At 46.1% G+C, this 135,637-nt stretch overlaps 2 protein-coding genes, 1 long non-coding RNA gene and 1 other non-coding gene across 13 annotated transcripts; 2 read left to right on the top strand and 2 right to left on the bottom strand.

Moving 5' to 3' along the window:
• Window positions 1–4,700: 4,700 nt before the first annotated feature.
• MTIF3 (mitochondrial translational initiation factor 3) lies at window positions 4,701–39,386 on the top strand. Of its 9 annotated transcripts, none has more exons than XM_017951156.3 (6): window positions 4,701–4,957; window positions 5,423–5,565; window positions 30,187–30,254; window positions 34,592–35,052; window positions 37,763–37,920; window positions 39,136–39,386. In XM_017951156.3, the coding sequence occupies exons 4-6, from the start codon at window positions 34,593–34,595 to the stop codon at window positions 39,352–39,354; spliced, it is 837 nt and encodes a 278-aa protein (XP_017806645.2). In that variant the 5' UTR covers window positions 4,701–4,957; window positions 5,423–5,565; window positions 30,187–30,254; window position 34,592; the 3' UTR covers window positions 39,355–39,386. The 9 variants fall into 9 exon arrangements, with proteins under 9 accessions (XP_017806645.2, XP_017806647.2, XP_021785204.2 ...); XM_021929512.2 differs by lacking the exons at window positions 4,701–4,957; window positions 5,423–5,565 and adding exons at window positions 24,707–24,827; window positions 33,960–34,024; XM_017951158.3 differs by lacking the exons at window positions 4,701–4,957; window positions 5,423–5,565 and adding an exon at window positions 24,591–24,609.
• On the bottom strand, window positions 39,334–49,866 carry GTF3A (general transcription factor IIIA). The gene is given in 11 exon segments (XM_017951153.2): window positions 39,334–39,596; window positions 39,832–39,891; window positions 39,988–40,217; window positions 40,800–40,880; window positions 41,444–41,517; window positions 43,629–43,717; window positions 44,280–44,376; window positions 47,251–47,351; window positions 49,484–49,750; window positions 49,752–49,826; window positions 49,828–49,866. Coding segments are annotated over 11 exon segments (1,278 nt in total). The 3' UTR covers window positions 39,334–39,431.
• A 17,781-nt stretch (window positions 49,867–67,647) lies between these two features.
• LOC103879118 lies at window positions 67,648–107,692 on the bottom strand. 2 transcript variants are annotated; one of them, XR_001896685.3, is made up of 4 exons: window positions 106,797–107,692; window positions 77,928–78,071; window positions 70,205–70,320; window positions 67,648–69,299 (listed from the first exon to the last, which is right to left on the bottom strand). It is a non-coding gene; the product is annotated as an uncharacterized LOC103879118 (long non-coding RNA). The 2 variants fall into 2 exon arrangements; XR_002518254.2 differs by lacking the exon at window positions 106,797–107,692 and having other exon boundaries at window positions 77,928–79,885.
• Window positions 107,693–128,181: 20,489 nt separating this feature from the next.
• Window positions 128,182–128,286, top strand: LOC116270667. Its single transcript, XR_004178813.1, has one exon. It is a non-coding gene; the product is annotated as a U6 spliceosomal RNA (small nuclear RNA).
• The last annotated feature ends 7,351 nt before the right edge of the window (window positions 128,287–135,637 follow it).

The following is a 135,637-nucleotide window of genomic DNA, read 5'->3' as shown; positions in this document are numbered from 1 at the left end:
CAGGAGATCCAGACCATCCTGGCTAACACAATGAAACCGCGTCTCTACTAAAAATACAAAAAATTAGCCGGACGTGGTGGCGGGTGCCTGTAGTCCCAGCTACTCGGGAGGCTGAGGCAGGAGAATGGCATGAACCCAGGAGGTGGAGTTTGCAGTGAGCCAAGATCGAGCCACTGCATTCCAGCCTGGGCAACAGAGCGAGACTCCGTCTCAGAAAACAACAACAACAAATTACCTGGCATGATTCAAGTGCATCGTGCTAACAGGCAAGGGGGTAGGGTGGGAGGGAAAGGGATAAGCTGGCAGCTCACAGGCTCTTTAGCCCAGTGATAGGTGGTGTCCAGTCTGTGGCTTCTCTGCCCTCAGACCTACTACTCCTCCCTCCTCTGCCCTGCTTGGTATCACAGTGGGCTTCAGGGGCAGCTACTGCCAGCCGGGTTTGGTGTAGGAGGTGCTGGTACAAGAGGAAGGAAGGGAGAAGCCAGGACATTCCTCCCCACCCCTGTGGTTTTGTTAGCCTTAGATTCACCAGAAACGCTCAGTCCAAGTGTATGGAGTGGCTTCCTGCTGGTACTAATCTCTCAGTGGCTTCATGGTCCTGGTTGGCCTCTTAGCTCTTCCTTCACTTATGAAGCCAATTCCTAAATTTATTTTCCTCATTTTAAATATTCGGAGATATTTTCATTTTCCTGGTTGGACCTTGACTGCTAATATCTGCTATGAGCTGAATGTGTCCCTCAAAATCCATATGTTGGAAACTTAATCCCTATGCAACAGTGTTGGGAGGTGTTTGGGTCACAAGGGCTCTGCTCTTTCGAATAAATTAATACTGTTTTAAAAGGGCTTGACGGCAGAAGGTGAGTTCTTTTTTGCCCTTCCATCTTCCGCCATGTGAGGACTCAGCAAGAAGGCCCTTGCCAGATGACAGTGCCTTGATCTTGAACTACTCAGCCTCCAGAGCTGTGAGAAACAAGTTTATGTTCTTTATAAATTACCCAGTGTTAGATATTCTGATATAGCAGCACAAAATGGACTAAGACAGTATTAGTTTGATTGTGGCCTTAAAGCCTGGGCATGGAGGTATTCCAACTGCTTGGATTGAGGGCTGCTCAGGGCTGAGTGTCAGACCTAGGAGGTGTTAGAAGAAGAGGCTGTGTGTATGTGTGTGTCCCAGATAAGTATCAGTAAGAAAGCCATGGCACTGGTAAGATTATCCTGCATGACCATGCTCCTCTCCTCTTCCCTGTCACCACTCTATCTTTCCCTCAACCTGGAATATTAATGTCATATTCTATTTCTCCAATGCCTTTCTCTAAGCTAGCTGTTAATTAATTCCTCTGAAAAATTTGTCTGATGACTACTTAAGAATCAGTTTCCAGGGTATTTTTATAGAGGAAAAAAAAAGATTTTATTTTATAGAAGAAACAAAATAAAAGATTACTCTTGTAACCTTTTTTGATTATAAGAGTAATAAAGGCTTCTATAGACATTTTGAAAGAAAAAATAAAAAAGCTAAAAACCAACGTTAATCCCAGCCACTCAGAAGAAGCTCTCCTAACATTATGATGTATCAGTATGAAGTCTTTTCTTATTTTATTTTATTTTATTTTTTGATACGGAGTTTCACGCTGCCACCCAGGCTGGAGTGCAATGGCATGATTTTGGCTCACTGCAACTACCACTTCCTGGGTTCCAGCGATCCTCCTGCCTCAGCCTCCCAAGTAGCTGGGACTACAGGTGCATGCCACTGTGCCCAGCTAATTTTTTGTATTTTTAGTAGAGATGGAGTTTCACCTTGTTGGCCAGGCTGGTCTCAAACTCCTGACCTCATGATCCGCCCTCCTCAGCCTCCCAAAGTGCTAGGATTACAGGCGTGAGCCACCGCGCCCAGTCTGAAGTCTTTTTTTAAATTGCATATATGCACAAGCGTGTGTGTGTGTGTGTGTGTGTCAGGATTGGTTGTATTCGTATCTAAGATTTTGTCTTAATATGGTTCTGAACCCTGTTGTATCACATAAGAATCAAAGGCTCTTTGAAGTCAGAAAGTCCCTACCTCCCACCCCAAAACATGAAATTAATTCAGCTTAACAATATCAAGTGAGTTCTCTCCTATGTTTCCCTACTAAGCACTGGTACAAAGGAAGAATGAGTTGGAAACACGCTGACATCACCATACAGAGACCCCAAAAGAGCGTCCTTGTATGTTTGTGTGCACAAATCAAGTGAGAAACTGTAAAAAGGTGACATTGGGAAGAAGTGGTCAGTAGCAGCATAGGACTGTGGGGGTGCCCACCCCATCCACCTGACCCTACCTGGCAAAGCAATGAAGCATGCTCTCCCAGAAGAGAGCGTGGTGTAGAAACCCCCACTACAGCCCCCTCCTGCGCAGAGTAAATTCTCCATCAAGAGGAGATGTGTCCTCAGTAATAAGTGTCTTTTGCAAAGAGCACATCCCCTGCACAATTTATTCTTAGTTTCTACCGAGTATCTGGCCCGTCTCGTAGATAACAAGCATAGTATCATGTACTATGTGCAGACAGGTAGAATTCACATCTCCCTTGAGATTTGGGAGCTTCTGAATCCAGGAGTAGTTCATCTCAGCTTTATTTTGTTCTTTACTGAAAATATAAAGCATTCTGGATGTGGCTATGGCATACAGTAATATATAGCAGGCAGAGGAGACACAGATAAAGACTACCGCCTTAACAAAGACACTGGTATCACCCCTCTTTCTACTGAGCTCTGTTTGTGAAATGTTTAAAGGAGAGAGGCTAGGGTGATGGCTCAGGAGATATTATGTTAATGAAAAGCAGGATAAATGCGCAAATGATTTGCATAGAAGGAACCTGACCCAGCTGATATTTGAAGAGGAAGTCCTGGGGGAGGTGCCCCACATAATGGGCCTTCCTTTGTCAGCCCTGGATCTGAAAGAAGTGTCTGAGCCTCGACAAACAAGTTCACAGTTTCTCTCTCACCCAGTGAATGCTTGCAAGGCTCCATACCAGTGTTTCCAATCAGAGCAATGATTCTGCAATTGTGTGTGTACTTGTACTAATGTTTGCTGTAGTAATAACTAATAATGGCCAGGGCACTGCCCCTGGATGCCGGTGACGGGGCCAGCCGCCCGTGTGTGCAGATGTTCGTGGTTCTGAGCTCAGCCTGCTCAGGACAGTGTAGGAAAAAAGGGATTCCTGAACCACTGTGATCTTACACAATCATATTGAGGCTTTCTCCTGCTGGGTGTCATTCAAGTTGTCCAGTTCTAGGGAGAATTTCACCTCCGCCCCCAAGTCTGCGCTCCTGCATCCCCAGCTAACACCAGGGCGTAAGGCTCAGGACAAGGTCAGGTGGTGGTAATGCTGACGGAGCTGAGATAGGGCGTTCAGGTCTTGCCAAGAGGGTTTCTGGACCTTATAAGGTACCCAAGGCCCCAGACCCTTTCCACCATTGTTCTCTCCAAGGGAAATGCCACCTTACGTATGAGCCAATACAATTCAGGGTACTTATGGGAGCCAATACAAATCAGGGAGATACGGGTGTTCTCACCTGTATCTCCCTTCAGACTGGATTTAGGGTAACAGAAAAGTAGGGCAGCGATGTTGCTGAGCGTCTACTCTGTGCTGGGTGCTGTGCTAGTGCTTTATTTTCTAAATTCTTCAAGCAATGGCCAGGCGTGGTGACTCACGCTTGTAATCCCAGCACTTCAGGAGGCCAAAGTGGGCAGATCACCTGAGGTCAGAAGTTCGAGACCAGCCTGGCCAGCATGGCAAAACCCCATCTCTACTAAAAATTAAAAAATTAGCCGGGCATGGTGGTGCATGCCTGTAGTCCCAGCTACTTGGGAGGCTGAGGCAGGAGAATTGCTTGAACCCGGGAGTTGGAGGTTGCAATGAGCCAAGATTGCACCACTGCACTCCAGCCTGGGTGAGAGAGCAAGACTCTGTCAATCAATCAATCAATCAGTCAATCAATCAATTTAGCCTGGCTCCAGCTCTGTGCTCCTCCCCACATTTATTCTTTCATCACATCCACGTCTGTGGAGCACCGCCTGTCTGCCAGGCATTCAGGACTGCCAGGGGTGAACTAAACATTGGGTTTGAAGTCCACTGGCAGAACAGGGGTCCCCCATAGAACCAGATGTGTAATGATGGGTCTGAGCTGTGCTGGGAGGAAGCACGAGGGGTCCTGAGAGAGGAGGTTGTGCTCCTGACTTGGATGGGGCCCTGGGTTTGGATTGGACTGGCATGGGGAGTTAACCAGGTGAAGAGCTGTGGGAGCAGATTCCCAGGCCCAGGCCCCAGAGGAATGAGAGAACACTGGGAGCCTGGGACAGAGGGAGGCTGATGATCCTGCAAAGGGGGCACAGCCTGATGGCTTTTTAAAGATTTGGGCCTCATGCTACCTGCAGTCATACAATCAGACAAGGGTTTTTGCAAAGAATATTCTAAAACCAGTGTCCATCAATGGATGAACAGATACGCAAAATGTGGAATATGATTTAGCCTTAAAAACAAAGGAAATCCTGTCACATGCTATGACTGAATGAACTCTGAGAACATCATGCTATGCCAGTCACAAAGGGACAAACACTGCAAGATTCCACTTAATGTGAGGTACCGGAGCAGTCAGGTTCCTAGAGACAGAAAATAGAACGGTGGTTGCCGGGGGCTGGGGAAGGCAGGAATGGGGAGTGGCTGTTTAATGAGCACAGAGTTTCTAGTTGAGAAGATGAAGGGAGTTCTGGAGATGGATCATGGTGCTGGTTGCACAACAATGTGAATGTTCTTAATGCCACTGAACTTCAGCTTAAAAATGGTTAAGTGGTAAATTTTATGTTATGTATATTTTAACCAATTTTAATAAACAAAGAACATCCTAGCTGCCAGGTGGAGAACAGATTAGAAGGAAGGTTAGATCATGAAGAACAGAACCAGATATGATGCTTTCAGGAGTGCAGGTGAGAGACGTACCATATTCATCTCCTTAGGTAGGAATCCCCACCGAAAAATTCCTCAGGGGATGTTCTCTGTTTTCCACAATGTCTGATTGGTGTTTGTTCCAATGGAGGCTGCCTCCTTCAACCATGGGCTCCTGCACAAACCCAGCAGAGGGTTGGAGCTCTGTAAACTAGGGGCATCTGAGCTTCCACGGCATGCTGTTGGCTGTCTTTACCTGTCAGGTGGGCTGGCGCTGAGCCTGGGTATGTTTGTCATCGTAGGCCTTTGAGGATGAAAATAAAAGACTGTGGCTAGGATCCCCAGCGAATCACCTGGGACAAGTCCCTTCCACAGTTTTCAGGCTTCTGGCGATTTAAATATCAAAGTGACTAAGTGATGCCGGTCGTGGGTGGGTACCCAGACGTGGGTGTGTGGGAGATTCGACTTCCAGAGCTACACTAGACCTTCTTGGGTCTATGTTCCAGGAGGAGGAGGCCCTTCCCAGGCAGCACCCCCTTCGTCCTCTGTGTCCCTGACCAAGGCCTGAGGTGTGTCATGGTGGCCACGCTCTCCTGGGATGTTTTCGCTAGGGAGTATCTGAGGCTGGTCCCCGACCGTGAGGCAGTAGGTAAGTGGAAGTAAATACTGTACCAGCTTAAAAATGTATGTATGAGACTTGGTCTCATAGAAGTGTAATGTTCTGATTCATAAGCAAGTGTGTGTCGAGTCTTGGTAATTCCCTTCAGCCCTGCTGCCCTTCCCCATTCTAACGAAACCATAAGGCTATCTCTTTTTTTGAGACAGTCTCACTCTGTTGCCCAGGCGGGAGTGCAGTAGCTGGGATTACAGGCGCACACCACCACACTCAACTGATTTTAGTATTTTTTTTTTTTTTTTAGTAGAGACAGAGTTTTACCGTGTTGGCCAGGCTAGTCCTGAACTCCTGACCTCCCACCTTGGCCTCCCAAAGTGCTGGGATTACAGGTGTGAGACACTGTGCCCATAAGGCTGTCTGTTATCTCAGAAGTAGATGAAGCAGCAGGAAAGCTGAGGCCTCTGTTTCAGAAGCCACACATCTGTGTATCAAATGCCATGATCATGAAAACCTCAGGCCTTAAATCCCAGACTTGGAAGAAAAGTGAGCAGTCACAGCCAGTTGTCCATACTCTGGAAGAGATAATGATGTATTTGGCTCAGGAAAGAAGACAGTCAGAGAGTCTGAGTCCTTCACCAACCGGTTCTGGCCATTGGCAAGCCGTGTCACCTATCTGGGCCTATTTCTTTATCGGTACAAAAATCCAGAAGGTCATGCACTACCCCTAAATCCAGGGGGACACACACTACCCCCCAGATCTAAGGGGTCACAAGACACTCCTAAATCTAGGGGATCATACACTATCCATGCAAGCCAGATGGTTGTCCATGGACCGTGAAGTTGGAAAACCCTCAGTTGAATCGTTCTTTCCAGCTCTGATACCCTGAGTCTGTCCCCGACATATCTGCACTTCCTGCAAATTGCAGCCCAATTCTTGCCTCCATACGGATGCTACCTTTGCTGGAAGGACAGTGTGGGGCAGTGGGAAGGACACAGCATCAGGGGTCAGACAGAGGCAGGTTTAGAAATCTGAGCCAATCGCACCTTAGCTTTGTGACATCAGGCAAGCTATTTAACATCTCTGAGCCCTGATTCCTCATCTGAAAAATCAAGATAAACAATATCTTTCAGGGCTATATTCAGGATGAGAAATAAAACGGAAACCACCCAGCACAGTGCCAGACACACATAAACGGTAGCATTAAGGCATATTGGTTAAATCCACTTCCATCACCCCTAGCTGTGAGATGATTGGCAAGCACTAAATAAAAATTAATATTAGCTGTTATTGGGGCAGGGTTCTAGTTCTGTGCACAGGTTAAGAGGGAGTTCTTATTTTCAAGTGGGTTTTAAGGACAGCAGCCATAAATCAAAGTGCATTATGGTGCTCCAAGTTGACAAACAGAGCACAGGAAACAATCTGAAGAGCAGATGTCACAAGTAGTCGTAATTTTATACGGACAAGACTTCTTCAGTAAGCCCAAAACTTCCTTCCCACCCAATAATCTGTGTCTTCTTTTGGGAAAGAATTGTTTCAGCTCTTGGGTTCTGTGCCCACAAAGTCATTTGAGAAGAAGCATGTCATTTCCAATAAAGAAGCCCAGGTTAAAACCTGGGACTTCCCCATCCATGATGTGGCCATCCACAGGGGCTGGGTTGCTGCCGGGACAGCTGGTGGTTAATGCTATCTCGTCATTGGGGCCTATGTGGATTGGTGCTCCAGGTGCACACCACAGAGGGCTGCTACTCTAGCCAACCCCCAAAGGCCTCTGCTGGTAACCCATCAAACCAATCTGGTTCAACTTTTATTTAACAAACCGGTGAGTTTTTCAGTTGCCACGGGCTCCCAGGTTGAAGATCACATAACCTCAGCATGCTCAGATGAACCAAGCATGCAACCACTCGCGGACCTAAGTGCTTAAGGAGCTGGGATTGAGTTAAGATGCAAACATTCCATGGCAGGATCCAGTCAGATCATGCCTCCTGGCATCACCTCATTGCAAGATCCAATCAGATCACACCTCATTACCTTGTGCTTATAAAAACCCAACCTAGCACCCAGCTCAGGGAGACAGATTTGAGCATAGCCCCCTGTTTCCTTGTCAGTCAACTCACACTAAACCTTTCTCACAGCCAAAACCCAGTGACTCAGTGTTTGGATTTCTGTTGCACACAGGCAAATTGACCCACTTTGGTTTGATGACATGCTTTGCTCCCAACGAGCAGTGCACAGGCCTGGGCCAGCCTTCCAGATGAGTCCTCAGTAGAGCTGCTCACCCTTTAACACAGATTCTGACTTCGTAGTTTGGGGATTGCAGAGCCTGAGAGTCTGCAGTTCTCATGAGCTTGTAGGGGGTGCCCACGGACCCAGAGTCCTTATAGGGGAGATGGCTCTTTCTTGAGACTCTCCTAGATGAGTCCCAGGCAATCCAGGCAGAGGGGAGGCCCTGGAGCTGCCTTGGTCATGCCGCAGAGACCATGGGATCTCCACATTAGTACTAGCATACCGGGTATTCTCAATGAAAAAGAGAAAGGAGGCAATGGCTCACACTTGTAATCCCAGCACTTTGGGAGGCCGAGGTGGGAGGATCACTTGAGACCAACAGTTAGAGACCAGCCTGGACAACACAGGGAGACCCTCATTTCTCCAAAAAGCAAAAAATTAGCCAGTCATGGTGGCACACCCTGTGGTCCCAGCTACTCAGGAGGCTGAGGTGGGAGGATCATTTTGGCCCAGGAGATCAAGGCTGCAGTGAGCCATGACTACACCACTGCACTCCAACCTGGATGACATAGTGAGACCCTGTCTCAAAAAAAAAAGAAAAAAAACCTCAAAGGATTTAAGGAAATGGATGTGTTTTCAAGGCTAAAATAAAGCTATTTTGGAGGAAGTTCTACCTTCTAAGCATCTTTAAAGGTCACCCATTCAACTATTTAAAAAAACCAAAAAACAGAATCCCATCCGTTTCTGGTCTTTTTTTTTGTTACCCCTCCCAGGAGAAGAAACTGGAAGACAAGATTCCTGGCCCCCTTTTCCAGTTCTCCTGCAGTGCTTCCATCACACTGAGGGCGATGAACAATCTGTATCCAGACAGACCCCTCTCAGTCCCTGGTTAGCGGGAGGGGTGGCTACTGGGCTGAATTCAGATCTGTGTGATTCCAGAGTAGGACCGCCTTCCTTCTAAAGCCAACTGTCCTGTCTTCTTTTCTGCAACCTTTGCTCGTTTTATTTTGCTTGTTCGAGACAGGTTTGTTCTGTCACCTAGGCTGAAGGGCAGTGGTGCAATCACAGCTTACACTACAGCCTTGACCTCCTGGACTCAGGTGATCCTCCCATCTCAGTCTTCTAAATATCTGGTCCACAGGCACATACCACTGAGAGGTGACAATGTGCTAGCAGCCCTCACTCTCAGCGCCTCCTCAGCCTCCGGCCTCGGTGTCCACTCTGGCGGTGCTTGAGGAGCCCTTCAGCCCCCCACGGCACCATGGGTTCACTCTTGGTGTTGCACTTTATGGGTTCTGACAAATACATTACATATGTATCTACCATTAGAGTGTCCTACAGAACAGTATTACTGCAGTAAAAATTCCCTGTGCTCTGCCTATTCATCCCTCCCTTCTCCCTAACCCTAGGCAACCACTGATCCTTTTATTGCCTCCATCGGTTTGCCTTTTCCAGAATGTCACATAGTAGGAAATCAACCCCATGCTATTTTGTTAACTAGTTTTCGTTACTGATGTAAGCCAGAAACGAAAATGAAATTGGCAGATCCAAGCTGGCCTGACATTGGGACAGTTGCTCATTCTCTTTACGCTTCAGTTTCCTTATCCATAAAATCAAAGGGGTGGCAAGCTGAATTCAGACGTGCCTCAGCACTCAAGGTTGGTACGAATTAGTTTAACTCTTGAAGGCAGGACCGGTAACATTCTTCTAATCCCAGCTGCCAAAACAGGATTTGAAACGTAGTGGGTGCTCAGTAACTGAATAGTGAATGAATTTTACTTACATTTTTAGTTTAATGGTCATAATTTATCCAAACATTAAAGAAATTGATATTGCAATCTATATGAATTGATATCTCCAGAGAGTTTGACTATAAATTTCAACATGACCCCTTATTCTAATTGTAAATATAAATTAAACTCTACTAAATTTCTCTACCAAAAAGTGCAATTATCAAAGGTACAAATGCATCACAAGAATAATATATGTGATTAATACTTCACGTGATTAAATGCCGGAAAGATGTGGATTTTGTTTAGGGGCTACTAAACCATTACTATTTTACAAAGAAAGAAAATTGGATAAAACTCACTTAGCTCATCCCTGGGATTACAGACATAATTATATAAATAAATCCCACATCACTGATGTTTCACAAAATTAAGATTCACTAACTAAGTACTTCCCACAACCTTTATAAGTTATTTTCATAAGTTTCTAATAGGAGTGGTGGACACAGTTCTTTCTTAGCCCTGCTGTAAACCATATAATAAATCTATCATAGACAACTGGTATACTTGAGGTTTCAGCATGTATTTGCATTGCCATAGGAAACAGCCCTTTCTTGGTCAGTTTTTGGAGCTAGGTTCCTGAGATAAACCATCACGGTCTTTGTCTACATGGTTATGAAACCGACCCAGTCGTCCCAGAGATAGTTCTTTTGGATAAACATAGAAATGGACCTTTCTGGCTGGGTGCAGTGACTCACACGTACAATCCCAGCACTTTGGGAGGCCGAGGTGGGAGAATTTCTTGAGCTCGAGAGTTTGAGACCAGCCTGGGCCACATGGCAAGACCCCATCCCTACTAAAAATACACACACAAAAAATTAGCAGGGTATAGTGATGTGTACCTGTGGTCCCAGCTACTCAGGAGGCTGAGGTGGGAGGATAGCTTGAGCCCAGGGGCCGGAGGTTGCATTGAGCCAAGATCCTGCCACTGCACCCCAGCCTGGGTGACAGGGTGGGTCTTTAAAGCTTGAAATTTACATTTGCTTTATCTTAGTTCCTTCCTCAGGAAAGGACCGCCAGGTTTCTCAAAAACTATCAAAGATCTCAGCCTCAGCAGATCACTGCATCCAGACAATGAGAGCCAGGCCCCTCCTTAGTTCCTATTTTCTAACACATTGTTACATTTCTTCCCTGCTACATAAACTCCTAATTTTAGTAGGTCAGGGAGATGGATTTGAGACTGATCTCCCATCTCCCTCCTGTCTCCTTGCCTACAGCACCCAATTAAAGCCTTCTTTTTTTGGCAGTAATCGTCTCAGTCATTGGCTTTCTGTGCAGCCAGCAGCAGGCCCTAAACAGAACCCCAGACTTTTCAGTAAGTTACTTTTTTTTACTACTTTTTGCCATCACATTCTTGCATTTTGTATTTCTTCACTTAACATTATAACATAACGCTTCTATATTACACAGTGTTCACGTTTAGAGAAGGCGGCCTTTTTACTGCCTTCTACTGAACCAGCCACTCATGGTACTTGCCAATCCCACGGCCTCTACTGAACATTCTCTGATGGCCCCCAGTCAGGGACACTGGAGGACGGGAGGCTGTGCTCTGGTGCACACCCTCACACTTCTGCTTTCACCTGTTGGACTGTCTTCTAACCAAAAGTCTGTTGTGTTTGTCCCCATACCTGTTCTTGCCATCATATTTGACTTTATAATTGCTAAATTTAATTAAATATTACATAAACCATTAAAATGTGAGTGCAAAAAGAACTATAAAAACTAAGTTGCAAATTTCAACAACAATGAGTCACTGAAAATTAAGGCTACTGAAATGGATATAGTGAGATAACTATAAAAGCCTGGGGGGAGGGGAATCTAGGTGATTCTGCATTCATATAGGTCTCCAAATGTCTTTAATTTCTTATACCATGGTAGTGTATAGATGTGATTATGCACAAGATAATGTGGAAGTCCAGGCAGCAGACTTACACTGGAAGAAAAGTTTGATTCTAAACTGAAAGACAGGAAAGTAAATGTAATTGTATTCTTGAAGTAAAAATAAATATTTAAAATATGTTTTTTTAAAAAATCACTGGTTTCAAGTTAGTTGCACAAGAGGGATTTATTTTAAAAAGTACGTTAACATTCCCATGTGTGGATGTATCATAATTTAGTAAACCTGTAATTAATTTTTGCTCCATTACACTATTTGCAAGTTTCTAAAAACGTAGTACTACACCGAATACTTTTCATACATGCGGTTTTTTGCTTGTTGACTTTTAGGATAATATTAGAGTAGGCACGATTTCTGCTTCCAAGGATATAAATACCTTTCTAGATTGTGGTAAGTACTACCTTTTTGCTTTCCAAAAGAGTAATAGTTTCATCTTCTTAACAGTAGTCTAGTGGGTTATGTTTTGGTTATCTATTATTACATAACAATCTAACTTTATAGCTTAAAGCAACCACTGACTGGTCAAGGTGGCTCGCACCTGTCATCCTAGTACTTTGGGAGGCCAAGGCAGGAAGATGGCTTGAGGCTAGCCCTAGTAACATGGTGAGACCTCGTCTCTATTTTTAAAATAATTTTTAAAAAGCGACCACTATTCCACTAATTCTTATGTTTACAAGGATTGATCGGGGCTCAGCTTGGAAGGTTGGTTCTGCTGCTGCTGCTTAGGCTGGGCTCGCTTGGGACTGCTCATTGAAGCTACAGGCTGAAAGCACCTGGGCACATCCTGAGTCTCTGGCATGACATCTCCAGGCTCTGACATGCTTCCAGCCTTCTGGTAAATAAACTGCCAAGGTAAGAATGAGAGGGAGGCAGAGAATTCAGGAGTGTGAGAAGGACAGATTACCTTTAAGATCAAACCTTTCAGTCTACATAGCTCTGCTCCCCTCCCACCTCACCCTCACCCTGGCCTCATTCCACCTGAAGGAGGGGAGATGAAACCATCACAGTGCAAAAGTCAGAAGATGGACCTGAAAACCCAAGATAGACTTACTGGATTTCAGGGGCATGGAAGCCCTTATTTATTTCAAGAACCTTGCTTTAGGAGTCCAGATTACCCTTGAAGCAGTGGGAGTAGAATACTTCTCTGCAAGCCTTTGTCTGCATTCATTCTGATCCCCACATTTGAGTGTGCAATCAATAATTACTACTTTCTTTTTTAAACACGACTTCGGCAAAGCTGGAGTGTCACCAGTATAAGAGGCGACTCGAAACAAAGACCAAAATGTATAAATAGCCCCTCTGAAAGCACAACAAAGGCTGGGCTGTGACCTCCACAGAGGAATCAATATTTCAAATGAGGCTCTGTGCTTCTGGGAGCACAATTTGAATCACCCAGCCCATCTCCACCCTCCTCCTCATCAGCTTCCTCTCCACTTCCCCACTCAACACAAAAGAACAGTGCCAGAAAGCTCAACTATCACCAAATAAGGTCTCTGGCAGCACTGCCACGCTGTGGCTCTCAGCTGAGACCTTCTGGAAGGAACATGACCCTCAGCAGAGGACCATGGCATCAGGCCTACATTTAGGAAGTTGGCAATGTCTTCAGAATGTAATTGGAAGAGTTCCAAATGATTAACCTGTCAAAAACTATCTCCCCAGGTGCTGACCTGAAATTTTTCCTGGGTGTAGAATGCAGACAGAAGAGAAGATAGGGGCGAGTTATGGGTGAGAAGACATTAAACTGTGAGAGAGGAAAGACAGCCCTTTGTAGGGAGGCAATTTCAGGGGCCATCAAACATCAACTTCACCTTCCTCTCTGCCTCGTCCATTCTGGCCTCTGCTGTGGTCCTGCTGAAGGCTTTCTTACAGGTCAGACTCAAGGTTCATGGTTCTTTTGTAGCAGTTCCAACATTACCAGTTTGTAGAAACCCTGAACCTGCCCCCCCCCCCGACAGCACTTCATGTAATATTGTATCATAAAGCAATAATAACAATAATGTGGTATCTAACATTTAGGAGACACCCTAGCTATACGTTAAAATCACTATCTTCATTTTACAGACAAGTGGGAAACACTTGATAACCCGCCCAAGGTAACAGCTAGTGAATGTCCCAAGTCCAGTTTTCCCTGATAGCAAAGCCCAGGCTCTTTCCCGTGTTGTCAGGGAGCTGGTGTTGAGGAAAGGTGCTGACGGGAGGCAGGCCGGGAGGACCCTCAGGCCCGGGAGAGCTGCTCAGTGTCCACCCCTCTAAGAACGCCATATGCACACCCTGTTGTTTGAGTTTGTCTGTTTTCCTAGGGAAGAGCAGCCGAAATGGCAGCCACTGGGCAGTGCAAGTAGGTGCCACCTAGGACATACTGCCAAAACTTGAGCTTTCTTGAAGCAATATTCTAAAAGGAATGTTGTGTACTTCATTTTCCTCCTCATGTGCCTCAGACTCTGGACAGCAGTGATCAGAGCTGGACCATCAGTTTCAGTTGTGGATTACTACTGATAACTCCGCAGACTCCGGACAGCAGTGATCAGAGCTGGACCATCAGTTTCAGTTGTGGATTACTACTGATACTCCGCAGATGATCAGAGCTGGACCATCAGTTTCAGTTGTGGATTACTACTGATAACTCTGCAGACTCCGGACAGCAGTGATCAGAGTTGGACCATCAGTTTCAGTTGTGGATTACTACTGATACTCCGCAGACGATCAGAGCTGGACCATCAGTTTCAGTTGTGGATTACCACTGATACTCCGCAGAGATCTTTAGCCGTCACCCTAAATCAATCATGTTCAACCAAAGCTTTCATTATCCTAATCATAAAAGTCACAGAACCCTTTTTCCCTTTTTATTTTTTTGAGACAGGGTCTTGCTGTCACCCGGGCTGAAGTGCAGTGGCACCATCATAGCTTACTGCAGCCTCCACCTCCTGTGCTCAAACGATCCTCCTATCTCAGCCTCCCAAAGTGCTGTGGGCTGGGCATTATCCTAATAATGAAAGCTTTGGTTGAACATGATTAAATCTGCTTTCTAGATTGAGAATTTTATACCATTTATTACAGAGTCTGCTTAAATATAATTTTATACAACAAACTACAGTGATAGGCGTTGCGAGGTTCATTATTATTTCTCTTTTCAGGAAGGCTGGGTGGAAACTCTTTGCGGCCTGGACTCTTCAGTGTACACATAGAAGTCAAAAACCCTCAGATTAAGTATTTTAGAGAGATCTGGGATCAAGAGATTAATACTCTCTTACATGTGTGTATGCCTTTATAGTTTCCAAAAGAGTTTATCTTTTTGACCGTTGCAATTCCATGACATTATTATCTCATTTTATGGATGAAAAAGCAGGGGACCAGACCATCAAAATTACTTGCTCGAGGACCCGCGGCAGGTGAAATACGGAGTTGGGAAATAAATCCAGGTCCTCTGACTCCCACTGTGAAGTTCTTTCCTGCACACTAGACACAATTTTGAGAATAAAGGAAACACCAGTGTAAATATTCCTTCATAGTAGGTGATTTCCAGGATCACGTTTCTAACAGTATTTTTGAGATGTCAAGGAAGTTCTGGGCTTATACTCACTTTAAGAAATACCTAGGTATATATTCAGTTGAATAAGAATATATTATTATTACTTAGATAACATAGGACACTATTATTTTAGCTACCGTTTATAGAGCAGTAGCTAAGAGCATAGACTCTGGAGACAGATTCCCTAAATCCTGATCCTAGCTCTGCCACCTCTTAGTTGGGTGACCTTGGACAAGTTACTTAATCTTTCTGGCCTCAGTTTCCTTACCAATGAAAGGATACATAACAAGAACAATACTACTAAATTACAGACCTTTTAATGAGAACTAAATGAGTCAGTATATGTAAAGTGCTTGCAAGAGTGACTGGCACAACATGGTACATACTGTATGCATTGCGTGTGCATGGATGTGTAATATTTATTTATTTATTTACTTTTTTGAGACGGAGTCTCGCTCTGTCGCCCACGCTGGAGTGCGGTGGCGCAATCTCGGCTCACTGCAAGCTCCGCCTCCCGGGTTCACGCCATTCTCCTGCCCGCGATTCGACTACAGGCGCCGCCACCGCGCCCGGCTAGTTTTTTGTATTTTGTTTAGTAGAGACGGGGTTTCACCGTGTCAGCCAGGATGGTCTTGATCCTGACGTCGTGATCCGCCCGCCTCGGCGTCCCAAAGTGCTAAGATTACAGGCGTGAGCCACCGCGCCCGGCCCATGCTATTTATTAATATACGCCCTGAAGCCGTTTTGCTTTTAGGCTGAGGCCAAGTGGGATCCGGAGGAGGCCTTAATTTAGAGCGGGACTCCTGGGTGTTGAAGCCCAGTTTTCTGATCCAGAATTCTCTTCCCACAAACAAGGCAGAATTCCTCCATCAGAAAGACCAGAGAGCTAGGGCCCCGAAAAGGAGTGGGCTGACCCAGCCCTTGTCTTAGAGGCAGGACAAGGCCAAAGGCCCCCGGGGGAGCAGACATGGGGGAGCTATGCAGGTGGGGAAGGCCAGGCAGTTCCCGCTAGCTGAGCACCGTAATCTGCTGCCGCTCACTTCCCTCCAATGTGTACACGTTGCTGGGTCACGGGAGGTGTGTGGCTAAGTGACAGTATCACTTCCAAGAAAGCACTGAAGCTGAAAATCAGCCAGCCAGCAAATGTGGCACAGAGTATACAACGCTACCACCCAGAGCACCACGCGGTTCTGGGCGGTGTGTGGCTCCAACCACAGGCTGCTGGGCTCAGACAGCTGCTTCCCCGGGTTGATGGAACCGGGGTGTCCCCTGTTCCAGGGCCTTTTGCTAACTGTTGGTGCCAGCTGACGAGTCCTTTCCGTTGGCAGCTCCTCTCCTGCACAGATTTCTCATCTGTAGCTTTCCTACGGCTGCGTGTGCTGCCCCCTCAGGAAAGCCATGGGTCATTTGTCATGGAATTAGGGACAAAAGTCACCAAATCATTTCGCTTCTTTCCTCAGAAGCCTAATTCCCATTTAGTACAGTATCTTATGGACAAATGAGAATTATTCAGTAGTAGCATGTGCACCCCCACACCCTAAACTAGAGAGACAGGACGTTTACTAAAGAGTTGAATGGAAGAAAAGAAATTCTAGAGGATTCTAGGACAAATTTCCAGACTCAGCTTCTACAGAGCACCTCAGACACTCCAACACTTTGCTTAGGAGTAATTTGTATAGAAAGTGTTAGCGCTAGTCCAGCCCCTCTCATGAGAATATTTTAGACAACTGTCAGTAAAAAACAGAAATCTGTCTTCTTGTGAGATAGTAAGTTGTATTGTGTGTGTTAATGAATAAAACAAATTCCATTTGCACACAGACTGAATTTATAAAATCTCTCTCACCAAAATGGATTGATACACAATCTAATGCAATATTAGCCATGTTTTCATTTTCATTTTCTGTAACATATCAGCAGTAAGCAAAATAAAGTTATGACATCTTTTGAACATAAATGTCGTGAGGATCCTGCTGTAACTGTTTTTCTAATTGCTAAGGCCAAAGTATAAAATCTGAGCACCCTCAATCCCCTGAGATATGGACTCGGTAGGGAAAACACACAGCAGATGAGCCAGCCAAAGCCTGGCTCCAGGTCCAGCAGGCTGCCATGTGGCTCCGCAGACCTCTCCACATGTTCAGAATTCTCCACTGCCCTGTGTTTTGTCTTTGAGTTTGTTACATAACAGTGCTAATGTTTCTCAGCCCCAGTTTTGTTTTTTTGTCCATACTTATTGCCTTTGCCTGTGAAAGCGGTTCTTACCCCGTAGGAGCAGACACACACACACACACACACACGTACACGCACACGCTCACACACATGGCAAAGCTCATGTGTGGGCCCTCCTGCCACGCTCCAGGTGTCCAGGAAGCAATCAAAGGTCTCGCCTAACCAGGTTGGGAGTAAGATACAGCTCCTGTGATGCCAACTGTCACTCAGCAGTTCTCTCACCCATTCAAGAAGCAAGTGGGCCAGGCAAAGTGGCGCACTTCTATAATCCCAGTGCTTTGGGAGGGTGAGGTGGAAGGATGGCTCGAGCCCAGGAGTTTGAGACCAGCCTGGGCAACATAGTGAGATCTCTTCTCTACAAAAAAAAAAATTAAAAATAAAAAATTAGCAGGACGTAGTGGCATGCACCTGTAGTTCCAGCTATTGGGAGGCTGAGGCAGGAAGATTGCTTGAGCCCAGGAAGTCAAAGCTGTAGTGAGCTGTGATTGCGCCACTGCACTCCAGCCTGGGCAACAGAGCAAAGCCCTGTCTCTAAAAAAATAAAAAGGAAAAAAAGAAGTGAACGAGAGGCCCACTATAGACAGAATAACTTCAAATCCATTCTAATTTGCAAAAAACAAAATCAAGTAAAATCAGTGGCAACTTCTATGATGTAAACTATTAACACAAATGACACACACACACCAGTGTATGATGACATGATGGCTGAGTGTGAAAGGAGGCGTGATGAATTGCCAGTGATTATAGATTATAACCTTTAAGTGATGCATCATCATGTGTGGCACACTTTTTTTTCATTAGGCCACATTATTCAGTTACATGCTGTCCTAGTAATAATTTGAAGTTGCAGTTATAATTACTAAAATAAATCCATTTTATGGTATCTGGTTTTGACTGTGAGTGTTAATACCAAAACATTTGTCCAAGTCAGTCATCAAATCTGCCTATTATATACAGAAAATGAAAGATGTGGCTAGACTGGATTTTATTTTTTGAGACAGAGTCAAGGGGAATCTGGTATTTTTAGTAGAGATGGTCAGGCTGGTCTCGAACTTCTGACCTCAAATGATCTGCCTACCTCAGCCTCTCAAAGTGCTAGGATTACAGGCATGAGCCATCATGCCCAGCCTGATACTCCTAGTTCTTAAAAAATATCACACCATACTTCAGAAAGCAAGAATGTCTGTAATACATTATATAAAATACTTTCATTTATAAAGGTGAAAATATAGAAGTTTGTATTCATTGGAGAGGTAAGCTTAGGGTATCTGGAAGATTTCCTTATATAAAACATCTTATTTCCCAAATAATACTTAAATGAGTCCTCACCATACCTGAAACAAACATGTTTTCAAATGTGGATTATAGTTCAGCACTCAGATGTGTAGATTACGTTTTCCTTGCTGACCATCAGGTAGAAACATGGCTCTGAAAACCCAAGTTCAGCATTTGATAATCTCAACTAAATGAATGATTAAACTCATTCAAAAACAAGGCCTCGTATTTATCAGAGAAATGCAGCGGAAAAACACATAAGGCCTTAGTATGATGTCGGACACTGAATATCAGTCCTAGGTAATCATACATTTCCAGTTGAGGAGCTAGAATTTACATGACTCTCTTTTGAAAGCTCAATTTCCCTAACAGTTCAGTTGTTGAACAGAAAATGCAGAGTAACAGAATTTTAAGAGCGAGCATAAAGGACATACACAGAAATCTATGGCCATCTTTCTTTGCTTACATAGAAATGCAATAAACAACTAGTCCTGCCCAGTATTATGTCCTAAATTTGAAGAAATGCACCTTCAGAGAAGGCCGCTTTGATAATTTTGAATAACTGGGAAAAGTCTACTAGGACGGCCGAGAGAAAAATTCACACAAAGAATCTTCTAGAGGTAGGAGCTCTGCATCTGACTACTGGAGTGTTCCTCCATTTCCAATAGGGATTTTTTTTTTTTCACAGATTATTTTTGACTTAGCCAAGCAGGGAGCCTATTTCAAAGCTCCCAATTTGGAAATCATGGAAGCTTTATAAAGTTTTCCACCTGCATCTCTTTTTAGGAACACAGTTCTTTATTCTCTAAGGGATGAAAACCTTTAGTATATAAAAACTTTGTTAAGCTGTCACTATCAATAGTGGGAAAAAAATAACAGTGGACAAAGAAGAAACAAATTGCATTTTCGAATAAGTTTTCTTGTAGCTCTTGTTAAAAGCTATAACCTCTGATGTTAACTAAATTTAACCCATTCTGACCCTCTTGGCGGCCCTTAACCTCTTCTTTCTTCTGTTTCCTGTGGCTGCTGGAGAGAACTAGCCCAGTCATTGGAAAAGCGTTCTCTGTAGCACACAAAGCCCAGCCTTCCTGCTACCCCATCAGGAGGCCCCGAGTCGACCGAGGGGTCAGCACCTGTGCCGAGAAGCAGGTGACAGTGAACTGCCTGTATCCTTCTTGGCAAGTTGTGAGAGTGTCTATCCTTCAAATATCACACTGCAGTTTCAGGCATTCAAGCCACTGAAGTTTAGATTTTCTTTGTGAATGCAGACTTTACACAAATTAATCTATTGCTGTTCAACTGACTGTAAAATTAGTAGATTTACTGTTGCAAAAAAAAAAAAAAAGAAGAAGAAGAAGAAAAAACTAAGAGCTTTCATTTTCACTTTGGTAAGGTCAGGGATGCGTCCTAGGCTGCTAACAAAGCAGGCTTTAAAAATCTTTGCAGCGGAACCCAGCAACTTGCAAGGTGAAAAAGCAGCAAAACAATGACTCCAATGTACAGTGGAAAGTCTACTTCCCTATACAGTAAACATCTGAAACGCCACATTTGAGGAACTTTCCAAAATGGAATAATTTGCCTTTAATTCCATTTGCTTCAAAGATGGGAAACAGAGCACACATTTATTTTATCACAAACATTCTATTTGCTGTCAGTCCTCCCCTCCTTAAATAGCCTTGTAACTACAACGTTTCACGTAAGTGTTTAAAAATAGTATAGGGTTGCATTCTTTTTTTTTTTTTTTTTTTTTTTTTTTTGAGATGGAGTCTCCCTCTATCATCCAGGCTGGAGTGCAATGGTGCGATTTTGGCTCACTGTAACCTCCACCTCCCTGGTTCAAGGGATTCTCCTGCCTCTGCCTCCTGAGTAGCTGGGACTACAGGTGTGCACCACCATGCCCAGCTAAATTTTTTTTTTGTACTTTTAGTAGAGATGGGGTTTCGTCATGTTGGCCACACTGGTCTCGAACTCCTGACCTCATGATCTGCTCGCCTCAGCCTCCCAAAATGCTAGGATTACAAGCATGAGACACTGTGCCCGGCTGGGTTGCATTCTAAATGTAAAATGCTAACTAGTCATTTCGTCGTGTTTTGCTTTCTCTACACAGTAGTCAGCCTGGCACATTTCGCGCTAGCTATCTGTTGTTCTGCATAATGTCCTATGACGGTAACAGAAATGATTTTCATTGTTTCAAAACGATCAAAGTTAACTGAATCACCCCAAAACTCAATACCTCTGACATGGAAAGACATGTCCCTGTTGTGTTCCAAATGAAACTTTTGAACCTATTTTCTGCTTCTGCGGTTGCACAAGAGACTTTTCACAGAAGATAAGTGGATCTTCCATATACAAATATTTTTATTTGGCAAATATGAAAGCTTTTTAAAAATGTATTACAATGTCATTCATTTTAGACAAATTTATTTTGCTGATTCACAACCACCACCTTTTAATGACTGAGGCCATCATATTCTGACAAGAGAAATGATTAATCCAGAGTCTAATGTTATGGGAAATCTCACAGTAAGGAAATTTATTTTGAATCTAGTAGTCTGAGAGCACACAAAGGGTTATAACACAGATGTGGTCACCAGATGTTCTCCAGCTCTACTGCAGAACCAGACTAAGTAGCAACATGATGGATTTAGGTTATGTAAAGGAAAAGACTCTCGTCTTATAAAACAATGAAATGAGAAGCTAAATCTCCTTGCCTCGAGTTTTTTCATTTTGTTTTGTTTTGTCTTATTTTAAATATAGAGATGTTTACATGTTTGGAATGGATTAATTATAGTCCTGCCTGAGGAAAATGGTAGAGATTCTGTAAGAAGGCTTTCGGCTTTAATGGTTTCTAACAGACAATAATAGACACACAATATTGGGCTGAGAGTATCTTCAGGAAGTTTTCAACGAGTTATCTAATACTCAGCCAAAGCCTCTTGCCTGCCTTGTTTCTATCTTTTGACAAGTCTGTAAACATCAGCTAAGGAGAGCATGGGCCCTCTTGGCTATTAAACTGGCCTTGTAATGACAGAGTTGCTGCCGTTTAAGATAACTGCTCTCAGCTACATTTAGTTGGCACTACATAGGATCTCACACATAATAGACTTAAATTCCCCCAGTTTTAGCAAAACTGCCCAGGTGAGAGTTTATAATCTGGGGAGGGAGGAGTATATAATCTATGAACAATTATTTGTTGAAGAATATGCTGAATATCTGAACCCACATGGGCGTTAAAGTTTGAAGATGCTTTGTATCTTCAAAATAAACCCAGAATTTTGGCTGGGCAGGGTGGCTCACACCTGTAATCCCAGCACTTTGGGGGGCCAAGGTGGGTGGATCACCTGAGGTCAGGAGTTTCAGACCAGCCTGGCCAATATGGTGAAACCCCATCTCTACTAAAAATATAAAAACTAGCCAGGCGTGGTGGTGGGTGCCTGTAATCCCAGCTACTTGGGAGGCTGAGGCAGGAGAATTGCTTGAACCCAGGAGATGGAGGTTGCAGTGAGCCAACACGGTGCCACTGCACTCCAGCCTCGGCAGCAGAGTGAGACCTCATCTCAAAAAAAAAAAAAAAAACGGGATTTTTATTAGTATTAGATTTTTAAATGAATTGTTACAGTCATTGTGGCACTATAAAGATGCAGCCCAGTGTTCAAAACTTTTTAAAGAAATCACCCACATACTGATTATTTTGTGGATCAGATATGTTGTACCTCAATGACCTTGGGCTAAGCAAGTAAATCTCACATACAATCCTATTTTGGAAGGTCCCCTCGGCGTTGGGGAAAAGTGGGAGGACTTGGAAAGCTAACAGGCAAAGAGAGGGACAGGATATTTGCATTATTCCTTCATCAGAGCAAATCACCAATATATTCATTGCAAAAGAAAGTTCATGGGCATGCTATGGAAATTAACGTAGAAATTACCATGTGGTAGAAAACATAGGCATTTTTAGAGTCACTGTGATTTGAGTCATTGAGTTTCATTTTTGAGGGGGTTAAATTATGTGTAGAAACGATAACATAATTGGGAAAGCGCTACACATTTCTCAGAGTCCTCTTCTATGTACATAATGGAGTAGTTTACAAAAGATCTGTGGCATATTAATATCACTTCCCCAAACCAAAGTCATCTTTATTCAAGGATCTTCAAAGTCTGCCCCCACCAAGTAGAGTTCAAGGCTCTCAATGACTCCTTAAAAGCTGCCAAGTGGCCTGGCGTGGTGGCTCACACCCGTAATCCTATCACTTTGGGAGGCCGAGTGGGGTGGATCACCTCAGGTCAGGAGTTCGAGATCGGCCTGGCCAACATGGTGAAACCCCGTCTCTACTAAAAAAATACAAAAAACTAGCCGGGCGAGGTGGCGGGCGCCTGTAGTCCCAGCTACTCGGGAGGCTGAGGCAGGAGAATGGCGTGAACCCGGCAGGCGGAGGTTGCAGTGAGCCGAGATCGCGCCACTGCACTCCAGCCTGGGTGACAGAGCGAGACTCCGTCTAAAAAAAAAAAAAAAAAAAAAGCTGCCAGGCTCCATTTCGGCTGGAGGTCAAAGGAGAGTTCACGGGAAAAGACGAAAAAAAAGGCTTCTCTCCCTCTGTGAGCATGTCTGTAATGGTCATCCCATTTCTGCATGTCTCCTCCCAGGAACTAAAGCACATCTTCTAGGTCTGGAGACATCTGACAATGTAAATCTACAAAGCTTCTTAAACCACCTGCTCTGGACACAGCTGCCTTCAAAGAGGGACTGCAAATGGATGCTGGGCGGTAGCTTCAGTTACCAACGATTACATGGTGTCAATCTATCTGTACTATTACCTTAGCAATTTTTAAGTCTTTAGTTTGGGCATTAAATGTTTCAGTTACTTGTACATACTTCACATCCTTTAATGTTTTCATGGACTCGTAACTTTACTGTTTCACTACTTCAGTCTAGCGATGCAAGGAACATTTAAAATGTTTGCCTGGGCTTTGGGTTTTTTCGCTTTTTTTTTTTTTTTTCCTTGATTCTGCTACTAGTTGTGTGACCTTGGGCAAATTTGTCTCAGTTCCCTCATCTGTAAAATGGGTAATAATAGTAATTGGCTCATAAGGCTGTCCTTAAGATTAAATAACTTGAGATATGTTCAGTGCGTAGAACAGTGTCTGGCACATAGGTAAAAGCAATCATAAGTGTGGACAATTATAATTGCTGAGCACCTAACTCTCCCCAGGTATTGTGCTACTCACTCTATCTCCGAATGTACATCACACAAAATATCTTGGCATTGAGAAATAATTTTGATAGAATGAAATGAATCCTTAATTCTTCTTGATTAACTTGGAAACAGCCAAGATAGCACACCTGGACTTTCGGTCTCACACAAGAGTTGTTTCATCACCTCCCTATTTTAACAGTGAGCGTCGAGCTACCAGCAGCTAAGGAGGAAATGGAGATTTCGTCTTTGCTCTCAAAGAACTATTTAAAGCTGAAGTAGTTTTGTCATCTGTAATAAAAGAGGTAATGCTGATTCAAGGAGTTAATGAGAAATAAGACAACGCCTTCCAGTGGACAAGTAGCCAATAAATGTTAGTTTCTCTTCATAGCAGGAATCCAAACATTCCAGGTATGACGCCAGATTAGGCGGCTTCACGACTGTGGATTCGCAGTCAGCCCTTGAGGAATTTCTTATTGAAGGAGGAGGCGGGAAGGGCGGCCCACACCCCCAGCACCCGGCTTTCGAGCGGGCTCCACGGGTCCGGGTCCGGGTCCGGGTCCGTTTTCCCCTTCGCCAGCTGAGGCCCCGTTCGAACCTCTCCCAACTACAACGCGGAGGCTCTGACGCCCCGGCCCCAGCTGGCTTCGTTTTGCCTCCGGGAGCCGCGCTCCACCGGGGACCCAAGGGGAGCCGTTCGCACTCCGAAGCTGTCTGCTCACCTGCAAATCGGAGATAGCGCCCTTTCACTCACGATCCTTATAAAAGAAGCTTATAAAACACTTTATTCAGTGTCACATTAAAAAGACGTTTATAAAAGCTATTTATAAAGCCCTAGTGGGAGACCGAGATTGGTGTGAATGTAATATAACTGGAGGAAGGGCTGCTCCGATTGCTGCAGAAATTTGACATTAGATTCACCACACCTGCGGAGCGGCGGGAGCCAGGTGAGCAGCAATTTCCCCTCAAACACTTCCGCCGCGCCCTCCGCATTTTCTGTCGGCGGAACTGCATCCCAACTGTAGAAAACCGTGGCTCCACCCACCACCTCTCCTTTAAAGGACGCGGGATGAAGCCCCGCCCACTACGGAGAGCGAAGGGGACTCCCCACGGAGCCGCTGTACGTGCGCCCGCCAGAGTGTAACAGTCGCTTGCCCCGGCACAGGTAATGCTAAATATGAGGCGTGCGGAGCGGTGTGCGGACCAGCACCGGGAGGACGTGATCTCAGGGGGCGCCCCTGTAGAGGAGGCACCTGGAAGGTCACGGTCACCCCGTCCTGCCGGTACCGAGGGCGGAGAGGCCCCGCAGGTCCTGCCGCAGAGTCGGGGGGTTTTCTGCCGGGCTGTAATGCCATTTTCAGGGAGGCCGCTGCACGAACTTTCCAAGGATGCTAGACCTAGAGTCGGCGCCGGCCCTGGCCCTACTGAGCTTTCCTAGTTCTGCCCCGCCATGCGCGCGCACGCACGCACGCAGTACGTCCTTACGTCCCGTCTCTAACCCGGACGCGCCGCCGGTGGCCTTCTCCAGGTGGGCGTGGCCGCCGTGTTACCCACGACCAGATCAGGGGCTCCCGGAAGTGCTCGTGCCCCTTACTGCCTGGCACCTCTGGGGCAGAACAAGCCAGGCGAAGGGCGCCTGCGCAGGGAAGCCTGAAGAAATGCATTGTTCTTGCTGCCTGCTGCTGCGGGAGGAGACCTTATGGGGGAAGGTCGCTAAGTGACTGGGATTTATTTTCTCATTTATCATTTAGTAGGCTGCGTGGCTTAAGACTTGAACGAAGTAAACCAAGTTCTCTTACTGAGAAGTCTCAGTTTCAAGTACGTGTTGTGAAAGGCCTAAGTCTAAGAAAAGTAGAGGGAGGAGAGAAAAATCTGGAAAATCGACTATTTATTGTGCCAGGCACAACACAGTAATGAATAAGTCGATTTTGTTCCTTCGTAGAGTTTACGGTCTAGTGATGGAGAGCAGTAGTACTAAGATCATCACGAAACTGTAATTGTAATGAATGTTTTAAAGGAAAGATAAACTGGACTGTAGAAGCATTCAGTGTTAGGCTCAGTAAATTGCGGGAGGGTTGGGAGACCTGGCTTAGTTTGGGAGGTAATCAGAAGAATGCGCTAGGCATTGATCTGGCTTTTCCTAAACCAAGGACAAGAGTACTGTATTTCAAAAGCCGAATGGCCAGTGTGGCCTAGGCATGAAGGAGAAACTGGACAGGTGGGAAGGGCCTTTTGGCCTGTTGAAGGTGTAGATCCTTAATCTCGGGGCAGTTTTATTTAAGATGAGGAGGGTCCTGACGGGTGTAGTGACCGCAGTGCAGTGGGAACTGGTTGCCAGGGCCCAAGCCGAGTTGGGAGACTGGCAGGAATCCAAACTAGGTGGTCGATGTTTTAAACTGACGGTGGTGACAGTGGATACGGAGAAAACTGGATGGATTCGCGCAGGGTTTAGGAAATGAAGTCGATGAGGCTTGGTGTTGGGTTGACTGTGAAAGTGAAGGAAAGTGGAGGCGTCAAAGGTGTCTTGGAGGTGACTGGAGGTTGTGGATGGGTGGTGACCCCATCACTAGAGTTCTGGAAGAAGACTAACATGGGATTAACATAGGAGAATAAGTTCAATTTTATTTATTTATTTATTTTTTGAGAGAGTCTCACCCTGTTGCCTAGGCTGCATGCCTAAGCTGGAGTGCAGTGGCACGATCTCAGCTCACTGCAACCTCTGCTTCCCGGGTTCAAGTGATTCTCCTGCCTCAGTCACCCAAATAGCTGGGATTACAGGCTCGTGCCACCAGGCCCGGCTAGTTTTTTTGTATTTTTAGTAGAGACAGGGTTTCACCATGTTGGCCAGGCTGGTCTTGAACCCTTGACCTCAAGTGATCTGCCCTCCTCAGCCTCCCCAAAGTGCTGGGATTACAGGTGTGAGCCACTGCGTCCGGCCATAAGTCCAGTTTTTAATACTGAGTCTTTAGCTCTGGGTTTAAAAGCTTTTTAAAAACATATGGTTATTATTTCAACTTAATAGCTAAAGAAATATGGTTAAATAGTTGGCCAAAGATATATGTTGGGTTTTTCCAGTGTTCTGAGTGGGAGTTCTAGCACGTAAACAGCTCAGCCTCATTATGGAGAGTACACTTTGTGTTTCCTATGGAAGAGGAAAACCAGAGCCAAGGGAGGGCAGCATGAAGGCCCAGTAAGGTAGTGCTGGTCCTCTCGGATTAAGGCTGCACTGCTCAGGCTAGAATGGGGCAACTGAAACAGTTTGCAGGCAGAAAAAAGGACTTTATGAAACTTCTTTGGAAGGTGTAAGAGAGTTCTTAGGGTCGTGAGAATTGGCAAAATTAATTTCACAAATATTTAGTCCGCTAGAGTCTATGCAACTTTGATCCAGTCTCCCAGGAAAGAACAGATAACAGTATGAGCTTGTGAATATCAGCTATATGAGAAAAGCAGTGAGTGAACAAATAATAGAAGTTATTTTCGTCTCTTCAGTCCACATGATTTCAAATGCATGCAAGTGATTTAATTTTTTATTGGACAAGAATGCCCACCCACGCACCCCTCGTATCTCCTAAACCACATATTTAAATCATGTTCCAGGAAGTTTCCTTGCAAATATTTTATCAGTACTTCCAGTGGAATGCAAAATAATGCAGGGAATACAGCTGTCCTTTGGAGCAGTAATAATTGTCTTTTTTTTTTTTTTTTTTTTTTAAAAAAATAATAAAAACAACTTATATTAAAAAAAAAAAAAAAAAAAAAAAAAAAAGGGAACAGCCTAGGTGTTCATTAACAGAAAACTAGATTTAAAAACTGCGATATATTCATATACTTGGAGGACACTTCTTAGAAATAAAAAGGAACAAAGTAATGATCCGTACAACGTGAATTAATCTCGAAACATGCTGAGATGCCTTACAACAAAGAGTAGATACTGTTTGATTCCGTTTATATGAAGTCTTAGGACAGACTGTGATGGGAAAAGATCAGAACAATAGTTGCCTCTTGGGGCTGGAGATCGACATGGAAATGGCAAGAGGGAACTTTCTGGGATGATGGTGATGTTTTGTCGATAGGAGTTTTGGTTACAAAGGTGTATGCACTTGTCAAAACTCAGATAAAGTCTGAGTAATCATCGAATTAAAAATGGATATCATACTATAAAGTTATGCATTATAAGTAATTGACATTAAGATAATTGACTTTTAGAATATTGTGGATGTCTCGGAGAGTGTAGTTGTGGGAGTGAGTGCAGCAGATGCACCAGGATTATCATGAGAATGTAAGCGTTTGTTTCTATTTTGAGTTAGTCTCCCGGCCTATGCAGCCTAGTGTTTACGTCACAGAGGCATCAGAGATTTTCATCAGAGAACGTGGCTTCCTATTTTTCATCAACCTTGAAAGGTTAGGGGCAGTCTCAGGCATCCTAGCTCAAACTACCCTTGACCCCAGTTATAGTGTTTTCTTACTCTTAGTTCATCTTTTTTTTTTTTGGCCTAACCCAGTGGTTCTGAACAGGATAGGGAAGAGGAAACATCTGTGTTTTGAAAAGCATCCCCAGGTGATGCCGACAGGCCCTGGTTTCTGAGAAACACCGCCCCATTGTAGACCAGTTGGCTTTTAACCGTTCACTAGCAAAAAAGTGTACCAGTTCTGCCTCAAACTGAAACCATCACCCTTTATTTTATTCTTCTAAAATTTTTATTTCAGTAGCTTTTGGACTGCAAATGGCTTTTCATTACATGGATGAGTTATATAGTGGTGAATTCTGAAATTTTAGTGCACCGTCACCCGAATTGTGTACATTGTAGCTAATGTGTACTTTTTTTATGCCAGCCTTCCTCCCATCCTGCCCCATCACCATTTTATGATAAGACTTTTACACTTGAGTTTAGGGAAAACTAAATGAAGAAATAAAGGCAGTATGCATTACCAAAAAATCAGATTTTTAAGTTTATGAAGTTCCTTATTTATGGGTCACTTAGATATAGGCTTGAAACGAATAAAGGGAATATTTTTTAAAATTATGTACAAAGCCAGAATGCCAATGTATTAAATTACAGTGAAATTTAGAACTTACACAGACTGGAATAGTTACATTGGCATTACTAGTGAACTGTTCCTCCCTCTAGGCTATTGATTTGTTCTTTAAAAATGTATTAATTATTGAACACCCATATAACCATAACCTAGATTCAGCAAATGCTGCCATAAGTGCATTGTTTATCTTTTCTGCTGAATGGTTTCAAAGCAAGTGATAGATGTCATGACACTATCCTCAATACTTCAGCATTTGTTTCTTAAGAATTCCATTTTCACACCTAAGAAAATTAACAGGCTGGGTGCCCTGGCTCACGCCTGTAATCCCAACACTTTGGGAGGCCAAGGCAGGTGGATCATTTGAGGTCAGGAGATCGAGACCAGCCTGGCCAACATGGTAAAACCCCATCTCTACTAAAAATGCAAAAATTAGCTGGGCAGTAGTGGTGCACACCTGTACTCCCGGCTACTTGGGAAGCTGAGGCAGGAGAATCGCTTGAACCTGGGAGGCAGAGGTTGCAGTGAGCCAAGATTGCCCCACTGCACTCCAGTCTGGGTGACAGAGTGAGAACCTGTCTCAAAAAAAGAAAATTAACAATACATCTCTAATAGTATCTAATCCCTAGTCTCTATTCAGATTTTCCCCTCATCCCCAACATGTCTTTTCAGCATAATTATGTCTCCTTGATTTTTTTTTTCCACTCAAGAATAGCTTTCCCCTTCCCTTTTCATTCCCAATGACATTGGCTTTTTTAGACGCTAACCAGGTGTCTTGTTCCATCTGGATTTGTCAGATTGTTTCCTTGTGGCATCTTCTGTTGTTCCTCTGAGTCTGGCCCTTGTATCCCCTGGAAACTGGAAGCTAGACGCTGCATCAGGTTCAGGTCAAACCTTTTTTCAAAGCTGCTTCATAGAAGGCGCCATGCACTTCAGTAACTTCCCATCCGGAGATGTGGCAAGGATGGCAGGTTGTCCCACTGTTGGAGATGCTGAGTCTGACGTTTGCTTGGGATGACAGACAGCTGTCTCCTCAGCAGAGTATGCTTTTCCCTCTCAGTCTGAAAGTCATCTGTGGTGACCCTTTGGCATCAGCTCTCTTGCATCCATCCCTGCCTGAATCCGTGGTTTCACTGGGGTTGGAAAAATGGTGATTTTCTTTTTTTTTTTTTTTGGAAACAGGGTCTTGCTCTGTTGTCCAGACTGGAGTGCAGTGGTGTGATCAGAGCTCACTGCAGCCTCAACCTCCTGGGCTCAAGTGAACCTCCTTCCTCAGCCTCTCCAGTAGCTGGGAGTACAGCTGCGTGTCAACATATCTGGCTAATTTTTTGTAGAGACTGGGTCTTGCTATGTGGCCCGGGCTGGTCTCAAACTCCTGGCCTTAAGTGATCCTCTTGCCTTGGCCTCCCAAAGTGCTGGAATTACAGGTGTGAGACATCGTGCATGGCATGATTTTCTAATGACTTTTGCTTTTCTTTTGTGTTTATTAGCTGTCATTCTTCTCTACAGAAGAGCTGTTTCTCATCAATCGGGGGTGATTACAGTTCTTCCTAAAAAGGTAGGATAAATGCTTAGTTCTTTTTACTTAATTACCAATTTTCAAAGTAAAGAATCAAGGTAATAGTCCCATGCAGTTGTGGCAAATTATCATTTTCATAGATTTTTGCATATTCAGTGTATTGACATGAATGACAGCAATTATGCCTTACTGTTTAAATTACACCAGAATTGACCAGTGGGAGTCTCTTCATGCTGCCAAACTGTAAATGACATGTAAACAAACAAAATAATAACACCGTCATGGGAATCTGAAAGCTAAAATATTTGACGACATAAAGGAACGTTTTTTAATTGGGATGATGTTATTGTGAGTATTAAAAAGATTAAGGAGTGCCTCTTAGAGATACATACCATTTCCTGAAAAAGTAGGATTTACTTTGAAAGTCTTCCTAGATGGCTGCGGGGAGATAGATAGTTGAGGGGTAAAGACGAAACGCAGGTGCTATTTATTATCCAGTTCTTTCTGTACGAGGTTGAAAGATTCCCTAATAAAAAGTTTTTAAATTATGAATTTATGTTGATAGCTGCAATTTAAATGTAATATTACAGGTTGTTTTAACTTGGTATTTATATTTTTATCTATAAGGGCCTATTTTGAAGAAAGGTATATTTTCAATTTTGCTGATTTAAAGCCAGTATTGAGTTAGTATTAAAGCTTAATTGCAATGAATTGCATTGCTTGCTGTAGACATCAAAAAAAATGGAAGCTTCTTAAAAATTTAAAATTAAATTTGACTAATGGCAAAGGACTTTAAAAGTTATATACTTCCAGTGTTTTCCTGCTCTTTCCCTTTCCTTCGTTTCCTTCTTGGAAAGTGTTTTTAAAGCTTTTTTAAAAAAACCTACATCATTTTTCTGAAATAGTCTTTGTTTTGTAAATAAATAAAGTATTTTCAAGTATAAAAATAATACTTACAAAAACTTGAGAAATACTGGCAATTAGGAAAAACGGGAAAGAATTGCTTTTGTCTTCAACATTTTTATAATTTTTTTCCATCTTTTCCTATATCTAGTTATTTTGTTTGCTTGTTTGAAAAAAATCCTACATTTTGAAATTTTTTTTTATTTTAATATGTTGATAATTTATTAAACAAGGCACTTTAGCTGTTACTCATAATTACTAAGGGAAAAAGATAGCCAATATTGAGTTAGTATTAAAGCTTCATTGCAGTGGACTGTTTCATCTACTGTGTACATCAAGATTATTTAAATTTATATATATCTATCTAGTAACATGATTTTACTTGTGGTAACTTCTACATTCTTCTTGCTGATACAGACTTTGGAAAGAAACAACACTGATTTTAGACATAAAGTGTATAGGGCAGGCTTGTGAGCAGGAACTGAAGCGTCCCCTACCGAATACCTGGTGACATTTGGGACTGGACGCTGTTGCTGGTTTTCTGATGATAAGTGAAAAAAAATTCTTGTCTGATCTCTTCAGATTTTTCTTCTTTTTTGGTTTGGAAGCTTCTTCCATTCACAAAAGAAACCATATGTCAGTGATTTAAAATCACTTTGCTCCCACCTTAGAGCCTTGACCGCATCTACAGCTGGAGCCGCCAGCTGGGTAATAACCATAAATCAGTGCGTGTCATGCACTGTGGATGGAGCATCTGGCCACAGATCCTCACGAATACTGACGGGTGTCTGAAATGCCAGCTAGAAATGTGAAGGGTGTAGCTTGCAGGCATTCGTGTGCATTGGCGGGGAGTGATGCATCCGAAGGCTTGGAGGTTAAATGCCAGCAGCCCTGCCGTAGCTCCTTGGCTGTTTCCTTTGGCCCATGCATTCGTTCGACATGTACACGCTGAGCCAGGCTCTGGGCTGTAGTGCCGGGGAACGTAGCAGTGAACAAAATGGACAAAGTCCATGTTCTCATGAAGCTTTCATTCCAGTGAGGAAAGATGATGAACGTATATGCAAATAAATATATAATGTGTCCAGCAGTGATAAATGCAGTAAAGTTTTTAAAAGGCAAGGGAATAGGTTTGAGAGTGTTGGGGTTTGCTCTTTTATGGAGGGGTCAGGGAAGGACTTGCTGAGAGGTAGCATTTGAGCAGAGACGAGGTAAATGACCCATGAGGCTGTCTGAGGGAAGAGTATTGCAGGGAGAGAGAATTTCTGGGTGCCAGGACTCAGAGGATGGGTGTGTTCACTGTTTACAAGGAACAGCAAGGAGGCTGGAACAGAGTGAGCCAGAAGAAGCACGGTCGGCACAGGCCAGTGGGCATGGTAGAGGGCTTGGCTTTTACTTGGAGAGATACTAGCCAGGGGAGGGTTGTGGGCAGAGGAGGAACGTGATCCGACCTACGCATTTTTAAGGATTGCTCTGTGTGCCCTGGCAGTAATAAACTCTAGGGCGTGAGGGCAGAGGCAGGAAGACCAGTCAGGAAGCTGTCACTGTGATACCGTTTTACTGTGTTGCAGTCGAGCAGCGGTTTGGGAGTGGGATGATAGCAGTGGAGGAGGTGAGAAGTGGTTATACTGGTTGAACGGTAGGTTTTGCGGATGGGTTGCTGAGAGAAAATAAAGAGTCAAGGATAACGTTGGTATTTTTGGCCTGAGCAACCAGAAGAATGTGTTGCCATTACATGAGACAGGGAAGACTGAGGGAGGAGCAAGTTTTGTGTGGAAGACGAAGCATTGAACTTTGGACGCATTAATCCTCAATGACTATTACATATCTAAGTGGAGAGGTTGGGTAGGCAGTTAACCCTACAGGTGTGGAACTCAGAGAAGAGCTTGGCACCAGAGCTGTAAATTAGTGTTGGGTGTTACCATACTAGGTAAGGAGGGTGTTGAGAATATGCATGTCCATCACTTTCTGTTTAATTTGCCATATTTTTTGCATATCACTCTTGAACACGAGGGGTGAGAGATCAGTGGGTTGGACAGCCCGGTGGGCTCAAAGCCAGGGACCAGAGGGAACCTCCAGTTTTAAACACCCCAGGAGATTCTGGGACCATTCTTTGAGAAACACCCTGAAGACACCTTCTGTTTTCCTCTTTCATCTTGACAAGTCACACCTCTCGGAGTTTGTGATTGTCGAATGATTCCCAGCATGCCCTAGATGAGATTAATGGGTCCTCTCGGCACTCTTTCAGCCTGTACTTCTAAGATTTACCAAATGCACGAATGGAAGGACAGAAAAGCAATTAAAAAATCAATGTGCGATTTGTAAGTGCTTCAAATTCAGTCTCATAGAAATGAAGTAAAGGCGCTGTCACCATACATGCCTCTGTTAACATTTGGTAATAATACCTGCCTTACCTTGAGAATGATCTTTATAGTTTATGAGGTCAGTCAGCACTTTGATTTATGTCACAGTGTTTTCCGACAGTCTCAGTTATTCTTGCAGTGGGCTGGCTTCCTTCCTGGAGAGGTCCCTTTCCCATAACGTGTTCCTATCTGCTATATATCATCAGATGTATTGAAAAATTGTTAACAGTTCATTATATTAAAAGTTTATCAATTGGTGTTTATGAATCACCAAGCATATTATGTACTGCATCCTCATAAATAAACCCCTAAGATGATATTTGCTTTTGGAGTTGGCACTACAAGATACATGAGAAACACAGTTGACCCTGGAACAACACAGGTTTGAACTGCATGGGGTCCACATATATGTGGATTTTCCTCTGCCTCTGCCACCTCTGAGAGAGCAAGACCAACCCCTCCCCTTGTTCCTCCTCCTCAGCCTGCTCGATGTGAAGACAATGAGGATGAAGACCTTTATGGTGATCCATGTTCACTTTATGAATAGTAAATATATTTTCTCTTCTTCATGATTTTAATGACATTTCTTTTCTCTAGCTTGCTCTGTTGTAAGAATACAGCATATAATACGCATGGCATACAAAATATGTGTTCATCAACTGCTTATGTTATTCATAAGGCTTTCAGTCAGCAGCAGGCTATTTTAAGTTTTTGAGGAGTCAGAGTTATACACAGATTTTCAACTGCACTGGGAGTCTGTTTCCCTAACTCCCAAGTTGTTCAGGGGCCAACTAAGTAGTCAAATGAGATCATGGGTACAGGAAAAAAAAAAAAAAAAGTGAGAGTGCTATGCAAATCTGGTTTATTCTAATCGCCGCTTGTCTTGGGGACAGTACCACCATGAGTGAGTTAGTCTGGCCAGAGTCACCTGCTAGTCCACTTTATCAGTGTAGACTTCCTGTGTGTGGATCTGAAAGTCTAGAGAACAGCAGTTTCCTTCACACTTGCAATTACAGCCTCCACAGCCTCACACATGCCCTGCCGTGTACCACAATGTCAGACCGAGGGAATAAGTGATTGAATTTTAATGAACTCTTCTTACTACGTTCTTAGGATGGCTGCTCTTTTTCTAAAGAGATTAACACTACAAACTGTAAAGTTTGAAAATAGTTGCGTCAGATGTTTTGGTAAACACATTGTGCAAAAGACAGCACCAGCACAGTCGTTCCCTATTGCTTCTGCCCCGAGACTCTCCTTCCTAATTCATGCAGAAGCCTTTAGTACTGTTGAAGACACCCAGAATGAAGGGAAAAAGAAAAAAAAGAGTCAAACAGCTTTTGGTAACGTTGGAAGAAAAATTAGTCAGCGAATTATTCACTTATTTGATGAGAAGGGCAATGATATGGGAAACATGCACCGAGCAGATGTGATTAGACTTATGGATGAGCGAGACCTGCGACTGGTTCAAAGGAACGCCAGCACAGAGCCTGCAGAGTACCAGCTCATGACAGGAATGCAGATCCTCCAGGAGCGGCAGAGGCTGAGGGAGATGAAGAAGGCTAGCCCCAAAACTGGTAGGTATTTTGCTGTTGGCTCCCTGAATCCTTTAAGGGCTACAAATCAGCAGTTTAAATTCTAGCATTTGTCAAGGTGCCTGTGAGAAACTGGAAAATTCACGATTCCACCACCATTCCTAGTGTCTGTCTTTCCTCCTTCCTGCACTTACTTCTGTTCCCATTATTCCATAATACCCTGCCCATTGTCTCTTCCCTTTAAACCTGTGTAAAATGTAGGAGAAAGCAGGCAGACAGACCAAAGTGAAGAGAACTCTTTCTCCCATCCTGTGGCCGCCTCCCAGTGCTGCGGCAAGCTGAGTAGCTGATGGGTGAAACGGAATGAGATTGGGAGGGGTATGTTCAAGTTTCCTGTCCTCTGCCCTCTGCCAGGCCAGTCACTTAGTTTTCTTCCCCTTCTTCATCTCTAAAGTGGAGGTGTTTGGTTAATTATCTGGAAGCACCTTTTTATTTTTTTTGAGACGGAGTCTCTGCCTCCCGCCCAGGCTGGAGTTCAGTGGTGCGATGTGTGCTCACTGCAACCTCCGCCTCCCAGGCTCAAGCAATTCTCCTGCCTCAGCCTCCCCAGTGGCTGGGATTACAGGTGCCCACCACCACACCTGGCTAATTTTTGTATTTTTAAGAGAGACGGGGGTTTCACCATGTTGGCCAGGCTGGTCTTGAACTCCTGGCCTCAAGTGATCCACCCGCCTCAGCCTCCCAAAGTGCTGGAGTTACAGGCGTGAGCCACCGCGCCCAGCCTGGAAGTACCTTTTAAACTCTAAAGTGATTCACAGAGCATCTCCCATGCCAAAGCGTTTTGTTACAGTGTCAGTAGCAACACTCTTTTATATATACAACCAGTCACTTCACAAGGCACTTGCCATTTAAGCCTCACAGAAGTCATGAATTGGATATTAAGCAAAGACGTTTGTTTTTCATAGTTCCTAAAAAGTGCTAATCACTATGAAAGTTCAGTGGATGGCGCACGGGGACAGGTGTCAGATGACTGCTCCCAGGACTGCATCGTGAGGTTGTGTGCCTTCAGAAAATCACGTTATCTGCAGCTCAGTTTTGTAACACCACATTTAACAAGGACGTTGACTGGAAAACAAAAAAATATTCAGAAGAGACCAACTAGGGAGAATAAGGATATCAAACTATGTCACTTTAAAAAAAAAAAAAAGTCACTGGGCATGTTGGCTCAGGCCTGTAATCCCAGCACTTTGGGAGGCCAAGGCAGGTGGATAGCTTGAGCTCAGGAGTTCAATACCAGCCTGGGCAATATAGTAAAACCCTCTCTCTACAAAAAATTTAAAAATTAGCCAGGTGTGGTGGTGCAAACCTGTGATCCCAGCTACTGGGGAGGCTGAGGTGGGAGGATCACTTGAGCCCGGGAGGCGAAGGCTGCAGTGAAGAACCATGATCACACCACTGCACTTCAGCCTAGGTGACAGAGTGAGACCCTGTGTTAAAAACAAAAAAACAAAAAAAAAAACAAAAAAACAAAAACAGGGTCTTGCTCTGTTACCCAAACTGGAGTGCAGTGGTGTGATTTCGGCTCACTGCAGCCTCCATCTCCTGGGATCCAGCAATCCTCCCACCTCCACCTCCCACGCAGCTGGGACCACAGGCACACACCACCATCCCTGGCTTTTTTATTTTTTGTAGAGACGGGGTCTTGCTATGTTGCTCAGGTCTTGAACTCCTGAGCTCTAACGATCTGCCTACCTTAGCCTCCCGAAGTGCTGGGATTACAGGCGTGAGCCAGCACATCTGGCCCCCAATCTTTATGATGAACGCTGGTGCATGCTCTAGGGTCTGTGAGCCTAAATGCATCAAACTGCTGTCAGCAGCAGTGTATGCAATTTCTCTACCTCCTCCCTCATTCTGTCAGACTCTAGTTTTTGTCATTTTAATGGTGAGAAATTAATGGTATTTCACTATTTTTTCTCTTCTGTGAATGCCTGTTTGTATTCATTTTTCTACATAGATGGTTTTTCTTCCTGATTTACAGGGTTCTCTGTTGTGTATGACAAAAAAAACTTTATCCCAGTTAGATTTTTCACTTTTTGCCTTTTTTTTCCTAATGAATTCCTTCCCTATCCTGAGATCACAAACCATTTTATCTTTTCTTCTATTTGTTTTAAAGTTGTATTTTTCACCTGTAGAACATTAGTACATCTGAGGAGACCTAACTTTTTGTCATCTATAAACTTCTCAAACGTCCCAACACCTTTATTGAGTAGCCCGTTCCTTCTCTGTAATTTTCCAGTAGGCAGGATTTCTGGAGACAGAGGGCATGAACACAGGACGTAGGGACCCTTACCTGTCCAACAGTCTGGCTGACCCCTTAGTAGCAAGGAGAGCATCTCAAAAGGAGTGGGTAGAGTACTCCCAGATGCCAACCCACAGCTGAAAGATGAGGATATTAAGTGTACCATAAAGCCAAACTTAATCCTTTAAATGACTGTCTTTTGGTGTTCTTTCAACAAATGATGGTTAACAATAAATGGAAGCATTTCAGATTTTAAGTACCCTTCCAGGGCAGGTAAAAAATTGGTACCTTTATGTTTATCTCCCCCATTTGAAAAGACGTACTGGTGTGTGAAACTGAAAGCCAGACGAGAAGACTGTCAGGTGGCAACCTAAGATTTTATGATGGGCATGTTGGGAAGTTCAGGGTTCACAGTGGACTAGTCAGTAGTCCTTGCACCCTATTTCAAACCAGGACCAACCGTGACAAAGGAACTGACTTTTTCTTCAAATATTGGACAACATGATTTGGACACAAAGACTAAACAGATTCAACAGTGGATTAAGAAAGAACGCCAAGTCCGGATTACTATAAAGAAAGGAAAACATGTAGACGTGTCACAAAATAAAATGGTAAGTAAAGAAGGTACAAGCCATTGCTTGTGCTTTTGGTCTTCTGATCTAAAAATACAATTGTAGGCCGGGCGCAGTGCTCACGCCTGTAGTCCCAGCACTTTGGGACGCCGAGGCGGGTGAATCACGAGGTCGGGAGATCAAGACCATCCTGGCTAACATGGTGAAACCCCGTCTCTATTCAAAATACAAAAAAAAATTAGCTGGGCATGGTGGCAGGCGCCTGTAGTCCCAGCTACTCGGGAGGCTGAGGCGGGAGAATGGCGTAAACCCGGGAGGCGGAGCTTGCAGTGAGCTGAGATCCGGCCACTGCACTCCAGCCTGGGCGACAGAGCGAGACTCCGTCTCAAAAAAAAAAAAAAAAAGTAGAAAATCTGAAATATAAAGACAAAGTGACTGGTAATTCTTCCACCCAATGATGTTAACAGCTTTCTAGTTTGCTTTTCAAAACAGCATACTGTAGATATAGCTTCCATTACAGTGTATTTAGCCATATGAAAATGTTTCATACTTTAAAAGCAATATACTATTGTTTTATACATTGTAGAATAACCCTTAAACAGGAAAATTAGAAACTTTACAGATTGATGTTTTGTTTCCTCTGCACTTATGAGGGGCATTAATTATGTAGACTGTCTTCTAGAAAGTGTATAGTTTCCAATCCCGAAAGTGTATGGAATACCTGTTTTGCTTTTTTTTTTTTAAGTTAGATAACTTTAGCATCCACTAAGGGCATCCTTAGTAATCCAGCTCCACAGTAGAGTCACTTAGCATAGGTCCCAACCCAGCTGATTCAGACTTTCTTGAGTCCAGGTATCCATTTGTTTCAGCCACTGAGAGTGACTCCGTTAGGGGAAGTAGAGAGTGCTGAGAACTGCTCGGCTGACATCTTGGGGATGAGGAGGTATTTTGCCAATGCCCAAACCCAGTGCTTTCTGTTTAGGGGAGAGGGTAATCTGAGCCAAACGGAGCCTCTTAGTGCCATGACAAAGTGGAGATTTAAAATTAGGAAGCATTCAGCATGTCAGTTTAGTTACATGGTGTTATTGTACAGATTTCAGTCAGCCTAACCAGATATATATGAACTCATTAGCTAATCACTTATCCGACAGCAGCAATTCAAGGGTGCCGGTTTTTGTGAATGTTCGAGCAGAACACTAGAAGGCAACAAAGCCTCTGATTTTAAATTAATCTCTGGCTGTTTCCCTTTTTTAGGAGGAGATGTTTCATCAAATACTCCAGACTATGCCTGGAATGGCTACATTCTTATCTAGGCCACAAGCTGTTCAAGGAGGAAAAGCTTTAATGTGTGTTCTTCGTCCTTTAAGCAAAAATGAAGAGAAGGCATATGGAGAAACTCAAAAGACCCAGAAAAGAGACACTTTGAACCAAGACCAAGGAAATGATAAGGAATCAAATGTTCTGCATCAGTAATTTTAATAAAGAAAAGCATGCTCTGAGAGAAAGTAAGCTCCTTCGTCTACCGTCCTTGAAACAAAGCAGTGCAGTTCTTAGCTGAGGGTAAGTACTGCAACCGTCGAGAGCACCTTGTCTTCCACACAGTTGGGTGACTCTCCGTTTTGACACAAAGATAAGCCTTGCCCTTGTTTCCTTTTGGGAGGGATATATCCACTGAGACGAGAGGCCAAACTCCGTTTTTCACGAGATTTTTTGACCTTTGGGAATAAGGAAGACACACGATTAGAATTCAAAATCAAAATTATCTGAGTTAATTTTGCGACAGTCATATGTACCAGCAGGTATAGTATACAACACTGCTCTCTGAGGAAGTCAAGTCTTCAGCAGTAGTGCAGACTCACACAGGAAAGCAGCTGAAAAGAATTCCAGACTCCTTCTGGCTTTAAACAATTTCTGTTTGAAAACTAAGCTGCCTAAGTAGTTTCAACTTACTTTGAGCTTCATTTTCTTCTTGTCAGGATCATGTACAACAGCATGCCTAGTGAGACTTTGCTAAAATGAAAGAAAGTTATTAATGAAATATTAATATGAAAACTGTGTTGTGAACGCATAGACTACAGGACCGCGACTGTGAGGGTGAGTGCTTACTTTCATTGCAAATGTTTTGCCACAGCTGGCGTGTTCACACACAAAAGGGCGCCTTTCCTCGTGGAAGGAGAGGATATGGCTTTGGAGATTAAACACAGTTGTGTAGGTTCTTCCACAGCCTTCTCTTGGACAGCGACATACCTCCCTCTCTGGGGCATGAGTTTTCATGTGTTGCTTAAGGTAATCTTTGCGTTTAAATGTTTTCTGGCATACTTCACATAGTATTTCCTCTGGTGGGACAGACAGACAAATTTCACCAATTTCCCCAGATACTACCATTTAGAAAAAATTAATACATAAGTAACATTCAGTGCCTGCAAATACAATCTGATTTGCAAATACAAATCAGAAATTCCCAAGGAACCCCTGTTCTTATCACCTAGGAAGTTTGTCTCAACTCTCTGAAGTTCTTAAATGCCACAAAGTCATTGCTCACTTGCCAAAAGGCAGGGCTCTCAGGAAGGTGACTGCGGGGAGGTACAGAACATGAAGCAGACCAAACGGTGTCCTTCCTTGTCCCCCAGTGTGCTGGGTACTATTTACCAGGCTGTCCCACAGAACAGCAGTGCCTCCCGAAATTCTTCACTACACACCTGCCACCGCCTTCAGCATGCTAATTGTGCATGGAGGGGATGGCTCAGAGACCTAGCACAGCTCTGCTCCCCTTTCCAACATCATACCCAGCACTTCACAAAATATCATATAGAAACCCTTTTACTTTAAAGCGCACAGCATTTCACTCTTGAAAAGCACAAAACGAGTTCTGTGGGGACAAACATTTACACCATGCCTGCCATTCATGCCTGCCTTACCTTTATGGGTTTCTCTCACATGTTTCAGAAGTTCTGTCCATGTTTTTGCCACAAAGGAACATCCTTTTTGACATACATAGCCTATGTAAAAAAATTGGTGCATTGTCTGTCATGAATATTCAGTGTAAACACTGACCATAACTACAAAGAAAACTTAGGTGCCTATATAATTTTCTATTCCCCTCCTAATAGTATTCAACTCAGCCTCCTGAGGTGGGAATAAAAACTAAAAAAGATTTACGTTACAGTAAAACTGAACAGTAGCACAGCAAGGTGCCTCCCTCTAAGGATTTCACCTTCCTGTGAAGCAAACTTCACAGAGTTCCCATCTTCTCAGCATGATCATGGAATAGGCAGACTTCACAGGAAGGATGCCTTTCCCTCTCATCAGCACATTCGTCAGTGTAACGTGTACCCAGGCACTTGTGAACAAAACACATTACATGTGAACGGCAATGACATGGTAGTGGAAAAACAGACATATACAGTGCCTCTTTGGACAAGAATGTAAGACCCAAAGAAGCAGGATGGTGTCCCCTGCCCACAGAGTTCCCTTCTTGTCAGCGTGATCACGGAACAGATTCAAAGGCACCCAGGATTTGGCATCCCCCTCAGAGGAGCACACCCAGGCTGTCCGTACACACCCTCGTGGGTCTTGGCGTGTCGTTTCAGCTTGCTGGGTGATGCAAAGTGTTTCCCACATCCTTCCTGGGTACACCTGCATTGGCAACACATGAGGTATTAGCCAATCCATTTTCACAGCTCAGGGTCAATGGCGCTTTATCCTGTTTCTCCCACTGAAGTCTCTCCTCTTCCCATAACCAAACCCATGTTAAAATGTAGACCTCATCACAAGTGAGATTCAAGTTACTTGACCAGCTTTAGGGCAAAACAAACTGTTGGAGAAAAAAGTCACATTACTTTTTTTAACCCAATTAAACAGTTTTCATCTTTATACCTCCGAAAATACACTCTGCTTTCATGGCTACAAAAAGATACTTCGAGAGGTTATCTGACTTGGCTTAGGTAAACCCCTAAGCCATTCTGAATCACTTGTGACTAGCTTTCCTAATGATGGTGCACCGGGGGTGTGCAAGAGAGCACAGCGGTAGATGCATCTGCTTCTGGTGAGCAATAAAAAGCACATGCCCCCTCTGTGCTAAAGCTATCAGCAGCAAAGCAGCAGCACACCCACAAGCAAGGGAGAAGCAGGGTCACTGCAGCAACTCCAAGGCACAAGGCAGCCTGTGCAAGCTGAGGGAAAGTGCCAGATGGCCAGAGCCATGCAGAGAGCCGCTGGCCCTTTTGCAGGTCTACCCAACTTGTCCAGCCACCCTCATGTTCCTCAAAAAACCCTCTCTAACTGCAGATAAACCCAATTACTTGTTTTGTTCTACAGGAAAAGCATAATGAATGTCTCCATAATGACATTTCATATAGTTGCACAGGCTCTATTTGAATAGTTAAGTAATTTCGCAGCCTTTAAGCTTAACCACAGCTAGAATAATCTCAAAAATTATTTTCAAACACATTAAATATTTCTTTTAGAGCAAAGCAAACCTTTAAAATGCTCCCAATATGTAAATGTACATATGCAGTACATATTAACAGAAAAATGTTGATTAGGAAGCTTTCAGAAGATTTGTCCCACTGTTGCTTTAAATGTCAATGGCTTTTCGGGTTACAGGTGTTTTTTCATTACATGGATAAACCCTATAGTGGTGCTGAGATTTTAGTGCACCAGTCCCTCAAGCAGCATACACTGTACCCAGCGTGTAGTCTTTCATCCTTCACCCCCTCCCCGAACTCCCCCCTCCAAATCCCCAAAGTGCATTAAAGCACTCTATGTCTTTTTGGGCTCATAGCTTAGCACCCACTTGGTGAAAACTATGGTATTTGGTTTTCCATTCCTGAGCGACTTCACTGAGAATAATGGCCTCCAGCTCCATCCAAGCTGCTGCAAAAGACATCATTTCATTCCCTTTTATGGCTGTGTAGTATTCTATGGTGTATATACACCACATTTTCTTTATTCATTGGTCAGTGGGCACTTAAATCGGCTCCATGTGTTTGCAGTTGTGAACTGTGCTGCTATAAACATATGTGCATGTATCTTTTTCATATAGTGACTTCTTTTCCTTTGACTAGACTTCAGATTATACTACGAGGCTACAGTTACCAAAACAGGGTGGTACTGGTATAAAAATAGGCACTTAGACCAATGGAACAAAATAGAAAACCCAGAAATAAAGCCAAATGCTTACAGCCAGCTGATCTTGAACAAAGCATATAAAAACAAACTGGGGAAAGGACTCCCTATTCAATAAATGGTGCTGGAAAAACTGGGTCCCTATCTCTCACCTTACACAAAAATCAGCTGAAATTAAATTTATGACCTGAAACCATAAATATAATTCAAGAAAAAACATTGGAAAAAACTCCTCTGGACATCAGCCTAGGCAAAGAATTCTTACTAACACCCTGACAGCAAATGCAACAAAAATAGAAATAAATGGGACCTAATTAAACTCAAAAGCTTCTGCACTGCAAAAGAAATAATCAGCAGAGTAAACAGACAACCACAGAGTGGGAGAAAATATTGGCACATTATGCATCCAGTAAGAACGTATATCCAGAATCTACAGAGAACTCAAATCAGCAAGAGAAACAAATAATCCATCAAAAAGTGGGCAAAGGATATGAACAGACATTTCTCAAAAGATATATAAATAGCCAAAAAACATGAAACAATGCTCAACACCACCCTTGCATTTCCAATCTTATTCACACCTAGAATCCAAGGGATTTTCAGCCACGTGAAGTACCTACTTGAACAGAGGTTCGCTGGTATGCTGGCACTGATGGATTTTCAGCTGCTGATGTTTCTTAAAGGCCTTCCTACAGTCTTCAAAACTGCACTGTTAATTTTAAATTGTAAAGGCTCGTTAGTCTTATGGAAAGTCAAAAAAAATCAACAGTTCATAACAGAATCCTCAAGATAAAACTATTTTGGAGATTATATAATTGTTACTTTCACCCTTTTTGTTACTGTAAAATTCTGCTTTATCTCAAAAAGATTTGAAGAACCATATGACATTTGAAAAAGGAAAAATGTTTCCATTGGACTAGTCTCCCAATACACTTTAATTTGTACAATGTTTGCTTCCAAAATAAAGCCTTTATCATTATGATGGCATTAAGTAAATTCAGACATTTGACACAAAATTTGGTTGATGAAAACTGTGTTTTTCACTTTTATTTTTTAGAGACAGGGTATCTCTCTGTTACCCCCAAATTTTTTTTTTTTGTTTTCTGTTTTTGTTTTTTTTCAGAGACAGCATTTCACTGTTTCCCAGGCTGGTCTCAATTTCCTGGCCTCAAGCTATGATTGTAGGCTTGAGCCACCGCACCTGGCTGAAAATGTCAGCAACACAGGCAGTAAGTGTAAAAATAAATTTAAGCATATAAAATCATACTTACTATATATTGTTTTTGTTGATTTTTATGTTTGCGTTCAAAATGTTTCTTCAAGTTTGATTTTGTGTTGAATTTTTGACCACAGCCATTAGCTGCACAACTGTAAGAAGTTGTATAAACCAAAATATTAATAAACCAAGGGAAAAGAAGTTTTAAGACACACATATCCTCCTGCTTTATAAAAGCGAATTATTCCAAAGAACAGTAATACTATAAAATAGTCTTAGCAAATTCCAGAGTGTTAAGCCATACCACATAGACCTTTCACCCTGATGACTATCATGTAACAAGAGGCTTTTTCATATTAGGCTTCTGAAATTATACACACTACATCAGTCATCTTTTATACACACTGGGCAAAAGCCTACACCAGGCCTAAATCATGCTTAAGATAAATTGTTCTCAGCTTAGAATCTGACAACCTTAGGCCGGGCGCGGTGGCTCAAGCCTGTAATCCCAGCACTTTGGGAGGCCGAGGCGGGCGGATCACGAGGTCAGGAGATCGAGACCATCCTGGCTAACACGGTGAAACCCCGTCTCTACTAAAAAATACAAAAAACTAGCCGGGCGAGGTGGCAGGCGCCTGTAGTCCCAGCTACTCGGGAGGCTGAGGCAGGAGAATGGCGTGAACCCGGGAGGCGGAGCTTGCAGTGAGCTGAGATCTGGCCACTGCACTCCAGCCTGGGTGACAGAGCGACACTCTGTCTCAAAAAAAAAAAAAAAAAGAATCTGACAACCTTAATGGTGCTTGAGATGTCATTATAAACTGCATTTCCAGAAAGGCCTCAATAAAACTTGTCTTGGCTTACCATTAGAGGTGAAACAGATACTTAGAGCAGAACCAGAACCATTACGTTCCCTGGCTTATCAAGCCATTCTAGTTCTTATCTTGGCATCTTGGCTTCGAATGATCTAAGTCCCTGCAAAGCTTTTTTTTTTTTTCCCCAAAAGAAAATTTGTGCCTCTTTTGATGAGCCTTTGTAAGCTTGAGGGATGAAGCAGGACTTCCCTTCCCAGCATCAATCTTAGCCATCACTCACTGATAACCCTAGGGCAGGCACTGTCCCATTCCTAGGGCCAAGCAGAGACAAGCCAGCAGTGACCATGGGAGGCACAGCGCAGAGGCCCACAAATGGGAGAGACCCTGGAAGCCCCCACTAACTGCAGGGACAGAATGCTGAGTGTTAGCTGGGCAGGCAGCCAACAGTAAGCGTGCTCTCCGGCCTCCCCTGCAATTAGGGTGGCTCATGGCTAAGTCCAGCCCACCTCTCTAAATAAGGGGGGGGGGGCGTGCCTCTTATGTCCTTTCCTCCTTCCTGCCCGCGGCATGCTTATGCAACAGCTGGGCCCTAACAGATAGCACAGTGAGGTTGAAACCCAAGATGAAGATGGCAGAGACCAGTTAGAAGGGGCTCCAGAGCTCCTGCCTCTGTATTTCTGTATTTCAGTCACACAAGACAAAAAGCCCATCTTGTTTAAGCGTCTCTTATGCTGGGTTTCTTGCCATTCTTCACTCTAAACCTGACACAGGCATCTAACCCAACCGAGTGTGGGGCAGGAGGACAGGTGGGGAAGAGTCCTGACAGGAACCAAATGGGCGTGAGGGACCGCGGCACACTTGGAGAGAGGGCTGGTTAGTTAGCAGAGCTGGACCACAACTTCATGCCTGCAAGTCAAGCAAATGGGGCAAGAGAAGCAGAAAAGGGCCAAATCACACAGGTCACTGTAGGACACACTTGAAACCTGGACTTCATATGTAGGCCGTGCTTGAAAGCACTGCACAGCTTTAAGGGAAGCGCGCGGGAGGGCACTGGGGGAGAGGGCTGGCCTACAGACAAAGGAAGGGACCGAGATAAGATGGTGGCTGCTGGATCTGACAGGTCAGTTACACGACCTGGCAACCCACCTGTTGCAAGGGATGGGAGAAAGAATGGAGAGTCCAGGGAGCTGCCTTATCTTTGCTATGGGTCACTGGACAGACAGCAAGGCCACCTCTCCAGACAAGACCATGAGAGAAGATCAAAGAGAAAAGTGAGTTCAGTTTGACTGTGACAAATATGGGCCACATGGAATTTTTTATTTTTTTAATAGAGATTGACCTGACCATCTTGCCTAGCCTGAACTCTTGGCCTCAAAGCAATCCTCCCACCTCAGCCTCTCAAAGTGATAGGATTACAGGCTTGCGCCACCACACCCAGCCTACCACATGGAATTTAAGACACAGAGACAGCCAAGTGGCGCTGTCCCGAGCAGTGGGAAACGGGGATCTACAGCTAAAGAGGGGCACGGTCTGGGCTAGAGCACAAGCTGGAAGAGTCACTGTCCAGTAGTTCCCGGTTGCATGGCATTTCCTACCATATCCACCCCCTACTTGGCCAGGACCCCCCACTGCTGCCAAAACAGATGACATTTTTAGTTTTGTTATGTAACTTTTAAGACTTCTTTACAAATAAGAACAAATACAAATATAGTTGCTTCCTGCCTACCCAACACCCACTGCTCACCCCTCCCTCCATCCCCTAGCTTTTTTACACACATAAAGGTAGGCTACGGAGGACTCTTCTGCACCTTGGGTTTTCAATTAAAGTGCCCTGGTGATTTTCTCATGGCTTTGCAGAGAGCATCTGCATTCATTTTCCTGGCTGTAGGGTATCCCATTGTGTTGATACACTTTAACTTGTCCTCACTCATGAGCATTTTAGCTGCTAAGATTACAGGCCACAAACCACCCCTGACTAATTTTTGTACTTTCGTAGATACGGGGTTTCGCCATGTTGCCCAGGTTTGTCTCAAACTCCTGGGTTCAAGTGATCTGCCCATCTCCGCCTCCCAAAGTGCTGGGATTACAGGCATGAGCCACCGCACCCTGCCAGGCTTCACATTCCTGATCTCATGAGTTAACAATCAATCTTCTTACCAGGTCTATATGCCCAACACAGCCCACTTCAAAGCCTAAAACCAGGTCTCTACTTACACAAACGGCTTTTCTCCAGTGTGAGTCAGAATGTGGCGGCTCAGATGGTAATCCCTGATGAAGGCCTTGCCACACCCTTCGTAGTCACAAACAAATGGTCTCTAGCAGGAAAAAAGAAAAAGCATGTCACTCCTGCACTAGTTAGTAACTCTGGTATTATTTAAAAGCTTAAACTGCCTAGTGTTAAGGCCACAGGCTTCCTATGCAGAGGTGGTTTCTACTCATAAGAGCTGTGCACCTGCTGCAAGACACAGCGTTCCTGCACGAAGTTACACAACATAAACGCCACAACTTCTCACAAAGTCACTACACAGATTTTTGTTCTATGAACAGCATTTAAAATAAGCAGGCATAGCATTTTTAACCTGCTCCCAACCTGGCAGCAGGCTTTCACGGGGCATCTTAAAGATGCCCTGGCTCTTAGCATGGCTTGTCTGCACAGATGCCCACCGCCGCATGATTTAACATGTAAAAAGCAAGCCTAGGGCAGAGGAATGAGGGAGGCCTGTCTCATCCCAGACAAGCCCAGTGTCTGTGCTAAGAGAATGCCAAGCACAGCTATAGGAAAGTGTGTCACACCTGAAAAAGCTCACAGGTGCCAGGGCGAAGCAAACAGCTCAACACCCTAAATGCAACCACCTGTTGTGATTCAGGGGTTGGGAGGGGGTGACTCATTTTGAATCTACAGTAAAAGCCAAACACACACCCAAATAACCAGTTTGGTGCATCTAACTATGAAAAGCGTACCACCAAGGTGTCCAGGAGGGAGGCACCCAGGCCTCCATAAGAGTACTAGGAGCAAAGCGAGCAAACAGGTACACAGTGAGCTGTATCACCAGTGGCAGGCGTGGAGTAGGCTCAATAAACATTTGTCAAATTAATCTACATGAGAGATTTGGGACAACAAAGATGACTCCAAGTTTTTCAACCTGTATTAAGGAAACTGGTAGTGCCAGTATCCAAAATACAGCACACAGGTCTAAAAGGAAAGGCAAGCTCTTATTTGGATCTACTGGTAATACAGAGCCCAGAATTTAGAGACTAGAACGGGCAAGAAGAACGGCAGAGGAGCAAAGCATAAAGGATGTTATGAGTGATGCCAGTGGCTACATAAGACTGCAAGAGGGAGTGGGTGGGGTGGAAATGCAGAGGGCAGAAGATCCAATGAAAAGGGCAGACGAGGAAGAGGAAAAGAACCAGAGAAGGTCTCAAGTAGGAAGCCGTCCACCTTCCAGTGCTGGAGAGGGTAAGGAATGAGGCCCATGAGGACACCTGGAGGAGGTGGCCCATAAATTAGAGGAGGTGCAAGGGTCAAAGGTATGGACTGCAGCCCAGTGGTTTAAAATTAAGAGCCTTAAGCTGAGGCAGTGTGAAGCCCAGCTCTGCCAAAAACTGGGAAGATGGGCAGATTCCTTGACCTCCATGACCCTCGTTTTCCTCACCTGTGTGTGACATGGGCTGCCACGTCATATCATGGTATCTGACATTCTCCTGCCCTCAAAATAAAATCCAAACTCCTACTAGACCTACTTCTCAGAACTCATACCGTGATCTCCGCACCTAAACACACCCACCTGCCTCCCACCCCGAGGGCCACAGGCTCCCTTTGCGTTCTCTCTGCCCAACTCAAATGTCTGCATAGCTAGATCCTTCTTATTCGGCTCACACAGAGAGGCCTTTCCTAACCACAACACTGCAAGTCATTCCCACCTATCCTCTGGTCGGCTCGACCCAGGAACGAAGGCCCATGGCAGCAGAAACCCTGGGTTTGCCTGTATTGCTCACTGCTCTGTCCAGTGTGGAGTTATGAAGAAAGGAGAACATGCTGCTTTCACGACCCCCGGTACATGTAACCCATCTTCTGTACCAACTCCAGGGGCCAGTATTTGGCAGGTGTCTAGTAGTGGTGGGCCCCCTCAAACCTCGCACTTATTTGCAGATTACCAGAGGCACTTGGCTGGCCGAGACTCACGATCAAAGAAGGGGAAATGATTGCTTAGCCCCAAGCCAAGGTCGCAGAACGAAGGTCCTAGAACTTCTTGTCTACTTCCTCAGCTCCTTCCCCAAGTCCAGGATGTCAAAGCTGAACGCCCGGCACAGCGGGGCCTGAGGCCCTGGCCATGACTGCAGTGGCTGCCGGGGGGCCACGCGCCCTTCCCAGGCCGCTGGGCAGAGCCCACTGGCGAGCCACCGCCATCCCTAGGTTCAGGGTTGGCCGCCTCGCCCCCCTCACCTCCCCCGTGTGCTTGCACAGGTGCGCGTCAAGCTTCCAGGCCTTGCTGTAATTGGCGCTGCAGTCGGGGAAGGAGCAGATGAACCTCCTGGGAAGCGCGGGGCGCGGCGGGGTCGGAGCTGAGCTTTCGCCGGCTGCGATGAACGCTTCAGCGATGGTCAGGGACGACACCGACTCCGCGACCACGGCCGGCGGATCCAGGGCGCTGGCGCCTCCACGCCCCGGGCCAGGCGCGCTGCCATGTGCCGAGACACGTGCCGGGAACCGGCGCGCCCTGCCCACTGCTCCAGGCTGAACCTTCGCGCGACGCCGGCACACTTCCGGGAGCGCGGGGTCGGGAGGGGCACCAGGCCCCGCCCCGCGCCGGCGCCACGGCTGCGCATGCTCCGGGAGATCGCGCCTGCGCCAGAAAGCGCCGCCGCCGCCCGCGCCACGCGCCCCGCCCGCCCTGGATAAGAGGCGGGGCTTCTGCGTCCTTTGCAAAAGGCTATTGCGTTTCACAGGCAACTGAAATCCCGAGGCACTGCTTAAATGGGACTTGTTTCCCGTCCTCCAGTACACTCTGGAAAGCACTAGCCTTACATAATTTGTTAGCCTGTTGCCACATTGCTAATGTCTCCTCTTTGTGGATTCGTTTCCTTGCATGCTCTACGTGCTTCTGCTGCAAGCCCCAGCTCAGAGGTTCCTAAACTCAGATGCACGTGGAGAGAGCTTTACAAAATTCCGAAGCCTAGAGCATACTTGGACCAATTAAATCACAATTTCTGGGGGTGGGAAACAGGTGTCAGTATTTTTGGAAACTTCCCAGGTGATTTCAATTCGCAGAAAAGTTTGGGAACCACTGTCCTGGCACAGTGGTGCGCACCTGTAGTCCCAGCTACGGGGGCGAATCGCTTGAGCCCAGAGTGAGACCCGGCCCTCTAAAAGAATAAATACAGATGTCTCCCCATCCTACCCTTCCCCACCCCCCGCAAACTGACCAGGTGGTTGGAAAAAAAATAAAGGAAAAATTTGGGAACACTGCCCTGGAGTCTTGATGACCTACTTGAAACAAATCTCCAGGTGACTCAGTGCATATTAAAACCTGAGAAGCCCTTTTGAGACGCCTGAATGAATATAAGTATCTTAGTTTATGAGGACCACGTGCCTAAAAAATGTCCTTGGGTACAGATAACTGGCAGGATGATTTGTGGGATGATCACCAGATCCGTATTTTTCACATCCTGCATTATTCCAAATCATTAAGCCCTTGTCGGAATCTGATGAAGAGGTCCCTGCACAGCAGCGCAGTTGTGGAAACAAGCCGGGGCTTAACATCAGCGCTTATGAACTGAGTATTCCAGTTCACGAACACTCCTTTGCCTCAGTCTCCTCATCTTGAAAGTGGGAAAGGTGATAACGCCTATCTCGTCCTCCGTCTCAAGATAACGGGGCTGTGAGAGAGTGTCTATGTCGTGGGTCCACCTGTTCCTTTCTTTATTTGCCACTCCAGCCCCCGTCCATGGATGAGAGAATTCTACACACATCCCTCCCACAACTCCGAAGTCAAAAATGGTTTCCCTTGCGCGAGTTCTGGTTTTCTCCTCCCCATGCCTCATGCCCAGGGCCAGGGTGCACGGTAAATCTCTGAGATCCTACTTTCTTTTGGCCTTTCTTGGCCAGTGACCCCATGCAGCGTAGCCACACTCATGGCTTCCCCCTGCCTTCCTGACTTGTCCTGCCTCCTTGGACAATCGTTCTTCCACCTTTTTAGCTTGGTTCTTAGCCCTGTGCGCTGACGTATTATATAGCAGGCAAGCGCTGGCTTTCAGCGTCAATCCCTGACATTGAATTCCAACTCTAAATTTAGTAACTGTAGGATTTTGGATAAGGGCTCTTTGAGTTTCTTTTCTTATCTCTAGACTGAGACTGTTAATACCCACCAGTTAGAGCCATTTTAAAAATTAAATGAGATTCTGTTAACCAGTAGTTGTATTTCTTAGGTGCCATCCCCTGTGCTAGACACATTTACCAACAACCTACAGCTCTTCCAACAACTCTCCACGTAAAGCAGCTAATAGGATCCAGGTCATTCTGTATACTCAACAACTGTTGGTCTTTTTTCTTTGTTTTTTCTCACCGTGTGATCCACAGCTCCACCTCCTTTCTCTCTGCAGTTTACTTCCCAATGTGTTTTTCTTTTTTTTCTTTTTCTTTTTTTTTTTTTCTTTTTAGACAAAGTCTTGCTCTGTTGTCCAGTTTGAAGTGCAGTGGTGGAATTTTGGCGATCTCAGCTCACTGCAAGCTCTGCCTCCCGGCCTCAAATGATTCTCCTGCCTCAGCCTCCTGAGTAACTGGGACTACAGGAGCACATCACCACACCTGGATAATTTTTGCATTTTTAGTAGAGATGGGGTTTTACCATGTTGGCCAAGCTGGTCTCGAACTCCTGACCTCAAGGGATCCATCCGCCTTGGCCTCCCAAAGAGTTGGAATTACAGGCGTGAGCCACCGTGCCTGGCCCCCAATGTGGTTTTCTAATTTTTCTAATATCCCACATTTCTAGATGACAACTGGGGTTTGTGTTTTTTGTTTCTTTTTTCTTTGTTTTACTTGAATGTCAGGCAGTCACCTTAAACTCAACATTCTTTGTAAGTCAATCTCATTGCCTTTATCTGCCACACCTCTTTTTGCCCTTTTTCTCTCTGTCAATGGTGGCATAATTCTGTCTCCACTCATGAAAACTTACAACAGTGGTTCTCAACCCTGGCTGCACGTTAGCCACCTGGAAGCTTTTGAAAATGCTGATGCCACCATACCAGTGAAATGAGTCTCTGATTCAGGGTTGGAAACCACTGACAGTATCACTTGCTCTCTCATCTGCACTTCCCTAGCTGGCTCCTGCACCTGTCCTATCCATTTTCCTTGGATAGAAAGCTAGGCTTTTCTTTGTCCGAAGCTATTTGGGCCTGGGGAAGAGCTTGAACCCCAATTGGGCTGAAGGTTCTCTTTCAGGAGTCATTAGCCACGGGGAGTTAAGGGAATAGATTACGTAAGGTCTGGGCTGCTTGGGTGGAGTCTGCATTATGAGAGAGTGTCTATGCCGTGGGTCCACCTATAACAGCCTATCAACAGATTTTCCTGCCTCTACACTCTCCTACCTTTAGTCTCTCTTGCATATAGCTGCCGTGTCATCTCCCTAAAACACCTGAGCCAATAGCTCTAGGGTAGTTTCGTTATAGGTTTAAATTTACAAGACTAATACTTGCAAAGCATTTTTATTCCTGCTAGCAATTATTCCTACAAATCAGGTAACAGTGCTCAGGTGGGACACAGAAGCCCAGGGTGCAGGCCTCCTCCAGGCCCCTTCCTACCTGAGGCTCAATTCCAGGCCCAGATCAAGTTCTGCCTCCTCTAGATAAGCTTCCCCTGGTGACTACAACCCTCACCTGTCTTCTCTTCCTTTGAACTTTTGTGGCCCTTTCTTTCTATAGTAATCCTCAAATGTGTTGGGTTATTTTTGACTATTCAGGCACATAATTTCTTATTTCCCTGACCTTGGTTTAACCTCTATAAGGCTAGGGACTGGAAGATACTCTTTTCAAATCCTCAGTAGCAAGATGACATGCATACATGAAGGGATAACTTTATTATTTGTTAGTCGAATGAACAACTATGAACTCATTGTGCGAAGCCTTAAAGATTTTACATGAATGTCTTCAGCAAGTAATCTTTTGTGTGCAGGGAACATAATTCCATTCAAACTAATCTAATGAAAAGGGAGTTATTCTAAGGATACAAGGGGATCTCATGGGACCAACTGCAGAAAGGCCTCAGGGTGGGAGAGTTGTCTGCAAACGCTTGGGTCTCAGTCTGTCATCATTGGAATCTGCTGTTCTCCTTAGTCTCGCTCCCCCTTTGCTCTCCAGGCATCTCTTAGACTGCTGCATTCATGTCCTGTGTGCACATACGTGTGTGTTGCTCAGCTGTCCCTCCCCTGACCTTCTCTTTCCTCCCTCCTGCCCACCTACCCTCCCAGGTTTCAAGTCCTCACAGGCCCAGGCCTTTCCTCACCTCTGCCTGTCTCTCCACTCTTTTCTGTGCAGATCAGGTTCGTCCATAAGGCTGAGTTTCTGCCTCTGTGAGTGTAGTTTTCCGAGGGCTTTGACTCCACCCAAACAGCCCAGACCTTATGTAATCTATTCTCTTAACTCCCCATGGCTAATGACCCCTGAAAGAGAACCTTTGGCCCGACTGGGGTTCAAGCTCTCCCCCAGGCCCAGAGCTTCGGTCTGGAGGTGATAAAACTGTGGGTCATGAAGGTCAACCTCGAAGGTGAACTTAAACAGAACTATGGCGTGCCTGCCCAAGCGAGTAAATGTCATGTACTAGCCACCCTTTACCATGTGGCTTTGTTTTGCCCATAAAGGGGGCTGGAGATATTTTCTCACCCATTGTCTATGAGTCCATCCACATGACGTGCTTCAGTTCTGTAAGTTGGAACTGACAGTGTGCAGGTTCCAAGCCTAGGCCTCAGGAGACCTCACGTATTGCTCCCTGTGCTCTGCTATTGCCACAAGGACCACATTTCTGCATTAGTCTGTCTCAGGAAGAAGAGAGATGTGAGGGGCAAAGCCGAGCCATCCCAGCTGAGCCTGGCCTCCCATCAGCTGACCCATCAGCCAATCCACAGATCTGTGACCATAAATGACCATAAGCCAATAGCTCTAGGGTAGTTTTGTTATGCAGCAATTTTGTGGCAATAGCTAGCTGATACACCCTCTTTGCTGGTGCTTCCCCTCAGCCAATATACATGCTCAGGTCTCTTTGTCTTAGCCTATTTTTGATATAAAGGAATACCTGAGGCTGGGTAGTTTATTAAAAAAAAAAAAAAAGAGGTTTATTTGACTGATGATTCTGCAGGCTGTACAAGAAGCATGGTGCCAGCATCTGCTTCTACTGATGGCCTCAGGAAGCCTCCACTCATAGTGGGAGGGAAGGGGAGCTGACATCACATGGTAAGAGGAAGGGAGCAAGAGAGAGAAGAGGAGATGCCAGGCTCTCTTAAACCAGCTCTCGCATGAACTAACAGAGCAAGAACCCTGAACTTGCTTCTGAATTCACAGCCTACCTCGGGATGGCACCAAGCCATTCATGAGGAATCTGCCCCCACTAACCAAACACTCCCATGAGGCCCTACCTTTAACAATTTGATCCCTATGAATTTGAATTTGGGGGTCAAATTTCAACCTGAGATTTGGAGGGGAGAAATATTCAAACTATATTACTCTCTCTTCTCGTAATCAGACAACTCCCTTTTATGCCTCTCAGTCATTGCTGGATCTCACTCCTTCCCTTCATGCCCAAATTCACTGAAAAGATTAGTCCATGATCTTCTAATTTGCCTGTTCACACTTTCATCATCATCACAGAAATTTTAAATAGAGTAGTACAAAGAACCCCTTTGGACCTATTATCCAGTTTCAACAGCCAATTTTTTGCCATTCTTGTTTCATCTAACTGCCTCCAGGCCCAATCTACGACTCACAGACCTCAACGTCAGCATATTCAAAACTGCTCTCCCCACTGACCTCAGGGTTTCCCTGTCTCCATGAGCAGTGCCACCATCCACCCAGCTGAATGAACCCATGGCTCCTTCCCTTCTCTCACCCTTGCATTTATGAAATGATCTGTCACTGTTGATTTTATGTCCCCATCTTCAGTGACACCGAAGGGAGGCTCTGATCCTCTAGTTCCCATAGTCAGCTGTGATTCCATCAGAAAAGGAGTGTCCAGAGAGCAAACCAGCCACCCCCTAGTCATGTGGAAAGAGTCCTGCTCAGGGGCCATTCTCCCGCAAATGGTTCCACATCTCCCCAGTTCTCCCATTAGTCTGCCAAGACTGGGCCTTCTTTCTATACCATCTGAGTGAATGTGATTTTATCACGGGCATAGCATGTGGAAATCCACATTAGCCTCCCCGCTTGCCACTATCCAACTTATGAATGAATTTGCATCAAATAGAAAGCCAAGATCCCTCCGGCTCTGACATTCTGATTCTTTGACAGGAAATAGGGAGATGGTAAGACTTTTTTGAGCTAGAGGTTGGCAAGATAAATGTGATACTTCCAGCTCTAATGTTCTATGATTCTATGATAAGAAAGAGGGAGGTAGTGATAACTTTTTGAGTCAGGGCTTGACAGGATAAATATGGTGCTAAAGCAAATAAGGATGTAGAATAGGATTAGGAGAGAGTCGTAGAGTAGGAAGGCACACTACTCTCCTGACAGTATCATCATTATCATCACCAGAGTAGGAGGTCTGGACTCCAGGGTGTGACCATGGAACCAAAAAGAAGGGGACAGGTAGAAGAAATTTGAGTGTTTAGGTTAAATGGCAATTCAGCAATGGTGGTGGTTGGAGGCACAGGCTTTGGAGGTTGGTAGACCTGACTGAATCCTGGCTCTGGCATTTACTATTTGACCTTGAGACAGATATTTAATCCCTCTGGAGTTCAGGTTTTCTGTACAATGGAGATAATATTTATGCCACATCATGGTCGTGAGAATTATATGAGATAATTCATGTGAGGTGTTTAACACAGAGCCCAGCACATAGTAAGCAATCAAAAAATAGTAGTGTTTTTTTTTTTTGCAATTAGATTACAGAAGGTTGAGACTTGCATCTCGCTAGCAGACTCTCCTCCTTGCCTCCTTGACCTTCTTGGCTTCCACACTTTGCTTTAACCAGCTACCCTGTTGGAGAAGTCTACAAGGAAAATAATTGATGGTGGCCTCTGAGCAACAGCCAACTAGGAACAGAGGCCCTCAGTCAGGAGCCCAGAAAGAACTGAATTCTGCCAGCAATGCTGCAAGCTTAGAATTGGCTTCTGCTGCAGTCAAACCTTCAGGTGAGACCCTAACCTGGCTGATTTCTTCACTGCATCCTGGGAGAGGCCCTGAAAGAGAATTCATTTAAGCCATACCTTGATTCTGGGCCCACAGAAACTGTGAGATAATAAACGTGTATTTGGTTTCAGCCACTGCGTTTTAGGGTAACTTGTTATGCTGCATAACTAATACACAGAGTCCAGGCTTTTCATGCCACAAAATGACTCTAGGCCTGGTGGCTCTGAACTCACATGGAGGAGGGAGCATTTGAACAAAGGGGGTTCTGGAAGGGGGTGGGGCTCTGACACAAAATCCAGCCATTTTACAAAATGTCTTCCTAACCATAAATCAGATACAGTAAGTCCTCACTTAATAATGTCAGAGGGGCCAGGCGTGGTGGCTCATGCCTGTAATCCCAGCACTTTGGGAGGCCGAGGCGGGCGGATCATTTGAGGTCAGGAGTTCAAGACCAGTCTGGCCAACATGGCGAAACCCCGTCTCTACTAAAAATACAAAAATTAGCTGGGCGTGGTAGTGGGCACCTGTAATCCCAGCTACTCAGGAGGCTGAGGCAGGAGAATCACTTGAACCTGGGAGGCGGAGGTTGCAGTGAGCCGAGATCGTGCCACTGCACTCCAGCCTGGGCGACAGAGCGAAATTCTGTCTCTAAATAAATAAATAAATAAAATAATGTCAGTAGGTTCTTGGAAACTGCAACTCTTAAAGCAAATGACTTTGAATGAAAACATTTTCTTTTTGCCACCAACATTAGAGAAATGGCCTTCTGCAAGGACCAAACGGATGTCATTTCACTTTGAAGTCGTGGTTTTCAAAAACCTATTGACAACATTAAGTGAGGACTTACTGTACACAGTGTGACAAGAATGAGTGTAGTTATGATGATAACTGCACAAACTGTCTGAAATGTGGACTGTCCTGGAAAATTCTTCAATGGGTGGTCCCTTGTATGCCAATTTTCCTGTTATCTCCAACATTATCTCCTCCCAGATGGACGCAGCACAGCCAAGGTGGTTAGTGAGAGCCACTGTCCATGCAGGTCAGGCAAGGAACCAGGATGTCACCACAGAAACACACCTTTAACTAAAGAAGCAGACCACATGCTCTGTTTCTCCTCTTATCGGCCACATGGCATGGTAGAAAGACCTTCAGATTGGACCCTAATTGCCATTCATGACTTGAGTCTGACTTTAGGCAACTCTATCCAGCCTGCATGACCTCTTCTAAAGAATGGAGGAGACCCTGCCTGCCTCACTCACAGGGGTATTACAAGCATCCCGTGAGGTCTTGGCAAGTTAACCTCTGTCTGCCTCATCAATCGATGATAGTGGTACCTACCTCCCAGTTTGTAAGGATTCAACAAGAAAATACATGTAAAGCACATAGCAAAAGACACAGCAGAGAGGAATTGCTCAGGAAATGTTAGCTCTTCGCATCGTTATCATTATGATCTGCCTGAACACCTGTGTCAGTGACAAAGTGCCACCATCTGACAATAGTGTCTGACAATAGGTTCTCAAATATTGGCCCAGACAGACAGTGAACGAGTGGATGAGCACCATTATGTTGGCAAGGTGAGCTGGAAGACAAGGGATTAAAAAAGTGCTCTCCACTTTGCCTCTGGATTGAACAAGAAAGATTCTCACTTCTAGGCCACTTTCCTGCTATATCTCAGTCTCTGAGGAAGCCTCAATGAGTCACTGACTGTCTAATCGCCCAGTTAGGACAGGTCCCCCAGGCTGTCACCAGTGCCTTTGTCCTGGCTCCCAGCTGAACTCATCAGCAGATTTCTCACCCTCTCTCAGGGTCAGCTTTTTGAATGCTCCCCACCACTTCCCTTGGATGTTTGCTCATCTGGAATCATCTAGCGGGTGGTGTTTAGACACAGGACCGTCTTGCCTTCTCGATGATGGGCTCATCTGCGATTCTGGCCCGGCTTCTCTAATTAGCCCTCCTCTCACTTGGTTGGAGCATCACGTTTTTCTGCAGCTGTAATTGACCCTGCAGGGTACCGCCACAGGCCTGGGCTTAATCACTGCCATCCACTTCAAATCCATTTCAGTCTGTGGTGGCCAGATTCCATCTAGTAAGCGAGGCCTAATTGCTCTCTGATTACCCACAGGGTCAGGTGCTTGAATGTGCGCAGTTCCATCCACAGCACATGCAAGATCCTTGTGTTCGCTAATTTCCTCTGATAGCTTTTTACTCTGAGCCACCAGAGATGCCCCTGGTAGAGGTGAGCAGTCACCATTAGGGAGCCTTCACCCCATTTCTGGATGGCTCCTTGGCTTACTTTAGGGATAGAATCCATCCATCTCCCCTCACCTCCTGAAGAGGACGGGGAAGCCCAGGCTCTCAGCCCAGACTACCAGGTGCCTGGTGGCCTCCAGCCCCTGCAGGGGGAGACTTAAAACTTGAGGCAAGTTCTCTCCCTCTTGGAACTTTCAAACTGACGGGTTTGTTCATGTTTGCTCAAAAAAGTTCATGTTGAGGAGATTCCAGCCTCTATGTTGACCTCAACAGGAATGTAAGACAAAAGAGATGAGGAAAGTACAGGCGGGTCCAGTCCTTTCTTGCTTGTCGCTGAGGCCAGCTTCAGAGATAGGAACCATCTCTTGCGGTGGAGGGCTGGACTGAGAAGGGATAGAAGAGGAAGGGTTTCTGTTCTCCTTGGGACATCTGGGGTCCTGTCTGAGAACTTGCAGGATATATCCTGGAAAACCACTATTCTACTTGACGTGATGATACAAACTTGCCCCAGAGTCTCAATAGGACTTCTATAAATACTCTCTTACCCATGGAGAAGAGAAAACAGCTGGTCTCAAATGTTCCTTCTTCTAAAAATAGGGATTAGAGCAGATGCAGGCACAGTTGTTAATTCTCCTGACTGTGTGCTGCCCCGCCCCGTCCAGAGGGAAGAAAGACTCGAAAAAGGGAACATGCCCTCATCTGCTTGCAGCTGGAATGGGTTGGGATGATGTGTTTCTATTCAGCTTTTCTCCTTTGCAGGCCTTTTGTCATTCTTTTCCCCAATGGAGATAGGGTTAAAGACACTGAATTATGTGGGCGTTTCCTTTAGCAAATGTAGAAAAAAAATACAGCACACCAAAAGCTCTTCCTTTGTCACCCTTACACCCTTACACCCCCTTACCACTCTATCACTACAACTGGAGGACCATCCCAGGGCTGTCTCCCCAGAATATACACACAGAAGCAAAACATATGTCATGCAGTTTCATGGACTTCGGACCCCAGGTTCAGAATTCCTGCTCCTAAGGTGCGTAGAAAAGGATCTTTCTTTCACCCTTCCTTTCCTTTCCTCTCCTTTCTCCTCTCCCTTCTCCCCTCTTTCAAGACAGGCTCTAGTACCGTAGTGATCATGGCTCCCTGCAGCCTTGAACTCCCAGATTCAAGCAATCCTCCTGCCTTAACCTCCCCAGTAGCTGGGACTACAGCTGCATGGTTGTCTTTTAAATGTTTTTGTGGAGATGGGGTCACATTATGTTCCTCAGGCTGACCTCAAACTCCTAGGTTCAAATGATCCTCCCATCTCGGCCTCCCATAGTGCTGGGACTACAGGCATGAGCCATGGCACTCAGAAGAAAAAAAATTTTCAAAAGTAACTTAGGGCAGCTGAGATTGAATGGGGACAGCAACATGGTTTGAAATTTTAGATCCTGCCGGGGGCGGTGGCTCATGCCTATAATCCCAGCACTTTGGGAGGCCAAGGCAGGTGGATCATGAGGTCAGGAGTTTGAGACCAGCCTGACCAGCATGGTGAAACCCCGTCTCTACTAAAAATACAAAAAAAAAAAAAAAAAAAAAGAAAGAAAGAAATTAGCCGGGCATGGTGGCACATGCCTGTAGTCCCAGTTACTTGGGAGGCTGAGGCAGGAGAATTGCTTGAACCCAGCAGGCGGAGGTTGCAGTGAGCCGAGATGGTGCCACTGCCCTCCAGCCTGGGCGACAGAGTGAGATTCCATCTCAAAAAAAAAAAAAAAAAAAAAAAAAATTAGATCTTTCAGTTGGTCTTCATTGTCACAGTTTAAGTCCTGGAGCTGTTGACTGTTTCCAGCTCAGTACCCTCCTCCAGCATCCCAAAGGTGGGTGGCCAGGATCCTCCGGAAGGGAGCCTGTCCTCCCATGGGATCGTTTGTGACAAGGAATCCTGCGTGTAAGCAGGTGGTTTTCTTACCCGTGACTTCACCTTCCTCAGCAACTGCCACAGAAAGACATTTGCTTATGGTAGCAGTGACAATGGAGTAAACCTGCACGTAAGGGCTTCAGGTTGGTTCTTTCAGTTTTGTTTTGTGTTTTTGAGACGGAGTCTCGCTCTGTGGCTCAGGCTGGAGTGCAATGACACTATCTTGGCTCACTGCAACTTCTGCCTCCCAGGTTCAAATGATTCTCCTGCCTTAGCCTCCCGAGTAGCTGGGATTACAGGCACGCACCACCACACCCAGCTAATTTTTTGTATTTTTAGTAGAGATGGGGTTTTGCCATGTTGGCCAGGCTGGTCTCAAACTCCTGACCTCAGGTGATCTGCCCACCTCGGCCTCCCAAAGTGGTGGGATTATGGGCGTGAGCCACCTTGCCCGGCTGTCTGTCAGATGTTTTTTGGGCATCTCCATGTGGCATGCTGTGCCAGCCCCAAGGTGATGCTCAGGGCATGTGCCACAGAACCTTCCAGCTCCTCGCTGTCTTGAGACAACTGGGGCCAGTGCCATATTAGTGGTAAAAAGTATTTAAAACATTAGAGTGTGAGGTCACTCATTTATAGCAGGATTGGTAAAGAGAGATTTCCTGTGAGCTTTGTTCATATCACATACAAACTTTTAATTAAGCTTCTGCTTAGTTTATTTTGCTTAATAAATGAAAGCATGTAAAACTGGGAGAAATTTAGGTTATAGTCCTCTGGAGAAAATTAAAGGGCCAGTTTTTCTCTTTCAAAGTTATTTTGAGCAACAAGGAGTTTTTTGTTGCTGTCTGTATTTGTAAAAAAAAAAAAATACTTTCTGAATATTATCATTGTTCTAAAATTGACTTTGCTGAAACACTACTGTTTTTACTTGAATAAATTATACAGGAGTGGGAATAAACAGCAAGAATTAATCTCCAGAGTGTAGCCCACTCATCACATTAATGCCCACCTAGAAGTAAGTGACTGTCTCCAGGGAATGAATCTGGGGTTCGAGAAAGAACCCTACCCCATGATCGTTCCTCTCTTTCAAGCTTGAAGGCACACAAGGTGTTGGGTACCTGGAAACGCAAAGCAAATCTTCCTGGGAAGCTGCTCATTAGCACCCACCAGCACAGATCTCTGGGACCCCCTGAGCTTGAACAAGTTGGGTTTATTGCCTGTCCCATGTGATGTACAAATCTGGAAAAGTCTGGCTGGGAGATGCAGATTGCAGCATATTGAACTATATTTTAGGACTCGTAGGTATTTCGAGGTCATCACCCAAATCCTCTCAGATCCTCTTACATCTCAGAGGTATGTCACCAGCCTTCTGGGTGCCCTGGGGTGCAGGAGCCTCTCCACCTGTGGCCCTTGGTGCCCTTGGCCCTCTCCATCTCAGTGCCTGGCCCTCCAGAGGTGCTGGAGGGAGTGACAAAGCCCAGCAGCCTTGCCTGGAGCTGGAGCAGGGTCTGGTGCAGTCTGGGATGTGCTTCTCCTGCCCTTACCAGTTTCCCCTGGGAGCACTTTCTTCATACATCACTTGCACACCAATCTCCATCTCTGGGTCTGCTTCTGGGGAACTCAGAGTCAAATCATTATATGAAGCTTATTGTGAAAACAATGTGCCGTCATCATCCCCTGGATTCCGTTCAGTTTCGTGTTCTCCAGAAGCAACCATTCATTCTACATTTGTTTTAGCTTTTTTTCCCCGTGTTCCTTCAGATCTCTGAATAACATTCCCATAGTGGGGCTTCCTGATTTTTCAGTTTTAGGCATTTCTATTGATTTTCCTCTATGGAATGTGACAGACAATGAAGTTCCCACCCTCCATCCCCACCCCCACCCTCAGCTCACCTCTTTCTCTCCATTTTCCTAACACGGTTATGAAACAATACTAGGGGCCAGGCTCGGTGGCTCATGCCTGTAATCCTAGCACTTTGGGAGGCCGAGGCAGGTGGACTGTAAGGTCAGAAGATCAATACCATCCTGGTCAACATGGTGAAACCCCGTCTCTACTACAAATACAAAAATTACAGGTGGCTCACGCCTGTAATCCCAGCTACTCAGGAGGCTGAGGCAGGAGAATCGTTTGAACCCGGGAGGCAGAGGTTGCAGTGAGCAGAGATCGCGCCATTGCACTCCAGCCTGGGCAGCAGAGAGAGACTCCATCTCAAAACAAAACAAAACAAAACAATACCAGGTTACTCTTATATAGAACTTACTACATTCCAGGCATTGTTCTAGGCATTTTACGTGTGTTAATTCACTCAATACTCCCCCAAGCCCTAGATAATAAGTTCTGTGATGATCCCCGTTTTACAGATAAGGAAACTGGGTCACCGAGTGATTACGCGAATGGCCCAGTCACACAGCTAGCAGGTGATGGATACAGATTTGAATATAAACAGTATGGTTTCAGAGTCTGTGCTCTCAATTACACATCATATGCTGGGATTATGCCATAATTTTAGTTAGAACAGTCTTCAGTATTTATACTAACATGATTACATCAGTGCTATGCAGGTGGTAAACTGTGTTTTCTCTTTCCCTCTTGCAAGACGTTTTATTTTACCCAGAGTTTAAAATTATTTTTTTGTTTGTGTATCTGTTCTTTTGTGTCTTATAAATTTATCATAAATTCAACTTATCTGAATCGCAGCTCAATGTTGCATCAGGTATTTGACCAATTTTAGCTTTGGGAGAAATTTCTCCTGGAGCACTTCTCAGACTCCTGACCTCAAGGGATCCGCCTGTCTCAGCCTCTCAAAGTGCTTGGATTACAGGCATGAGCCACCACACCTGGCCTCTCCTGGAGCACTTCTGACCTATTCCCATGTGGACTGGGAACTCCCAGAACCTGCTACAGAGCCCTCATCCTGGGATCCCCTTTCCTTATTTTCCATGGGCTTCCCATTGCCCGTCTCCTATTCCTTGGATCCCAAGTCTTCGTCTTTCCTGGTTTACTATTTTGTCTTGATGGAATGCTCTGTAGCTTCCTGGGGATGAGAGGAGTCAACACAGGAAGGAAAATTTGGGAAACCTTGGTATATCTAAAAATATCTTTTGGTAAGGCACAGTGGCTCATGCCTATAATCTCTGTACTTTGGGAGGCCGAGGTGGGCAGTTTGCTTGAGCCCAGGAGTTTGGGACCAGCCTGGGCAACATGGCAAAACCCCTCTCTACAAAAAAAAAAAAAAAAAAAAAATTACCTGGGTGTGGTGGCACCCACCTGTAGTCCCAGTTACTTGGGAGGCTGAGGAGGGAGGATCGCTTGAGCCTGGGAGGTCAAGGCTGTAGTGAGCCTTGATCACACCACTGCACTCCAGCCTGGTGATGGAGGTCTTGTCTCAAAACTAAATAAATAAATAATAAATAAATAAAAATAAAAATGTATTTTGTCTGCTTACCCTCATAATTCATTGATTGCTTGACTGACTATAGAATTCTAAGTTTGAAATATCTTTTCCTCAGGATTTTGAAGGCATTGCTTCATTGCCACCTAGCTTCCAGCATTCTGCTGGAAAGTCTGAAAACAAAATATATTTTGACTCCTGATCATTTATATATGCCTCTACTGGCTTTGTTTTGCCTCGACCACTCTAGAAACGTTTAGGATCTTCTCCTTCTACTTAGTGTTCTGAAATTTCACAATGATGTGCAATGATGTGTCTTGGTGTGGTCTATTTCATCCGTTGAGCTGAGTACAAAGTGGGTTCTCATGATCTAGAAATCTATATCTGTAGTTTTAGGATATATTCTTGAATTACTTCTTGGATGATGCTCTCTAATCCTCTAGTGTTCTCATCTTTTCATTAGAAAATGTTTCATTTCTTTTTCTTTTTTCTTTTTTTTTGCTCTATTTTCTGGGAGATTTCTCCAGCTTTATTTTCTAACCCTTTTATTAAGTTTTTAAAATATTGTATAATATTCTATCATATTTTTATCTTTTAAAATTTCTGCTATGTTTTAAATTAAAAAATTTTAAGTTTAATCTCTGCTTGTTACTTTTTCATAGCATCCTGTTCCTGTTTCATGCATGTGCTATCTTCTCATCTATTTGAGGGTATTAATAGTAGTGATTTTGAAATTTGAAACTCCCAAATGATCTGTTTCCTCCACTTTGCATTCTTCTCTTCATATTGGTCCCTGTCTTACATGAGATAATTCTTCAGCTATTTGGTGATCTTCTGGAACTCAGAACTCACCACCCCAAAATACATAGGGGATTAGAAGATACCCCCCCCCCAAAATATACTACTTTGGCACGTTTTGAACTGATTATTCTGAGAAACTGCAGACACAGGAGTAGTTGTGAAAAGCTGTCCTTTTGTAAATGGAGGTAACATCTAGAAAGAAAATCTAGTAGAAGTATCTGTATCAGGCCTGGTGTGGTGGTACACACTTATAGTCCCAACTACTCAGGAGGCTGAGGTGGGAGGATCATTTGAGCCCAAGAGGTTGAGGCTGCAGTAAGCTATGATCACGTCACAGTACTCCAGCCTGAGTGACAGAACAAGAACCTGTTTCAGTAAACAAACAAACAAACAAAAACTTCTCTCTCTTACAATGTCATAACTTCCTTTAAAAATGAAAACAAAAAAGTACCTGTATCAGGAAGACGGATGCTCCAGACAACTTTTATTACCTGAAAGACCTTTTATCTGCACAAGACAACTTTGTTCACCATGCATTTCCACCCCTCTTCCTCCCATACCTTGTTGGCATCTCCTGCTAGAAGTCCCGAGGCCCTATTTCTTTCTGTAGCTCAGCATGGGATATAAGCTTCGGTCATCTGGCCCTCCGTCAAGTCTGATATATTGTGGGACTGCTGTGCATATGTACATAATTAACCATGGTTTTTGTCCTGATAATCTGTCTTATGTCCATTTAATTATTTGTAGCCCAGCCGAAGGGTGGAAGGAAGCCCTTTTTCCCTCCCCTACAGATCCCTGGCTGCTTTCTCATGTTTAATTAAAAACTGATTGAAGCCCTGGACTCAGGAGTGATGACCAAGAGCTGGGCCATTTCACTGGGAGCCCTGGTGTCTGTAGGGCTTTCCTCTTGGGGCGGTCACAGCCCTCAAGTCCCTGCACATTGCGTTCTTCTGGCTGCTCGTTGTGGGGAAAGAGAGTGGGGGTTGCCCTGTTCATTATATAAACTTTTCCTTAGTTTCTGTACCCTCAACTGTACCATTCCCATCAATGCAGAGACCCGGTGCTTTTACATCTTCATTGGGTATAACTATCTCCAGGTGTCGTCTGGAAAGAGAAAGGGGAAATTGCCCCCAGTGAGGAGTGAGTGCATTTGTGTGTGTGTTGTTGCATGTTATAAGACCTAAAATGTCATGTGCTGCGTGATGTCTTAGAGCCTCACAGGGCCCCAAAGGCCTGACTATGAGTTTCCCTGCTCTGGTCAGATATGCTCCCCCAAGCAACAAATCTCCCCCACCGGGCCAGTTCCCCTCTCAGCCATACCAGCGGCGCTCCACCTGATCCTCCACCTAACGGGCTTCACCTTCTTGCCAGTCTGTGGAATTATTCAAACAACCAATCACATCCTCCTGTGGAAACCAGGGAGCACCTCACGCTCCTGTTACTACAAAGCCTCCTCCCACAGCCCCTACTGGTTCATTTCAGTGCAGCCGCTGTGTGGCCCTGCACGGTGTGTGGCGTCCTCCTCCCCTGGCTGTGAGTGTGTGTGACCGATGAACTGTTGTCATCTCATCAGCCCAGTGCTGGGTGTCATGTGTTCAGCCATCTTACACTGTTTAGGGCAGATCACCCCTCACTAACATGGTAAATAGGAGAGAATCAGCACAGCGTGTGTGTCTCTGTGTGTGTGTATGCATGCATGCCTGTGTGTGCAGTGTGCTTAGGGGTCTAACTACTTCTTAAACAGACCTTCAGTCAGTTTTCTATTTCTGCCACCTCCCCTCTTCTAGGGAAAAGATGATAAATGCTGGAGTCAGACTGCCTGGAATTGGATTCTAGTTCTGTCCCGCTTCCTGACGGTGTGGTCTTGGCAAGTTATTAAACTTTTCAATACCTCAGTTTCCTCATCTGGGAAATGAGGATAATAACAGTGCAGGATTATTGTGATGAGTCCATGACACTACATGCAAAGGGCTCACTTTGGGCTCCTTATTAAAGATGTTGGATTGAATATGAGCATTTACTTCTGCTTCCTCTGAACCCTCAAATAAGTAATGGTGAGGTCCTTTCTCAAAAAAGCATATTACCCCAGAAGGACAAATGAACCAGAGACAAGAGACTGTAGCAACAACATTTTTGGATGCTGGAAAGCAAAAGTTGGATGGTAACTGATTGAGCAGAGGCAAGAAGCCATGGAGAGAATTGAATAAGTTAACATGTGCTAAGCACTGCAAACAGTCAAGTGCAGTAAAACTATTGTGGAAAGCTTTAGGCTGGTAGAAAAAGAAAATACTTTGAAGAAGCTAAGTCCACAGACTTCCTGAGAAAAGAACTGACAGCAATTGGTCCTGCCTGGGAATGGTAGGTGAAGAAATGTGAATAAGGCTGACTTATTCTCGACTGGAAGTAAGTTTTGAACTGCACAGGGTTGGGGAGTTTGGAAGGGAATTATCTTAATATAAACAGGCAAAGGAAATAATTTGTGTATTAAAATTATATAAAGCTTGACCACCCTTCCATGCAGGGAGTGAATTTCGGGCAGTGCACCCTGAAATGGAGGTAGCTGCAACCTGGAATCGACACTGACTCCCACAGGTGCTGCAGCCTCCACCGGCACACCCCAAATTTCTAAGCGCAATTTCAGGCACTGCTGTAAGCACTGGGAAGACAGTGATGAACAAAATAGGCAAAGTCCCTGCCAACACAGAAGGATCCAGATGCTGGGTATTTTGTTGTTGGTTTTGTTTTATTTTGTTTGAGAGACAGGGTCTCACTCTGCCGCCTGGCTGGAGTGCAGTGGTGTGATTTCCGCTCACTGCAACCGCTGCCTCCTGGATTCAAGTGATTCTCCTGCCTCAGCCTCCTGAGTAGCTGGGATTACAGATGCGTGCCACCACGCCTGGCTAACTTTTATATTTTTAGTAGAGACGAGATTTTGCCACATTGACCAGGCTGGTCTCAAACTCCTGACCTCAGGTGATCCACTTGCCTCCCAGAGTGCTGAGATTACAGGTGTGAACCACTGCAGCCACCCCAGATGTTGTTTTAACCTTCGATAGAGGAAAGTCAAAGGCACTAGGTGGTTGGGGGACAGAGTGGGAAGGAGAGGGTTTTCTCAGCAAGGAAGGGAGGTTGAAGTTACTGGTTCAAAGCAAATGCCCAGTTTCGACAACACCATTGCCCAGAGTGTGTGTGCTATTTCACAACCATGAATTTGTCCTGCCACCCATGTGGTTTCTGAGAAGAAACCACCACAGAGCCATCTTGTGGTGGAAAAAAGACACACAGGTTTCACCATGAACACTATTGGATTTTATATGGTATTAGCAGGTGTAAATACATCTGCATGCTATTGTACCCTTGAATCCTCCCATATGGTCCAGCAGCATTTTAAAGTGGTCAGCAAATGTTTACAGCAATCTATACTTGTCCCACTAACACATTTACCACAGGTAATTAACTTAACTACCTGATAAAAATGTAATTGTCGTGTTGTAATGCGAGCTATTGTCTGAGAAGACTTTGACTGACAGTTACTTACATTTGCTTCTTGGTTATCTTTATAGGCACATAATCAAATCCAAATTTGATCATTATTTTGTGATTTGATTAAAGTAAACAGTCAAATTGGGTAATCGTGGTCCAGAAAGATTTATTATTTGCTTCAATTATGTGGTTTGGATTTTTATATTGTTAGAACATAATAAGAAATTAGTCTGATTACTCTCTCATGCTATCAAATACTGTGCAGCCACACCCTCCACATCAGGGAGAAACCTGATTCAGCAGAGATGATTTCGCGAGGCCGTGGAATATCAATTTGTATAATTCAAGGACTCATGTTGCTTCTCCTGGAAGCATCCATCATTGCATCTGAGCCATTTAGCACATTGCAAACCGCAACAACACACACTGAGTTCAATGGCACCATAGAGAGCATCCCCACCCAGCACAGGGGACAGAATTTCAGGGCATGGATTGCAAAGCAGCTGCTGCCCAAGCATGGCTCCTCTGCTGCTCCAAGCAGTAGTGTCACCTGCAGATACACGGCTGTTATAAACAGCTTGAACAACAGTGAAAAGCCTCCTCAAGTTGCTTCGGCTATGACTGGTGATACACAAGCACCACCAGTCTGCATATAAACTGCAGCCCTCAAATAAGCAAACAGCCTCCTGCATAAGCTCAGCAAGACGCCCCTGTCATCAACACTCATAAGAGACACTTCAAAAATGTGACTTTTAAGGCTTCTTCTCACTCTGCTTAGAGAGTAGTCAGGATTCACCAGGCGCTTCCACCGATTTGGGCAACTTCGCAGTGGCCTGCCCAAGAGCAAGGCCTCTGCTGAGCTGTGTTTATGAAGACCAAGTCTCAAGACCACAAACAATGGAACCATAAGAGCCTCAGCTTGGTGCCAATGTTTGCAGGCACTAAGTCACAGCCCCAGACCCAGTCCATGACACTCTGCTACAGATGACTTTGGCCATGCTCTGGAAGTTGGCTAAGACAGAATTCAGTTCAATTTTTCCAGGCAGTGGAGGTTGCAGTGAGCCGAGATCACACCACAGCACTCCAGGCTTGGTGACACAGCAAGACTCCATCTCAAAAAAAAAAAAAAAAAATTCAGTTCCTTTTTTAAAACAACTAGTTTTTCCCATTTCCTTAGGGAAACCTGGAATGTCCTTCCTGCTTCTCCACACCTGTCCAGCCTCCCACCCCCAGTGCCAACCTGATCTTTGCCCAGCAGACACGGAGGCGCCTGCCCAACCTCAGCGCTGTGCCCACAAGGGCCTCGGAGACCGCAGACTTCCTGCCGGGAGCTTCTGGCCTTGCCCATGTTTTAGCTCCTGGATCTGCTAGTCTTTTCCTGCTGTCTCATGGTCTCACGTGTAACACCCACATCACCCCAGCGAGACGGTAAGTGACGTGGAGGCAGCAAGCAACAGGTGTAGAGCAGGTCATACGATCCATGTGTTCGCTCAGCAAATACAGAACGCCTGCTCCATGCCAGACCCTGCACTATACCCGAGGAAGACAGCGACGACCAAATAAACCCATCACACCCTAGATGTACAATCTGAAGCATGCTCCCAGGTCATCCAGGACGGGAATAAAATCAGAGCCTTCAATGATGCAAGTTAATCAGACCCCCGGCTTTCGGTTTTACTGTGCATCACTGTGAACTGATGTGCATGCCTTAGATGGCACATTTCCTGATGAGGGACAGGCTCTGGGAAGTCCATGGGACTGCTAACACCTCAGTAATCCAGTGGTTCTCAAAAGATATGCGGCATTTGTCCCCCTGGGGGGACCTGATGACCATGAGCCCTGCAGTGCTCACCCCAACACAGTGCCCAACAGCAGGAGGAAGTCAGGGGGCCATTTGCACTGCTGATTTCAAATTACCCTTAGCAAATATGGTTCACTTTATAGAGCAAACAGAATCAGCCAGTTAATCTATGGCGCAAGAGAGAAAGAACTTTACCCATAATTAATGTTTTACTACCTTTCTCAAAAAGTATAATCTTTAACCTCCAAATCAACTCTAAACTGAGGTGAAGGAGGAGCAGCTCCTGGTCAGTCCCGGTGCTGGCTCTGTCCCTCCGCCAATGCTGTTTCGATCTGGAGAAACAAATAAACAGAAAGATAAGCTCTTTACAGCACACAGTGGAGCAGACCCGCAATTTCCAGACCACAGGCAGCCTCGAGTGCAGTGATGTGTGGCTATCTTCCCAAGCGCTGCCCTGCCTGAGACCGAGCTAGGCCCCAGGAATAAACTGGTGGTGAGGGAAACCCCTCCATGTGCCTAGAGAGCAGTGTGGCAGGAGGTGGGTCTGCCTAGAGCTGACTGCAGAAATTCTGTCGTGGGCTTAGTAGCTCCAGCAGCAACTAACTGACTATCTCAAGGAGTTAATGCTTCCACAAATATGCTAGACAGTGCCAGTAACTACCAGCAAGGATCTCATTTAGCACAAGGATTGCATTGACTCCAAAGTTGAAATCAAGCTTGGTGGTGATTGGAAATGACCTTAGTGAAGCCCGAGCCAGGAAGACAGCTGTTCTGTGTAAGGTATCAGGGATGCGGTAGAATTCTCTAGAGCCAGTACTGCTAACCCAACGCCCAGCCTGCCTCCTGCTAGGCAGATGACTGATACAACCACTCAGGTTCTTTTTGCATGTCTACTGTGTCAATGACAGGCAGTTCCAGACACTTTCATTTTTATAAAAGCCTAATTATTTGTGACCTAAGGAGTGAGTCATTAGGAGTCGGTACAGTTTATTATTCACACACTAAAACTAGCACAGAACTAGCATTTACCAAGGGTTTAACTTCAGTTCCTTCCCAGAGGTCTGGATGCTGTGCAAGGCTTAAGGCTCTGTGGCCCACACATGCAGCATAGTTGGAATTCCTTGAGTTTGGAAGAGGAACACTGTGCTATTAGTGCTGTCTTGAGGTTGTCATGCTTTACAATTGCTGCTTTTCTTGCTTTTGTTTTGTTTTTGTTTGTTTGTTTGTTTGTTTGTTTCCTTTTTGAGGTGAGTCTTGCTCTAGCTGCTCCGGTGGAGGCACCATCTTGCCTCACTGTAGCTCCGGGCCTGTTCTCTCATTCTCCTGCCTCCCGCCTCCCAAGTAGCTGGGACTACAGGCGCCCGGGCCCACGCCTCTGGCTATTTTTTGTATTTTGAGACGTTTCACTGTTAGCCAGGATGGTCTCGACCTCCTGATCTCGCGTGGATCCGGCCTGTTCCCCAGCCTCCCAAAGTGCAAGTTGCTGGGATTACAGGCATGAGCCACTGCGCCCGGCCTTTTTCTTGCTTTTGAATTACAACTTACAGTTGGTTTTGTGTCTTTATTGCCAACTTAGTTCGCTGTGGGTTGTTTGGTTAGTGTGCGATGGTATATTCTAGCATCTGCCTATGCTGTTCTGGTAACTACACTTGAACACATAAACGCACTGGGTTCAAATACGAAGCACCCGTGCTGCTATTTCTAAATAAAAAATGTTTATGACTCTGCGAGATGTATGTGGGGATCCCTTTTCCTATGCCATATGGAAAGTGAATGAGGGAGGTAGGCCATGAGGTTTCTGGCTTGTCAAAGTAGGGGGCTGTCAAAAAAGTTTGGCAGGCTCCAGTCCCAGAAGTCTGGAATTACATTACACCAGTGTATGCAGTGGTGTGCTAGTACAGATGTTTGCAGCCAGCCTTCAGGGGTAAAAAGTGTGTCTGTGTGTGTGTGTTTAATATATGTTTATTATAAATGTTGATACAGATGTGCGATGTGCAACTTACAAATAAATATACAATTACATATATAATACTCTTAATCATAAATCCCATATAACCGACTGTCACTAAATGCTTTCAGTTGATTTTTGTTGAATCTTGTATCCATAGCCAAACTGTAGTTGCAATTGATGAACAAGTGTAGTTTCAACATAAATGTTAGTTGTCATTTTGTTCAAGAGTAAGACAAAAGTGGCTGGTCTGAAGGTAGTGAGTTATCTCAACTGATGGTTCATAGTTACAGATCCAACTCTTTATTCTACACTTTCCTCCTCCTCACTCCTGCACTTGACTAGTCAAAAAAAAAAAAAAAAAAAAAAACAACCAGGTGTGGTGGCCCCATAATCCCAGCTACTTGAGAGGCTAAGGCAGGAGAATTCTTTGAACCTGGGAGGCCGAGGTTGCAGTGAGCCGAGATCACGCCATTGCACTCCAGCCTGAGCAATAAGAGCAAATCTCTGTCTCAAACAACAACAACAAAAAAGTGTGAAATAACAAAGACTATGTCAAAATTTCAGTCCTTTATCAATGATGGGACTGTTTTGCCAAATCAGATAGTATTTTCAAAAGCTAGAAGAAAGTATTTTCAATGTTTAAGCAATTTGCAATTTAATGGCTATGCACATTACACAGTTGTAAGTTTAATCTGCATCATTAACATTTTCTCCATCACTTTCTTAAGTCCAGGCAATCAACTAAACAATCAAGCCCTGGCTTGTGGTGTTTGCCCTTGTTCTGGTAAACATTCCCACCATGGCCGATGTCAATCTACTGACAGGCATCACTGACTGCAGAGTTGGGGAAAGATTCACAGTAATACACCTTTCTATAGTATTCCTACCATACACCTTCAGTAGCCTAAGTAATCTCAAGAACGTAAACCGTAATACAATGAAGCAAAAAACAAATTAGGAAGTAATGAGCTTTGAGCATTTTTACCTTTGTTTTTTATACACCTTATTTCAGCGTACCTTTATAAAACTTAATTATCCATAGTGGCTATATTTCATAACTGGGAAGTTATTAAATATAACAGATTCGTGAAGATGCTCGCCAGCCTATGCCAGCCAGCCTCGGCACAACATTGAGTGCAGCAGTGGTTTAGGAAAGTCTGTTTTTTCCTTGTGTTTCCCATTCCTACTCCCCTTGTCACAGCCACTGCCAGTGTCCCGCTCTGGGCCGAGCTGTGGCTAAGCAGTCTGTCTACAGCCAAGATGGGATGGGCAAGTCTGCGCTTCTGGAGGTGCCGGAAGCCCAGCCCCACCATAAAGAGGAAGTGCTGGAAGCATTTTGAGAATTAGGAAGGAAGTGCCAGCCAGTGACTAAAAGCCTAGTGCAGTCATAAAACTCTGCCACAGGCTATGTCCTGAGAAACAAGCTGTTGGCTTTGGGAGTGTTTCATTTTCTCTCCCTTAAAAACTTAACTGGAAACTTTAATTATAAGCAGATCATAAAACTCGAATCGCAACACCAAAGGACATTTCCAAGGACATGTATACATGATTGACACATTTTATAATACCGATCCAATGACTAAAAACGCTTTTTTCCTCCATGTGAGTAACTGTATTAGTCCTTTTATTGGCCAAATGTGAATTTTAAAAGTTTTTTCTTTTCATGGTTTTTTTTGTTTGTTTTTTGTTTTTGAGACAGGGTCTTGCTCTGTCATCCAGGCCGGAGAGCAATGGCTTGATCTTGGCTCACTGCAATCTCCACCTCCCTGGTTCAACCAATTCTCAAGCAATTCTCCTGCCTCAGCCTCCCAAATAGCTGGGATTACAGGTGTCCACCACCACACTGTGTCCAGAGTTGGAGTTTCTTCCTTCTGGTGGGTTCCTGATATTGCTGACTTCAAGAATGAAGCTATGGACGCAACAAGTGTTACAGATCTTAAAAGTGATGGGGCCCCAAAGAGTAAGCAGCAGCAAGATTTATTGTGAAGAGCAAAAGAACAAAGCTTCTACAAGAAACAACACGCCCAGAACTGATTGCTGCCACTGACTGAGGGTGGCTGGCCTGCTTTTATGCCCTTATTTGTCCCTGCCCACATCCTGCTCATTGGCCCATTTTACAGCATGCTGATTGGTCCATTTTACAGAGTGCTGAATGGTCCATTTTACAGAGTGCTGATTGGTCCATTTTACAGAGTGTTGATTGGTTTATTTTACAAACCTCTAGCTAGCTGAAGAGCACCGACTGATGCGTTTTTACAGAGCACTGATTGGTGCATTTTACAAACCTCTAGCTAGCTACAGAGCGCTGATTTGTGTGTTTTACAGTCCTAGCTATAGAATGCTGATTGGTGCATTTTACAGTCCTTTTGTAAGACAGAAAAGTTCTCCAAGTCCCCACTTGACCCAGGAAGTCCAGCTATCTTCACCTCTCAACACCTGGGTAATTTCTGTATTTTTAGTAGAGACAGGGTTTTACCATATTGGCCAGGCTGGTCTCGAACTCCTGACCTCAGGTGACCCACCTGCCTCAGCCTCCCAAAATGCTGGGATTACAGGCATGAGCCACTGTGCCTGGCCCATGTTATCTGATTTTTAATGACAATGGATCTGAATTTCTTTCAAAAAGGATCCATTCATTTAGAAATAAGCCAAAATATTCCCTCCATCTTTTGCTTTGTTGGAATGAGTGAGGGTGCTGGAGGTGGATGGGCCCTGTTTCCTTGCCCTGCTTCCATTAAGGGCTGTTTCTGACCTGTCCCAGGTTCCAATTCATATAGACTTTGAAACTATTCTTTTCTCAGAGGAGCTCTCATCTGGGATCTCCTTGTGAGAAAAATGCTTATAAATTTGGAAGCCATCTTGAAGTTTTGAGTGCTAAAATCTGCCCTTTGGAAAACGCTACAGAAAAAATATATTTAAATAAGCACCATCTATTCAATAATATTTAATAAGTTGAACAACAAACAAACAAACAATTCTTGACTTAAGCCTGAACAAAGTGGGCAGAGGCCTAACTTCCTTTCTTTAAGTCAGGGAAAATGGCAACCTTTTGAGATCCACCAGTTTGCTTTAGGAAGAATGCAGACAGCACTGGCAGGAATGGAACTATCACTTACAGTCTGAATAACGTCGACACTGATAGCCTTCGTGTACTTCCAAATAGATTCGTGTCTTTGTGCCCAGATGGCGCCTTGACACAACTGCTTTAATGAAAAGGTCCTTTAATAGGAAATGCATTTTGGTTTTTGAGATGCTTCTGCATTTCTTGCCGGCTGGGCTTCCTTGATGAGTTTTAAGTGTTCCTTTGTTTCCAGTAAGCCTAGCTCTCAACTTGACTCATTTTGGTAGTGACCAGGGTGCAGGGAGCAATGAACTGATGGGTTTTGCGATTTGCCTACACCTCCCAGTGGCTCACTGAATCCTGCTTTCTGGGGTCTGCTTCCTCTGCACCTCCCTACCCATGTGTGTTTTATGGGTATCCTAACAGAACAGTCACTTCTCCCCTGTTTCTGGAGAGGCTGTGAGCCCAGTAAGACGAGACATGTGAACATGCTTTATCTGGAATATGTTTTAGTCCTTCATCCCTGCACCAGCCCAGGTGCGGGCAGAGTTCTCCAATGGCCCAAGAATATAAAACTGGTTGTTTGAACGAGACTCTTTTACGAGCTTAGGCAGGTGTCTCCTGTTGGGCCACAATGAGTACATTTGTCTTAAAAACTGGAAGTTCTGAGACTAGTGGATGAGGAGGATGAGACATGACCCCTTCCCAGACCTCCTTCCTGAATAAAATGACAGCTCTCACAGCAGCATTCTGAGGAGACTAGCTGTGAATCTAGAACATCATTCATTCAACAAGTTATTGACTAAATAGTGCTTAACCCAAAGTAGAAAACGATTCTCTGAATGTATGCCAAAAATACACATGGGCAGGTGACTAAAGTAGTTGAAATAAAAATCTTGTTTAAATAGTCTCATCTATATTTTGACCAAATTTCAATATCTGAGGATAAAGTTAGATGTTATAGCAACATCAGCCTAAATTGACAAAAGCACAGGACAAAACTTTAATAGAAACTGGACATTTCTGTCACATTTGCCCAATCCAGAAATGTGGGGCAATGTAGTCACCTACAGGAGCTGGCACTGACAGCATCTCCTAGGACATTAGTCATAGGTTCAGCCAAATGGGTTTCCACTTTTGGCCACATGGCTCCTCACTGTACTCAAAGACAAATTGTCACCTTTACTGCTGGGCCCAGCACACTGGATATTTAATAAATACTCTCGATGCTAATGAGAAGTATTTTACAAGTTTGGATCAGTATAGTAAAATACCTATATATCTGTATCAGCCATGTATTTTACACTTTCTTGGCTAAAGTGCAAAGAATAATACTTCATCTCAGTGTGTGTACAATATCTAATATGAGGCTCTCACATTCTGTGGACGTGGGCATATGCCACACCTCATGCTTTTAAAGCACAAACTCATATATTTGAACTCGACAAAAGAAAGAAGACCTATAAGAAAATGTGTTGTTATTCCCAAGTGATTGATACATAAATTAGAACATGGAAGTTTTTCCAATGTTGAATAAATATGGGGGAAATGATTTGCCCAAAGTTACGTAATTCTGTAGTTGAGCTGAAATGATACTCAAGTCTCTGGGCTCCTGGGTCACTGAACCTTCGAGTCCCCTTCACAGCACTGTCCAGAGAACCTTCGCAGGTTGGCAAAGGCCTGAAAAAAACATGGTCCTGTCATCTGCCCTTTCTGGCTCACGCTTTGTCTGGCGTTCTGGGGCTGCAACGTCAGGAGGGTTATGAGGTTTGATTTGAGAAGATATTTGGATTCCCCTAACTACTTGATAAGGGAAACACACAAAAGATTTGTTTTTGCAAGGGGATGATGTTGATCATTGTAAGTGGAATAAAGAAAAATGTTTTCACTCGAATGATTGAGAATTATTTGCAAATATTTGTATATACACAAAAACTAAAAACAGAGGACAAGCAATGGGTGGGAAGAGGAAAGAGAACAGGGAGGAAGAAGTGCTCTGGGAAGCAGGGAAGAGCAAAAGGAGACGAGGTGAGAACATAAATAAACATTCTTTCCTGGTTTCCAGACATCGAATGAGGACTACTCTGATAGCAACTCTTCAATTCTTTCAACCAACATGTTAATTCTCCCTCATACATGCTTATGTTGTCATCACCAAGTGAAATAATACAAGTGAAGCTCTTATAAGAATACATTTTAGCCTGGGTGCAGTGGCTCAAGCCTGTAATCCCAACACTTTGTTAGGTCAAGGTCAGTGGACTACTTGAGGTCAGGAATTCAACACCAGCCTGGCCAACATGGCGAAACTCTGTCTCTATTAAAAATACAAAAAAAACAAAAAAAAAATGAACCTGGCATGATGGCACACACCTGTAATCCCAGCTATTCAGGTGGCTGAGGCATGAGAATCGCTTGAACCCAGGAGGCAGAGGTTGAGGTGAGCAGAGATCGCACCACTGCACTCCAGTCTGGGCAACAGAGTGAGACTCTTGCCTCAAAAACCAACAAATAAACAAGAGTAAATTTTAGTCAATAAATATTAACTAACAATACTAACAACTGCAACAATAAAAGTAGTATAGTGATGCAATTGAGTGACAATTTATGGGGGACTTTGTATTCTGGGGCACTGTGCCTGGCACTGTGAATGATGCAGGGACTAGAGGACACTCCCTTTGCCTTCACCATGCTTACAGTCTCCCTGAAAGAACAAGTGTGTAGGCATCTAACCCATGATTTAAGCAGAAAAAAGCAGAAGTGTATGCAGAGAACCAGTGCCCACATCTCTTCCCAACCCCAGGTTCAGCAGCGTCACGGTGGTGGCTTGAAATCAGCCACGGGGGAACGTTTACACCACAGGAAGGGCAAACACGACAAAGCAGGGCTTATTCTTTTTCTCCCCAAAGAGCTAGTTGTTAAACATTTACCATTACTGTTCAAAGGTGAGAAGACATTTGCACTGGGCTCACAGGTGGAGAGTGATCTCTGTTCTTGGGAAGCGTGTTCTCCAGCACTCTGCCCCGTCTTGCCATTTTTCTCTCAGTTATGGCTTTGCTTCTCAGCTGCAGGCTCTGAAGGAGAGAAGTAACGATGGACGCAGGTCTGTGGAGCACCCAGTACCCTCATACACATCCCTCCCAAGTCAAGGCTGAGGTGCACAATGCTGACCCGTGTGCTGGGATCACATCTAGTGGGAGAGTGTTTGAGCAGAACGTCTCTAAAGTGAGAGGCCAAAAGCCGATGAAAATACAGCATTGTGGACAGGAAAACTCTCACTGTCCTGGACAGTTTCCTATTCAATTTAACCTAAATTATCAAAATCACTGAAATCAAATTTGTCCTTCAGAGATGCATTAAAAGAAAATAAGTAGAGGTCCCCAATCTCCATTAATTTCATTTTCTTCTTGCTGTAATTATATAAATTGCCTTTAAAACAATTATTGAACCATTAAGGATTTATGGAAAAACGTTCATTGTCCAAGTAAGATGCTATTGCTTTTTGTAGCTACACACACAGTCTTAAATATAAACAGGAGGAAACCACAGTTATATCCATGAAGTGGGAAAGGGATATATGCTTATTATATATCCTCTGATGGAGGGTTTTGAGCCAGCTGGAGTGTCCGGTGAGATTACCAAAACGTTCTCAGTAACTACCTATATTTGACTTTGGCACCTTTTTAAAAGTCAAAAGAGGCATTTGCAAGCAGCCATAAAAAGTCATTACATAGGCAGAACAATTGAGGCTCCTCAGCATCTGGGGAAGGCAACACATCTGTCTTCTGTCTATTTCTTCCCTAAATGTCTCCCTGAATCAACTTTTATGGTGGTGGGGGAGGTAGGAGGGTGTCGTAAATATCCCATTCTATTTGAATCCCAGAGTTAACAATACCCCCTGCGACTATAAACACAAGATGTTGCATTCAGGAGTGAGGTGCACTCAAGTAAGCAGAGATCTTTGTGACAGTGGTCTCGGTGTGGGCCACAGGCCAGCTAATCACATTACCATGAGAGCCAAGAGGTGGCCCGCAGACAGTGAAATAAAGAGGAGGGGAAAAGCAAGACTAATCTCGTTAAAAGGAAAGCCATGATAGACGCTACTTTTACACAGCTGCTTAAAACTCCCCGTTTTCCCAGGACTGGATCACCTGGGCGTCCTCCGCAGCCGGGCTAGTTTCAGAGCATTGTTCAGCCCCGCCAAATGCTGGAGCCTCCTGAGCGCATGCAAACCTTGTCTTCAGAGTCTTGTTTATAAGAAGAAAAAAAACTTCACCGCCTCCTCCGAAAAAAAGCCTTCTAGAGACGCTGTGTTCCCTCATTATCCCATTTTCAGTTGACTCTTCCCCGAATTTTTTAAAAAGACCGCATTGCCCACAGACTCGAATAAAAAAGTCCAGCTTTGCATATCTACTGCAACCTAGAGGAAAGAAGATTAAACCAAACCTGAGGAAATCCGCTAGATCAGCCATTCTCAAAGTGTGGTCCAAGGATCCCTGGGAGACCCAAGACACTTTCAGAGGTCCCCAGGCTTCTCCCTTTCCCAACAGCATATATAGTGATGCTAGGTGTTCTTAATATCCTGCAACTCAACAGCCTATTACAACAAATGGAAACAGACGTGAGAGCCAGCTGTTAAAGGGATTTGCAAACTACAAAGCAAGACACTAAAGAGATTTGCAAAAATGAAAAGTAATGCTACTCTTTCCACTTAATGTTTTGTTTTGAAAACTATAATTATTTTTGATAAGAATATGTATGTTGACATGTAAAGGATTTACTACTGTTATTTTAAGTGAATTAACAAATCAGTTTTATTTTTTTCTTTCACTATCACCCAGGCTGCAGTGGAGTGGCACAATCTTGGCTCACTGCAACCTCTGCCCCCAGGGTTCAAGCGATTCTTGTGCCTCAGCCTCCTGAGTAGCTGGGATTACAAACGTGTGCCACCACACCCAGCTAATTTTTGTACTTTTAATAGAGACAGGGTTTCGCCATGTTGCCCAGGCTGGTCTCGAACTCCTGACCTCAAGTGATCCACCTGCCTTGGCCTCCGAAAGTGCTGGGATTACAGGTGTGAGTCACCACGCCGGTCTCAAGTCATTATTTTTACATTCCTCTGTTCATGGTAAATAGGGGTAGATGTATAACCCACACAAACAAAAGCTCTTTGGCCGTGTAAAGAGGTCCGAAGACCAAAAAAATCAGAACTCTTGCATTAGAAAGACATCAGCCTGAGAAACACACCCAGACCTCCTTTCTAAAACAAAATTAATTAATTAAAGACAAAGAAACACATGAAAATGTTCACGTGTACATATTGCTCATTGCTCTAGACCTTAATTGTGAAGATTATGGCTGACCTGAACCTTTGGACGACAACAGGAATTTTCCTCAGTCTGCTCATCAGGCCTTCTAAGACCAAAGCCTTAAATTAGCCTTTGATCAAAGACACACGTGTTCAAAGAATAAACTGTAGAAATCCAGTGAAGTCGGGAAAATGACAAATAGGCAAGCTAAGTTGTTTACCAAAAGCAGCCCTTTTTATTAATACCACTTCCCACCAGTCCCCACCACTACTTAAGTTCTAGCAACCACTAATCTCTTCTCCATTTCTATAATTTCAAGAACGTAATGTGAGTGGAATCCGATAGTATATAACCTTCTAGGATTGGTTTCTTTCAGTCAGCACAATTCCCAGGAGACTCATGCACGTTGTTGTGTGTGTTCACTGCCTATTCCTTTTTGTTGCTGTTATTCCATGGTCTAGATGTTCCACAACCTCACACATTTGCCCACTGAAGGGCATCAATGTTGGTTGCAAATTTTTGTTATTAAGAACAAAGCTGCTATAAACATTTGTGTACCAGTTTTTCTGTGGACATAAATCTTCCTTGTTCTGGGATAAATGTCCAGGAGTGCAGTTGCTGGATCATGTAGTAATTGCATGTTTAGTTTTTAAAGAAACTGCCAAAATGTTTCCTACACTGGTGGCATCGTTTTACATGCCCTCAGCAGTATATAAGTGATCCAGCTCCTCTGCATGTTTGCCAGCATTTGGTGCTGTCACATTTATTCATTCATTCATTTAGTTAGTTAGTTCGTTAATTTATTTTTTGAGACAGTCTCTCTTGTTGCCCAGGCTGAAGCGCAGCGGTGAAATCACAGCTTACTGCAGCCTCAAACTCCTGGACTCAAGCAATTCTCCAATCTCAGCCTCCTGAGTAGCTGGGACTATAGGCACGGGCCACTATGGCCAGCTAATTTTTGTACTTTTCTTTTTTTTGTAGAGATGGGGTCTCGCTGTGTTGCCCAGGCTGGTCTCAAACTGCTAGACTAAAGCCATCTTCCTGCCTCGGCCTCCCACAGTTCTGGGGTTACAGGTGTGAGCTACCATGTCTGATTTTGTCACTGTTTTTAATTTTAGCCATTCTAAAAATTTCACGCTTCTACATTTTACATTTCTGTATGTCACCCATTTAAAGTTAATTTTTGTATTAAGGTGTGAGGATCAGGTTAGGTTCTTTTTGAAAAGGGGATCCTTCCTTCCTCCACTGCATCTTTTTCAAAAATTAGTTGTGCATATTCATATGAGTCTATCTTTGGGTTCTCTATTTTGTTCCATTGATCTGGATGTCTATCCCTCCACCGATACCACCTACTCTTGATAATTGTGACTACGTAATAAGTCCTGAAATCAGGTAGACTGCAATGGATTACCTGTTGAATATTTATTTTACTTAAGCTAAGTGCTTAGTCTTGATTTATAACAAATATATTAGTTAAAGCATCTACATTTTCTTAATATCTTTTTTTTTTCTTTTTTGAGGCAGAGTCTCACTCTGTCACCAGGCTGGAGTGCAGTGGCACCATCTCGGCTCACTGCAACCTCTGCCTCCCAGGTTGAAGCAATTCTCCTGCCTCAGCCTCCTGAATAGCTAGGATTACAGGTGCACCCCACCACGCCTGGCTAATTTTAGTATTTAAAATTAAATTTAGTATTTTTGTATTTTTAGCAGAGAAGAGTTTCACCATGTTGGCCAGGATGGTCTCGATCTAACCCTAAGGACAAAAAGAGCTGCAAACAGAGCCTTCCATGGTTTTCAGTCATGTTGTTGATGGGCACATTGATATTGTTGTTCTGAGACTGTTGTCCGTGTATTTGTGGAGCAAATCAAATGAGTAATTGTGCTCGCGTCTCTGAGAACTTTTCTCTATGGTTGAAAGGAGACAGGGTGTAAGATTGATGAAGTACAGTCCTTGTAATACTGGGTTTACACTGAAGTATCAAAATAATACTTTATGGGGAGTTCTATCTTTAATAAAGCACACATATTTTCTACATGTGTTCACAGAAAAGGCCTAGAAACCATGATCCCCCTGGGGATGATTAACACTCCCGGTACCCAGGTCATGATCCCTACACAGCATTTCCCATGAAACACAGCCAGGAGTCCTTGGAGAAACAGCCCATTGCATGTCTGGGGCAGAAAAAGTACCATATTTTCTCATACCAGAAAGCAAGCAAGCTCTCAAGGCTATTCGGGTGGCACCAAAAGACTTGGAGCCAAGCCATCCTGACACAGCATGGTGGAACCTCATCTCTGCTAAAAAAAATACAAAAATTACCAGGGCGTGGTGGCGCTACAGTAGATTAGCTACTGGGGAGACTGAGGCAGGAGAATTGCTTGAACCCAGAAGGCGGAGGTTGCAGTTAGTCAAGATTGTGCCACTGCACCACTGCACTCCAGCCTGGTGACAGAGCAAGACTCCGTCTCAAAAAAACAAAAACAAAAAACAAAAACAAAAACAAGACTTGGAGCCAAGCTTGAAGTGGCCAAAGATAGGACAATGTAAACATTTTTTTTTTGAGATGGAGTCTCGCTCTGTCGCCCAGGCTGGAGTGCATGGTACTATCTCGGCTCACCGCTACCTCCGCCTCCTGGGTTCAAGCGATTCTCCGGCCTCAGCCCCCTGAGTAGCTTGGATTACAGGCGCATGCCACCACACCCGGCTAATTTTTGCATTTTTATTAGAGACGGGGTTTCACCATGTTGGTCAGGCTGGTCTCAAACTCCTGATCTCAAATGATCTGCCCGCCTCGGCCTCCCAAAGTGCTGGGATTACAGGCATGAGTCACCATGCCCGGCCAAACATTTTTAATAAGGATGAAAATTACAGTGGATTGAAACAGGTCAAATATGTTTAAGTCTCCAAGTTCACAGTAATATAAACACCACCACAACATGACAGCAGCTTATCTGGTACCTTTGGATGATTTTAAGGAATCAAATCTTTATTTTTGAACTGGTAAATCAAGGGGAAAAAATCAGGCATTTGTCCTTTATTTTCTATAAGATCTGGACCTCAGGGTAACCAAAGAGTTGATGAGGGAAGCTTTGCTTTATAATATACAGCATTGCTAATAGATAAAGAAGGATTGCTAGAATTAGAAGGCCGGATGTGGTGGCTCGTGCTTATAATCCCAGCACCGTGGGAGGCTGAGACGGGCAGATCACTTGAGGTTAGGAGTTCAAGACCTGTCTGGCCATCATAGTGAAACCCTGTCTCTACTGAAAATACAAAAATTAGCTGGGCCTGGTAGTGGGTGCCTATAATCCTAGCTACTTGGGAGGCTGAGGCACAAGAATTGCTTGAAGGTTACAGTGAGTGGAGATGGCACCACTGCACTCCAGCCTGGGCGACAGAGTGAGATTTTGTCTCAAAAGAAAAGAAAAGAAAAGAAAGAATTAGAATATCATCATTTTGCAATCCAAATAAATGAAGGCCCTAGGCAATGCCCGACAATAGCTAGTAACATTACACAAGGGGAGAGAAATAGTCATTGTGTACTTCCCAGTAAGGACACACACCACCCATGAAGCAATCTTGCAGACACACACCTGACCAAGCCTCTAGTTCTGGGAATACAAGGAACAGAGCACACATTAAAGACCCCTAGAGGAATTTCAGCAGCAAAACTTAGCCTATAGGCAGTCTACAGGAGAAACAATTCAGTTTCTGAGGGGTGGGGGGGGGGCGGGTATCTACACAGAATAAAAGATACTCAAGAGACATATCCCAATGCACAGACCTTCTATGGATCCCAATTCAAACAAGGAAACTTTAAAATAATTAATAAACAATAGACAATTAAAGAAATGTGAACATTGACTGGATAATTGAATGATATTGAGGGGTTATCGTTAATGTTTTAGATGAGATAATACTGTGGTTATATTTTTTAGAGTTTTAGCATTTAGAAATACTTATCGAAATATTTATCAGTGATGAGCTATATGGGATATAATTAATAATAAAATACATTTTGAATAAAATGTATTTCAAAAGAGTAGGGGTGGGGAAACAAACTTGGCCATGAGCTGAGCACTGAAGTTGGGGATGGGTACATGGAGGTCATCATGCTATGCTCTCTGTTGAAGACTATCTAGCCTCTCCATAACTCCAGCAAGGCAGGCAGTAGTAATTGCTGGGGCCTACGAGGTTAGGAACAGGAACAGGATGGTCTGCACGCTTCTGTGGGTTGGAGGCAGCAGGTTCTCTGGCCACCCAGCAAGTCCCTGGCCCTCACACAGATGAGTATACGTTAAGCAAAGGAGAGGGCCAAGGGCTGTGAGGTGTGGCAGGGTGTGAAGAATGGGAAGACAGTTAGCATCTCCCCGTCAGGAGATAACAGATCTTCAAATAACTGGATAGTAATCTGAACTCAGTGGCTGGGAAGCCTTATTTAGATACCAAAGCAGATGACAGAGGAGACAAAGTAGGTCAAACTTGCCTGGAGAAGAAAGAGATGCAAAAGGACAATTTTTGTTTTTATCTGCACTTTCTCTCTCTGCATCCCACCCATTCCCGCCCACAACTCTCCCTTCCCCCTCTCTAAACCTTCCCTCTCCCTGTCCCATGCGTCCCATGCTCCCCTCCTCTCTCTCTCTCCCTGCTTCCCTGTGCCTCTCACCCTGACTCCTGGTCTGTGCGAGGAGGGCTCAGGGCACATACCCACAACAGAGCAGCGTTCAAGCATCTTTTCCACAAACCCAAGGCCTGTGTAGCGTCTGCCGTGTGCCTCTGCCTGTTCCTCTCTGCGTCTGTTCTCCTTAGAATGTGTCACTGAGAACCCAAAGTGAAATCAGAACTCTTCTGCTCAGATGCGCCAGCATCTGTTTGTTAATGTATCTTACGAGACCGTAGCTCTGAGCTCTATTTCCAAGCCACCCCACAGAAAGGGAACATCCCTTTTCTTTTATTTTCTATCCCTTTAAAAAAAAAAAAAGGCGGGGGAGTGGGGGGTCGTTGCTGATGTTTCTGCAGCTGGAGCCTGCACATTACACGTTTTCAGAAAATCAGACTCAGAAAAGTTGCTGTGTAGCGTCTCAAAGACTCGAGCACCGGACTGTGGGCTCTGGGCGCCCCAGCCTGCCCACCCCTCTGCAGCCTCCTACGGCCACACACAGCTGGGCCAGAGGGGAGCTGCCAGTCAGAGGCCACAGGAAGTGGACATTAGCACCTGGTACAGTCCTCACCCCTCGCCTTCTCCCCAGCTCCTCAGCCCTTTGCACACTGGTGATGCTGCCAGTTACCAATCGCACGAGACTTAGGGACTAAAATGAAGCAAGTAGATGGCCTGCCACAGAATTTAGGCTAAATTGAAAAAGCAGGCCAGGCGTGATGGCTTATGCCTGTAATCTCAGCCCTTTGGAGAGGCCAAGGCAGGAGGATCCTTTGAGCCTTGGAGTTTGAGACCAGCCTGGGCAACATAGTAAGGCCCTGTCTCTACCAAAAATACAAAAAAAATTAGCTGCGCTTGGTGCCATGCACCTGTAGTCCCAGCTACTCAGGAGGCTGAGATGGGACGATCGCTTGAACCCAGGATTTTGAGGCTGCAATCAGCTGTGACCACTTCACTGCACTCCAGCCTGGGTGACAGAGCAAGACCCTGTCTCAAAAATGAATAATTAAATAAATAAAAAGAAGTCTGTAGACTTCCAGCCGCCTCCTCCCTCCAGTCTCTCCTGTGCTGACAGCCCACCTCCTGCTTCCAGCACCACAAGGTGTCATGAACCCACAAGCAAAAGTCTCATAGCAAACCCAAGACTGAAGTCCTTTAACAAATGGATCCCCATCTTGCCATTTGCAGTTCCTCCCCTCCCCAGCAGTCCTCCTTACTGTCCAGCCTCCCAGCGTCCACACACTACACACCAGAGTACCACCTCCAGGATTCAGGGTTCTCAGAATGTCACCCCTCCTCTGCACCCAGCCACACCCGCCTCTCCTGAGAGGTGCTCCCCTGGCTTTGCCAGCCCTCCAGACCTCTGGCCCTCCGAATCCCTGTTGTATTCTAATGTTCATCACAGCATTCAGCACTCAATCAAAGCACTTTCCATGTGAATCACGGCAGATGTGTGCATATCCTGTGATGTACAAGGCAGGCTGAATCAATGGGCTCTGACTCAAGAGTTCCCAGGGAGATGGAATGGTGCAGGCACTTTGGGTGCAGGGAAGGGCACAACGGGGTACAGACTGATAAACTTCAAATGTCTTTGAATATCATGTTTTGTTTTATTTTATTTTATTTTATTTTTGAGACAGAGTCTCACTCTGTCGCCAGGGTGGAGTGCAGTGGCATGATCTCGATTCGCTGCAACCTCCGCCTTCCAGGTTCAAGCAATTCTCCTGCCTCAGCCTCCTGAGTAACTGGGACTACAGGTGAGTGCCACCACGCCCAGCTAATTTTTGCATTTTTAATTGAGATGGGGTTTCACCATGTTGGCCCAGATGGCCTCGATCTCTTGACCCTTAACACACACATACAGGTTGCGTTCTACTCCGTGATATGTTCACATCTGACGGAGTTTAAAACTGAAGTTTATATCATGTGCCGTAATGAAGAGAAAGTAACTGAGATTTGGCGCTCATCTGCCAGCACCCCACTAAGCACATATGGTGAGGAGTAGGAGTGTTCTGGTTTAGGAAGCACAGGTGTGCAAAGACTGTCGAGTGCACAGGTGGAGCTCAGGCTTGGCTCCGAGGCTCACTGGGTCCTGGGACAGGTTTCTCCAAGCCCTAGCTCCCCGAACTGTAAGAGGGACCGTGCCCATCTCCAGAACCCATGTCACCATTCAATGGATCGTGCCTGGCTTGCAATAGATGCTCACTGAATATTGGGTTTCCTTTCCCTCTTTCCATCTGGAGCCCACCTCTCAAGCACCATCAGGCTGCAACTCTGGGAGGAGGCTTAAGAAAAGAAATCAGCATGCAGAAGTCGGGGGAGGTGGCCAACCTGACCAGATGCCTCTGATCCTGCATCTCCTTTGTCCTATCTAAAGTCCTCCCCAGCACTGCCTGGCCTGGACCCACTCCCCGGCGAATTCTGTAAGATGAGAGCCTCACTTCTCTGATAAGCGTTACTGCAAAACGCTTTACAAAGAGATAGGCTGTTACTGCCCAGCCAAGAGCAAATTCTGAGATTCCAACCACCTACATGCAGGGCCAAGAAAGGCACACAGACCTGCAAAGAGTGGGGCCAAAAATAATGTAGTGGCTGAAAACTAGGAACTTTACAAATGAGAAGCCACTCAGTTTCAATATACTTTTTATGCACTTCTAGCAGAGAATCAGCTATGCTGATCATAGTGTTTTTTACTTGCTTATTAGAATGCAAGCTCCTTGGAGAACGGGTCATTTCTTTCTTTCTTTTTTTTTTTTTTTTGAGACAGAGTCTCACTCTGTCTCCCAGGCTAGAGTGCAGTGGCGCGATCTCGGTTCACTGCAAGCTCCGCCTCCCGGGTTTATGCCATTCTCCTGCCTCAGCCTCCAGAGTAGCTGGGACTACAGGCACCGCCACCACGCCAGGCTAATTTTTTGTATTTTTAGTAGAGACGGGGTTTCACCGTGTTAGCCAGGATGGTCTCGATCTCCTGACCTCCTGATCTGCCCGCCTCGGCCTCCCAAAGTGCTGGGATTACAGGCGTGAGCCACCGCGCCAGGCTCCGGTCATTTCTTATTCATTTTTATACATTGTATCTCCACATCTGTGCAGTTTCACGAGTAGACACCCAGGAGCTGTCAGGAGACCTTATACAGAGCAAATCCTTATTCCTATTGAATCCACCACTAATCATTTCTAAATCAATTCTGTTGATACTTAGTTGACATATCTTGAAAGTTCAGAAATTTATTTTCCACAAAAGACATCACTTTCTCCGGAAGAGTAACCTCACCAGAACCCCATTCTCCCAGCTCCTACTCCAAGTCAGGCAGGGCACTCCACCCTCTTCCCCCAAAATCCATCATGCCTTTGAAATTATCTGCTTCTGTGTTCCTTTGCATTGTGCTTAACGATCAATCATTCCATTCATTTTTATACCTCCATTGTCTGTTTCAGTGCATGAACCGGAAGTACCACCCCAACACTATTCCATGTATGGGGACAGTGAAACTGCATTCCTTTTGATGAAGGAATTTGAAATGTTTCATACACAGGAAGGGCTCATCTATAGGGTTTAGTATTTTTGTTATATTTCATTTTTCAGAATTTGTGGGGTGTGATGCTAAATTTTGTTTCACAGGAAGAAAGGGAGGAGGGAAAAAGGAAGAAAGGGAGAGAAGAAGGGAGGAAGGGAGGAAGGGAGGGAGGCAGGGAGGGACTCATAATGCCGGGAAGCTTTATAGACATCATCCCATGTAATCCTCGTAACAAGATCCTGGGAGGTGGTACTTATTATCCCCATTTTGCAGATGAGAAAACTGAGGTATAGAGATGTTAAATAACTTGTCCAATTACTAAGTTGCAGAGATGGGATTCAAAACTGACTCAGATTTGAAAGTTCATGCCTTTTCTCTGCACTGTTTTCTCCTCTCACCAAACAGATCCTTCAGGACGCAAGAGCACGATCTCCGTGTACTCGCTTCTCTCAGGATCTTCCGAGCTGGCTGAGCTGACTCTCCTGATGCTGAAACGGGAAAGTTTCCCTGTTCCCCTGGCAGGGCGTGCGATGGAGGGTGCGGCTCGCCTTTTCAGTGCCCAGCTGCTCAAACCTCTAGAAGACGGGCAGGTTGTGAGGCTCCAACCCCACAGCAGTGCCTAGGGGTGAATGTTGACAGCTCCTGACGCCTCCGTGGCCATGTGTTACACGGTGCTCTTGTAAAAGTTTAGCGGTCTGCAGGCAGCTTGTGTTAGCTCAGTTAGATGCCCTTCCATATTTCTGTATTTCTGTATCCCGGGGTTTCCTGCCTTGGTGTACTGGAAGAACTGGTGCCTGGAGAATGAGTGCAAGGTTTTATTGAGTAAAAGTAGCTCTCGTCAAAGGGAGGAGCCAGAAGGGAGATGGTTTTCCTTGTGGAGTTGGGCCACTTGGCGGCCCAGGCTCTCCTCAGACTGCCCCGTCCAAACTCCCGTCCAAACTCCGCCTCCGTCCGCCGGTCAAGGGCCTGCGGCCTGCCGGCATCTGTCCAGTGCTCTTCTGCCAGCATGCTCCCGTTGATGTCTCTCGATGTCCAGCCGCTTGTTTTCTTTCATCGATGTGTTTCTCTCCACGTCCAGCTGCTTGTGTGTCTGCCTGCTGGCATCGCGGGTTTTTATAGGCCCAGGATGAGGGCGTGGCAGGTCGGCCAGGGTGGTCTTGGGAAATGTAACAGAAACGCCTGTCCTCACCCAGGTCCATGGGGTGGAGCCTTAGCCAGAGACCACGCCCTCCTCTACCCAGCACTTCCCTTCCCCGCTTCTGTATCGTTTAAAGGGACCACGCTCTTCCCTTCCCAGCACCCCCATATCAAGGGTTGGTCCTCCTCCAGCAGCTATGCATCTGAGAGGCGCCAGGTGCAGTGGCTGAGCACCACAGTTGAAGGACACACATTCCTGCCTTAGAGCAATGGGGAGGCCCACAGGAACCGGTTCAGCAAAGGCAGCAAGATGCCAGCCATCAGAGATAAAGCCTGCTGCCACCTTTTGGACCTCACAGTGCACAGTGCACAGTCTCCAGACTTCTCCCCCAGGGAGCTGAGCTTTGGGAGAGTAGAGAATTTGCATCAGTCACTGAAAGAGACAGAGCGGCCAGTGCCTCTCCCACCAGTAAATGGTATATATATTACCAAATGCTGGAGGGCGCAAACTGCTTCCTAACTGTGTGATTAGGAATGTGATTCCCACCAGCGCAACTGATCAGGCCACTTTGCTACTTAGAATCTTATCTGGGTTTTGTTGTTGTTGCTCTTGTTGTTAACTAAGCAGGAATGCAGAGATTATAAATATGCTTATTTTACAAATAAGGAAATGGTCCTAGGGAGGTCACCAGAGTGGCCAGGCTTAGACTAGAATGTATTTGAAATCAATTTATAAGAAATGAAGTCATTTTAAAGATAAAACTGGCATCTCTGCTTATTTTCTGAACTGTTCTAATGAAGAAAACATATTGAGTATTACAGAACAAAGCTCACCTCTTTAACTGGCCAGGCTGATCCAAGAATTGAATACATGAATGTCAGAAGGGACATTTTCACGGGGACTTTTCTCTTTAAGAGGCCCCCACATAGTTGCCCCACTTCCACAAATGTTGCAAGCTAAAGAGCCACACAAATGTCTTAAGGGGCAAGAGGGACCTGATCCATCTTGTGCCTCTGACTATTCATTTTCCTTATTAGTATGGGTGTGACCTAGTGTGAATTTTTGCAGAAAAGTCTGGCAGGCTTTCCTGATGAGCACAAACAACAAATTACGTGGGGAGGACATCAGCACGATATTCTTCCAAGGACCATGTTAGCTTTACTTGGTACTGCCATTCTCCAAAGGTATCACGTTGCACTGACACATATATTCTTGGGGAGCATTAAAACATGAGTATTATGTTAAAAACATGAGTATATGCCAGCTGACATGTCCTGAGAATGTTATTGCTAGTCATCCCCAAACTGCCCTATTTTCAGGACAGAGTCTGTGTCCTGTACCTCTGTCGCCCCTGTCCTGGTTGTCTGCCCTACCAGAGGTGCTCATTAAACTTACGGAATGACTGACTGACTGTGTGACGTTTATGTATTCAGCGTTGCTAAACAGAGCAGAGGACAGAAATGGTGGTAGGTGTGGGGGGCTCAGGGCTGGGGACATGTCAGATATAACCAGATTACTCCCTCCAGCTGTAACCCTAGCTTTCGCAGCCTGATAAGTGGGGACTAAGAGGTGTGTCTGTGAGGAACAACTGTCCTCACACCCTCTTATTAGTGTAACTCCCTCAGGTCTATTCTGAAGGAATTGTAGACAAGCAGAGAAGCTGACTGTAAGCTCTGCAGCCCCAGGCAATTCATCTCTTGACGGTGCAGACCCGGGCTCCCTGCCCCATGTCCCCAGGTTGGAATGTGAGATTGCCCCTCGACCGCCGGTGTGGGTGGGGAGGGCCGCCCCTCGTCGGGTTGGAGTCTGTGATGTTGGAGCCGTCCGGTACTAAGAGGAAGCCCATTCTCCAAGCCCAGGCCAGGCCAGGCCGCACCGGCCCCGCTCCCACATTGATCCTGGCCAAACGAATCCCCTGGCACCTGGGTCTCCCTTGCTGTAAACACTTTTATTTCCCCCCTCGGTTTATGGCCTCCCCTTCCAAAGGATCACAACTTGTTTAAACCGGCTCTAAACAAAGGGCTCTCGTGATTACAGACCTGCTGCTGGTTTTATGGTGAGCTTCCTTTGTCTAATTCTCTCCCACTCCCTTCCTTCCTCCCCACCCCCCACGGCCAGGTACCCGGGCCTTTTAAGAGAGGCCTTCTAGCCAGCTGCTGGGAAGGGAGGGTGAGGGTGCGCTTCCGGCTCTCACATCTGGTTCCCCTCAGCTGGGGCTGGCTGCCCTGACAGGAGGGGGGATAGGACAGGTAGGAATCCTAGTGTTCCTGGGGTCAGGCTGCAGCACGTCTCCTGCCCCTAGAAACGAGAAGGGGGTCTGAGGGTGTCCTCAGGGGGTTCACCTGCCACACTGCCTCATAGGGGCCAGGTCCAGTGGGATAAAGAAGTGCACCACAGGGCCTGTTCTGTTCCTTCAGCCATCCTGGCAAAGCCCACACGCCCCTCAGCACTCAGGGAATGGTGGAGGCAGGTAGGACTCCTCACCAAGCCAGCACTGCCCTGCCCAGTGTGGGGCTCTGCCCCATTGCAGGGACATCCAGACTCCGCTGCACACACTGAGGACCCTCCCCAGGCACCTGGGCTGAGCAGACTACATCCAGCATCCTTCTCTCCTTTGCTGCCTGGCTGCTGCTTTTCTCAAGAGGGTGCTAACTCCCCTACTGCCCCTCCCCCACCCACCCCCGACTGGGCTTCCTCCAGGAGGCTAGATGGGCAGCAGTGCTCAGGGATCCTGGGGCACCTGAAAACAGGAAGGTTCTCCAAGGTTTGTTTGGGGCTCACTCAGCACTCAGAAGAGTGGGCCATGGCTTTGGATAGAGGCACCACCTCTGCTAGACACTGGCCACTGCAGACACAGGTTTCCCTCCCAGGGGCTCCCTGAAGACCAGGACAGGACAAAGACCAGGACAGGATGAAGGAGGCAGAATGACTTGTGGGAGGCAGTACAGTGGGGTCACATTTACTTCCCCTTGTTTCAGCCTGAGGACGCCTCTTGGGAAAAAAGTATTTGTTCAGGGGACTGCCGTGAAAGCTCTGAAAGAAACCACTGGGACTGGCAGGCTGAGGCCGACAGTGTGGAGAGAGGATGTGTCAGACCCTCGCATTTCCTAAATGGGCTGACTCCAGAGAAAGACGGTTGTGTCCCCTTTATGCCCTGGTGACATAAACACACAAATGGCCTTAGGTCAGCTCAGGACATGCTCCAGGGAACAGAAGGGGGGTCGTAGAGGCAGTGGGGGGTCACGAGGGACTGTCTTGATGCCCTTTCCCCACTGGCACGTCTGGTCCTCTCTCCAAGTGTGCCATTCTGTACAGAACAAGAGAGGAGGTGAATCCATGCAGAGCTGGGCCTGACACACAGTGGACACATTTGAAAAATAAAGGTAATGTGATTGCTCTGCAGTTTCCAGTCTACAAAGAAAAAGTTGCGGGAAGGCAAACACACAATCATCAGAAGGAATGTGGCGCCCCCTGGAGGTGGGATGGGAACAACGGTGCAGGAAAAAGCCACGACCTCTTCTTCCTGCACCCGAGCCTGTGAGTTAGAAGCCAGCCTGACTCTTAACCAGCTGCAGCCTGACAGCCCGTACTCCAGCAGCCTCGGCCAGTGCCGCTGGAGAGCAACCAGTTTCCAGAGTCACTTCGACCTTCTGGAAATCCACCGTAGGCTGACTTTGCCCCAGTCCTTGCCTGTGTTCCTTCTCGCTTTATAATACAAATCCAGCATTTCTACAGTGATTTTTTCCAGTTTAAAAATTGCTCAGTGAGCATTTTTTCTTTTTTTTTTTCAGAAGAGAAATGTAGGACTTAGAAGAGTTAAATTACTTATTTTCCAAACTGAACTACAGATTCAATATAATCCAAATAAAAATGCCAGCTTTTTTTTTTTTTTAAAGAAATTGACAACCTGTTTCCAAAATATATATGGAAATACAAAAGCCCAAGAATAGGTAAGACATTCATCAAGAAGATTGCAATTGAAGTTTTTATATTACTGGAAATCAAGACTTATTATAAACATACAGTAATTAAGACCAAGAGGTATTGATGTAAGGATAGAAAAATAACAGGTCAGTTACAGTGGCTCATGCCTGTAATCCTAGCACTTTGGGAGGTTGAGGCAGGAAGATAATTTGAGCCTGGGAATTCGAGATCAGCCTGGGCAACATGACGAAACCCTGTCTCTACAGAAAAAAAAAAAAAAAATGCAGGCATGGTGGCATGTGCCTGTAAGTCCTAGCTACTTGGGAGGCTGAGATGGAAGACTCACTTGAGCACAGGTCAAGGCTGCTGTGCGCCACCGTCACACCACTGCATTCCAGCCTGGGTGTGCAGCCAGATTCTGTCTCAAAAAACAAAAAACAAAAACAAAAACAAACAAAAACCCAAAGAGTCCAGAAATAAATCCACACACACATCGACAAAACTGGATTTATGCCAAAACTTGAAGCTCAGAGGACAGAGGAAATAATGGTCTTCATAACTGGTATTAGGGCAATTGGCTCTCTATTTCTTTTTTTAAAATAAATTTTGACCCCATCTCATACCATATACAAAAAAATCAGTTGCAGATGGATTGGTCATCTAAATATGAAAGGTAAATGTATAAAGTTTCTAGAAGAAAACAGGAAAATATCTTCCTGGTCCTGAGGTAGAGAAAACTCTTCTTAGAAAACAGGACGCTGAAATCCCTCACCATAAAAAAAAAATAGATAGGTTGAACTATATTAACATTAAGAAATTTTGTTCATCAAAAACACAATTAAGAGAGTGAAAAGGCAGGCTAGGTGCAGAGGCTCACGCCTGTAATCCCAGCACTTTGGGAGGCCGAGGCGGGTGGATTGCCTGAGGTCAGGAGTTCGAGACCAGCCTGGTCAACATGGTGAAATCCCGTCTCTACTAAAAATACAAAAAAATTAGCTGAGCATGGTAGCAGGCATCTGTAATCCCAGCTACTCGGGAGGCTGAGGTGGAAGAATCGCTTGAACCCGTGAGGCGGAGGTTGCAGTGAGCCGAGATTGTGCCACTGCACTCCAGCCTGGGCAACAAGAGCAAAACTTCATCTCAAAAGAAAAAAAGAGTGAAAAGGCAAGCCACACAGTTCAACACTATATTTGTAATACATAAAAATGATAAAGGACTTATATTTGTAATATATAAAGAACAGCCACAGGTCAATAAGTAAAAGAACACATACATTGCCCGTAGTATTGGGTGGCATTGGAATGGGCACAGGCATTTTTAGGATCTTGCTAAGAGAAAGTTGAATAGGGATACACATAATTTGGGTTAGTGAGACGTATCTGTGTGGTTTGCAGTCACTTCTGTGTACAGTTGTCGCCAGCTGTTCTGCTATAAGAATGGGTTCCAGAATGTGCTTGCTCCCCCTGCACACTATTCCCAGCATCAAGGCACAAGGTACAACATTCTTCTAATCACAGGCATAAAATTTTTAGTGGAGAAGCCAGTCCTTAATGACGCTGGGTCTAAACAGAAGGTTTCTCCCTCAGGGATATACTCAATAATGCAACGATTATAAATCGAATGCATCATATTTTGATTTATTTAATCATTTTTTTTACTTTGAGACATGGTCTCACTCTGTTGCCCAGGCTGGAGTGCAGTGTCTTGATCACAGCTCCTTGCAGCCTTGACCTCCTAGGCTCCAGTAATCCTCCTGTCTCAGCCTGCTGAGTAGCTGGGACTACAGGCACGGGCCACCATGCCCAGCTAAATTTAATTTTTTTTTTTTTTTTTTTTTGTAGAAATAAGGTCTCACTATGTTGTCCAGGCTGGTTTTAAACTCCTGGGCTCAAGAGATCCTCCCACCTAAGCCTCCCAAAGTGCTGGGATTACAGGTGTGAGTCACCGTGCCTGGACTATTTTTATTTTTTATGAGAATCAAGTGTTTATCAGGATTTCTGAGTTTGTAGGACAGAAGTCTATAGTAGTGCTATACATGGTAAATATGTCTGTGTGAAGTCACGTGTTTATAAATCCCAACTACTGTGCTAGAAGAAATACTGAATTGACATTCTATAGAAGATGATATTACAAAACCATTGACATACAAAGAGGAAACCGAAAATGAAGGAACTACTTCACCCATTAGAATGGCTATCTATTATCCAAAGACAGAAAATAACAGTGTTGCTGAGGAGCTGTTAAAATTGGAACACTTGTGCATTACTGGTGTGAATGTAAAATGGTATAGCCACTGTGGAAAATGGTATGATGATTCTTCAAAAAATTAAACTTAAAATTACCATGTGATCCAGCAATTCCACTCTGAGGTATACACTCAAAAGAACTGAAAGCACAGACTCGAATAGATGTTTGTACACCCATGTGTATAGCAGCATTATTCACAACAGTGAAAAGGTGAAAGCAACTTAGGTGTCCATCAGTGGATGAATGAATAAACAACATGTGGAATATCCATACAATGGAATATTATTCAGCCTGAAAAGGGAAGGAAATTCTGATACGTGCTACAATATGAAGAACCTGTATGCTAAGTGACGCAAGCCAGTCAGAAAAGGACAAATAAGTGTATTATTCCACTCGCACAAGGTAGTAAGGCTTTGGGGAGAAACACAGCAAAATCAGCACAGCCCACCAACTCCACTGCATTGAAACTGCTTCTGCACCTGTCAACCTGACTGCCTGGCACAGTGTGGCAAATCCCGGGCATTCAACAAATATTGTGGACCACCACTGTGCTGGAGCCACTGAAGAAATAGGATCAAAGCTGCATGAAGCAGTCAGGGCATTGAAGATTGACTGCTGATGAGTTTGGCTCATTTAATACTTAGAGTAGTTACATTCATAGGGACGGAAAGTAGAGTGGTGGTTGCCAGGGACTGAAGAATGGGGAGTCGTTTCATGGCTACAGAGTTTCCATTCCACAGAGTGAACAGAGTCCTGGAAATGGATGGTGGTGATGGTTGCACAACAGCGGGAATCTACCTAATACTACAGAACTGGACACTAGAAAATGGTTTCAGTGCGTGGGTTTTTTGTTTGTTTTGTTTTTTGAGACAGAATCATGCTCTGTTGCCCAGGCTGGAGTGCAGTGACTCGATCTCAGCTCACTGCAATCTCCCAGGTTCAAGCGATTCTCCCGGCTCAGCCTCCTGAGTAGCTGGGATTACAGGCACGTGCCACCACCCTCAGCTAATTTTTGTATTTTTAGTAGAGACAGGGTTTCACTATATTGGCCAGGCTGGTCTCGAACTCCTGACCTCGTGATCCACCCGCCTCGGCCTCCCAAAGTCCTGGGACTATAGGCGTGAGCCACCGCTCCCGGCCTTGAGCCACCATGCCCAGCCTGAGACTTTTAAATTTTCCAAATTCATTAGCAGTGGATCCTCAGTGCAGTGCTTCTTGCAGCCTTGATCATATTTCTTTGGTGGTTCTAGTGTAGTGGTGGTCCACAATATTTGTTGAACGCCTGGGATTTGCCACACTGTGGAAAGCAGTCGGGCCGACAGACGCAGAAGCAGTTTCAAGGCAGTGGAGTTGGTTGGCTGTGCTGATTTTCATATGTTTCTCCCTGAAGTCTTAATGGCTAGATCGTAGACCAGCTGGGAAACAAGAAGGGAAATGGAGAGAGTGGAGGGAATCTACTGGGGGATGGGTGAGTGGAGTGGGGGACCAGTGGAGGATGTAAAGAGAATCCAAGCGGAAAAGAGTGAAGCCCCCTGGTGGGCAGAGGTGGTAGGGGTTGTGAGGGGCAGCCAGGGCCGTTGTCCAATTCTAAATACCCAGGAAACCACCAATAGCCATTGATCATTTCAATCAGAAAAGATCCTGCTAAATGCGTCCCCTGACTTTGTGAAAATGTGGTGAGACAGCCGTTTCATCCAGGTGTTCTGGTCCAGGCTGGAGGTAGGTGGAGTTAGATTTCTGGAGCCTCGTGGAGTCGCTCTGTGGTTACACAGTGACCCCTACTGCTCATTGCAGGAGTGAGGAAAGCCTAGAGCGAAATCAGGAAAAGAATGTGCTGATTCCTGAGCCTCAGAAAACTGAGAAGTAGGTGGGGCTGTACCATTTTCTCTGCACTTTGAGTATAATAATTCCTCAAAGGACTGGCTGCACCTACCAATACCTACTAAATGGAAACCATCAAATAAAATGGGAGGCTCACGGCAGATGCCAGCTCCACCGAGCGGGTCTGGGCCAGGGTGAGTCCAGGAGAACACCTGGTTGTCGCTGCAGAGGCTGGGCAGGTGTTTGCTCTGTGGGACAAGAGCTGATGGAATCAGGAACAGCAGGGAGAAACTGACCCTCCCTTTACCTTTGCCAGGAAGTGACACTTCTTGGCACCAGAATGTCTGGGGCTGGGTTTGGGAACCGGGGTGTGACATGTCTATCGCTCACCGGCAGACCTTCCACTCCTTTCCAGAAGAGTCACCGGAGATGTGTGAAAGTCTCCTTCTCTGGTCCCCGTTGCCAAGTCAGGACTTTGCTGGGCATTCCTAGAGTAGGTGTGGCAGCTCATAGGACACCTTCGGAGCCAAGGGAAAGATGGCAACTTGGTCCGACTAAGGAGGAATCCACAGATGCGGCTCGTCTGCACAGCAGGCAATGCAAACCCAGGCAGGTGCTCATCATCTTTGTAAGCCTTATTCAGTGAGCCCCATTTTATTTTGCTGCTGATTAAAGCTATGTGTTGTAGAAGCATTGCCTGATGTTCAGAGGGCAGGGCCGCTGGGAGCCTGGCATGAAGGACCCAAGGACAACCAGTTTAGCAGTCAAGTATCCATGTGGTACCTACAAGATGGAACAAGAGAATGTATGAGGAGACCCTTGGAGCTGCACAAACGCAGGAACAGTGGCATATACAGACACATACTGTCTTGCTGGGTCTGGAAATGGTTCCTGGGATGTGGTGGGGAGGGGTGGGGTAAATTCAACTGGCATAAATACAACAGAAGTGAGCGCAGAGCCAGAGGCCAGGGGCAGCCAGCTGCTATCACTCCTCAGCCTCTCTCTGTCAGAAACCGTCTTCCTTTTCCAGCCAAAGTCTCTGCTACGTCTGTGAAGTAGAGATACTGACAAGCATTTCACCCTGCTGATGTTCTGCCTGGAAGGACCCTTACTCTGGAAATAACATCCCACCACCAATGCCAACAACCTCATCTCTCAGTGCTTTTGGCCAGCAGAGAGACAAATAAAATTCTACTATTTAGAGAGAGTCTATGGTGCACCAAGTACTCTATACCTCTTAGCTTATTTAATTCTTCCAACAGAATTCTTATCCCTGTTTAACAGGTGAAGAAACCAAACTGCAGAGAGGTGAAGCCACCTGGGGCAGGAACCAGGATGGAAATCCAGGCAGTCGTGTTGCTGAGACCATCTCCATAATCCTCTGCTGAACTTCTTCCTACCGAGAAGGACACGTTCTGGCAGAGCAAGGGCCAAGAGGCTGCTCCTCGGTGGGCATATTGTTGTTCTTTCCACTCTCCGTGACCTCTTTGTACATGTTTGCATGAGTGCTTTATTCCTTGCTATCATTTTTTGAAATGATGAAGCAAGGTAGCCGTCTGTTAAGGAAAAGCGGGAGAGTTTTCCATGTGCCTGCTGCTCCAGTCCCGAGTGAGGAGCGTTCCCAAGTGGCTTGTTCAAGGCGGTCTGTTTGCTGACAACATACAGTGCAAACAAGGGCTCTGGTGGGGACGTCAGAGGAGCAGCTGCTCGGTGTCTAGGAGAGCTTGAGTGTGGTTTGCAAAGCAAACTGACTCTAATTAGGACAAATACTGTGGTGGCCTGGGACCTCTGAAAGATAAAGCAGCAAGGAAGTGTTGACCAGGACGTTTCCAAGGGCCGAAGTGCAGAAATAGAGAAGCAGTCCAGGGCTGTAAGCGTTGCTCTCTCACTGACCCTAGGTCTACCTGTGTCAAGGACTCTGTGGGGACCCAAGAGGAAGTCAGCCTGCAGCCATTTGACACCTCTGGTATTTAAGGGGACAGCTTTGCAGAAGGAAAGGCAAAGCCTACTTGGGAGGAGGCGTCACTTGATCAAGGTGTTGTTTAAATGATTTTACCAGTTTAACAACCTTGCAGGTTACCACAGGCCCACGTTGCACAGAAGCAAGCTGGCAAAAGGAAATTAACATGAGCAAAAGTTTTCAGAGAGAGACGAAGGGAAAAAGTCTCAATGTCCTTTGCCCTACAGTGCTTCCTGGACTTTAACATGCGTGCCTATCATCTGGGATCAAGGCGAGGAGATTTAGGTTTGAGCCTGGGCATTGCCAGCCCTTAGCTGTGCATCTTGGGCAAGTCACTCAGCTCTGTGGGACATCAATTTCCTCATACAACTGGCAACTACCTCATAGGGTGGTGGTAGAGACTGAATGAAACAGTGTAAGCAAAAGAGCACAGGGGCTGGCACAGAGTGAACATTAGCAGCTAATTTTGTTTTCATCATTACTATTGACAAGCATTCATTGGACAAGTACTCACCTGTGCTGTGGTAGATGCTCCTGGTTCCCACCACCTCCATGAAAGTGTGTGAGTGCCGGCTGCAGACACAGCTGCCGCCTTCCCAGAGAGCTGCCCTCTGCAAATGGCATCGCACCACCTGGCTATGCCTGGAAGGGGGTACCCAGTGACTGACTAACACAGGTGCAAAAACCTGGCCCCCAACACACGGCGTGACAACTCTGTGGTGCATTCAGGTACCAGAACCCTTCAGGGAAATCAGGTCAGGTTACACTCATCTGAAGCCACACTTTTGCTTAGCTTTTCCCTGGATAACTTCCCTCTCCTCCCTGCAGATTCCCCCTGAGTGCCCACCCTCCAGCCCTCACTCCAGAGAGGGGCCTGACCTGAAACAGCTGTCCGCCCTTGCCAGGCTCAGAGGTGAGCAATGAAGAAGCAGTTGCCCCTGACCAAAATGAGCTTATGCTCTGCTGAGGGAGACTGATCAGTAAAGGGACAATTTTTTTATCATAAGGAATTCCATGGAGGTAACTCTGAGGTGGCACCAAACTCATAGGATGCTACTGCGGGAAGCAACAGCTAAATCAGGCCTTCCTGGGTGGGAAGGACTGGCCAGGCAAGCAGGGGTGAATATGGGCAGAGAGAGGGCCACCTGCAAGGCTCAGAGAGGGCAAGATGGGTTTTCAGACATGAAGGGGCCTCTTAGAGGCCCCAGGACTAAGGAAAGGGTTTGCTGCCAGAACCTTTTCCTTCCGTGGACCACAGAGGTGACCACTGGGCAGAATCTCCATGGCAAAAACCCACATTCCCTGAGGCTGACTTTTGGGTTGATGCTGTTGGGATAACATAAGGCAGCAACCTTCACACAGATTAATTCCTTCCCCATGGATGGTTTGGTCCAGTGGGAGCCTCAGTTGCAGGTGGACTCAGCCCTCCTTCTCACCCTCAGCAGAGGAACATAGCTACCATCACAGCGTGACAAATACTGTATAATTCCGCTCATGGCAAATACTACGTGATTCCACTCATGGCAAATACTATACAAATCTGCTCATGACAAATACTATGCAAATCCATTCACGACAAACACTATGCAATTCCAGTCACGGCAAACACTATGTGAATCCACTCATGACAAATATGGTGCAATTCCACTCATGACAAATACTACGCAAATCTTCTCATGACAAATACTACACGATTCCGCTCATGACAAATACTATGCAATTCCACTCACGGCAAACACTATGTGATTCCACTCATGGCAAACACTATCGATTCTGCTCATGGCAAACATTATGCAAATCCACTCATGACAAATACAATGCAATTCCGCTCATGACAAATACTATGCAATTCCGCTCATGACAAATACTATGCAAATCCATTCACGACAAACACTATACAATTCCAGTCACGGCAAACACTGTGCAAATCCACTCATGACAAATATGATGCAATTCCACTCATGACAAATACTACGCAAATCTTCTCAGGACAAATACTACATGATTCTGCTTATGACAAATACTATGCAATTCCGCTCACGGCAAACGCTATGTGATTCTGCTAATGGCAAACACTATGTGATTCCACTCATGGCAAACACTATGCGATTCCGCTCATGGCAAACATTATGCAAATCCACTCATGACAAATACAATGCAATTCCACTCATGACAAATGCTATGCAAATTGGCTCACAACAAACACTATGTGAATCTGCTCATGACAAACGCTATGCAATTATGCTTATGACAGACAGTATGTGATTCTGCTCATGACAAATACTATTCAAATCCACTCATAACAAACTCTATGCGATTCCGCTCACAACAAACACTATGGGAATCTGCTCATGTGAGGCATCTAGCAACAGATTCACAGACAGGAAGTGGGACGGTGGTGACCAGGGGCAGAGGGGCGAGGGTTGTTGTTTAATGCATGCAGAGTTTCAGTTTGGGAAGATATAAAAAATTCTGGAGGTGGATGGTGGTGATGGTTGCACAACAATGCCAATGTCCTTAATGCCACTTTAAAATGATTAAGATGGTGTAAAATATACATAACATATGTATTACCTTTATGTTATGTATATTTTACCACAATTAAAAAAAAAAAGAATATGTCTTATTGTGGTGCTGACACTTGCCCGACAATGTGACCCTAGCTGTATCTGTGATGATTCTTCTGCCCCAGGAAGCTCTTTGTGGCATCTCTGTCCACCTCATCATTTTTTGTTTTGTTTTGGTTTGGTTTTTTGGGGTTTTTTTTTGTTTTGTTTTGTTTTGTTACAATAGAACAGAACTGAAAGCCATAAGAAAAACACTAACAGCGATTCCTGGTCCTAGTTTGGGTTCACAGAACAGTGGTATCATTTTGGGAGCTTCCTATGTTACAGCCAGAACAGAAATGACAACTGCAGCATCCACATGTGTCTTCCCCACCTCGCCCCTGATGTGAGTTCTGCTGTGGACCAGTCACTTCCACAGTGGGCCAGTCTTACTGGCCTTGGTTTCACAGGAGTTACTCAGGGGATGTTCTGGAAGGAGGAAAGTGGGGAAGGGATGGATGGCTCTTAGACCTTCCAGCACCTTAGAACCCCTCCTTGTTCAGATAAAGAGAAGTTTGCAAGAGCCAGGGAGGTGAAGTCCAAAGTCACTCTCTTTGCTTTTATAAGTAAGTGGTGACCCAGGTCTACTGGTTCCTAACACAAGACTGCTCCCACCGAGTTACCCTAAAACTTGACAGTCCAAACGCCGTTTGATGACTTTAGTTGTCTAATTAACTCCCACCTGGAATAACTGAACTTTTGTGTTTCTCTTATTTGTTTCTTTGATACCTAGTGTTTGCCCAGCTAAAGTAAACTTTTCAAAGATATGGAGCGGGGTGAGAGGACTTGCTTTTTATACCCTGATAAGTGTAAGAGGGTGCCTAGGTCTCCACAAAGTCCATTTGACTAACAAATTGAGGGTTCATGAATCTACATTAGACTCCCAAACTGCCTCCCTCCTGTCGGGCCCAAAGGTAAAAAGAAACAAAAATGTATTGAGCACTGCCGAGTGCCGGCCCTGTGACAGTTTTTATTCAGCCTTCACAGAATCCCAGAGGTGGCATTGTCTTCCTTGTTTCAGATGAGGCAGCTGTGGCTTAGGGCTTAAGGAACCAGTCCAAACCCACCCCATGGCCACTGTTGGGTGAGTGGCACAGCTAAGAGTTAGGCAGCACAATGCCTGGCATTCAGCAGGCCCCCAATGAAGGTTTGTTGAATGAATAAATGAACTCATATCCATCTCTCAATAACACCCCTACTCTCACCCCTTCCCCATTGTCATTATTTGGGTAGTGGACCCTAGACAGTGTCCTCAGGCTCAACCACTAGGGTGACAACATAGTCAAATAGGAGACAAAAACATCTGAAAGAGGATAAAACAAGTAAGGTTATTCTTGCTTTATTAATCAGTTTTATTAATCATTGAAACTCATGGAGGTGACGTGAAGGGTTGGAGAGGATGTTGCACAATTAGAGAGTTAATTTGTGTTGGAACAAAACATTTTATGCATGTATGTATGTATGTATGTATTACAGACAGTCTCACTATGTTGCCCAGGCTGGTCTCAAATTCTTGGGCTCAAGCAATCCTCCCGTGTCGGCCTCCCAGAGTGCTGGGATTACAGGTGTGCGCCAGCATGCCCAGCCAGGAACATCACATTTTAAAACAATGAAGAGAGGGGGAAATTGATGTCTGCGTGTCACCAGGTTGTCATTGTTTCTGTCACTATGAGTAAGGAGCAAAACCTGTTTTTCTTTTTTTTGAAATGGAGTCTCACACTGTCACCAGGCTGGCATATAGTGGCACAATCTTGACTCACTGCAACTTCCACCTCGTGGGTTCAAGCAATTCTCCTGCCTCAGCCTCCCTAGTAGCTGGGAGTACAGGTGTGCGCCACCACACCCAGCTAATTTTTTGTATCTTTAGTAGAGACAGGGTTTCACCGAATTGGCCAGGATGGTCTCCATCTCTTGACCTCGTGATCTGCTTGCCTCAGCCTCCCAAAGTGCTGGGATTATAGGCGTGAGCCACCGCGCCCGGCCCTAAAACTTTTTTTTTTTTTTTTTTAAAGTCGGCAGGGCAGCAAGCCCAGGGTATAGATTGGTGAGACAAGATCCCTCTGAAATAGCTCTCATGGTTCTCCCTGTCTTTCCCACAAACAGAACCGAAGCTAAAGCGGAAAGAAGTTTAATGGAGATACCTGGAAGCCTCTCTGTAAAGACTCGGGGGCAGGAATGGGGTCTGTTTGCAGGGCTCAGGGAGGACCCACGGCTCCTGTGGAGGTTTACGCGGCACCTGAGAAGTGATCAGTCAGGAAGAGGTACCTGGAGTACCTGAGCCCAACCGGATATTCCTTTCCCTGCTGCCTTCCCCGGGATCCAGCCATTTATATTCCTGGCCTCAGGAAATCTTGAAAAAGTAATTTCAGCAGAACGAAGCAGTGTACTATTCCGGCAGAACATAGTCAGGACCTGGTTACGTGGGGGTTTGGCAATGATCGACGACTCCGGTGTCATACTCTAAATTTGTTTCAAAAGTGGCAGCAGGGGAGAAGGAGGTGGTGAAATCAATACTTGAAGTTTGTCTTGATTGGATGGGGTGTGTGTTTTCTTTTCCACCCTAGTTGTTGTTGAAGCTGTTTACTGAAAGGCTGTGCAAATATGATTAGTCAGCTCCAGGGCCATTAATAACCCGCTGGACAGAGCTGGCTCCATTCCAATTGATTTTTGAATTTTTGAAACTGTCCATTTTTTTTTTTGGAGCAGAGATGAAAGCCCCAGAGGAGTTGGTATGAAAGCATGAGATTTTTGCCTGTACTGGGGCTGATCCCACAAACACAGGAGATGAAACGTTCTTCCAGTGCCATTTGCTTTCCATCTGAATGAGACGGGGTCCTGCGGCAGCTCTGAAGAGGCAGAGACCATCACAGACAAATATTGCAGCAGGTCAAGGGGACAGTGCTGTTGTCTGCACACTGATGGAGACCCAGAGTAAAACGTGGCCCGACGTTTGCCAGAATGTGCTTAAGAAGCAAACCTCACATACCTGAAACTCTCCGTGCCCTCTTGTCCTTCCAAAAACTATCAGCTCGAATATCCTGAGAAATGTCACATAGGTAAGCTGTGGGAGCACCCATGAGAGGTGGCTGATGGTAAAAACCACTGGGGCCAGAAAACATGAATTTATATCCCAGCACTCTGGGCCATAACTTTGAGCAAATTAACCTCTTTGATACTCTATTACAGCAGTGGTGAATTGGCGATGTCATTATAACCCATATCTTATTTCTGAAAAAGTACTTTTTCTGGATCTCATTCACTTAAGAACTCAAATTCTAAACATGGAGACCATCAGAGCCAAGGTCCTTGTTAAAAGAAATGTATGTTTTATACATTAAAGTTTGAAAGAAATACACATATACATTGATTTTAGAGTCATTTGTGCAATTCTACTTAGCATTTTATTTTAAAAAGCAAACTTTGCTTTTCATGTGTCTCTCAAGCTACCTAAGACGTGAGGAGAAAAGTGTCTTTTAAATGAAGGGAAGAAAACTGAGGATAGCTTGCAGAAATCTACCCATACTATTCATGTTGACTGTTTCTGCTTTGGGCTGTGAATAGCTGCACCCTGGGATAGCAATCACTCTCTAGCTCTTTACAAAAGCAGATTCACTGTAAGAACCGAGACTGGAATTGTTGCACAGAGGTAGCAATTTAGACGTTTTTCCTCTCCAGCAACTTTAATAATTCTACACTTCTTGATTCATTCAAAACACAATTGAAAGGGGAAGGAAGGGTCGGGTGCAGTGGCTCATGCTTGTCATCCCAGCACTTTGGAAGGCTGAGGTGGCTGGATCACCTCAGGAGGTCAGGAGTTTGAGACCAGCCTGGCCAACATGGTGAAACCTCATCTCTACTAAAAATACAAAAAAATTAGCTGGGCGTGGTGGTGCATGCCTGTATTCCCAGCTACTCAGGAGGCGAAGGCAGAAGAGAATCACTTGAACCCGGGAGGTGGAGGGTGCAGTGAGCCAAGATTGTGCCACTACACTCCAGCCTGGCCAACACAGTGAAACCCCATCTCTACTAAAAATACAAAAATTAGCCAGGTGTGCTGGCATGCGCCTGTAATCCCAGCTACTCAGGAGGCTGAGGCAGGAGAATCGCTTAAGCCCAGGAGGTAGAGGTTGGAGTGAGCCAAGATTGTGCCACTACGCTCCAGCCTGTGCAACAAGAGCTAGAATCCATCTCAAAATAAACAAATAAATAAAATAAAGATTTGAGGAAGTTTGAAAAATTAACAAACTCCAGGAGGAAGACAGAAAGCCACTCAACTACCCGATGATTTTGCCTCGTTTTCTCTCTTCAAGGAGAGAATAAACTCAAACAGGCAAGGACGGAAGGAACACGACAGAGCGGGACAGGAGAGAGTGCGCGTCCCCCCGGCTCATGCCAGGTGCGTCCCATCACACCCAGTCAGGGCCAGGGCCGTCAGAATCCCGGAAGTGAGGGGGCATGGGGGACGCACTGGGACCTGGAAGAGGTTGTTGCTGGCATTTCCTGCACTCCCTGCACTGTCATTTAGCATCTCTGCCACTTACCTGTGTCAAAGCTTAGGAGGGATGACAAGCAAATAGGGGGACCACAGTGGTCATCAGGAGACCAGGCCGGGCAAACTCACCTCACTCCTTTTGTGAAGAGGAAGTCAGCAGGACATGTGGATAAAATAAATCCAAGAATCGTAGAAAATGGCACCTTAGACTCATGCACGGGTGGGAACCCAGGGTTCACTGAAATGAGGCAAAGTGCTCTGGTCACAGCTGGTGAGTGGCAGAACTTGAACTTGAACTTCAGCTCCTTACTGCTTTAGTCCAGGGGAAATAAGAGAGTTGTCATTTGATGTGTGCTTTCCATGCTGGGCACTTTGTTTTCTCAACCAATCCCCACAGCAGAGGCACCACTATCCCCATATTCCAGATGAGAGAATTGAGACTCAAAGAGGATAGAAAATTTGCCCCATGTCCACCGATAGAAAGTGGGGATGCATGACAAATGCCATCTCTTCCTACTGTATCATGCCCTCCCATTTGTAAACCTAAGCATGTTCAATGTCTTTTAGGATTTCTTTGTGAGAAAGATGGAGAAAGGTGAACTTGATGATGCTGTATAAAAGGACACACACTGTCCGCAAGTCAGAAATACAGATGTTCTCTCTACCGACTGCTGTCTTCTGGGAGATGCCTGTGTTCATCCCCTTGGTATGAGCCTCAAGCACCCTGCAAACCATCCATAAGGTGGATTTGTGAATGGAAGTGAGTAGGGCTAACATGGGCAGGAGGAGAGAGAGAAAGCTGAGTGAAGAATGAGGAATATATCTGCTAGGACATCCAGCAACAGCATTCATCCACAAAATAAGTCAGTGACTTCACTGACCCTTTCTGCAAGACAACCAGATCCTATCAGGGTCTCTGTCCCTCAGAGGCCACTTTAAAGTAGACTGAGTCAGAAAAGTGAACTTTCCTACAGGCTCAAAGCTACCCTGCTTTACCAGGAGGCCTAGGAATTCTGCCCCACTGCCCCGCTCTTTTTTTTTTTTTTTTTTTTGAGACTGAGTTTCACTCTTGTCGCCCAGGCTGGAGTGCAATGATGCAATCTTGGCTCACTGCAACCTCTTCCTCCTGGGTTCAAGCGAGCCTCCCGAGTAGCTGGGATTACACATGCATGCATGCCACCACGCCCGGCTAATTTTTGTATTTTTAGTAGAGATAGGGTTTTACCATGTTGGCCAGGCTGGTCTCCAACTCCTGAACTCAGATGATCCACCCACCTTGGCCTCCCAAAGTGCTGAGATTATAGGCGTGAGCCACCGTGCCCAGTCCCTGACTCTTAAATGTAGAGAATTCTATGATCCTGAGCAGATGTGGTAGTGCATTAAACTGTCATTGCCCTGTGTTTAAGAGTTGTGGACTATCACAGTATATAATAAAAACTTTTTTGGTTTGATTTTGTTTTAAAGTTAACCCCAGAAACACTGAAAGCTAGAAACACAGGCTTATGAAGGCAGCTGAATCCAGTAAAGGTCATCAGGCCTTTGGGAAATGCTTGTCCCTGCATCCATCTAGTTCCTCCAGGCCCGCTCCCCACACATCACAGACAGCAGGGCCTGGCAGGACCACTCCTGGGAGCCTAGCCTGGCCACCTAGCATGGCCTCAGGCCTGCAGCGAGGACATCTGGGGAAGACCACACTGCAGGCCACTGACTCTGTCCAGGAGAATGTCCTTAAACCACACCTGCACCCCGCTAGGTACCGTTTATTGTGGGAATGGAGATCTGACCTGGGGTTGGGGGTTGAGGGGAACAGATGTGCACCCCCTCTGTCCACCTTCCCCTGATCCCTGTTGGTTGGCACAGGACGGCATAGTTCACCTTGCAGGTGGACGTGTCTGGGGCTCCTAGCTGAGGAGGGAAGCCAGGACACACGGGGGAGCGATGGGGGATATATGAGCTGGTTTAAGACCGGGTTCTTGGGAACTGGCTAGCGGGGCAGGCCTGCCCTCCCTCCCTCTGCTAGCCTGAAGAAGAGGTTCCATCAAGCTGCACCCACCCCTTGATCTCCCTGGGACATCTGATCAGGGAGTGACCTGTGCGCACTTTACATTATCCCATGCAGGACACAATCGTCAGCCACGGGGGCCCTGAGAAAAAGCCCTGCTCTTCGCAACCAGCCTTCCTACAAGGCCAACGAACTGCACCGCCCAAGGGACATCTAGGTGAGGCAGCGATTCTTCAAGGAAGATGTCACATGGGGCTGGAGGCAAGGGGCGTCCCTTGTCTCAGCAGAGGGGCGTCCAAGTCCCCAAACAGCAGCGGCTACGGGGAGGGAGGGGACAGTCTAACCTAAGAGGTCCAGGACAGACCTCTGTGCAGGCAGCCACGGACCTGCGAGCGCCGTTCTGGGCGCGGGAGCGAGGCGAGGCCGTGCCACGGCTCAGGGCGGACCCGGGGAGCTCTGGACTCCGAGCGTCAACGGGAAAAGGGGTCACAAACCACACGCACGTCCCCCAAAAGAAAACAAAACCGGCTAACGAGGCTCACTAAAAGGTGAAGCCCCAGAGCCAGGAAGTGGCTGATTTCCTTCGGGTCGCTCAGTGGCAGGATGTGAAGGACCCCAGAGAGCGCATTGGCTCCAGTTTTGTTTGGGGACCAGCTTGGCGGCCACTCCCAGGCGCTCCTGCGGCCAGCGCGTCATGCCTTGGGGGCTGGCGCCATCTGCTGGCTGTTCCTAACCCACTGCCCTCCTTACTCCTCACTTAGTTTCCTGAGACCGGTATGCAACAACAGGGAGGCTTGTATCCGCGGCTCACTTACCTGCCTTTGGGTTCTTTTAGTCTCCAAAGCAGCAGAGATTTCCTAAGAAGTGTCCATACCGAAACGCCCTTCCTCTAGGATCGCTTGAGCCCAGGAGATTGAGGTTGCAGGAAGCTATGATCAGGCCACTGCACTCCAGCCTGGGTAACATAGCAAGACCCCTTCTCTACACACACACACACACACACACACACACAGGCCGGGCGAGGTGGCTCACATCTGTAATTCCAGCACTTTCAGAGGCCGAGGAGGGTGGATCACTTGAGGTCGGGAGTTCAAGACCAGCCTGGGCAACATGGTGAAACCCTGTCTCCACTAGAAATACAAAAATTAGCTGGGCGTGGTGGCGGGTGCCTGTAATCCCAGAGGCTGAGGCAGGAGAATCACTTGAACCCAGAGGCGGAGGTTGCAGTGAGCCGAGTTTGCACCACTGCACTCCAGCCTGGGTGACAGAGTGAGACTCTGTCTCAGAAAAATAAAAATAAAAATAAAAATAAAAAATTTTAGAAATAAATAAATAAAAATCATAAATAAAACATGCTTCCTCTCCTCAGCCTGCAACTGGGTTATGAGGGCAGGGTGCAAGCACACAAACACACATGCACCACTTCATAGCAGAGGGAACCGACCAGCAATGGCTGACTAACTTGGAAAAGGTAATTGGAGAAGGATGTGAATCTCTTCCCAAAACAATCTAAACCCAGCCTCATTGAACAGCTGCTCAGTGAGCTAAATAATAAAGTCAGTGCGTGCCTCAAAAACATGCCAATCTATATGTTCAACCATCGCACTGCTTCCTGCAAAATAACGGCTTCAAGGGGGACACAGGCATCTTTGTCATTCCTCTCATTCCCTGGCCCCTGGGCCAGCACACGATGGGGTGGGCTGCTGTGCTGGCAGAGGAACCCAGTTCTTCTTCTTCCTTTTTTTTTTTTTTTTTTTTTTTTGAGACAGGGTCTCAGTCGCCCAGGCTGGAGTGCAGTGGCATGATTTCCGTTCACTGCAACCTCCGTCTCCTGGATTCAAGTGATTCTCCTGCCTCAGTCTCCAAGTAGTGCTAAGTAGCTGGGACTACAGGCACCCGCCACCAGGTCCAGCTAATTTTTGTATTTTTAGTAGAGATGGGGTTTCACTCTGTTTCCCAGTCTGGTCTCGAACTCCTGACCTCAGGTGATCCACCTGCTCCAGCTTCCCAAAGTGCTGGGGTTACAGGAGTGAGCCACTGCGCCGGGCCAGAACCCAGTTTTTAAAGATAGAATTAATTGATTCATTCAACAAAAAAGTACTGAGTGCCTCCGAGGTGCAGGCACTATTTGTTGCCAAGAAAGCAGAGAACAAACGTGGAATGTTAATGATACATGCATGGTAGCCGGGAGAAGCAGACGAGAAATAAGGAGAAGAAAAATCAGCTACACTGATGAGTATAGCTGTTACAAGGGAGACAAAATGTCTGGTGATGATTTTATAGTCGAGAGGGCCCAGTGAAAAGGGATTCCTTAGAGGGGGTCTGAATGACTCTGAAAAACCAGCTTGGGTGCAGGGTGAGCATTCCAGGGAGGACCCCTGAGGCAAGAACAAGGTTAGGTTTGAATGGGACACCTTGCTGTGTATCTGCAGGAAGAGGAGGAAAGACATGAGTTGAGCATCTTACCTGTGCAGGTATCATTCTAGAACATGAGTTTTGTTTTGTTTTGTTTTATTTTTATAGGAGAGAAACTGGCACTTCCATACAATACAAGGGAGTGCCAGATGTGTAAGTAAGTAACTGAAATGCAATTTCAAAACAGTGTCTTCCCCTGCAGAAAAGAATGCTTTCCCAAGATGAAAATCTCATTAGGGCAAGAATGAACATAATGTTTCCAGTGTTTTACTGTAGAGAAAGTAAACCATTATGATTATTTTTATTTATTTATTTACTTATTTTGAGACAGGGTCTCTGTCACCCAGGCTGGAGTGCGGTGGTGTGATCTTGGCTCACTGCAACCTCTCAGGTTTGCTTCAGCGATTCTCCTGCCTCCTGAGTAGCTGGGATTACTGGGATTACAGGTGCGTGCTACCATGCCTGGCTAATTTTTGTATTTTTAGTAGAGACAGGGTTTCACCATGTTGGCCAAACTGGTCTCCAACTCCTGGCCTCAAGTGATCCACCTGCCTCAGCCTCCCAAAGTGCTGGGATTACAGGCGTGAGCCACCACGGCCGGCCAATTTTTATCATTATTATTTTCAGAGACAGGGTCTCACTCTGCCACCCAGGCTGGAGTACAGTGGCATGATCACAGCTCACTGCAGCCTCAACCTCCTGGGCTCAAGTGATCCTACAGCCTACAGAGCAGCCAGGACCACAAGTGTGCACCACCATGCCCAGCAGATTTTTTAAAGTTGTTTTGTGGGGATGGGAGTCTTGCAATGTTGCCCAGGCTGGTCTCCAACTCCTGGGCTCAAGCAATCCTCCCACCTCGGCTTCTGAAAGTGCTGGACTTACAGGTATGAGCCACCATTCAAGACTTAGAAAATAAATTAGATATTGCATTCAGTTTTTAAATTATGGACAAATTTTTGTTTATGAGAAGACAGTGATAGTGTGGGCTACAGCAAGACAGACATGTGGATGAAGCCACGAGGTGGAGCTGTAGCCTCAAAAAAGCAGAGCCCGGCCCTAAACCAGGAGAAGTGCAGCCTGGAGCTTTTGTCTTTCTTCTGTCTTCCTAGAGGGAAGGGTCACTTTTAAACATCTCCATCTTACACATTACCCAAGGCCTGATTTTACCTTTTCTTTTCAAGAGCATGAGTTATTTTAACCCCCTCCCATCGTCCTGCGTTCCATTGTCTCCTCCAGCCCAGAGGCCCCTCAGTCACTTGGAGCCTCCCCAAGGGAACGAGGTAGCAGAAGGAATGGAAAGCTTGGCCAATCAGCCTTTCCAGTTCCCATCAGAAGGAAGGCTTGCAGGAATGTGCTTGCTGGAAGTGGGGATGAAAGAGGGGTGATGACTGGATACAAACTCCAGGAGAGAAGAAGAGTTACCTGTAATAATAATTTAGGAGTCGGAGTGAAGAAGTAAGAAACAACCAACGCTTGAGCATTAACAACGTGCCCAGCACGACGCCAAACGCTCTGCTCATCTCCACATCTTAACTTCGTAATTCCACAAGGTAGGTGCTGTTATTGGCCCCAACAGAGATAAGAAGTCTGAGGCTCAAGGAGGTTAAGTCATTGGAAGTAAGGGATTTGAATCCAGACACTCTGACTCCAGAGTTCAGGAAATTATTACGTGTGAAAAACCCCAAATTGGGCTTTCTAGTTGGGTACAAGTCAATTCAGGCTATTCAGTCAGCTAATGCACTCCTAGCAAGGGGTGGAAGGTAACGTCCAAAACAAAAGACACCTGTGGTTCCACCCCCAGCCCCACTCACTGTAGTATTCATCTGCTGAGCTACCTGGATTGCTTGGATGCATCTCCACATTTCCCTCGTTCGTTCGTTCGTTTGTTCGTTCCTTCCTTCCTTCCTTCCTTCTTTCCTTCCGTCCTTTCTTCCTTCATATTCCTTCCTTCTTCTCTCTTTGTATTTATTTATTTATTTGTTTATTTATTTTGAGACGGAGTCTCACTCTGTCACCCAGGCTGGAGTGCAGTGACGCGATCTCGGCTCACTACAAGCTCTGCCTCCCAGGTTCATGCCATTCTCCTGCCTCAGCCTCCCGAGTAGCTGGGACTACAAGCGCCTACCACCATGCCCAGCTAATTTTTTGTATTTTTAGTAGAGACGGGGTTTCACTGTGTTAGCCAGGATGGTCTCGATCTCCTGACCTCGTGATCTGCTCGCCTCGGCCTCCCAAAGTGCTGGGATTACAGGCTTAAGCCACTGCGCCCGGCCCTTCTTCTCTATTTCTTTCTTTCCCTTCCCTTCCCTTCCTTTTCTTTCCTTCCTTCTTGCCTTCCTTCTTTCCTTCCTTCCTTCCTTCCTCCCTTCCTTCTTTCCTTTCTCCTTCCTTCCTTCTTTCCCTTCCTCCTTCCCCCCCTTTCCTTCCTTCTTTCTTTCTTCTCCCTCCTTCCTTGCTTTTTACAAAGTCTCACTCTGTTACCCAGGCCAGTTGCAAACTCCTGGCCTCAGGTGATCCTCCTGCCTCAGCCTCCCAAAGTGCTGGGATTACAGGCATAAGCCACCATGCCCAGCCTGCATTTCATATCTAATGCTACATTGAAACTTGGTTTACATGTATATCTCCCCTATTTACTCAGAGGTTAGTAATGGCAGGAACTTTTTTTACTATTTTTGTATCCCAGCTGCTATAATATCCCCAGATATTAAATAGGTGTATCCCACCTAATTAATATGACATTTTAAATTTTAATTTCATTATAGAACATTTCAAACATACATAAAGTTTTTTAAGTTTGATAAACCCACAAATATGCATCACTCAGTTTCAATCATTAGCACTTTTTCATGTTTCATATTTTTAAGTGCAAAAAGAAAAAGAGCAATCATCTATTGAATGTTTACTGAATATTACTCTGTTCTCAGCCTTTTACTGTCCATAGCCTTGAAGGAAGCACTGAAGGTCAACATCATCTAGCCAGTAGGGAGTAGGGGCAGGGTCTGGCCCCAGTCAGTCTCACTCTTGAATTCATGCCCAGAATTACCTTGACCTGCTGCTTGTCTCATAGTAGACCCAAGAAATATCACTTGAGCAGAATGTAATTGAATCCCAGTTTACATATTAGGAACAATGCTGACGAGTTAAAGGAGGTAACCAGATAGTCATGGGAAAGTCACCTAAAAAATACTGAAACGGGGCCAGGTGCAGTGGCTCACTTCTGAAATCCCAGCACTTTGGGAGGCCGAGGTGGGCAGGACATGAGGTCAGGAGACCGAGACCATCCTGGCTAACACAGTGAAACCCTGTCTCTACTAAAAATACCAAAAAAAAAAAAAAAAACAAAAAGTAGCTGAGTGTGGTGGCAGGCACCTGTCGTCCCAGCTACTCAGGAGGCTGAGGCAGGAGAATTGCTTGAACCCTGGAGGCGGAGCTTGCAGTGAGCCTAGATGGCACCACTGCACTCCAGCCTGGGCGACAGAGCAAGACTCCATCTCAAAAACAATAAAAATAAAAATAAATTTTAAAAAATTTTAAAAAGTACTGAAAAGATGTTTAAGTGGAAGAAGGTAAAGAATCCCATGACAAATGTGTTTAGAAGAGGGATGAGACCCATTCTGTGTGGCTGGAGAAGAAGACCAACAGGGGCCCAGGGAGGCAGATTTTCATTCAATATAAAGAATTTTTAAGGAATTAGAGAAGAATGAAAAATAATCTGGAAGATCATTGATCAGAGATCTGATTGCTATAAAGGTTGCTCTAAAGGAGATGCCTGGATTTGTGGGCGGGTAAATTAGACAATATCCGAAGTCCCTTCCAACTGCTATGGCCTGCAGTTTTATGCTTTGCACATACAGGGTTTGAGGGTGATGGCAAGACAGGAGGAACGTGTGTTTTTAGACCTCAATGACTGGGAGAAGAGCAGGACCGTGCCCAGAGACAGAAAAACCGAGAAGGAGCTAGTTTCAAAAAGGAAGATAAATCTGGTTTTGGATAGATTTGTCTCTTAGTATGAAAGGAGGAGAGTTTTTGTTTCCAGAAGTATTTTAGGAAGTCTCCATGAGAGGCAAGTGTGGAAGAGAGGAAAGGAAATGGATAGGAGAGGAGGCCACGTCAGGTGTGCCCTGCACAAAGGCCTGGGAGTAGGACCAAGCCTAGGACAGGCTCCGGGACAGCCCTGCGTCCTCACACAAAGCAACTCAGTAGTCTGCTGTCATATGTGTCCTGCTGTCATCCACTCTGCACCTCCCTCCTTTCCGGCGCCTGGAGTTCCGAGGCTTTGGGTTTCCAACCCTTGGCTGAGTTTTCAGAGACTTGCGCTGGTTAAAGGGTATAGCAGAAATCTGCCCAGCAGTAGGTGGGGATCAGGTTGCATAGTGCCTGGGCACTGCAAGACATTGGGGTTTTTGTCTCAAGCCACGAAAGACTGGAACAGAAGAGTGACATGGTGGGAACCGGGCTGGAAGAAGAATGCCGTGGTAGACTTTGACTTGATCAGCAGTGGGGCGATCTGGAAGCAGGGGGTTGCCAGAGGATTACTGGACCACCCAAGGGCCTGTGATTTCTTGTCTGTGCAGTTTACACTGGCTGCTCCCTCAGACTGAAAACCGCTTTCCTGCTCTGCAGTCCTCCACCTGGGTCAGCTCCCATTTCCCTTTTAGATCCAGCTGAAGGTTCTCTTCTCTGAAGCCCTCCCAGGGCCCTGCCAGCCCAGCCCAGCCCAGCCCCTAGGCAGGGAGGCTCCGTAGACCCTTTAATGTGTCAATCTCATTTCTAGACAATTAGTAGCTTGAGGACCGGGATCGTGTTTTATTCAGTTTTAAAATTTCATTTGTAAATATTTAGGGGTACAAGTGCAGGCTTCTTACATGCACGTATTTCCCTGTGGTGAAGTCTGGGCTTTGAGTGCACCCATCACCCAAACAGTGAACACTGTACCCAATAGGTAATTTTTTCAACCCTCACCCTCCTCCCACTTCCCCACCTTTTGGTGTCTCCTGTCTATTTTTCCACTCTGTTTGTCCATATGTACTCATTGTATAGCTCCCACTTGTGACAACACGCAGTATTTGACTTTCTGAGTCATTTCACTTAGGATAATGGCCTCCAGTTCCATCATTGTTGCTACAAAAGACATTATTTTTATTTATTTATTTATTCTGGGACAAAGTCTCACTCTGTTGCACAGACCAGAGAGCAGTGGTGTGATCTCAGCTCTCTGTAACCTCCACCTCCCAGGTTCACGCGATTCTCCTGCCTTAGCCTCTGAAGTAGCTGGGATTACACGTGCCCATCATGCCCGGCTAATTTTTGTATTTTTAGTAGAGATGGGATTCCACCATGCTGGCCAGGCTGGTCTGGAACTCCTGACCTCAAGTGATCCTCCTGCCTCAGCCTCTCAAAGTGCTGGGATTATAGGTGTGAGCCACTGTGCCCAACCTTGATTTTAGTTTTTTAAGGCCAAGTAGCATTCCATGATGTATTTACACCACATTTCAAAAATGATGCCCCAGTGATAAAACTTAGGTTGATTCCAAATCTTTGCTCTTGTGAATAGTGCTGGAATAAACAGATGAGTGCAGATATGGTTTTGATAGAATGAGCTCTTTTCCTCTGGGTAGATGCCCGGTAGTGGGACTGCTGGGTGGAATGCTAGCTCTATTTTTAGTTCTTTGAGCAATCGCCTGTTTTCCACAGTGAATGAACTAATTTACATTCCCACCAGCAGGGTTCCCTTTCTCCACATCTTCACCAACATCTGTTGTTTTCTACTTTTTAATAGTAGCCATTCTGAGTGGTGTAAGATGCTCTCTCATTGCATTTTATTCATTTTTATAACCCTAGGGCTGAGCGTGGCATCTGACAGGCTGCGTGAATGTTGAGTTATGAATAGACAGGGGCTGGATGCAGGAAGGAACAAATGAAAGAACGAAGGAATGAATGAATGAATTTCACGGTGACAGCTCCGAGGAGGGTGGTGTGAGGATGATAGGGAAAAGGAGTGGAGAGCACAAGGGATACTCCTTTTCCCTATCTGCCCATCCTCAAAAAGTTGGAAACTTCTTTGTGCTGGGTCTTTCTGGGGCCGGGAAGACGGCAGTGGTAAGTGGGCAGATTGCGTGCCTGGCTGTGGGGCGCAGCAGCCTGGGTGCTGCCACTCTGAGCAGGACCAAGAGCTGCCCATGTACCTTGATTCAACCGGTTCTTTTTATCAACCAGGGTCACAGGGCGTGGGAGTCTCCTTCCTCTGGACTACCAAGTTTTTTGTCTGAAGAGACAAATAGAAATCCCTCTTTGCACATGATACCCTCTGTGCTATAAACCGTTACTGAGACCTTGTGTCACTTTTATGTTTGTGTCGCCGTCTTGTCACACATCTGGACATTCTCTGTCGGTGATCCTGATCTGCATAGACTGGGGCTTTTGTTGTGTGTAGCAGACACTGTTTGAGGGTGGGGAAACTGCAGTCATGTCTGTACTATCTTCTTCTCTGAACAAGCAGAAAACAAAGGAGAAGAAAACTCCAGAACTGGATGTGGCCTTTACTAGCTCAAACCCCTACTTGTTTCGCTGAATTGTTCCCCCAATTATCTAGCTTTAAAGTCTCCCCCTTTAGGAGAAACCAGACAGCAGAGGGGTCAAGTACTGCTATCCCCACTCTGCTAATCATTGGCTGCGTGGCCTTGGGCAAGTTACTGAATCTCTTTCAGCCTTCGAATCTATCAGATGAGGTACTTTTAGTAGCTACACAAAGACAGCGCATAAAGCACTTAGCAGAGTGCTTCTCAGCACTTAAAGCCAGAGCTGTTCTTACCTCACTTCTCAAACACCCTTTCTGGTGCCTGCCTCTGAACGTTTGGTCTCTGTTCCACAGCCGAGATGAGGCTGTCCTGAGTGCTGCAGACTAATGACGGAAAAGAACTGTGCCTTACAAAATCTCAGTCACCTCAGAACATAACTGCTTATGAGGAACACAATGAGATTTTTATGCAGACCTGCAAAGCAGTTTCTCTTTTAGTATAATCAAACGTGAGTCACGGTGCTTGAGATTCTCTTGCAGTGACTCCAGCTTTCCTCCTTCCAGCTGAAGGCCCCTCTAAGGGCACGAAAGACCTCTGCGCTGGGGTGGTGCCTCCCAAATCCACATCTTCCCATGAGAGACGTCCCGTTCACCCCAGTCCTCCTAAATCCCACAAACCTGATGTGGGGTTTCAGGCAGCAGCATATGAAGAATTGTGGCGCCTGGTCCCAGACGCACACACAGTACTGAACTTATGCCACACCTGGCCTCCCAGGTCTGCCTTTCAGAGTACCCCAGACATACACACAGCACTCCCAGACACGCCTGGAGGTACCCCCAGGCACACACAGCACCCCCAGGCACATACAGCACCACCACACACACAGCACTCCCAGACGTGCATACAGCACCCCCAGACGCACACCCAGCACCCCAGGCCTTTGGGCGGCACGGCGCGGATCGCACACAGCGCCCTGGGCCTGGCTGCATGGACCTTGCAGCGCCCCGGACGCACGCACAGCGCCCCGGACGCGCGGCACCTGGACACACAGCACTGGTGCTACGGCGCCCCCAGGCCAGCCTGCGGCGCCCCCAGGCACCTGCCTGACGCAGGCCTGGCGCCCCGGGCGCTGGCCGCCGCGGGCACGCACAGCGCCGGACATGCGGCGCCGGGCACACAGCGCCCCAGACCTGGCCTGCTGGGCCTTTACCGAAAGCGCCCCAGGCCTTTACCTGCGGGCGCCCCGGACATACCGCGGCGCCGGGCGGCCTGCAGGCGCAGGCCTGCATTTGGATGCCTGGCGCTGGGCGGCGCCTGCGACTTGGAGCGTACAGCCTTGGATGCAGCGCTGGTGCCTGCCGCGACCCCAGACGCACACACGGCACCCCAGACGCACACACAGCACCCCAGACGCACACACGGCACCCCAGACGCACACACAGCACCCCAGACGCACACACAGCACCCCAGACGCACACACAGCATGCCACTGGCTTGGGTGCATTGAGAACCCTTGAGGTCTCAGGACTCTCCATAAATATTTATCGAATGCATTGCACTGGAGACACAGTCCTTGACTATAGACCTCTCTGGAAAAATAATAACTATTTCCCCAAACACTAAGTCCAAACACTAAATCAGCTTGTGTTTATCCTCCGTTTTATTATTTTTTTTAAACCAAGACATGCTATGGTTTCCCTTTATGGCAGCTAAGGCTCAGCAATCCCATTACTTTGGATTTATTCCATTTGGCATAATCTTTTAAATTGGATTTTTGCCTCTTTGCCTCCTGATAACTCAGCCAAGCATCAATTTTATTGCTTCTGTTTGTAATACCTGAAGCCCTGAGCTTATTACTCAACTCATTCCTTTGCCTCCCTGTTTCTATGCACAGGAGGAACCTGGTGCAGGCTTTTCCAGGCCTAAGAGTTGAAAGCTCTGTCTTGCTTTCTTTACTACAACGTTCTCTCCTTTGACTGAGACTTTGCCCAAAGGACGCAATGCCAGGGCAATGCCGCAGCATCTGCTGTCACAAAACAAATGTCATGGACTGGGCAAGGCGGGGTTTCTGTTCCAAGGTGTGACTTCCATGGGTATGGCCGCCTCCATACGGAGAGGCAGCCTGTGCATGAGGTTCAGCTCCCCGCTCACCAGCCTTGCGACCCAGGGCAAGCAACCTGACCTTCTCAGACTTCAGTTCCGCATAGCAAATTGAGGGTGACAAAGGGCACCTACCTTGCAAGGTGGTTTTACAAATTAGAGATAATGGCCAGGCACAGTGGCTCACGCCTATAATTCCAACACTTTGGGAGGCTGAGGCAGGAGGACCACTTGAGGTCAGGAGTTTGAGACCAGCCTGGGCCACATAGGGAGACCCTGTATCTACAAAAACTATAAAAAGTTTGCTGGACATGGTGGCTTTTGCCCCTAGTCCCAGCTACTTGGGAGGCTGAGGCGGGAGGACTGACTGAGCCCGGGAGGTGGGGGCTGCAATGAGTTCAATGAGCTGTGGTTGTGCCACTGCACTCTAGCCTGCGAGAGACAGAGCAATACCCTGTCTCAAAAAGAAAGAAAGAAAGAGAAAGAGGGAAGGAAGAAAAGAAGGAAAGAGGGAGAAAGGGAAGGAAGGAAGGAAGGAAGGAAGGAAGGAAGTAAGGAAGAGAAAGTAAGAGAGAGAGAAAGAAAGAAATAAGGAAATCAATATTATTATGTTTGACCTGTGTTCCCCTGGCCATGCTCCCACTGGACTTTATTTGAAGCTCCCCAAAACAATAACTCTCAGCATTTCCTTATTGGTCAATGTGGACCTTCTCTCCTCACCGAGTTCTTCTCCAGTCGCTGGTCATCCCCAGCAGGGACCCTCACGTCCTCATGAACGGCACCCCAGCTTTGGCCCAGGGTTTGCTATTTCCTCCCCTTCTGCCCAGCTTACTTTTGTGGGATGGGAAGACAAGGCCAGTAATATTTGCCCAAAGCCTCCAAGGTTCACTAAACTGAAGCCATGGGAGAAACCCAAAGAGCCAGTGCTGTTGAGGACATGAGTGCCACCTCCCACATTGTGGAAGCTGCTGACCCCCCGAGGAGTTGTTCTTTCCATTCCCATCATCTGTATCTTTGTGCCCTCCCCTGCTCAGGCTGGGTTCAGGATGGCAGTAGAGTGACAAAGGTGATGCATGCCAGTGAGAGGTGAAGCCAGCTGGATTTCCTGGGTCTAGTGGGGACTTGGAGAACTTTTCTGTCTAGCTAGAGGATTGTAAACGCGCCAATCAGCGCTTTGTGTCTAGCTAGAGGATTGCAAATGCACCAATCAGCACTCTGTAAAATGGACCAATCAGCAGGACGTGGGCGGGGACAAATAAGGGAGTAAAAGCGGGCCACGCTAGCCAGCATCGTAAACCGCTCTGGTTCCCTTTCACACTGTGGAATGTTTGTTCTTTTGCTCTTCACAATAAATCTCGCTGCTGCTCACTCTTTGGGTTTGTGCCACCTTTAGGAGTTGTAACACTGATCGCAAAGGGTACGTGGCTTCATTCTTGAAGTCAGTGAGACTGAGAACCCACCAGAAGGAACCAACTCCAGACACACCAGCAGCTCTTAGCACGTCACCTTTCCCATCACCCAGCACATTCATCTGCTTGTCCAGCCCAGCAGCTCTTAGAACGCCACCTCTTCCGTCACCCAGCCCATTCATCCCCTTGTCCAGCACCCACTGTGTGAGGCTTTGTGCTGTGTGCCAGGGGTACAGCGATGAGCACAGTGAGGGCCTTGAGGTCACAGGCTAGGAGGGGACGGTTACAACCCAACATCTAAGTGCCCTGCTAGGGAGCATGGAGGGCTCTGTGTTCAGTACCAGGCACCCCCTAGGTCAGCTTCCCAGAAGCTCTGAGCCCTGGCACCAAACTTCAACAGCTCTTTCCTTTAGGGAGCCCTTCCTCCAGTGTCCCCCACAACGAGGTTCCATGCAGGGTGCTTCAGTGCTCCTGCAGGCCAGCCTGGGAGCCCTCCGTGCTGGGGAGGCTCGAGACGTCACTTCCACAAATGGAAGGTGCCCAGCCGGTGCCTGGCCAGCGGAGGCAGTGAAAGGGAACTACTGATGAGCTTTAGGCCAAAGAGGAGTGGATTGCAGTTGTTTGCTAACTGGTCCTACACTCATGTTAGAAGAGGTGCATGGAGACAGAGGGAGAGGGCCACACTTGGGGACCCAGGAGACTGCGCTCTCACTGAGGCACAGACGCAGACATGCTTCCCTTGTGACACTGGGGTTCCCAAAAGAATTATGAATCAATCTTCGCCCATTCCTCAAAATTTACACGTTGATTATAGTGATTTCTTTCCATTTTATTTTTCTGATAGAATAGCAGTAACTCACCTTTTCTATAGAAAGATGATTTCATTCTTTTTCTCTTTTTGCTCTTGTTCACCTCTTTATTTTTCCCATCCCCCAATAACTTCTCTTTTCTACTCACTCAGGAGGAGTGGAAAAGCAAAGTAAACAGGAAGAAAATCCTCTCGGTAAAGAAGCATCCTGATCTGCCAGCTTTGAGCGAAGGGAAATTTGCATCTCTTCAATTTCTCTTAATTATTCATTTCCTTTTTCCCTTCTGCTTCTTGAAAATAATTACTGCAGTAGTTTTTCCCTAGACAAGAACTTCAAGCAGCGAGGAGCCAACACTGACTCAGCTTTATTTTTCGGAATGTGCAGTGCCCGTGACCTGTGACCAAGCAACCCAGCATTCCTGAGAAGCTATGCTGGCCAGGCTGGTCTTGAATTCCTGGGCTCAAGGGATCCTCCCACCTTGGCCTCCCACAGTGTTGAGATTATAGGCTTGAGCTACCACACCTGGCCTATTTGTAATTTTTGTTGTTGTTTAGAGATAGGGTTTTGTTCTGTCGCCCAAGCTAGAGTGCAGTGGTACCATCACGGCTCACTGCAACCTCGAACTCTTGGGTTCAAGTGATCCTCCAACCTCAGCCTCCCAAGTAGCTGGGACTACAGGTGTCTGCTACCACGTCTGGCTTCTTTTTTTTTTTTTGTAGAGACAGGTGTCTCCCTATCTCCCTGTGTTGCCCAGGCTGGTCTTGAACTCCTAGTCTCAAGTGATCCTCCCACCTCAGCCTCCCAAAGTGTTGAGATTACAGGCATGAGCCATGGCACCTGGATGTAATTTTTAAAATTAATTTTTCATCTTAGCGAGGGGCCTTTTTTATTTTATTTTGGATACAGGGTCTCAGTCACCCGGACTGGAGTGCAGGGGTACAATCTCAGCTCACTGCTACCTCCGCCACCCAGGCTCAAGCAATCCTCCCACCTTAGCCTCCAGAGTAGCTGGGACTACAGATTCGCAACACCATGCTCGGCTACTTTTTAAATTAGTTTTTTTATATTTAATATGTATTACCCACTTCTAGTACATCTGGTGTTAGACAGAACTATATATGTCCAAAGTCAGTAACAATAGTCATCCCTTGTCTTTGCATTGCTTACAATTTGGCCTCACATACACTTTACAGGCTGTGAAGGTACATGGCTCAATCAAGTGGCAAAGCCAAGATTAGAACTCACTTCCCTAGAAGGTAGCTCCCAACCTGCCATCAAATGGAAGTCATGGACTTGCCCTGCCTCACCCTCCATCCCCAAAACGAGCTCAACTGCCTGTTGCCATGGTAACACTGTGATCCACTTCATCCTTTTTAAAAACCAGAACCTTACTGCTGGTGACTCCCCATCACTGTATCTAACTCAGACCTGTCTCAAGTCGCAGGCTTGTAGGTATCATTGCTCCTGGGCATGTCCCCTAGTCGCCTCACACACAATCTGTTTGAAGCTAAACTGGAATCTGCCCCCACTAGAACCTGCTCGTCTGCCAGTCTCCCAAGCTACACACCTGCATGTTATCCTCAGCTGCCGGCTCCCCTCACCACTCAGGGAATGAAGGAGCTCAATAGCAGTTCTTTCACAGGGCCCTATCCATGTCCCATTGATCCCCACCCCAAACCTATCACTGAAGGCTATGGTTAGAGGAACTTGAAAAGAATACGCCAGCTGGGTGTGGTGGCATGCACTTGTAGTCCCAGATACTTGGGAGGCTGAGGTGGGAGGGTGGCTTGAGCCCAGGAGTTCAAGGCTACAGTGAGCTATGATCACACCACTGCACTCCAGCCTGGGCAACAGAGCAAGACCCTGACACACACACACACACACACACACACACACACACACACACGGAAAGAAAGAAAATGGTGAGTCTTGAGGACTGTGCCGAAATGGAGCTGTGGACAGCTGCCAATGGACAGTTGTGGTCTACATGGTCGGTGTGGTTCTCTTTCTCACTGACACTCAGGCAAACGATGTGGAGTGTCTCGCTGGCTGGTGAAGAGTGGAAGAGAAATGGGGGGCAGGGATGAATAGAAGCTGCCTGAAGAAATACAAAAAGTAGCCGGGCGTGGCAGCGGGTGCCTGTAATCCCAGCTACTCGGGAGACTGAGGCAGGAGTATCACTTGAACCCTGGAGGCAGAGGTTGCAGTGAGCCGAGATTGTGCCACTGCACTCCAGCCTGGGCAACAGAGCGAGACTCTGTCTCAGAAAAAAAAAAGAAGAAGAAAGAAGAGGAAGAGGAAGAAGAAGGAAGAAGAAGAAGAAAGCAAGTCCCTTGGTGATTTGTTAGCCAGTGGCTTTCATGCCCGCTCCCTTCCTGGTTCATTGGTCCCCACCTGCCCCCATAACTCCCACAGTTTCAAGCAGTCTATTCCAGTGCCCCAGAAACGCCCCTGCAGCTGTGACCCATCCCCAACGCTGACTTTGATTCTGAGCCAAATGCTGTCTGCCCTCCTTGGCTCTATCTTTGATTGCATTGTAACTGCTCAGTCCTCACCTGCTAGCCCACTGGGTCAGCATCATTCTCTAAAGGGATGCTTTCAGCAACTGACCACAGTAATTGGTTTTCCTATTAGCTTTATGCTCCAAACAATATATTTATAGAGAGGCACAGAATCAAAAGCTATGCGTGGAGATCCAGAGTGAAGCTGTCCCTTGAGTCTTAGCTGTGGCGTGGATGGTCTTAAAGCCAGCTGCCCTCTGACATTCGGCATTTTCACTACAAAAGAGAAGCCTTCTTTGGTTTGCTTTAGAGGAGGACAGCGTGGGACAGGGAGTGTCTGAATTCTTAGGAAGATTGCTGCTTCATCTTAGGAAGCCTGGGGCAAGGGGCAAGGGGCAAGGTGGATGGGATGGGTCAGCCCTCACCACCCATTCCGCCTTCCTCCGAGTGTCCCTCCCAGGACAGTGCAGGCTGGAACCAACAGACTGCAGTTCCTAGACCCATTGCAGCCAGGGCTGTGAGAGTGATCTCGGTTTGGTGGTTGTTAGGTGGAGGCTGCCCTTCTGTACCTGCTCTGCCCAAAGGCCAGTTTGTCCCTGGGGGTCTTAAGCTTTACTGTGGGAGATGAGCAGAGGCTGCCCCATGCCCAGCATCTGGTCACTAGCCTCCTGGGTGTCCACATGGTCTGTAGCAGGTACAGTGTGATCCAGCAACCAGTTGAGGTTCGTGGCAGCCTTTATTTATTTATTTATTTATTTAGAGACAGGGTCTTGCTCCGCTGCCTAGGCTGGAGTGCAGTGGGGCAGGGCAATCATAGCTCTCTGCAGCCTCAACCTCCCAGGCTCAAGCAACCCTCCCACCTCAGCCTCCTGAGTAGCTGGAACTACAGGCATGTGCCATTACACCTGGGTAGCTTTCAAAAATTCTCATAGAGACAGGGTCTCGCTACGTTGCGGAGGCTGATCTCAAACTCCTGGCCTCAGGCAATCCTCCCGCCTCAGCCTCCCAAAGAACTGGGATTACAGGTATAAGCCACCATGCCCCACCTGGCAGCTTCTTGATTATGACCTAAATTTATGATTCTGAAGTTGGAGGCTGCCTGCTCTTAGAAGATTGGAAGACCAACTCTAAGGCATGCTTTAGCTTATAATCCATTACTTCAAATGTCATAGTGTTTTTGTAAGTACGTTAATATCCTAAATCCCTTCTTAATGAAACCTATTTGAGAGGATTCTGTCCTCTGCAAACCAATGCTGCCCATGCAGAATTTGAAGACCTCAGAGTTCATGCGTATGTGGCACTGCAAAGAAGAAACTTCATTGGAAGATGAAATTTTGTGTGTGTGTGTGTGTGTATGTGTATGGTTGTGTGTGTGTGTTTGGGAAATCACTTGTTACATATTACAAATACATGAACATTCAAAAAGACATTCTGGCCGGGGGCCATGGCTCACACTTGTAATCCCAGCACTTTGGGAAACTGAGGCAGGAGGATTGCTTGAGCCCAGGAGTTCCAGACCAGCAAGACCCTGTCTCTACAAAAAGTAAAAAAATTGTCTGGGCATGGTGGTGCACACCTGTAGTCTCAGCTGCTTGGGAGGCTGAGGCAGGAAGATCACTTGAACCCAGGAGATCAAGGCTGCAGAGAGCTATGATTGTCCCACTGCACTCCAGCCTGGATGAGAGAGCGAGACTCTCTCAAAGAAAAAAAAGACAGTTTGTTTTAAAATAGTCATTACACAGTGGATAAGTCAGGCAACACAGTGTCCAGATGGTGAAAATGACCACCATTGTGGGGCACATGGATATCATGTGCCTCCAGATGTGGTGGCTTGAGAAGGACACCAGCGTCACCTACGCCGTCTCCCACGGTGAATGCACAGCCTCAATCTAATCACGAGGAAGCATCGAACAAACACAAAATAAGCAGCATTCCATTAGACAGGAACTGGGGGATGGGACTCTTCAAAAACATTAATGTTCCACAAGGCAAAAGGTGACACAAATGTTACAGACTAAAGGAAGCTCAGGAGACAGGATCCTATTCTGCAGTGGGAGAAATGCTACAAAGGACATTATTGGGTCAACTGGCAAAATTGGAACATTAACATGAATTTAACATTCAGTTAAAAGCATCGTGACCAGGCATGGTGGTGCACGCCTACAGTCCCATCTACTCCAGAGGCTGAGGCCAGAGGATCACTTTAGCCTGGGAGTTCAGATCCAGCCTGGGCAACACAGCAAGACCTCATCTCAAAAAGAAAGCATCATAGCCATGTAAATTCATGAAGTTGATAACCTCAGTTATGGAAGAGAATATCCCTGTTGATATGGTTTGGCTCTGTGTTCCCACCCAAATATCATGTTGAATTGTAATGCCCAGTATTGGGGAGGGTGCTGGTGGGAGGTGACTGGATCATGAGGGCCGATTTCTCCCATGCTGTTCTTGTGATAGTGAGTGAGTTCTCTCAAGATCTGATGGTTTCAAAGTATTTGGCAGGTCCCCACTTGCTCTCTCTCTCTCTCTCTCCCCCCTCTCTTGCTTGCTTCCCCTTCAACTTCCTCCATGATTGTAAGTTTCCTGAGGTGCCCCCAGTCATGCTTCCTATTAAACCTGCAGAACTGTGAGTCAAACCTCTTTTCTTCATAAATTACCAGTCTCAGCAACCTCCGCCTCCTGAGTTCACATGATTCTCCTGCCTCAGCCTCCTAAGTAGCTGGGATTACAGGTGTGTGCCACCACGCCGGGCTAATTTTTGTATTTTTAGTAGAGACGGGGTTTCACCATGTTGGCCAGGCTGGCCTCGAACTCCTGACCTCAACTGATCCTCCTGCCTCGGCCTCCCAAAGTGTTGGGACTACAGGTGTGAGCCACCATGCCCGGCTCTGGTAGTTCTTTATAGCAATGCGATGTATAGCAAAGACTAATACATCAGTTCTTAGAAAATACCCATTGAAGTATTTAGGAGTAAACAGCCATGACATGTGTAACTGACTTCCAAATAATTTTTTTAAGAGGAGTGGGGAGCAGATGATCAACCAGTAAAGCTGACAGGTTAAAATGTTAACAATCAGTGAATCTAGGTAAAGAGTTTATAAATGTTCCTCATACATTTTTTTTTTGTAAATTTGAAACTACATCCAAATAAAAAGCTAAAACAAAAGACATTTCTTTATCGTGTGTTTTGGGTTCTGCCATAATCAGAATGTCTGCCCCCTAAGCCAACTCCATTCCCACTGCAATAAGATGGAAACTGGGGACACCAAGAGACAGAGCCCAGGGTTGCCCAGGCTTACTCTCCTTTTATTTCTCATCTGTGCTTTGCCGAGCAATGTCCAGGAAGTTTTTGCATTGCTCTTGCCCTCTGTGTGAAGGTGGGATTCTTCAGGTGCCCAAAATCTCCTGGACCCCAAAGCAGGTATTGCTCCCTCTGTGTCTGAAGAGGACACAGCAAAGCTGCCTCCCCGCTTTTAGCACAGTGAGTTTGGCGTGTTTCTACCCATGATTTTTAACTGTGGGCCTTTGGTACTCATCATCATCTCTGATTACCTTTTCCAGGAGACTGAGGGACATGCTTCATCTTAATTTTTAAAGAAACATGAGACCCAAACAAGTAGGTAGTAATATTTCTGAGGACTTGGTGAGGCTTTGTCCCCAGGGTTCACTTCATCATCAGGACCGCAGGAGAGACTCAGGAAAGGAAGGCTTGGGGAAACGGGTCTACATACAGATGCTAAAAGTAGGCTCCAAGGCAGTAAAGCTGCGCTTGCTTTGGCCGCACATATACTAAAATTGGAATGATACGGAGAAGATTAGCATGGCCCCTTAAATAAATACATAGAAACAAAAGCAGTAAAGCTGTGATAAACACGCCACAGCCGATGTCTGGTGGAACTATTCACATTAGCAAAGACATGGAACCAACCTAGGTGCACACCAATGGTGGATTGGATAAAGGTAACATGGTGCATATATACTATGAAATTCTACACAGCTATTAAAAAGAATGAAATCATGTCCTTTTGTTTGTTTGTTGAGACGAAGTCACCTAGGTGAGACTATAGTGGCACGATCTCGGCTCACTGCAACCTCCACCTCCTGGGTTCAAGCAATTCTCCTGCCTCAACCTCCTGAGTAGCTGGGATTATAGGCACGTGCCACCACACCCATCTAATTTTTTTCGTTGTTGTTGTAGTTTTAGTAGAAATGGGGTTTCACCACGTTGGCCAGGCTGGTCTCAAACTCCTGAGCTCAGGTGATCTGCCCGCCTCAGCCTCCCAAAGTGCTGGGATTACAGGCGTGAGCCACTGTGCCCAGCCTTGAAATCATGTCCTTTGGAACAGCATGGATACAGCTGGGGGCCATTTTCCTAAATGAATTAATACAGAAACAGAAAATCAAATACTACATGTTCTCACTTATAAATAGGAGCTAAACAAAGAGAACGCATGAACATAAAGATGGAAACAGTAGATACCAGGGACTCCAAAAGAGAGGAGGGAGGGAGGGGGCAAGGGTTGAAAATCTGCCTTTCAGGTACTATGTTCACTATTTGGGTGGCGGACTCAATAGAAGCTTGAACCCCAGCATTTTGCAACATATCCATGTAAGACACTTGCACATCCAGGTTGCACCCTTGAATCTAAAAGTCTTAGAAAAAGCAGTAAAGTATGAGGTTTATGGGGCACAGCAGTAGATGATGTAAGTCAGCTTCACCCGCTTCCTTGCTGGGCACCTGCAGTGCTCAGAACCACCTGGGGCCCTCCCAGAAGAGAGGTGCCGGGGGACATCCCTTCTCTATGATGGAAACGGCCTGAGAGGCAGATGATGGGCCAGGTACCAGGATTGGAAGGAACAGCGAAGTGGAGTAAGGAAAAAGGGAGGGCAACCGAGCACGGGACTCAGTGCCCGGGGCTGCACTCAGGAAAGACTCCTCCCAGCTAGAGTTGAGTCCTGAGAAGGGCCCAGCTCTGCAGACTGGAAGGAGGTCTGCATGTGGGTGGGGAGGAAAGAGTAGAAAGAGAGGAAGCATCCAGGGACCCGACCCCTGTGACCAGCTGTGTCCACAGCACACCGTTCCCAGACCACACCTCTGCATTCTGAACGGCAAATCACAGGGCCATTCATTCATTCATTCATTCACTGTTTCACTAGTATTTATTAAATGTGTGACATATCCTGAGTTCTGTGTTATAAAGACTATCCTGGGATAGAGTTGGGAGAAGAAACAGGCACATAAGCCTTAACGGGATCAATACTTTAAGGTAAGTATGAACCAAGTGCCAGGGAAAGGTTGGTGGGGGCGAGAGGCCTCTGGAACCTGTAAATGGAGGGCAGCCTCATGGAAGGGAAATTGGAGCCCAGTTGTGAAAGATGAGTTTGAAATAATCCACAAAGTGTGGAACAGCAAAGAAGAACACAGGCTCCAGCATCAAGATACCTGGGATTTTGTCCTCAGTCTGTGACCGCGGTCTGGGGTGGTTGAAGCAAGAAAAGTGTCTAGAGTCCGAGATTTGAGGTGACTCTAAGGGTTGTGCAAGGGCAGGCGGAGCAGCTCCTCACATTACGCGCCCGGGTGCCTCTGTCGCTACCCCCAGCCCTGCCCTGGCTCTCTGTACAGCTCCATCACCCCAGCCAGGCACTATCACCTCCCTGGTCTCTGTTTCCTCATAGGCTGGCCACTGGGCCAGGGAGGTGATGGGAGGACACCTCTCTCCCCCGCATGTCTTTTCCACTAGCAGACACTAGGGGAGAGTCCCGGAGGTGTGCCCAAAGAGCAGAGGCGCCTCCCTGAAGCCGTGAACGAGGCCCCAGGGCCGGGAATAAATATTAGGTTTGCTTTCATTCTCTCTGCCTTTCCTGTTTACTTGTGGCTTTTGATGCCTCTTTCCCCCACTTAGTATAGGAAGCTGAAGTTATTGCACTGTCATTTTCTAGTGGAGGAATTAGATTTCTAATAAGGTTTAAATGGGATATGAGCTTCTTAAGTATCAGGCTGAGCAGTTCCACATTATAACCGAGGGAAAAGGAGCCTGAAAAGATCATTAAACTCTGTGCTTCGGTAAAGAAAGAAGGACCATGGGAGAAAGGCCATCCAGTGACTCAGTCTGCAAAATTACCCGGTTGAGGGGGAGATTCTGGCCCCTCCAGTCAAGTAGAAGAGGAAGTAACAACAATCATGACGGTGTTTCAGTCAACAGCGGGCCACATATAGGATGCTGGTCCTGTAAGATTACCACAGAACTGAAAAATTCCTGTTGCCTAGTGATTCGTGTGACAGTTGCCTACCGGATTCAGTACAGTAACCTGCCGTACAGGATTGTAACCTAGGAGCAATAGGCCAGATCACATAGCCCAGGTGTGCAGCAGGCTATGCCATCCAGTTTGTGTACAAGTACTCTGTGATGTGCGCATAATGACGCAATCCCCTAACAATGCCCTTCTCAGAACACATTGCCATCGTTAAGCAATGGATGACTGTACTTGGACCCATCTTTAGCAGGCGAGCATTTTTTGAAGACAGCTGCTCCTGACTCTGCTGAGCTACAGTCCCCGTATTGATTGACTACCGGACACTCCACTTGGATGTTCCCACAAGCACGCCAAATTCAACTCATCCTAAACAAAAGGTATCATCCCTTTCAACCCATTCCCCTGCTGCCCCACCCACCGCAGACTATGCAGTTTGCTAAAGGAAACCCAGGGGTCACTGGAGTTCTGGACAGTTCCATCGTATGCATTCAGTGCAACAGCAGGTGCCAAAGCCCTTAGTTTCCACCACCTTGGGGTGTGAGGATGCCCTCCCCACCTCTCCATTCTCTCTGCCAGTGCCCAAGTCCAGACCCTCACCACTTCTCGCCTGGATCCCGCAGGAGCCTCCTAACATCTCCTTTTCAGCCCAGCTCTTTTCCAGGCAACCCTCGATATTGCTACTTTGGTTTTTCACTTATTAAAAATATTATGAAGTCTATCATCTCTGTATTAGAAAGTCAACACCAGAGTCACCACCACCCAGGACAACAAATAGAACATTGACCTTTCCTTAGAGCAGTTCATGCAGGGAAGCAGGTGAGACTGGCAGGCAGAAAGCCAGTGAGAGGAGCCTGCAGGGAGTGAATGAACCTCCAGAGAAACCAGACTGCCCTAAGACGGAGACTTTTTTTTTTCCTTTGGGATGCAGTCTCACTCTGTCACCCAGGCTGGAGTGCAGTGGTGAGATCTCAGTTCTCTGCAACCTCTGCCTCCCAGATTCAAGCAATTCTCATGCCTCAGCCTCTGAGTAGCTGGGATCACAGGTGTGGGCCACCATGCCCAGCTAATTTTTGTATTTTTACTAGAGACGGGTTTTCACCATGTTGCCCAGACTGGTTTCGAACGGCAGGCCTCAAGTGATCTGCCTGCCTTGGCCTCCCAAAGTGCTGGGATTACAGGCGTGAGCTACTGTGCCCAGTAGGGAGATAGCTTCAGCTAGAAGATGAGCTAGAACGCTCATGGAGAGGTGATCGGCCAAAAGCTATACATTCATCCTTTAGCCGGTGGGATACACCAGCTGCCCAGGAGCTGGAGAAGTTGGGGGCCCTGGCCCAAGGCAATGTTGAGAATGGGTACAGCGCCTGCCACTGGGAGAGGCAGAGCCAGATGAGAACAACGCTATTCCTTATCTCCTCATTACGGCGCACTGAGCACCCACCATGTGCCAAACAGAACACTAGGGGCGCTGTGCGGCTGGCCCTTACCTTCACAACAACCCTTTGAGACACGTGGAATTCTTCTATTTCAATCGCCTGAGCCTGAGAGGCAGAGGTTGCCATGAGCTGAGATGGCACCACTGCACTGCAGCCTGGGCAACAGAGCGAGACCCTTTCTCAAAAAAAAAAAAGTGTTTAAAAAATATTGGCCGGGCGCGGTGGCTCACGCCTGTAATCCCAGCACTTTGGGAGGCCGAGGCGGGCGGATCACGAGGTCAGGAGATCGAGACCATCCTGGCTAACACGGTGAAACCCCGTCTCTACTAAAAATGCAAAAAATTAGCCGGGCGAGGCGGCGGGCGCCTGTAGTCCCAGCTACTCGGGAGGCTGAGGCAGGAGAATGGCGTGAACCCGGCAGGCGGAGCTTGCAGTGAGCCGAGATCGCGCCACTGCACTCCAGCCTGGGCGACTAAGCGAGACTCTGCCTCAAAAAAAAAAAAAAAAAATAGTCATTCCTATTTCACAGATGAGGAAATCAAGCTGCTTGTCCAAGGTTAGCTGGCTGACTTGTAAATGGCCGAGCCAGGATTCAAATCCAGGTTGTGTTATACTGTATCCTAATGTAATACTAAGTACAACATAAAAAAAATTCCAAAGAAAATAAAATTCAGTATGTTTTAAACACACATGACTTTCTTAATGATTGAGGTACTAGCAAACTATGTCCCCAAGCTGGACCCCTTTCTCCAGCCGGAAAACCCACAGTGAAGGTGTCGTCTTGCTTATGGACACTGAATGGCACACAGACACTGGGGAGGGAGACCCCTGGCCATTGCCAGAAGTGAGGCATTGCATGGGTTTTGGTTTTTTTCTTTTTTCTTTTTAATTTTTAGAGACTGAGTCTTGCTCTATCGCCCAGGCTGGAATGCAGTGGCGCAATCTTGGCTCACTGCAACCTCTGCCTACCAGGTTCAAGTGATTCTCCTGCCTCAGACTCCCAAGTAGCTGGGATTACATGCGTCCACCACCATGCCTGGCTAATTTTTGTATTTTTAGTAGGGACAGGGTTTCTCCATGTTGGCCAGGCTGGCATTGCATGGGTTTTGGAAAGACCTTACAAAACTCTGCGAATGTAGAGGTGCTGTGCTGTGTGTGTGAGGTGTGAGTGTGGTATGTGTATGTGAGGTATGGTGTGTGAATATGGGGATGGGTAGTTGTGAGGTGTGCATAATGTATGTGTGTATGATGTGTGGTATATGAGTGTGTGGGGTGTGGGGATGTGGAGGGCATGAGGAGGGTGCTGTGTGTGTGGTGTGGGTGTGAGTGTGCATGTGTTGTGTGTGTGATATGTGGTATCTGTGTATGTGGTATGGGATGTGGGGGTGTGAGTATATGTGTGACTGTGTGTGTGGTGTGTGATGCATGTATATGTGTGTTTACAAGGTGTGAGGTGTGGAGGCTGAGTGTGTGGTGTGTGTGAGTGTGCGCTGTGTGTGCGTATGTGTGGGGTGTACTGTGGTGGGGGTGCGGAGTGTAATGTTCTGTGGGGAGTAGATTAGTGGGATCATGAGTGTGTGCTGTGTGTGCGTATGTGTGGTGTGTACTGTGGTGTGTGTGAGTGTGCGGTGTGTGCGTATGTGTGGTGTGTATTGCGGTGGGGGTGCGGAGTGTGATGGTCTGTGGGGAGTAGATTAGTGGGATCAGGATGAGTAGGGCTGGCCTTGACTGCTCTCGGGCCTGAGATATCTCCCAACCCAAGGCTTACCTCAAAAGCTCCAGGGCCAATCATGTGGGCTTAATGACTTTGAACTGAGGGAGGGCATCGGAGCCGTAAGGAGAAATCAGAAGCCCCTAAAGCGGCTTGAGACACCCAGGGCCTGTAACTACCCACAATATCAATTCTGAGTACTGTCAGCATTCGGGGTGCAAACTGAGGCTCAGTGGCCCCAAGAAGCTGAGTCCATGGGCCTCAGCCAAAAGGAGCCCCCTACGGGGAGCTCCGTCCTCTAGGAGAGGGGCAGGGGCAGGAGCTCGGCCGCTGCCAGCCACAGGCTGCTTCTCCCGCAGTCACCACACTCCGGTCACCAAGAAAGACAAATTGGGTCATGGAATGCTTGAAGTGGGACCTTGTGTCAGGTTCCTGGGAAAAAGAGACTGGCCTCGATATAGCAGGATGATCTGTCATCATTTTCTGAAGGCTAATTATAAGTCTGAAACCAGAGCATTGCCAATTTTGGAAGCTCCTTGGAGGATAGCAAAAAGCTGACAAAGCCTAGCTTTCCGTTCACTGTGGGCAAACGGCCCACCATGCCACGGCCTAGATTCCTGGGCTGTAAAATAAGGCTGTCTAATTACTGGCTTAAAACTGGGTCACAATAATATTTTGAAAGGGGCTTGTGGAATGGTGGGATCTCAGACCTCACTCGGAGGTCACCGAACTCCAAGTGAGCTCAACCGCACGCAGTCTGCGCAGGCGAAGGGGCTTCTCACCGCGCGGGGTTTGCCAGCGGATTTCAGCTTCTGTTAGGCTCCGTTAATATCCACCAGCTTGTCAGGAAATTCTTCCCACGTTGTCTCAATTTCCGCAAGTGGCGTCCCTGGTGCTGTCGCTGCACTCTGTGCTGAGTTATGCTGGGCGCTGTCACTGCCCCAGGTACAGGCCACACCTCTGGGGCAGGAGGGCAGCCTCTCCTCCAGGAAAAAAAAGAGGCAATCCCAAGACCTCCACAGGAAAGGAGGACTTGAAGGACGTTGTAGTCACACAGCGGAGGCAACTCTGGCTCAGGGCTGTGATCCTCAGGGCTAGACCTTGAAGGGTCTAAACATGCTTCAGGGACTCTCGCGGGGGTAGGAGTTACCAAAAGGCAGCCAAGGAGCTCGTCAGGAGGCGTCCACGGCAGGGACCTCAACACAAACCCGAGGCTGGCTGTCGGAAACCGGATGTGAGTTGCATATCACTAAACGTGCCTTATTGTCCTGAGGGCTCCACTCCAGGCCCCCTAGGCTGAGCGTGCCCTCCGCCCTTCTCTTAGGAGGGCTATTTCGATGGGAACTTTGAGCAGCACTGTATGGTAGCATTTCATTTGTGAGAGCATCTTCCACTCTCCCTGTTTATCTTGTTGACTTAAATGTTTCCTTGTCCCTCTCTGACCTCTTCGTCCATTTAACCAATATTAACTGAGTACCTGCCATGCGCTCAGTGCTGAGGACCTGTCAGCAGGACACACACAGACCTGTCCTCATGGCATTCACACGCAGACATGTGGGCCCTGTGCTCTCCCCACCAAGTGTTCTGCCCTCCTGTGGGGACAGCAGCCGGCTGAGCAGGATGAAACGCCCCTGCCTGGACTGCACCCTGCTTCCCACCACCAGAACTTTCTAAATATCTGTGTGCTCTCTCACTGTGGGTCCAAACACTGGGGAGCTCCCAGCGAGAAAGTCCTGTGCTGGACCTGCCAGGCAACGTCAGGAAGGCACATGGCCCAGGGACCCCAACGTGGTCAGCAACTGTGGATGCTGGGCTGCTGG

The sequence above is a fragment of the Papio anubis genome, chromosome 15, assembly GCF_008728515.1.
Source record: "Papio anubis isolate 15944 chromosome 15, Panubis1.0, whole genome shotgun sequence".
In the NCBI taxonomy this organism is placed as follows: Eukaryota; Metazoa; Chordata; class Mammalia; order Primates; family Cercopithecidae; genus Papio; species Papio anubis.
Note: the sequence above shows the minus strand (reverse complement) of the source record. Positions and strands in the feature narration are given on the sequence as shown.

Excerpts from the sequence above, each read along its gene's own strand:
- MTIF3 (XM_017951154.3), top strand. The coding sequence starts at position 34,566 with ATGAACTCTTCTTACTACGTTCTTAGGATGGCTGCTCTTTTTCTAAAG. Across the intron at positions 35,053-37,762 it reads GAAGGCTAGCCCCAAAACTG|GACCAACCGTGACAAAGGAA; the intron begins GTAGGTATTTTG and ends ATTTCAAACCAG. Across the intron at positions 37,921-39,135 it reads ACGTGTCACAAAATAAAATG|GAGGAGATGTTTCATCAAAT; the intron begins GTAAGTAAAGAA and ends TCCCTTTTTTAG.